The following is a 144,179-nucleotide window of genomic DNA, read 5'->3' as shown; positions in this document are numbered from 1 at the left end:
TAAAACAAATATGAAATTATCTTAATTGTATGTGAGCTTCCCGGGTGGTACAGTGGATAAAGAATCCAGCTGCCAAGCAGGAGACACAACAGATGCAGGTTTGATCCCTGGGTCAAGAACATCCCCTGGAGTAGTAAATGGCACCCTACTCCAGTATTATTGCTTGGGAAATCCCATGGAAAGAGGAGCCTGGTGGGCTACAGCCCATGGGGTACAAAGAGTTAGACATAGCTGAGCAAGCATGCATACGCCAATGTGAAATCTGAGAAAGCAGAACTCATAGAAACAGTTGGGAGCTGCGTTAAGCATTACTGACAAAATGGAGGCATGGCCCCAACCCCCTCTCTTCATCCCATAGGCATGGTCTCGGGATGAAAGGGTTAGGTTTTGTGATTTTGACTTCTTTTTTTCTTTTTTTTTTTTCCTGTTGAGTTGGCTGGAAAGAATGTTAAGGTGCTTATTGTTCTTGAGAGAAGCATGAGAAAGCACAAAGCCTTCTGCAGTTGTGCCCAGAAAATAATCTATAAAGTAACCATTGACATTTGTTCAAGGACTTTTACAAAGAATGTCCCAGGATGAGCACATAGGTTGCAGGTTAAGGCCATGGGAAGGATTATTATCTGAGACCTGTTTGTGAGGGAAATGTTTATGGCAAATGATGTTTGCTGAGTTTAGGCTTTAGGAATAATTAAGAATAGTTAGAAGCCTTTTTAGGACATAGTGAGCTTAGGATACTAGGGGGAAGCAGGATTTAGAAAGATAAGAAATAAACTGAGGAATGTGGTATGCGGCCCAGACATAAGCATGAGTTACATTGTAATCACAAGTAAACACGATTCTGAGAGAATCCCTGAAGCAGGAACTCTGTTTGAAGGGCAACAATGAGACAATAAATCTGGGTGAGGGGGAACTGAAAATGTCAAACCTCTGACCTAATGCTTTTGTCAAATTGTAAAAGAAGACCTGATGCTTGAAATAAACACATAGTATGGCACCTTGAGTCAGAGGCTACATCATTATCCACCGACACCGCTCATCCCTTCAGGCTGATTCCCTGGCTGCTGGAGCTGGACTCTAGCAGGTTACCAGGGGCTGGGGGCAGAGAAAATGGGGAAATGCTGGTCAAAGATTATGAACTTCCAATTATGAGATGAATGAGTTCTTGGGATCTGAGATATAGCATGGTGACTATAGTTAATAATACTGTATTATATACTTGAAGGTTGCTAAGAGGGTAGATTTTAAAAGTTCTCACCACAAACAAATAGTAACTATGTGAGTTATGAAGGTGATAACTAACCCTCCCATAGAAATCATTTCTCAATATGTCAGTGTATCAAATCATCCCACTGTATACCTTAAACTTATAAAATGTGATTATATCAAGAATATCTCAATAAAGCTGGGAAATAAGTAAATAACTAGGACCCTAATGCTAGTGGGGGGTGGTGGGGAAGATGGCTCAAGTTGAAGATTTTGTAATTGACACAAGAACAATATCAGTTTTCTACCATCTTAAAAATTTCCACCCCAAGATCTTTTTTTTTTTTTTTTTGCCACTTCATTTATTTTTTAATTGAAGGATAATTGCTTTACAGAATTTTGTTGTTTTCTGTTAAACATCAACAAGAATCAGCCATGGGTACACCCATGTTCCCTCCCTCCTGAACCTTCCTCTAATCTCCCTCCTCATCCCCCTCCCCATTCCACCCTTCTAGTTTGTCACAGAGTCCCTGTTTGAGTTCCCTGAGTCACACAACAAATTCCCATTGGCTGTCTATTTTACACATACTAATGTAAGTTTCCATTTGACTCTCTCCATACATCTCACCCTCTCCCTTTTTCCCTCCTCCCATGTCCATAGGTCTGTTCTCTATGTCTGTTTTTCCATTGCTTCCCTGCAAATAAATTCATCAGTACCATCTTTCTAGATTCCATATATTTGCATCAGCAGAAGCAAGGTCCAATGCTGTAAAGAGCAATATTGCATAGGAACCTGGAATGTCAGGTCCCTGAATCAAGGCAAATTGGAAGTGGTCAAATAAGAGATGGCAAGAGTAAACGTCGACATTCTATGAATCAGCGAACTAAAATGGACTGGAATGGGTGAATTTAACTCAGATGACCATTATATCTACTACTGCAGGCAGGAATCCCTCACAAGAAATGAAAAGAAAGAAAAGAAGAGAAGCAAAAAGCAAAGGAGAAAAGGAAAGATATAAGCATCTGAATGCAGAGTTCCAAAGGATAGCAAGAAGAGATAAGAAAGCCTACTTCAGCGATCAATGCAAAGAAATAGAGGAAAACAACAGAATGGGAAAGACTAGAGATCTCTTCAAGAAAATTAGACATACCAAGGGAACATTTCATGCAAAGATGGGCTCGATAAAGGACAGAAATGGTCTGGACCTAACAGAAGCAGAAGATAGTAAGAAGAGGTGGCAAGAATACACAGAAGAACTGTACAAAAAAGATCTTCATGACCCAGATAATCACGATGGTGTGATCACTCATCTAGAGCCAGACATCTTGGAATGTGAAGTCAAGTGGGCCTTAGAAAGCATCACTATGAACAAAGCTAGTGGAGGTGATGGAATTCCAGTTGAGCTGTTTCAAATCCTGAAAGATGATGCTGTGAAAGTGCTGCACTCAATATGCCAGCAAATTTGGAAAACTCAGCAGTGGCCACAGGACTGGAAAAGGTCAGTTTTCATTCCAATCCCAAAGAAAGGCAATGCCAAAGAATGCTCAAACTACCACACAATTGCACTCATTTCACATGCTAATAAAGTAATGCTCAAAATTCTCCAAGCCAGGCTCTAGCAATACATGAAGCATGAACTTCCTGATGTTCAAGCTGGATTTAGAAAAGGCAGAGGAACCAGAGATCACATTGCCAACATCCGCTGGATCATGGAAAAAGCAAGAGAGTTCCAGAAAAACATCTATTTCTGCTTTATTGACTATGCCAAAGCCTTTGACTGTGTGGATCACAATAAACTGTGGAGAATTCTGAGAGAGATGGGAATACCAGACTACCTGACCTGCCTCTTGAGAAATCTGTATGCAGGTCAGGAAGCAACAGTTAGAACTGGACATGGAACAACAGACTGGTTCCAAATAGAAAAAGGAGTACATCAAGGCTGTATATTGTCACCCTGCTTATTTAACTTCTATGCAGAGTACATCATGAGAAACACTGGACTGGAAGAACCACAAGCTGTAATCAAGATTGCTGGGAGAAATATCAATAACCTCAGATATGCAGATGACATCACCCTGATGGCAGAAAGTGAAGAGGAACTAAAAAGCCTCTTGATGAAAGGGAAAGAGGAGAGTGAAAAAGTTGGCTTAAAGCTCAACATTCAGAAAATGAAGATCATGGCATCTGGTCCCATTACTTCATGGGAAATAGACAGGGAAACAGTGGAAACAGTATCAGACCTTTTTTTTTGGGGGGGGGCTCCAAAATCACTGCAGATGGTGACTGCAGCCATGAAATTAAAAGATGCTTACTCCTTGGAAGAAAGTTATGACCAACCTAGATAGCATATTCAAAAGCAGAGACATTACTTTGCCGACTAAGGTCCGTCTAGTCAAGGCTATGGTTTTTCTTGTGATCATGTATGGATGTGAGAGTTGGACTGTGAAGAAGGCTGAGCGCCGAAGAATTGATGCTTTTGAACTGTGGTGTTGGAGAAGACTCTTGAGAGTCCCTTGGACTGCAAGGAGATCCAACCAGTCCATTCTGAAGGAGATCAACCCTGGGATTTCTTTGGAAGGAATGATGCTAAAGCTGAAAGTCCAGTACTTTGGCCACCTGATGCGAAGAGTTGACTCATTGGAAAAGACTCTGATGCTGGGAGGGATTGGGGGCAGAAGGAGAAGGGGACAACAGAGGATGAGATGGCAGGATGGCATCATTGTCTCGATGGACATGAATCTGAGTGAACTCCGGTAGTTGGTGATGGACAGGGAGGCCTGGCATGCTGTGATTCTTGGGGTCACAAAGAGTCGGACACGACTGAGTGACTGAACTGAACTGAACAGTATTTATATTTCTCTTTCTGACTTACTTCATTCTGTATAATAGGCTCTAGGTTCATCCCCCTCATTAGAACTCCTAGCCCAAAATCTTTGTCATTCATCTCTGTTTATATTCATAACCACATCAAATGGAAGCTCCTTCCAGGGTCCAGGTGATGGGCAGATCTGATTGTCATGCTACCAGAAAGAACACCATACTGGGAGTTGTTTGGCATGCACAACTTGCTTGGGCATTAACTCTCAAACAATCTGAATATTTACCAAACACGGGATGTATCCTTGGACTCAAAGTGCATGAAAAAGCCCTGGAGCCAAATAATCTCTGACCTTTGAACATGTGAATTCAGCCAAAATATATTTTTAAAGTCTAATCTCGTAAAAAGTAGCTTCAGTAACAGCATGGAGGTTACAATCCCTCTCTAGCTAGGTGTGAAAACTTCACACCCTCTCTACCAAAAGGAAATAGCTCCTCCTGACACTGCAGTGCCTCAGCCCCTAGAACATGCTCAGTGTTTTTAATCTTGAAGTCCTTCTACAAGAAGGAAAAAGAGAAGGGGAAACCTATCCAATTATGGTTAATCTTTATGTAGAAATGATAATTCTAGAATTCTAAAATAAATATCCTTCTAAGTCATATTGTGTGAGTTCCAGGAAAAAGAAGGAAACAGAAATCTGAGTCAGTCAATGAGTCTGAAATATATTTCACATCATGATGCCCAACACCTTCAGAAATAAATCATGAACAACCTGTGCCATGGAAGATTTATATGTTAAAGTTCACTCTGCAACTAGAGCTTCCTTACAGTATCAATTTCAAATGACACCCTGAGGTTTTTTGCAACAGCATTTGTCAGGTCATTTCATTTCTTATTATTAATTCCATTTTTACTATAGTGTATTCAATGGACACTTTATTGATCCTTGCTCCATCTAATTTGGCTTTCACAACACAGACAAAAATTTGGTTTGAAAGATAAGTCAATATTATAGCCTAGTATTATAACCTACTCACTGGTGACAGTGATGACATTGATAAACTTGTGGCTGGATAGGCTGCTATATTGAAGCCAGTTGTAAAGAATTCCTTTTTTGGAATTAAAATGTCATCTTTCACGCATCTCCTTACATGTGTGTTAGTAGATACTTGGGAAATTATAAAAGCTGTTCCACAAATCAGTATAAATATGTGGCAACATCTTTATTTTTCTAAGTAACCCAGCTTGAGCTCCACATGCCATAGCAGCAGGAAGTCCAGTACTCCTTTACTCCACTAATACTTGCAGAGTGACCACTGTGTGCCAAGCCTTGTTCTCTGCTTAGGACACATGAGTAAACACAGCATGCAGGATCTCCAGCCCTCGGTCAGCTGACAGTCTCCTAGACCCTCCCTAAATTACCCAAAACTTAACAGCCTTTTCAGTCCAAAGGTTAGAATGTCCGCCTGATTTCCACAGCTAAGCAAAAACAATCTGTATTCTCTGGGTAACCCCATTACCCCACTGCTTCTTGCCGGCACATGGTGGCCAACATCCCTGGTCCTGTCCCACTAATGGTGCTGATACTGAGTCTGACTTTCATGCTGGTCAGCAGACCCTGGTGGTTCTTAAAGAGGATAACCCAGCCTCCTCCAAATTAGAACGAGCCAGGGCAGGCTAGAATTTCCATTGCCTGGACTCCGTTTTTTGCCAATCCTCAGTTTATCCCAAGGGGACACACCCAGGAGCGCTGTGCTGAGGCCTCAGCCTCCTGTAGACCTTGAGCCACCATCCCTCTGCCCTTCTAAGAAAGCCACATCCCTAGACACCAGACAGCTACCTCCTTTCCACTTGGGGACCCAGAATCTGAGCACACCTCTCTGCTTAGAAATCAGAAGGACTCTCTTCAGTCTCCAGAAGGCATCACTTACACCATTCACTCATTCTTTCATTCACTTTCCAGATACTTGCTGATGACCTACTCTGTGTCAGGCTCTGCCCTCAGCAGCAACTGCCCTCAGGAAGGCCCTCTGTGGAGGAAGCTGCCTTCACACCTGCCAAGAGTGACAGCATGACCTCTGATAGCTCTCCCCCTAAAATAAATGGGGGGAAACCACCATAAATGGGACACTCAGTTGGGCATCCCATTACCGATTATATATAGATATAGATATATCATAGATATATATCTGTGTATATGTATCATATGTATGTATACACATGTATTATAAATTTTTAAAATCCAGATGATAATGAACACAGTGATGAGGGAAATGATCAATTACTTTACAAGAAAATTTCCACTAAAATTATTTTAGAAAGAAAATACACCTGAATTCTGAAATAAGCCAGCTTTGCAGCTTTCTTTTTTTCCCAAAAGCTTGTGTAAATAATTTCCTATTGGAATGATCTAATCAGGGATCCATTTATTGAGAAAACTTTCTGCCTAGGACAAATCATTGCCTCAGAAGGTTAGAAGAGCCCACCCTACTGTTGGCCCTGAACACCTGTGACCCCATCTCTCCCAAGTGGCCATCAGCCTATGAAGATGCCTCCAAGTTGAGGGCGCTTCCCCTTGAGTCCCTCTCAGCTGGGTCTCGGCAGCTCTGGCAGTAATGAGCATCCTGCATCAAGCTATCTGTGTCTCCCTCTAGCTTCAAGTTCTTGGTATTATATTTTTGAGTCATGTAATTCCTCTTCTCTTTGTGACCGACCTGAAATATGTGAAGCTTTGAATCCCCATTTTTTCTCTCACAATGATTTTCAATTATTCTCTTGCAACTATTCCCAATGACATCGTTTCTAGTCCCTCTAGTCCCTCCATGAAATAAAGGCACTCTCTTCTGAACATACTTCATTCATCCATGTACCTCTTAAAGAATGATAATACCCCTTTTATCTGGAATTTACACTTCTAAGAGTTTTCTTTAGGAAATTATCAGGTATATGAAAAAACATTTGTCTACAATAATGTCATCACAGAGTTACTTAAATAGTTTTCAAAAATAATAAAATGTATGGCACACCTAGCATGTATAGCATACTTACATGATAAAATTTTAAAGTACATTGAAGAAGCAACAGAATGGCATTCAGATGTTTACTATGTTGTAAAGAGGAAATAAAGGATCTTGCCAAAGTGTATAATGAGACCATTCATGTGTATGTATCTGTGTATGTTCAGGAAGATCATGTGACAAGACTTTACCAGTGGTTCTCTCCAAACGGATAGAATCACAGATAACTTTTTACTTGATGGATTTTTCTGTACTTTGCAGATTTTTTACAGTTAAAATACACTATTTTGCAATAAAAGCAAATAATAAATGCTATTTTAAAAAGAAAGTTGCATTGCCAAAAGCTGAAACAAAAACACTGAAAGGAGTGAATCGATTGACTCACAGGGTGTGGGTCCTGACTTCCTGACTCTGATGCACTTCGGCTGACACCGCGTGACACAACCATGGGTTTGCAGCCACATTACGCAGTGCATTTGTTTTGAGAAGATTCTTCCTAATAGCCTCTAAAACATTTCACAAACATTACTGTTAAGTCTCCCTCATTTTTTAATTGAACATTAGTTTGTTTTTTGTTTTCTTTTGCTGTTATTCATAAAATTTCTATTCTTAAAGTAAGTGGCTTTCATTCTCGTGCCCCCCTAGCCCAATAGCCTCCACCAAGCCTACTGCTAAGTGGCTTCAGTCGTATCCGACTCTGTGCAACCCCATAGCCGGCAGCCCACGAGGGTCCCCCGTCCCTGGGATTCTCCAGGCAAGAACACTGGAGTGGGCTGCCACTTCCTTCTCCAATGCATTAAAGTGAGAAGTGAAAGTGAAGTCGCTCAGTTGTGTCCAACTCTTAGCGACCCCATGGACTGCAGCCCACCAGGCTCCTCTATCCATGGGATTTTCCAGGCAAGAGTACGGGAGTGGGGTGCCATTGCCTGGGACCACCAAGCCTAGGACCGCTCAGTTCAGCAGCAGCTCAGCCAGGATGTGTCCTGAAAAGCGGTAAAGAGACAGGTCTGGATCTGAGCAAGGTGATCACCACGGAGTTCAGCAACCAGGATGCTGGAGTAGAGACTGTGGAGGTTTGAGAGATGAAGTTGGGCGTGTCATGTGGAGTGACAGTGAGGAAATAAGGATGCCCCAGCGAAACCTCTCATCAAAATCAGTACTTGCAAAACTGCATAATCATCCAAAGGAGTGTTTCTGTCCCCCAAATAGAAAAAAAAAAACAAAGAAACATTTGCAAATATTTTCTCTCATACAGTAGAGGTTAATATCAAAAAGTTATAAATAGCCCATATAGATCAATATCAAAAGAACAAAACACTCGATTTAAAAATGTGCAGAAGATATGAATCGACATTTTTCCAAAGAAGATATACAGATGCCAACAGGCACATGAAAAGACGCTCAGCATCACATTAATCATTAGGGAAATGCAGGTCAAACCACAATGAGATATCACCTCACACCTGCCAGGATGGCCATCATCAAAAGGAACATAAATAGCAAACGCTCAAGAGGATGTGGAAAAAAGGAACCCTCATGTACTGCTGGTGGGAACATAAATTGACACAGCCACTAATGGAAAACAGCAGGGAGGATCTGCAAAAAAAACTAAAAGTAAAACTCCCACGTCCAAGAGGAGATGAAATTAAAGAAAACTCTAAGATACAGGTGACCTCTGGTTAACAGCAGCACTATTAACAATAGCCTAGATATGGAAGCAACCCAAGTGCCCATCAACAGATGAACAGATAAAGAAGATGTAGTATATATACGCAATGGAGTACTACTTAGACATAAAAACTAGGAAATGTGCCATTTGCAACAACATGGATGAACCCAGGGATTATTATGCTTAGTAAAATAAATGAGACAGAGAAAGTACGATATCACTTATATACGCTTACTGTATGAAATCACTTACATGTGGAATTGTAAAGAAAAACAACACAACAAACTGGTGAATATAAGAAAACAGACTCACAGATATAATGAACAATCTAATATAGATACCAGATATAATGAACTAACTAAGGGCTACCAGCGGGGAGAGGAAAACGGGGGAAAGGACAAGATGGGGTAGGGGATTAAGAAGCACAAAAGACTATGAATAGAATAAATAAGCAACTAGAATACATCACACAGCACAGGGAAATATAGCCATTATTCTGTAATAACTTTCAAAGGAGTATAATCTATAAAAATGTTGAATCACTATGTTGTACCTCTGAAATTACTATGGTAAATCAACTATACTTCAATTAAAAAAACAAAGAAACAAACACCAAAACGTGACCCATACTCCGATTTCTATAAAACTTGTGACCACTATGACTTCAGTAACTAGGGCAGATATACACTTCTCAGATACAGATATTTTTAAACATATTCCTGAGGATAGTTTACATGCAGAGCCTACAGTCTGCAGTGGATTCAAGAAAAGATGGCAAAGCGAGGGATCTGTATCATTGCTTCCTCTCATGAAAGTGATGCCAAAAGTGCCACCTAATTGCAGACACATTCAGTGCTGAAGTTACTTTGATTCACCAAGGCAGAAAGTCAATGGCAAGGACAGGGCAGTTTTGTTTGGTGATGTTTAGAAGTATGTGACCTCGTGAATGACAAGACTGACACTTGCAGCTGTCATGCCACTGCAGACAAGCTACTCTGAGCTTTACCCAGGGAAATATAAGGTTTCTTACTCAGGCAGACTTTCCTGGCCAGCTATTTTCAGAACAAATAAGGCTGACTTTGAGACTGTCATCACCAAAACACAAGTCTCAAAGAGGACAAAATGAAACAGTCCTCCAAGATTCAGGCCGTTGCTCTTTGAATGATCGGTGACCTAGACCACAAACAGGCGAACCAGTGTCTCACCTATTTAGCCATGTCCCTCTGCAAAATATTGTTTTGAAGTATTACATTAATTATACAATTGCATGTGTTTTAAGTAGTATAATTATATATTCACGTTTTGAACTATCACATCCTGGTGTGTCTTTGCTTATCTTGTTCTATTATGCTTCTAAAGAGGCAACAATGCTAAAGCAACAACAGCAAATCACATAGTGCTTGGTATTTATTCCCATCAAGCTTCTTTAAAAGTCTGGTTCATCTCTCCAGCATGTTGAGACCACTTTCATCATCTGATTCTGTCATTTTGTTTCTTTATTAATCCTGATCACTCTGCATCACTCACAGATGTGACAAGAGTGTCCCCAGGATCTTTATGCAAGTCCCTGATGAAAGTACCCAACAGAACAGGATCCAGGATGAAGCCAAAATACTCATCCTCATCATCGGATTAACACCTTGTACATGCAGGTGTTCAGCTAGAAACCCATCAAGCCAGCAGCCCATGACTTTCCCTCTGTGTAACGTCACCTATCAACAAAAGACTGTACAGAGGATATTTGACTTTTCCAAGAAATTTAGAAAATGACCTTTTTGTTTCACACGTATCCCATGAGATCAGACAGGTCAAAAATGTATTAAAACAGAGTTGAGCCATATCTGAGGAGGGAAGAGACCTTCACAATTCCTATGACTGTCTCAAGCAGACAAATCCTTTACCAAGTGCATTCGCGCCCTGAACTGACACTGCACCGTGAACCTACCCTATTTCTTCTGCCCTGTGAATAGGAATCAGGGGAGCCAAGGCTTCTTCCTTTCCTTTTGTTCCACAGTGCTGAGCACACTGCTCATACATCACACCATGCAGTCTACTCCTGCCAAATAGAAGCTCCTGTCTGCCCATCCCATAAGCGGAGAGGACACACGAGCTCACAGAGAGAAGCATATGTGCAGGTTAGCCAAAACATGTGTCATGCTCAAGGCATGGGGCATAACACTGACTCCCAACTTAACAGGCGATAGGGTAAAATAGGCTAAAAATACCTCCCTGTATAGGCAGGGTGATGCTGATGGTGACAGATATGGTCACCATCTCCATTGTGGTCATCAGTTGCAGAGGGCTTGAAACAAAGCACAATAATGTCTCCACTTAGTAACGATAATGACCTCTTGCCTGACAGCTGCCCACCCAGGCCATCCCAGAACCACAGGGCTCACACACATGAATGGGATGCCCATTCCCAGTGATAGATCACCAACCAACAGACCCATTAGGGGAAGGACCCAGCACTGCCAAGCCAAGCCCACCCTTTGCTGACTTCTGTCCCCCTTTCACAGCTGAGTCCTGCTCTACCCACACTCTCATTGTCCTATACGCAAGTCCTCATTTCGCTGCTTTTTCTTCCCTCTCAATAGATGTCAGTGTGTCCTCTCTCCCCAAAGCACCCACAACAGAATGCAGTTACTATGTGCTCAGTCATGTCCGCGTCTTTGCAGTACCATGGACTATAGCCTGCCAGGCTCCTGGGCCCATGGAATCTTCCAGACAAGAACACAGGAGTGGGTTGCCATTTCCTACTCCAGGGGATCTTCCTGACCTAGGGATTGAACCCGTGTCTCTTGCATCTCCTGCAGTTATCCTTTCCAAAGGCAGAAAATGGATATATTTTTTTAATTGTCTGGCATACACACTCCAGCGGCTGAAGAGATCTTTTTCCATGTCTTGGGAAATTTTCATTTTCTCCAGAGTCTTCTAAATGCACCAGGGACAAAACCTTGTGTTTTTACACCAAAGCATAAGGTGAGCCTAAGCCACACACAGAACACAAACTCTATAAACATCAGTAAATGCATCAGTGAGTCCCTGTGCTTCCTGTGAAATGCTTTGGATGGAGTGAGTTAAGAGGACTATGTGTGGATATCGAGGTGTGTGACACTGCAAGACACTTCTTTGGGAAAAAAAAGAAAGAGCTGAATTGTGGGGCTCTGGGAAGCAGTGACATGGAGAGAGCAGGGGCTGAGACAGCAGGTAGGTTTGGGCTGAGGCAGCAGGGAGGTTTGAACAGAGGCAAGGGTCAGCGGGAGGCTGGCACGGACATCAGAGAAGATGTGCAATGCAGGCCAGTGCAGGCCAGAGATGCCGAAGAGTCACATACCCAGTGCAGGTCAAGCCCACAGCAGCCTGGTGAGTCCAGGCTGAAAGCCAGCACGAGAGAGACACCTAGTGTCCAGTGCTTAGAACTCAGACTTGCTGCTCCATCACTGCACAGGAGTCTGGGGAAGTTTCCATCGCAGTTTCACCCACAGCTCTGTGAACCATGGCCAGTGAACCCACCCTCCGCAGCAACACTGACCTGGTGCGGGAGAAGGTGAGATGCCCCAGAGGAGAGCTCTAGAGTTGCAGACTACACTGGACAGGAAACAGACCTGCCTGTTACTGAGTCCTTGGGATGAGGCACACTCTCCACCAAGACCCTTAGCGCAGCCCTGAAGTTCAGAGCGTTGTATACATACAAACTCTGTGTGAGGGAATCCCGAGTGTGTGAGTCATTCACACAGACACACAGCAAGATGGTTCGAACCCAGGTCTGCCTCCGGAAACTCCAGGGCCCCACTGTGGGTCCCACAGCCTGCCACTCTGACCTATTTCAGTACAAGAGGGAAACTGGTGTAAAAGAAACATTTCACCGTGAACACTGCATTATCTCTGTTAGAGAGGCAGGTTTCTGTCTGATTCATTTCACTTATTTTTTTTTAAATTCTCAGTATATTCTTCAGTATATATAAAATGTCATTTTAACAATTATTAAAATTTTATGAGCAGGTATTTTTATACTCACTTTCAAATACAATATTATTTCTTCTCAATGAAAGCTCTCTAATTTTCCAAAGAGGCATGAATTCATTTCTATCACCTGAAGTCATAAAGCCTATTAGTAACACAGGACAAAAGTCCCCATTCATGCTACGCTCCACTGCCCACGGCTTCCCATGGACTGAGACTCTTGGCTGACTCTTCTGTCTGATGTTCTCTGTGAAGAGGGCTGCCCTACTCATGTGACTCAGGTGCTATTTCACAGTGCGAAACAGCGATCCATCTGTTCCAGAAATGGTTAAGCATTACTCAGAGGCTCCAGGCACTAGGGAAGCAGTCAGTTCTGGAAACGAGAGGAAAGGCATGAGAAAGTGTGGCTGCCCTCAAGGACTTCTCAGCTGGCGGAGCGAGGCAGACTTATGTGCACTATGACACACCCTGTGATAAAACCGCGAAGGTGGTAACTTGAAGCCAGGAAGGACCCGAGGATAAGCGTCAGCGAGGTGGGAGACTGTAAGACGAGTCAGCACGCGTGTGTCCTTTGCTTCAGTAGGCCATCTCTCTGGGTCACCTCCCCAGAGGTACTGCTCATCAACCTCCTTACACACTCGCTTCCCCACCTCCTGCTCACACACATCCTACCCAACCTTGTGTCAGAAGTGCCTTGTAACGCTACATAGTCTAAGACCTCTCCAGCACCTCTGACCTCCACCCTCAACCCGACACCATGTGAGGAGAACAGCTTCTGTGAGTAACAGCTGTAATATGGAAGAGTTTCTAAAAGCCAGACTAGAGAATCCAATACAGCCCAAATTAGGAATCTCATCCATCTCAGAACAAGCTCCAGGCAGAGTTCCCCTGCAGAGTGGGGGCCACTGCACATCTCAGGCAAAATCAGGCCTCCCTTAACAAGGCTGCATGTGCTCCACGTGAATAAAAGCACACACACACACACACACTAGAGGCTCTCTCTTCACAGGAGAAGGCTGCCATGGTGACTAGCCCCGAGCCACTAGAAAGGAAAGACGCCCAAATAAATGTCCCACCAGTCTTGTTTCTTGAGTCAAACCTGGGAGCCACGTAGCGTGTTGATGACACAGTCCCTGCCAGCACACACACACACACCCCCCAAAAAACAGCCAAACAAGACCCAGAACCTGTCAAGCAAGGATGTTTTCCTATTGTCCAATGAATTCCACTGTTGTCTAGAGGCAAGCTGTTCCCAGGGATGAACACCATGCTCGCACAGCCATAGAGTCGGTGATGCCATCCAGCCATCTCATCCTCCATCGTCCCCTTCTCCTCCTGCCCCCAATCCCTCCCAGCATCAGAGTCTTTTCCAATGAGTCAACTCTTCGCATCAGGTGGCCAAAGTACTGGAGTTTCAACTTTAGCATCATTCCTTCCAAAGAAATTCCAGGGCTGATCTCCTTCAGAATGGACTGGTTGGATCTCCTTGCAGTCCAAGGGACTCTCAAGAGTCTTCTCCAACACCGCAATTCAAAACCATCAATACTTCAGTGCTCAGCCTTCTTCACAGTCCAACTCTCACATCCATACATGACTACTGGAAAAACCATAGCCTTGACTAGACGGACCTTAGTCAGCAAAGTAATGTCTCTGCTTTTGAATATGCTATATAGGTTGGTCATAACTTTTCTTCCAAGGAGTAAGCGTCTTTTAATTTCATGGCTGCAGTCACCGTCTGCAGTGATTTTGGAGCCCAACAAATAAAGTCTGACACTGTTTCCACTGTTTCCCCATCTATTTCCCATGAAGTGATGGGACCGGATGCCATGATCTTCGTTTTCTGAAGGTTGAGCTTTAAGCCAACTTTTTCACTCTCCACTTTCACTTTCCTCAAGAGGCTTTTTAGTTCCTCTTCACAAGTACACAATACAGTGCTGAAAACTGTAGTCACTATGCTGTACATTACATCCTGGTCCTTAATCATTTAATAGCTAGAAGTTGGTGCCTTTTGACCGTCTGCACCTGTTCCCACCAGTTCCACACATCACCACCAATATGTTTCTGTATTTTTAGACTGTGCATATAAGTCACACAGTGTGTGTCTTTCTCAGACTGATTTAATTCGCCCAGCACAATGCCCTGAGTGTTCATCCATGCTGTCACACACAGCAGGGTCTTCTCCTTTCATGGCTATGTGTTAATAATATCCCATTGTGTATGTGCCACGTTTTCCCATTCATTCATCCGTGGATAGTCACATTGTTTCCATATCGTAACTATTATAAACAACACTGCAATGAACATAAAGATACAGATATAATAGTGTGTCCTTCAGATAAATACTCAAAAGTGGGGTTGCTGGATTACACCGTAGTTCTACTTTTAATTTTGGGGGGGATGTCAACACTGTTTTCAATAATAGTTGCATCAGTGGACATTCCCACCAACAGTGGAGAAAGGGTTTCCCCACATCTTCACTAACACTTTTTCTCTTCTCTTTGACAATGGCCATTCTGACAGATGTGAGGTGATGTCTCATCGTGGTTTCAGTTTGCATTTCCCTGATGATTACCAGAAACAATGACAAACTTTATTTTCTTGGGCTTTAAAATCACTGCAGACAGTGACTGCAGCCATGAAATTAAAAGACACTTGCTCCTTGGAAGAAAAGTTATGACAAACCTAGACAGCATATTAAAAAGCAGAGACGTTACTTTGCCAACCAAGGTCCATCTAGTCAAAGCTATGGTTTTTCCACTAGTTATGTATGGATGTGAGAGGTGGACTATAAAGAAAGCTGAGCACCGAACAACTGATGCTTTTGAACTGTGGTGCTGGAGAAGATTCTTGAGAGTCCCTTGGACTGCAAGGAAATCAAACCAGTCAATCCTAAAGGAAATCAGTCCTGAATATTCTTTAGAAGGACTGATGCTGAAGCTGGAACTCCAATATTTTGGCCTCCTGATGCAAAGAACTGACTCATTTGAAAAGACCCTGATGCTGGGAAAGACTGAAGGCAGGAGACGTCAGAGTCTCCTCTGAAGGGGACTACAGAGGATGAGATGGTTGGATGGTATCACTGACTCAATGGACATGAGTTAGAGCAAGCTCCAGGAGTTGATGTTGGACATGGAAGCCTGGCGTGCTGCAGTCCATAGGATCGCAAAGAGTTGGACACGACTGAGTGACTGAACTGACTGATGATTACTGATGCTGAACACATTTTCATGTACCTATTGGCCACCTGCATGTTTCTTTTGGGAAATTATTCAAGTCCTTGTCTCATTTTTAATTGGTTTGTTCCTTTGTCCCTGAGTTATATGAGCTCCTCATATATTTTGTATATTGATTCCTTATTAGTTTTATGATTTGCAAATTTTTTCCCATTCTTAGGTTTCCTTTTTATTTTGTTGATGAAAATGCACAGAGCTTTTTTGTTAATGTAGTTCCACTTGTTGAGATTTTTGTTTTGTTGCTTGTGCTTCTTTTTGCCATATCCAAAAAAGTCATTGCCAAGACCAAATCAAGAAGCATTTTCTCTCGTTTCCTTCTGGGAGTTTTACAGTTTCAGGACTACCTTTTAACTAACTCTCTGATTTAGGGGGCTTTGTGGGTGGTTTATAAGATAGGGTTCCAACTTCATTCTTCTGCATGTAATTATCCAGTTTTCCCATCACCGTTTATTTGAGACTGTTCTTTCCCTCCATTGATTATTCTTGACTCCTTCATCAAATATTCAGTTCAGTTCAGTCGCTCAGTCGTGTCCGACTCTTTGCGACCCCATGAATTGCAGCATGTCAGGCCTCCCTGTCCATCACCAACACCCAGAGTTCACTCAGACTCACATCCATTGAGTCAGTGATGCCATCCAGCCATCTCATCCTCTGTCATCCCTTCTCCTCCTGCCCCGAATCCCTCCCAGCATCAGTCTTTTCCAATGAGTCAACCCTTCACATGAGGTGGCCAAAGTACTGGACTTTCAGCTTTAGCATCATTCCTTCCAAAGATCAAATATTAGTTGACTGTAAATTCAGGGGTTTATTTCTGGCTCTCTGTTCTGATGCACTGGTCTATGTTTTTTTATGTCAACACCATTAGAACTTTGAAGTATAGCTTGAAAGTGAAGTACAGATAAAAGTAAAAAAGGAGAGTGAAAAAGTAGGCTTAGAGCCCAACATTCAGAAAACTAAGATCATGGCATCTGGTCCCATCACTTCATGGCAAATAGATGGGGAAATAGTGGAAACAGTGGCTGACTTTATTTTGGGGGGCTCCAAAATCACTGCAGATGGTGATTGCAGCCATGAAATTAAAAGAGGCTTTTCCTTCCTTCCTTGGAAGGAAAGTTATGACCAACCTAGAAAGCATATTAAAAAGCAGAGATATTACGTTGCCAACAAAGGTCCATCTAGTCAAGGCTATGGTTTTTCCAGAAAGCTGAGCACAGAAGAATTGATGCTTTTGAACTGTGGTGTTGGAGAAGACTCTTGAGAGTCCCTTGGACTGCAAGAAGATCCAACCAGTCCATCCTAAGGAGATCAATCCTGGGTGTTCATTGGAAGGACTGATTCTGAAGCTGAAACTCCAATACTTTGGCCACCTCATACGAAGAGCAGACTCATTTGAAAAGACCCTGATGCTGGGAAAGATTGAGGGCAGGAGAAGAAGGGGACGACAGAGGATGAGATGGTTGGATGGCATCACCAACTCAACAGACATGAGTTTGAGTGAACTCTGGGAGTTAGTGATGGACAGGGAGACCTGGCATGCTCAGTTCATGGGGTCGCAAAGAGTTGGACACAACTGAGCGACTGGACTGAACTGAACTGAACTGGAGCATAGCTTGAATCTAGGAAATGTGATGACTCCAGTTTTGCTCTTCTTTCTCATTATTGCTTTGGCTATTCCGGGTCTTTTATAAATCCATACAAATTTTAGGATTTTTTTTCTATTTCTGTGAAAAATGACATTGAAATTTTGATAGGAATTGCATTGACTCTATAGACAGCTTTGAGAACTTTGGGCATTTAAACAATATTAATTCTTCTGATCTATGAACACAGGAGGTCTTTCTTTCTGTCTTTCTGTGTCTTCAACTTCTTTCATCAGAGACTTACAGTTTTCAGCGTAGAGATATTTCACCGCCTTGGTTAAATTTATTCTTAAGTATGTGTTTATTGATGATATTCTGAATGGGATTGTTTCATTTCTTTGTTAGATGTTTCATTGCTAACATACAGGAAAGCAAATGATTTCTGTATGTTTACTTTGTATCCCACAGATTTACTAAAGGCATGTTTAGGTCTAAGAGTTTTTGGCGACATCTTTAGGGTTTCCTGGGCTTCCCTGGTGGCTCAGATGGTAAAGCGTCTGCCTACAATGCAGGAGACCCGAGTTCAACCCCTAGGTCAGGAAGATCCTCTGGAAAAGGAGATGGCAACCCACTCCAGTACTCTTGCCTGGAAAATTCCATGAATGGAGGAGCCTGGTAGGCTACAGTCCATGGGGTCGCAAAGAGTCGGACACGACAATGCAACTTCACTTCACTTTCACTTTAGGGTTTCCTACATACAGTAAGTCCCCTACAAATGAACTTTCAGGTTGCAGACTTTCAAAGATGTGAACACACATTCTGTCAACATCAGGCATGAGTGAAACTACAGTTTGCCCCTGTCTCCCATTGCTGACAGTCTTTGAGCTCCACCGTCTCCGCCCTCCTCTCCCTCCTCCAGGCAGTAACCCTTCTTGCCTGTTCACTCCATGCCAGCCCCTGTGTGTCAGCTGTCTTACTGTACATTGTACTTTTCAAGGTACTGTATTGTAAGATCAAAAATGTTTTTGCTTGTTGTTTACATATTATTTGTGTGGAAAGTATTATAAAACTGTTACAGTACAGTACTATGTAGCTAATTGTATCAGTTGGGTACCTAAGCTAACTTTGTTGGACTTACAACAATTTGGACTTAACAATGTGCTCTGAGAACAGAACTCGTTTGTATGTAGGGGACTTACTGCATACGATTTTGTCATTTGCACATAGAGACAATTTTACTTCTTCCTCCTCCTCCTCTACCCCCCTCCACTTCCTCCTCCTCCTCCTCTTCCTCTGCCTCCTCTTTCCCTTCTTCTTCCTCTTCCCCCTCTTCCTCCTCCTCCTCCTCCTCTTCCTCCTCTTCCTCTTCCTCTTTTTCTTCTTCCCCTTCCCCTTCTTCTTCTTAGATTTGGATGTTTTCTATTTCTTCTTCTTGCCTGATTGCTCTGTCTAGAAATTCCAGTACTATGTTATGGTTTTCCTGACTTACATAAAATACCTTAAAATTATAAGGTGTTTTTTTTTAAGCTGATAACAACTTAACTTTAACAGCACACAGAAACCTTATACTTTTACTTCTCCTCCTTCCTGACATTTTATGTTGTCAGTGTTACACTTTACATCTTTTTTAGATTATGTATCCAATAACAAATTATTATCATTACATTTTTAATACATTTGTTTTTAATTTTTAAACTGGAGTTGTAAGTGAATTATGAACCACAGTTACAATAGTAGAGGATATCTGATTTTGATTATATTTTATCATTACCAGTGAGTTTTATACATTTGTACATTTTTTCATGTTAATTAATTTTTATTTCCTCTTGAAGAACAGCCTTAGAATTTCCTGTCAGGCAGGTCAAGTGGCAAGGAACTCCCTCAGCCTTTGTTTGCACAGGTAAGTCTCTCTCTCTTTCATTTCTGAAGGGCAGCTTTGCCAGGTATAGTATTCTCCTGTGATGGTGGCTACTCTGTGGCCCCTTCTGTCTTTACCAGAGATAAGAGGCTATTTTATGCCTCTCCTATAAGACTCCAAACTACACCCAAATTAAGTCCTGAGCTCTCTAGTATATATGCTCCTGGCATCTACTGGCCATAGGCAAGGCTGTCCACAATAACTCAAGACTTGTTCCTGAAGCAGATGTCATTGATAAATAGGAATTTTTCAAGATATTAAGTACGTGGTGTCATGATTATTCCCAGTGAGACATGGGCTAGCATTAGAACTCAAATTGCCATTGTCTGAATGGCAATTGTGATTGACTTTTACTGGTTAGTGGGAAAAGACTAACGTGTCCATTATAAACTTTGGTTGCTACTGCTGCTGCTAAGTCGCTGCAGTCGTGTCCGACTCTGTGTGACCCCATAGACGGCAGCCCACCAGGCTCCCCAGCCCCTGAGATTCTCCAGGCAAGAACACTGGAGTGGGTTGCCATTTCCTTCTCCAATGCATGAAAGTGAAAAGTGAAACTGAAGTCGCTCAGTCGCGTCTGACTCTTAGCGACCCCATGAACTGCAGCTCACCAGGCTCCTGCGTCCGTCCATGGGATTTTCCAGGCAGGAGCACTGGAGTGGGGTGCCATTTCCGTCCATGGGATTTTCCAGGCAGGAGCACTGGAGTGGGGTGCCATTGCCATCTCTGTAAACTTTGGTAGGAATGCCTTAATATGTTCCCATTCATCATCCCACCCCAGAAACCTAGTGATGATGGTGGTCTTTGACTTTATCTGGGTTCCTGGCCACACAATCTCTCTCTTTGGCTACTCATCAAAGTTGAAAATCTACCCTTATTAGAGGTTTCATCTCTACCAACATGACAAAGAGAAGAGGGTGAGGTCAGCGTGCTTGTCCTGGGCCCGCTTCCTGCAATGTGGCCTTGGCTGACTGCCTCCAGCCCAGGTCACAGCCCCTGCAGGGCAGCTTCTCTCCTCAGGTCCTGTACCTAGGAGTGGTACAGCCCTAGGGCACTGAGCTGCCTCAAATAATGTTGCTATTTTAGTGTTTCATCTACCTCCTGATAAAATCCTATCTAATTCAGCAAAGACGGGCTCCAACTCAACAGACTGACATGCCCTTCCACTTGTTAGAACATCCTTTTGTTGCCATTATTACACATGTCAACATCATGTGACTTCACCTAAGAAATAACAAATAGAAGCTGGTGATCTGATGCAAAGGTGACCCAGGCAACTACTACACTTCTCTTTTCTGAGTCAGTTCTCCAGTCTCTGCAAATTGAAGCCAATAAGGGGCACTAGCCCCTTTGCAACTGTTCACCTCAAGTTGTGGTAGTATTCTCTTCTTGTTGTTGGTAGTGAAGGTGACTCTAAGCTAGACTTTAGGAAGAAAGGAAGGTCTAGCTTTGGCTACTGCTTTTGCAACATTGAGTCAAATGACAAACAGACACGACAGATACAAGTTAAAATATGAACACAAAGCAATTTGTGGAAAAGTCCATTCTAGTTTTTTTTTTTTTTTTAATGTGATGGTGACCTATTTCCTTAACATGGGTTAAGCACATGAACCATTCCCCAGTTATAAACGCAAAGATACCAACCAGGGTTCTTGGCCTTCCCCAATCAATAGAATTGATCAGAAACCAGACTAGAGATTTAGGCAAGGTTTACTGGGGTCCCTACTGCAGCAGGGGTGAGTGAAAACAAATACAGTTTCCCTTGCTCACACCTCAAGGCCGTGGGTGGGGAGCTGGCTCTTTACATGGGGTGAGGGTAGCGATGTGTCCCGGGCTCCAGTTAGAGATGTGGCTGAGGTGTTTTGCCTACCACCCTCCCCCGGTGGTGTTGACTGCAGGGAGCATGTGTAGCCCCCTGCTTTTGTTCCCAACACCCTGCTTTTGCTCCCAGGTCTTCAGAAGTGGCAGTCGGGCTTTCTGGCCTTTTTGTATCTTTTTGTCTATAATTTGCCCAAACTTATTTGCCCAAAGTTATTTTTAGTCCCTTATAGTTTCTTTGTATTTTGTTGCTTGAGATGTTGGTTTAGGCCTAAGCATTTCAGCAAAGGGACTGAACCCCCATCCTGTCTCAGACATGCCGACTTAGCCATGCAGAGCAGCTGCCAAGTTCCTGGGACATGTGTAGATGTGTGTAGGTATATGTCAAGCACTGGAAAGAGGATGCGCTGGCCAGTGGCGTTTATTTGTACATGTGTGGTTTTATTCCCACATGTGTTACTCTCATCCAGAAGTAATTAGAAATCAAAGTAAGTGGACTTGCAGCCCAAATAGGAAACATTCAACTTATTTAGAGATGAAAGAAGATCAATGGTGGGCCATGGCCAGACTTCCTGTATTGCAGAGGCTGACTGCTGTGGCCCACTGAGAAACTGCCCAGGATGGCAACAGGGTGAACCCTTTCTTGAGGGATGGTGTGGTCCCACAATACAACTGTACCTCTGAGCTCCTCAGCATGGTCTGCTCTGACCACTGACTTGTGAGGGCATTACTTTACATTACTTTACATTACCTGATATACACCCTTCATAATGTTCACTATTTTTATTATAAATAAAGAGCAACCTTGCATTAAGTTATTTAAACCCAGCCCAGATTCTGGCCTAATGTAAATTTGTAACTGAAGCAGACCACATATGAAGTTCTCAGGTTCTCATGTGATTTACTAGCTTTGTGTATTTGCCTGTCACCTGTCCACAAGAGTATCTACGTGATAAAATTAACTGTATCTAATGCTCCATGCACAATGCCTGGCACAGTACGAGCACTGGAAAAATAGCAGCAATTACTGTTACTACATTACAAGGCCGAGTAAGGGCTGCAGACTCAAACCTCAGGCCAAAAGGAGTGGTTTTTCACGTTATAAATGCAAAGACGTGTCTGGAAGGGATTCTTTTCTCCCTTAAACCTGCCCCTGAATAAGTGAGGATCATGACATCACTTTTATATAGATCCTACCACAAATTCCCTGTCAAAGCAGCAAAGTTCATCTTATTACGAGAATTGAATATTTGTGCTGATTACATTTTAAAAAATCAGATAATGGATTTCATAAATCCATTATGAGAAACAGGAAAAGTCAGACCTTAAAGAAATAGTCCTCAGCAGAGAATCTTGTTTTAACCCTTATGCGGAAAAAAAAAGAGTTACACCTATCTGAAAAAGCACGGAAAATTTAGGCTTAAAACTGTTTGCTAGACTTTCCTTAGCCTCAGATGTAATTAATGGTGACAGAGTTTGATAGCACAGTGGAAAAAAAAAAAGTAACATAGGACAGAGGAGATTGTATTTTCCAAAGACCGCCTCCATCATTTTCCCCATCCTACCCACTCTTCTGTGTGTGACTCTCCTCCATCAAGAAGGGCTCGTTTCTCCACAGTTTGGTCCAAGTGTGTCCTATGACTGCCTTGACTAAAATCAAGAGGACTAACTCTGTGCCTGTTTCAGATGTAACTAATCAAAGCCTAAGCCCCGTGGGGAGGCCAAGTAGGGAGGCCAAGGGGAGAGGCTCTTCAATCCACAGCCTAGAGTCAGCATCAACCACCACCACCAAGAGCTGTTGAAGATGCCTCGCCCAGTCAAATCTTCCAACGACTCATCCCCAGCCTCCTTGAGACCACATCCCAGGAGACTCCAAGGAAGAGCTTCTTCTATGACTGACTGTTAAGCAGCTAGGTTTTGAGTGTATTTGTTAAATAGCAATAGATAACCAGATGGTAGAGAATCTGCCTGCAGTGCAGGAGACCCAGGTTCAATTCCTGAGTGAGGAACATCCCCTGAGAAGGGATGGGAACCCACTCCAGTGTTCTTGCCTGGAGAATTTCATGGACAGAGGAGCCTAGCAGAATACAGTTCAGGGAGTCAGAAAGAGTTGGACATGACTGAGCAACTTACATACTGAACCATGAACCAGAACAAGTCCCCATGTCCATGTAAGCACCATTTTTTTATTCTTCTACCTGACTCCATCTTTCATTCTGATAGGCATAAATACTTTTGTGACTTTCCTACACACTTGATTCAAAATACAGCTACTTGTTTGAAAGTCCTAAGTACCTGAATCTCTTTTACTCACTAATGTTGTCTGTATTAACATCAGCAACAATAGTAACAAAAACAATTTGATTTGATTAAAATTTCCAACATTAATTGGCTGATGAATGATGACAAGAGCTGGCTAGAGAAAAAAAAAGAGCTGACTAGACAAGTAATTGTTATTTCTCCACCTAGCAATCCTCAAAAACATTAGAATATTTCTTCTCATGATAAGGTCAAGTCATAAAAACATAAGCAAATATGACAGTTTCTTAATGTATAATCCCTTATGAATTATGAAAGAAATCCAAATCAAAACTAAAATGAGGTAGCACCTCACACCAGATAGAATGGCCATCACTAAAAACCCTATTAACAATAGATGCTGGTGAGAGTGTGGAGAAAAGGGAACCCTTTCGCACTATTGGTGGGAATGTAAATTTATGTAATATAATAATAGCCATAATGGAGAACACTAAGGAGGTTCCTTAAAGAACTAAAAGTAGAACTACCATATGAGCCAGAAATCCCACTACTGGGCATATACCCAGCTGTTGCTGTTCCGTCGCTAAGTCGTGTCTGACTCTTTGCAACTCCATGAACTGCAGCACCCCAGTCTTCCCTGTCCACTATCTCTCTGAGTTTTCTCAGACTCACGTCCATTGAGTCAGTGATGCCATCCAATCATCTTACCCTCTGTCACCCTCTTCTCCTCTTGCCCTCAATCTTTCCCAGCATCAGGGTCTTTTCCAATGAGTCAGTTCTTCACATCAGGCATATACCCAGAAGCAAAACTGAAAGTGGCTCAGAAATGTCCAACTCTTTGCAACTCCATGCACTATACAGTCCGTGGAATTATCCAGGCCAGAATACTGGAGTGGGTAGCCTTTCCCTTCTCCAGGGGATCTTCCCAACCCAGGGATTGAACCTAGGTCTCCCACTTTGCAGGCAGATTCTTTGCCAGCTGAGCCACCAGGGAAGCCCAAAAATACTGGAGTGGGTAGCCTATCCCTTCTCCAGTGGATCTTCCTGACCCAGGAATCAAACCAGGGTCTCCTGCATGCAGGTGGATTCTTTACCAACTGATCTATCAGGAAAGCCCATATATCCAGAGAAAAACCATAATTCAGAATGATATATGTGCCCCCCAGTGTTCAGTGCAGCACTGTTCACAATAGCCGGGACATGGAAGCAACCCAAATGTCCATCAACAGAGGATTAAGATACAGAAGATATGCTACATGTACATAATGGAATATTACTCAACCAAGAAAAGGAATGAAATCGGGTCTTCATAGAGACATGGAAGGACCTAAAGACTTTCATACAGAGTAAAGTGAGAAATAGAAAAACAAATACTGTGTATTAGCACACACATGTGGAATCTAGAAAAATAGTACAGATGGTCTTATTTCCAAAACAGAGACACAGACATAGAGAACAAATGTATGGATACCAAGAGGGGAGGGGTGGGTGGGATGAAGTGGGAAATTGGGGTTGACATATGTATGCTATTGATACTATGTATGAAATAGGTGACCAATGAGAACCTACTGTATAGCTCAGGGAACTCTACTCAGTGCTCTGCGGTGACCTCAGCGGGAAGGAAATTCAAAAAAGAGAGGATATATGTATATGTACAGCTGACTCACTTTGCTGTACAGTAGACACTAACACAACATCGTAAATAAATTATATGCCAATGAAAATTAATTTTATTTTTTACTTTTTTTATTTTTAATTGAAAGATAATTGCTTTACGATACTGTGTTAATTTCTGCCATACATCAACATGAATCAGCCATATATATACTAATGTCCCCTCCCTATTGGACCTCCCTTCCACCCTCGATCCCATCCCACCTCTCTATGTTGTCACAGAGCGCTGGTTTGAAATCCCTGAGTCATACAGCAAATTCCCACTGGCTATCTATTTTACATATGGTAGTGTATATGTTTCTATGCTACTCCCTCCAAAAAACTGTACATGATGACTATCTTTAAAAATAGATCTGCTTCATGAGAAAGAGGAGTTTCTGTTATGAGCTTATATAGTTGTTTGAGGGTTTAATATAAGGACAACTTTTCTTTGTGGGGTTTGGGGTAACCATGGGAAATCGGGGCTTACATCTTTGGTTTTATTAGCAGAGAAGGTATTTGAAGGTTTGTATGTTAAAGAGATTGTCCAGCAAGAAGATGGAGAATGAAAAGAGTGAAAGAAGCCTGGACTCTGCAAACATGTGAGAGTGAGTGAAGGGTGAGAGATAGTGAGAGGAGGACAGGTCTGCTCCCGTGCCCCAGACACTCAGCCCCGGGTTTACACCCACTTCCTTGTCTCCACCATGTGCTCTGACCACGGAATGTACTTCCCTGCTCTGCAAGGCTCTACGGTTCCCTCACTGACCCCTGGCTCAGGCTACCAGTAGAACACCCTACTCTGTATCCCAGAGGCCTAGAAGGCTCTCTCAGGACTTTGGAGAGGTCGTCTTCTAGACGCCAGGGCCTCGGCAGGCTCCACAATCAAGTCTCTGCTCAAGAGGTGCATCTGCAGGCCACAAGGCTGTCCTCAGCTTCCCCTTCTTCCCTTTGCCAGACCAGCTTTGATAACTAGCATAACACTAAATCTTGGGTCAAGGGGAGATGGAGAATTTCCTGGCCCATACTTGGTGTGAACTGCACTGATGCATGCTTTCTTAATCTAGAGTTTCCTGGTGCAAAGACCTCTACACCAACACCTCCCGCCTCCTTGTTGCATTGCCCCAGTACTTGCTCACCCTGATGTAGGCATCTGGTCACTGTTACTCAAGGACTGTTCACACGGAGAACAGGAGTGATCCACAAAAGCTGGATGTCCTGATACCACAACAACCCACTCTGACATCTGCCATTCTATAAACATCTTTCCACTGCTAACTGGGCATCCCTGGTAAATCTGCCTGTAATGTGGGAGACCTGGGTTTGATCCCTGGGTTGGAAAGACCCCTGGAGATGGGCATGGCAACCAACTCCAATATTCCTGCCTGAAGAATCCCCATGGACAGAGGAGCCCGGTGGGCTCACAAAGAGTCGGACACAAATGAGCAACCAATCACAGCATTGCTAACTAGTGTCCAAAGGCAGCCTTTGTTAGAGAAGAATTTCAGAAAAGAGCCTTTACTTTCCATAGTCAGGTCTTTCTGGGAACTGTTATCATGGCAGTCAGATTCTTCCTACAGCAAAAATGTCACCACCACCAATCCTAACTCACTCCATGAATACGGTCCACAAAAAACCCTCTGCCCCAAACGTTGAATAACTCTTCTTTTGAAGTGTCCTGAAACTGCTCATTTGTCTCCTGGAAGCCAACCAAGAACAACCAAATGTACCAAAGATTTACAGTTACAATTAGGAAGATTTTGATCACACAAGCTTCACCTCAGAAGGCTTACCAACTAACACTCTCCCAGATTTCCCCTTTAAATCACATGAAACTATTCTCCTTTCTAATATGTTTGAACCCTTGTTGAAACAAAAGTGGCAGAAGATGGTTCTTCACCACAAGTTTGGTTTGCTTTTGACATTTCATTTATAAGGGGCACAATTTTCTCAAGAGTATGTCACAGGCTTGTCGGTCCCCCAGGTTGATACCATAACCACTCAAATGTCTCCTGGAGATCGGCTGAGGAGAAGTATAAATCACTTTTAGATCTGATGCTCAACTTTCTAATAATACTCTGGTGGTTAATGGAGAAGGAGCTTCAGGAAGGCGTCTGAGAGCTGCTGTTCTCTGGACTTCAGTTCCAACATCTCACTCTCAGACTCTGCTGCTGCTGCTGCTGCTGCTGCTGCTGCTGCTGCTGCTGCTGCTGCTGCTGCTGCTGCTAAGTCGCTTCAGTCATGCCCGACTCTGTGCAACCCCATAGACAGCAGCCCACCAGGCTCCCCCGTCCCTGGAATTCGCCAGGCAAGAACTCTGGAGTGGGTTACCATTTCCTTCTCCAATGCATGAAAGTGAAAAGTAAAAGTGAAGTCGCTCAGTCGTGTCCTACTTTTAGTGACCCCATGGACTACAGGCCACCAGGCTCCTCCATCCATGGGATTTTCCAAGCAAGAGTACTGGAGTGGGGTGCCACTGCCTTCTCTGCAGACTTGACCCTTAATCTGCTGCCAAACAAGATGGTATCAGTTCTACCCAGACCCCAAAGGGCTTGGCCTTCATGTCCCTCTTCTTCCATCTTCCAGGGACAGAATGTTATAAGGCAGTGGGAATAAATCTCATAGGTCCTTAGATATGTGAGAGAAGAACAACAGAATTAGGCATTTATAGCGCTTGGACATGTCCTCATAATAAGTAGCTGCAAAACATTACAGAGAACCACCTCCTGAGGATTCATCTGACAGCATCGTGCTGTTGAGGGCCCCTTCTGGAGCAAGCCAGAGGATATTTCTCACAATGTGAGAGTAAATAAATTCAATGAATAAACTTGCCCATTTAAATGGGATACAGCTTTCTTCCTGAAAGAGAAAAATAATTCTTCTTAAGACTGCTGCACAGGAAAAGTTAGATAATCATACCCCTTTCTAAGCTCTCTTATATAATTCAGGGCAAAGGCTAATATGTAGCAATAATATCTTTAAGAATTTTTTTTTTTAAGACAAAGGCATTCATCTTTCTCCCATGTAACAGTCCAGCCAGTCTGAACTGGTAGCTCTGCTCCATGGGTCCTTATGGGATCTGTGTTCTTCCATATTTTCACTCCAACACACTCTAAGAGTTGTGCTCATCTGCAGGGTTGAAGCTGGGTCACAGCTACTTCCATTCCCAAGTCAGAGTAGAGGGGGAAAAAGAATACCAGAGTCAGCCATTTTCTCTTAAGAAAATGCAGTATGGACTTCCATGGGGGCCAGTGGTGAGAAATCCACCTGCCAATGCAGGGAACACAGGTTCGATCCCGATTCCAAGAATATTTCACATGCATGAGGCAGCTAGACCCACGTGTCACAGCTCCTGAAGCCCGTGTGCCCTAGAGACTGTGCTCTGTAATGAGAGCAGCCTCCATAATGAGAAGACCGTGTACCGCAACTAGACAGTAGCCCCCACTCACTGCAACTAGAGGAAGCCCACACCAACAAAGACCCAGCACAGCCAAAAATGAGTACATAAATGGCTTTTAAAAAGAAAGCACAGTAAGGTTTACACAGCTTTATTCAGATTTCATCGGTGAAAATTCAGTCACCAAGTGACACCTACAGGCAAATAAGGCCAGGTGATAAAATTTCTAGCTGGGAAGCCATGGTGAAGGAAAAAACAGAATTGGAATGAAAGTCATGTCTGTTTCTCTGGCCATCTAAATTCTGTCAGTACCCTTGTTCTACAAACAACAACTCCCCTCGGACACAACGCAGGATCCCACTGGATATCCAGCTTAAAGTCCAGACCCTTCAAGTGATGTACTATCCAGGGATAAACAGACTAAAAGAAAGTGACCCGCTCTCCATATACTCACAACAGATATATGAACCAGAAAAACCATGATAGAACTGCCATTCAGGAAGTGAAAGTTTGGAAAGTACACAGAAGTACACTTTGGTTCCATAGTGTAAACATGGAAATTAACAAAAGATTACTGGGCATCCTTTCAATCTGAGCAGTCCAGCAGGCCCTCCTGCAGTCACCAGATTCTATAAGTCTGTGTTCTTAGACTGTCTGACTAAGCCTTTTACAACCCTGTAAGGATAAGGTCCGTCTAGTCAAGGCTACGGTTTTTCCTGTGGTCATGTATGGATGTGAGAGTTGGACTGTGCAGGAGTCTGAGTGAACTCCGGGAGTTGGTGACGGACAGGGAGGCCTGGCGTGCCTGCGATTCATGGGGTCGCAAAGAGTCGGACACGACTGAGCGACTGAACTGAACTGATGACAAACCCCAGCTAATATTACACCCAATGGTGAAAAGCTGAGCACTTTTCCTCCAAAGACAAGGATGCGCATTCTTAAATACAATACTATTTAATAAAGTATTGTAAGCTGCCGGGGGCCAGCGTGAGGAACTCCGCCCATGGCAAAGGTCATGAAGAAGGAGGCTTGGCATATGCAAAGGCGTGATCAAGCCTCAGGAAACCTCTGTTCCCGAGCATCTAACCCCAAAACCAGAGTCTGTCTTATGCTCTCACCTATACCTCTGACTTTACGGGGGGCTCTCCCCCATAACCATTTCTATCGGAGAAGGAGTAAACGTGCAGCTCCAAGGCAATAAAAATTCCTGGGCGTGACAAGAGTGTTTCAGCTTACGGACTGCTCTGAAGGTTATCTAGCCCACCTGTATAGGTTTGTCCAGCCACATGTGATTGTTTACAGCCTCCCAATCTGAGAGGCACGAGATGTTTTAGACTTACTAAAGGCAAATTCTTTTGGGGAGTTGGAAATTATTAGTATAGTGGGTTGGTTAGGAATTATATTGGTGAAGGGTTTTTCATTTGTTGTGTCAATAATTGCTGGGCTAATTCCCTGCTCTGGGTGGAACAAGGATGTCTCAGGTCAAACCTCTCTGCTGACAGACTAGCTTGTGTGACAGGATTATCCATACGCTTGCCACATGATTGTTTACTACCTCTTAACCATAAACAGCACAGAGAGTTTTGGAGTATTTTGAGAGTCTTAATTAGCATAGGGCTTTTTCTTCTTGTTGAGTCAATGATTGCTGCCAGGCCTCCATATCCTTAGGCACCTGGGAATATATTAATCAATGTATTTGGACTATAGAAAAGGAAATATAGTAGTTTTTAAGGTTAGCAATACTAGACTTTTTGAGTGAATGGATTTTCTCTTTTGTAATAGATCACTGTACTTTGTTATAAATCACTGTGTCCTTGCTACGTAAAAATGTAACTTTATCACTATCTTAAGACTAAATAGATCTTAAGGGGAGCATTGGTGAAAGGATTTTCATTTGTTGGGTTGATGTTTGCTGCTAAATCTCCATATTCCCTGCCCTTATAATGAATATAACTAACATATAGGAGAAATAAGTATTAACCTTTAAGATTAATCATGTTAACCTTGGTTTAAATGAATTCCTTTCTTGATTTTAACTCACTACACCCTCACCCTATAGGAATGTAACTTTATTTGGAGGGTGGTGCCTGGTTTAAGAAAAAACACCCTTAGAAGAAATAAGTTTTTTGGTTATCAGAAAGAAAGGATCATAAAATCCCTAAGACCTTTTTATGTGAAGCACCTGATTTTGATAAAGTTCAGGACTGCTGACCGCCCCCCGCCCCCCGCCCCCCCGTGACTCTGTATTCATCCCTATGTGTAACAAAAGGTATATAAGCAAACCTAAAAATAAAGAAAATGGATCAGTTTCCGGAAAGACTGATTCCCCCATGTCGCTTCTTTCTTATCCCTGTTTTTCTGGCTGAATTCCCATCTGGAGCATGGATGCTATTCCACGTAATCCAAGTTATTCAGCCTCTTTTTCTCCACTAATCTTCCTACTACACTATCTATTTCTAATCTCTCTTTATATCTGTAATTAAATATGTATTTTTCCAAAGACGCCGACGCCATCCCCCCACCTTCAAATCACCCTGGATCCACCGGGGCTAGACCCCGGCAGTAAGCCCTAGCCACAGCAGTCAAACAGGAAAAAGAAATATTAAGAAAAGGCATCCAAATCAGAAGGGGAAAAGTAAAAGTGTCACTATTTGCAAGTGACATGATACTATATATAGAAAATCCTAAAGTCTCCACCAAAAGACTATTAGATCTAATAAATGAATTCAGTAAAGTTGCAGGATACAAGATTAATATACAAAAATTTATTGCATCTCTGTACACTAATAATGAACTATTAGAAAGAGAAAATAAGAAAACAATTCCATTTACAACCACATCAAAAAGGACAAAACCTAGGAATAAATTTAACCAAGGAGATGAATGACCTATACTCCGAAAACTAGTAGACACAGTGAAAAGAAACTGAAGATGATAAAGATAAATGGAGAGAAATTCAGTGTTAATAAATTGTAATAATTAATCTTGTTAAAATATCCATACTGCCCAAACTAATCTACATATTTAATGTAATCCCTATCAAAATACTCATGATAATTTTCACAGAACTAGGACAAATAATCCTAAAATTTATATGGAATCACAAATACCCCAAATTGCCAAAACAATCTTGGGAAAAAAGAACAAAGTTGAAGGTATCATGGTCCCTGACTTCAGACCCTGCATTCGAGGTCAGTGGTGGCGGCTGGGAGGAGCTACCCCACATCCGAGGTCAGGGGTGGCCAGGAGGAGACACCCCACGTCCGAGATCAGGGGCAGCCAGGAGAAGCCACCTCGCACCCGAGGCCAGGGGTGGTGACCTTGAGGAGCCACCCCGAGCCCGAGGCCAGGGGGGGCAGCTGGGAGGAGCTACCCACGCCAGAGTCTAGGGCCTGCGGCAGGGAGGAACAACCCGAGGAGTGGTGGCTGTGCAGGCACAGGAGGGCCTAGAGGAGCTATCCCACGTTGAAGATCAGGAATGGTGATGGTAAGGAGATACCCCTCGTCCAAGGTAAGGAGCAGCAGCTGTGCATTGCTGGAGCAGCCGTGAAGAGATACACACGCCAAGGTGAGAGAAACCCAAGTAAGATGGTAAGTGTTGCAAGAGGGCATCAGAGGGTAGACACACTGAAACCATACTCACAGAAAACTAGTCAGTCTTATCACACAAGGACCAAAGCCTTGTCTAACTTAATGAAACCAAGCCACGCCTACAGGGCAACCCAAGACGGGTGGGTCATGGTGGAGAGGCCTGACAGAATGTGGTCCACTGGAGAAGGGAATGGCAAGCCACTTCAATATTCTGCCTTGAGAACCCCATGAACAGTATGAAAAGGCAAAATGATAGGATACCAAAAGAGGAACTCCAAGGTCATTAGGTGCCCAATATGCTACTGGAGATCAGTGGAGAAATAATTCCAGAAAGAATGAAGGGATGGAGTCAAAGCAAAAACAATACCCAGTTGTGGATGTGACAGGTGATAGAAGCAAGATCCGATGCTGTAAAGAGCAATATTGCAGAGGAACCTGGAATGTCAGGTCCATGAATCAAGGCAAATTGGAGGTGGTCAAACAAGAGATGGCAAGGGTGAACGTCGACATTCTAGGCATCAGAAAACTAAAATGGACTGGAATGGGTGAATTTAACTCACTGACCATTACATCTACTACTGCAGGCAGGAATCCCTCAGAAGAAATGGAGTAGCCATCATGGTCAACAAAAGAGTTCGAAATGCAGTACTTGGATGCAATCTCAAAAATGACAGAATGATCTCTGTTCCTCTCCAAGGCAAACCATTCAATATCACAGTTATCCAACGCTATGCCCCAACCAGTAATGCTGAAGAAACTGAAGTTGAACAGTTTTATGAACACCTACAAGATCTTTTATAACTAACACCCAAAAAAGATGTCCTTTTCATTATAGGGGACTCGAATACAAAAGTAGGAAGTCAAGAAACACCTGGAGTAACAGCCAAATTTGGCCTTGGAATGCAGAATGAAGCAGGGCAAAGACTAATAGAGTTTTGCCAAGAAAATTCACTGGTCATAGCAAACACCCTCTTCCAACAACACAAGAGAAGGCTCTACTCATGGACATCATCAGATGGTCAACATCGAAATCAGATTGATTATATTCTTTGCAGCCAAAGATGGAGAAGCTCTATACAGTCAACAAAAACAAGACCAGGAGCTGACTGTGGCTCAGATTATGAACTCCTTATTGCCAAATTCAGACTGAAATTGAAGAAAGTAGGGAAAACCGCTAGACCATTCAGGTATGACTTAAATCAAATCCCTTATGATTATACAGTGGAAGTGAGAAATAGATTTAAGACACTAGATCTGATAGATAGAGTGCCTGATGAACTATGGAATGAGGTTCATGACATTGTACAGGAGACAGGGATCAAGACCATCCCCATGGAAAAGAAATGCAAAAAAGCAAAATGGCTGTCTAGGGAGGCCTTACAAATCGCTGTGAAGAGAAGAGACATGAAAAGCAAAGGAGAAAAGGAAAGATATAAGCATCTGAATGCAGAGTTCCAAAGAATAGCAAGAAGAGATAAGAAAGCCTTCTTCAGCGATCAATGCAAAGAAATAGAGGAAAACAACAGCATGGGAAAGACTAGAGATCTCTTCAAGAAAATTAGAGATACCATGGGAACATTTCATGCAAAGATGGGCTCGATAAAGGACAAAAATGGTCTGGACCTAACAGAAGCAGAAGATATTAAGAAGAGGTGGCAAGAATACACAGAAGAACTGTCCAAAAAAGATCTTCACGACCCAGATAATCACGATGGTGTGATCACTAATCTAGAGCCACACATCTTGGATTGTGAAGTCAAGTGGGCTTTAGAAAGCATCACTATGAACAAAGCTAGTGGAGGTGATCAAATTCAAGTTGAGCTGTTTCAAATCCTGAAAGATGATGCTGTGAAAGTGCTGCACTCAATATGCCAGCAAATTTGGAAAACTCAGCAGTGGCCACAGGACTGAAAATGGTCAGTTTTCATTCCAATCCCAAAGAAAGGCAATGCAAAAGAATGCTCAAACTACCACACAATTGCACTCATCTCACATGCTAGTAAAGTAATGCTCAAAATTCTCCAAGCCAGACTTCAGCAATACGTGAACCGTGAACTCCCTGATGTTCAAGCTGGTTTTAGAAAAGGCAGAGGAACAAGAGGTCAAATTGCCAACATCCGGTGGATCATGGAAAAAGCAAGAGATTTCCAGAAAAACATCTATTTCTGCTTTATTGACTATGCCAAAGCCTTTGACTGTGTGGATCAAAATCAACTGTGGGAAATTCTGAAAGAGATGGGAATACCAGACCATCTGACCTGCCTCTTGAGAAATCTGTATGCAGGTCAGGAAGCAACAGTTAGAACTGAACATGGAACAGACCGGTTCCAAATAGGAAAAGGAGTACGTCAAGGCTGTATATTGTCACCCTGCTTATTTAGCTTCCATGCAGAGTACATCATGAGAAATGCTGGACTGGAAGAAACACAAGCTGGAATCAAGATTGCTGGGAGAAATATCAATAACCTCAGATATGCAGATGACACCACCCTTATGGCAGAAAGTGAAGAGGAACTCAAAAGCCTCTTGATGAAAGTGAAACAGTGTGAAAAAGTTGGCTTAAAGCTCAACATTCAGAAAATGAACATCATGGCATCTAGTCCCATCACTTCATGGGAAATAGATGGGGAAACAGTGGAAACAGTGTCAGACTTTATTTTGGGGGGCTGCAAAATCACTGCAGACGATGACTGCAGCCATGAAATTAAGAGACGCTTAATCATTGGAAGGAAAGCTATGACCAACCTAGATAGTATATTCAAAAGCAGAGACATTACTTTGCCGACTAAGGTCCGTCTAGTCAAGGCTATGGTTTTTCTTGTGGTCATGTATGGATGTGAGAGTTGGACTGTGAAGAAGGCTGAGCACCGAAGATTTGCTGCGTTTGAACTGTGGTGTTGGAGAAGACTCTTGACAGTCCCTTGGACTGCAAGGAGATCCAACCAGTCCATTCTGAAGGAGATCAACCCTAGGATTTCTTTTGAAGGAATGATACTAATGCTGAAGCTCCAGTACTTTGGCCACCTCATGAGAAGAGTTGACTCATTGGAAAAGACTCTGATGCTGGGAGGGATTAGTGGCAGGAGGAGAAGGGGACCACCGAGGATGAGATGGCTGGATGGCATCACTGACTCGACGGACATGAGTCTGAGTGAACTCCGGGAGTTGGTGATGGACAGGGAGGCCGGGCGTGCTGCAATTCATGGGGTCGCAAAGAGTCGGAAACGACTGAGCGACTGAACTGAACTGACCTGACTTCAGACTATACTACAAAGCTACAGTAATCAAAACATCATAGTACTGGCATAGAAACAGATACATGGATCAATGCAAAAAATAGAGAGCCAAGAAATAAACCCACATATCTACAGTTGATCTATCTACAATAAATGAGGCAAGAATATACAATGGAGAAAAGATAGTCTCTTCTTTTAACAAGTGGTGCTGGGAAACCTGGACAGCTACATGTAAAAGAATGAAATTAGAACATTCCATCATACCATATACAAAAATAAATTCTTTATGTTTAAAGACATAAGTGTAGGGCCAAAAGCCATAAAACTTCTAGAACAGAACATAGGTATAGCACTCTTTGATATGTCATAGCAATGCTTTTTAGACCTATCTCCTCAAGAAATGGAAGCAAAAGCAAAAATTAATAAGTTTAACCAATTTAAACAAAGATTTTGCACAGCAAAAGAAAGCATTGGTAAAATGAAAAGACAAGCTACAGGATGGAAGGAAATATTTGCAAATTATATAACCATAAGGAGATGAGATCCAAAATATAAAAACATCTCACGCAAATTAATATTATAAAAACAACTCAATTTTAAAATTGGCAGAAGACCTGAATAGACATTTTTCTAAAGAACACATACAGATGGCCAACAGGCACATGAAAAAAATGGTCAACATCACTAACTTTCAGGTAAATACAAATCAAAATCACAATGAAATATCAACTCATTGTCAAAATGGCTATTGTCAATAAGACAACAAATAAATGTTGATGAGGACACAGAGTAAATGGAACCTTGATACATTGTTGGCGGGAGTGTGAATTAGCACAGCCACTATAGAAAACAGTATGGAGGTTCCTCAAAAGACTAAAAATAGAACTACCATCGGTTCAGTTCAGTTCAGTCGCTCAGTCGTGTCTGACTCTTTGCGACCCCAAGAATCGCCGCACGCCAGGCCTCCCTGTCCATCACAAACTCCTGGAGTTCACTCAGACTCATGTCCGTCGAGTCAGTGATGCCATCCAGCCATCTCATCCTCTGTCATCCCCTTCTCCTCCTGCCCCCAATCCCTCCCAGCATCAAAGTCTTTTCCAAGAGTCAACTCTTTGCATGAGGTGGCCAAAGTACTGGAGTTTCAGCTTTAGCATCATTCCTTCCAAAGAAATCCCAGGGCTGATCTCCTTCAGAATGGACTGGTTGGATTTCCTTGCAGTCCAAGGGACTCTCAAGAGTCTTCTCCAACACCGCAGCTCAAAAGCATCAATTCTTCGGTGCTCAGCTTTCTTCACAGTCCAACTCTCACATCCATACATAACCACAGGAAAAACCATAGCCTTGACTAGATGGACCTTAGTCGGCAAAGTAATGTCTCTGCTTTTGAATATACTATCTAGGTTGGTCATAGCTTTCCTTCCAAGGAGTAAGCGTCTTTTAATTTCATGGTTGCAGTCACCATCTGCACTGATTTTGGAGCCCCCAAAAATAAAGTCTGACACTGTTTCCACTGTTTCCCCATCTATTTCCCATGAAGTGATGGGACCAGATGCCATGATCTCGTTTTCTGAATGTTGAGCTTTAAGCCAACTTTTTCACTCTCCTCTTTTACTTTCATCAAGAGGCTTTTTAGTTCCTCTTCTCTTACTGCCATAAGGGTGGTGTCATCTGCATATCTGAGGTGATTGATATTTCTCCTGGCAATCTTGACTCCAGCTTGTGTTTCTTCCAGTCCAGCGTTTCTCATGATGTCCTCTGCATATAAGTTAAATAAGCAGGGTGACAATATACAGCCTTGATGTACTCCTTTTCCTATTTGGAACCAGTCTGTTGTTCCATGTCCAGTTCTAACTGTTGCTTCCTGACCTGCATACAGATTTCTCAAGAGGCAGGTCAGATGGTCTGGTATTCCCATCTCTTTCAGAATTTATGATCAGGCAATTCCACTCCTTGGTATATATGTGAAAAAAATGAAGACACTAATTCAAAAAAGCTATAAGTACCCGAGTGTTCATAGCAGCATTATTAACACAGCCAAGATATACAAGCAGCATAGGTATCCATCAACAGATGAATGGATAAAGAAAATGTAATATAACTACACAATTAAATACTACTCAGCCACAAAAAACATAAAATTTTGCCATTTTCAAAACATGGATGGACTTGGTGGGTATCATGCTTAGTGAAATGAGATAGAGCAAAGCAAGCACTGTATATTTTCACTTACACGTGGAATCTAAGCTATAAAACTAATGAATCAATACCAAAAAAGGCAGAAACAGATTCACAGATACAGAGAACAAACTAATGATTATCAGTGGGGAGAGAGGTCATGGGATAAGTTAAAGAAGGGAATTAAGACATATGAACTACTGTGTATAAAATAAACAAGCTACAAGGATACATTACACAGCACAGGAAAATGTAACCATTATTCTGCAACAACTTTAAGTATAATCCATAAAAATATTGAATCACTATATCATACACATGAAATTAATGTTAATACTATAAATCAAATATACTTCTAATTTAAAAAGTAATGTTTGGGTCATCCCCATGCACCAGCCCCAAGCATGTTGTATCCTGCGTCAGACATAGACTGGCGATTCAATTCTTACATGTTAGAATGCCATTCTCCCAAATCATCCCAGAGAGATGTTATGGGGAGGGAGGTGGGAGGGGGGTTCATGTTTGGGAACGCATGTAAGAATTAAAGATTTTAAAATTAAAAAAATAAAAAAAGTAATGTTTGCTATCGAAATCAATAGAAATTATTCTTGTTCGTAAAAAAACAAATGAATTTTGTCCCTTTATAGGATAAAAATCTCTGCAAAAAAAATTGTCAGTTCAGCTCAGTTCAGTTCAGTCACTCAGTCACATCCAACACTTTGCAACCCCATGGACTGCAGCACACCGGGCTTCCCTGTCCATCACCAACTCCCAGAGTTTACTCAAACTCATGTCCATTGAACTGTTGATGCCATCCAACCATCTCATCCTCTGTCAGCCCCTTCTCCTCCTACCTTCACTCCTTCCCAGCATCAGGGTCTTTTCAAATGACTCAGTTCTTCTCATTAGGTGGCCAAAGTATTGGAGTTTCAGTTTCAGCATCAGTCCTTCCAGTGAATCTTCAGGACTGATTTCCTTTAGAATGGACTGGTTGGATCTCCTTGCTGTCTAAGGGACTCTCAAGAGTCTTCTCCAACACCACAGTTCAAAAGCATCAATTCTTCCATGCTCAGCTTTCTTTAGAGTACAACTGTCACATCCATAAATGATTACTGAAAAAACCATAGCTTTGCCTAGATGGAACTTGTTGGCAAAGTGATATCTCTGCTTTTTAATATACTCTCTAGGATGGTCATAACTTTTCTTCCAAGGAGCAAGTGTCTTTTAATTTCATGGCTGCAGTCAACATCTGCAGTGATTTTGGAACCCCCAAAAGAAAAGTCTCACTGTTTCCATTGTTTCCCCATTATTTGCCATGAAGTGATAGGACCGGCTGCCATGATCTTAGTTTTCTGAATGTTGAGTTTTAAGCCAACTTTTTCACTCTCCTCTTTCAGATTCATCAAGAGGCTCTTTAGTTCTTCTTCACTTTCTGCCATAAGGGTGGTATCATCTGCATATCTGAGATTCTTGATATTTCTCCTGGCAATCTTGATTCCAGCTTGTGATTCATCCAGTAAAGCATTTCTCATGATGTACTCTGCATATAAGTTAAATAAGCAGGGTGACAATATACAGCCTTGACATACTCCTTTCCCAATTTGAAACCAGTCTGTTGTTCCATGGCCAGTTCTAACTATTGCTTCTTGACCTGCATACAGATTTTTCATGAGGCAGGTCAGGTGGTCTGGTATTCCCATCTCTTTCAGGATATTCCACAGCTTGTTGTGATCCATACAGTCGAAGGCTTTGGCATGGTCAATAAAGACAGAAGTAGATTTTTTCTGGAACTCTCTCGCTTTTTGATGGTCCAATGGATGTTGGTAATTTGATCTCTGTTTCCTCTGCCTTTTCTATATCCAGCTTGAACATCTGGAAGTTCACAGTTCACATAGTGTTGAAGCTTGGCTTGGAAAATTTTGAGCATTACGTTCCTAGCATGTGAGATGAGTGCAACTGTGCAGTAGTTTGAACATTTTTTGGCATTGCCTTTCTTTGGGATTGGAATGAAAACTGTCTTTTTCCAGTCCTGTGAGCACTGCTGAGTTTCCCCAATTTGCTGACATATTGAGTGCAACACTTTCACAGCATCATCTTTTAGGATTTGAAATAGTTCAACTGGAATTCCATCACCTCTACTAGCTTTGCTTGTAGTGATGCTTCCTAAGGCCCACTTGACTTCACCTTCCAGGATGTCTGGCTCTAGGTGCGTGATCACACCATCGTGATTATCTGGGTCATGAAGATCTTTTTTGTATAGTTCTTCTGTGTATTGTTGCCACCTCTTCTAAATATCTATTGCTTCTGTTAGGCCCATACCATTTCTGTGTTTTATTGTGCCCATCTTTGCACGAAATGTTCCTTTCGTATCTCTAGTTTTCTTGAAGAGATCTCCAGTCTTTCCCATTCTATCCTCTATTTCTTTGTATTAATCACTGAGGAAGGCTTTCTTACCTCTCCTTGCTATTCTTTGGAACTCTGCATTCAAATGGGTATATCTTTCCTTTTCTGCTCTATCTATTGCTTCTCTTCTTTTCACAGCTATTTGTAAGGCCTCCTCAGACAATCATTTTGCCTTTTTGCATTTGTTGTTCTTGGGGATGGTCTTGATCCCTGTTTCCTGTACAGTGTCACAAACATCCATCCACAGTTATTCAGGCACTCTGTTTATCAGATCTAATCAGACAGTGAATCTATTTGTCACTTCAACTGTATAATCATAAGGGATTTGATTTAGGTCATACCTGAATGGTGTAATGGTTTTCCCCACTTCAATTTCAGTCTGAGTTTGGCAATAAGGAGTTCATGATCTGAGCCACAGTCAGCTTCCAGTCTTGTTTTTGCTGACTGTGTAGAGCTTCTCCATCTTTGGCTGCAGAGAATATAATCGATCTGATTTTGGTGTTGACCATCTGGTGATGTCCTTGTGTAGAGTCTTCTCGTGTTGTTGGAAGCGGGTGTTTGCTATGACCAGTGTGTCCTCTTGGCAAAATTCTATTAGCCTTTGCCCTGCTTCATTGTGTATTCCAAGGCCAAATTGCCTGTTACTCCAGGTATTTCTTGACTTCCTATTTTTGCATTCCAGTCCCCTATAATGAAAAGGACATCTTTTGGGGGTGTTAGCTCTAGAAGGTCTTGTAGGTCTTCCTAGAACCATTCAACTTCATCTTCTTCATCATTACTGGTCAGGGCATAGACTTGGATTACCATGATATTGAATGGTTTACCTTGGAAATGAACAGAGAACATTCTATCGTTTTTGAGATTGCATCCAAGTACTGCATTTTGGACTCTTTTGTTGACTGTGAGGGCTACTCCTTTTCTTCTAAAGGATTCTTGCCCACAGTAGTAGCTATAGTGGTCATGTGAGTTCAGTTCACCCAATCCAGTCCATTTTCATTCACTGATTCCTAAAATGTCGATGTTCACTGTTATCAGTTCAACTCATTTTAATGTTTTATGGGTTACCTCACAATGAGTTAAATGAAATCTTTGACATGTGCTCATTTTATATGAGTATGAGTGTTGTGATTTTTATTGAAGTTTACCTCTTAAAAATAGTGGAATCTGGGCTCTGCCTGAAGTATGTTCTTTATTCTGCCCTGCAGTACCTGCCAGGAGGAACATCTCTGCCCACTGTGCAGGTGGTCAGTGAAGATGCCTTCTGTTTCCTGTCCCTACTCAGTGTCCACATCTGAGGTGGACGTTAGAGTATCTGCTCTCTTCGGTGCTGTAGGTTTTCCATCTCCCCACCATCAGTTCAGACTAGGGGAGCCTCAGGGCATTTTGGAGGGCTTCCCAGGTGGCTCAGCAATAAAGAATCCACCTGCCAATGCAGGAGACATGGATTCCATCTCTGGGTAGGATCCCCTGGAGGAGGAAATGGCAACCCACTCCAGTATACTTGCCTAGGAGATCCTATGGACAGAGGAGCCTAGCAGGCTACAGTCCATGGGCTTGTAAACAATATAACATGACTTAGTGACTAAACAATAACAACAACAACAATAGGGCTTATTGAGTCTAGTATCTGAGTTTCTTTGGCAATAAAAGTCCCCCAGGAACTTGGGAAGTTTTGTGTATTGACTTTGAACAAGCATTATGTACTTGGAGCCTTAACTGAAGTTGTATTCCAGAGCAAATATTTACACCTGTCTTGTGTTTACTAGTTCATTGCTTGTGTCAAGGATTTCTCCCCCATTTTTTGAGGACTACCTTGATGCCCACAATATTATCTGAAATAATAGGCTTGAGCTGGATAACAATCTTTTAGCCTGATTTTGCTATAAAGCAAGAGCATTTTATTTAGCTGATAAAGACGCTGAGTAAGTTTTGTCTCCAAAGTTTGAATTTGGAAGCATTTGGATTTCAAACCTAAAGCCCATTTGCTTCCAAATATGCTTCAAAATGAACCAGTTCTTGCCAGCTCATCCCATTTTTATTACACCTTGTTAAATGCAACTAGGACAGGCTCCTGGCAACCCCTTCCGCTAAGCAACAGGCACCAAAATCTCATGATCTGACTTCCAAATTGTCATGGGTGGGAGCCACATGCACCAACTGACTTGAGTCATCTGATTCCAGTTTTCCAGAAATAATGTTCCTCACCATCCACTGCCCAACCATTAAGCCAATGCCATATGGCTTTAGCTTTTTATTACAGCAACACTCTGCCTGCAGAATTAATTTCTGTATTAGGGTTAAAGGCTGTCATAATTGTTTTTACTGGAGTCACTTAAGTAAGATAATGCTCTAGCCCCTCATGTGGTGTAGTAGCTTCGCTTTCATGGACATTTAAGGTCACAAATTCATTTTATGTATTGTTTAGCAATGTTCTAAGTAGATGTGGGCAAGTTTTTTCCTGGAAAGGGCTAGAGAGTAAGTATTTCACACTTTGCAGGCCATAGCATCTTTGTTACATCTATTCAACCCTGTTGCAAAGGCAACCACGTAAGTGAAAAAAAATAATGAGTATGGCTAATGGGTATGGCTAAAATAATGAGTTCCAATAAAATTTTATTTATAGACACTGAAATCTAAATTTCATATAATTTTCATGTGTTGAAATATTATTATTCTTCTGAGTTTTTCCAACCATTTAAAAATATGAAAATAATTCCATAAAGGGCCAAGGGCTGTAGTTTGCTGACCCCTATATGACCAGGTTGTCCTCCTCTGCATGGTTGAACCTGGGTCATGGGCATGGCAAGGATCAAGCTCATGTGATAGGAAAAGAGGGACTTCAAAGCAAGCAATATTTTTATTGTTGTTGATAATAAATGGAAATATATATCTCACAGAGGCCGAAAGTCTCAGATCAGGGTGCCAGCATGGTTGGGTGACACCCTCAGCCAGGGGGCAGATTTTTCATTGTGTCCTCCATGGTGGAAGGGCTAGGAAACACTCTGGAGTCTCTTTTATCCGGACACTAATCTCATTCATGAGGCCTCTACCCCCTTGACCTAAGCACCTTCCAAAGGCTGCATCTCCTACCATCACTTTGGAGATTAGCATTTCAGCACATGAATGGGAGGAGGAGGGGAGGGGAAGCAGACACAGACATTCAGTCTTTAGCACACAATGAACTATCACTAGACACTTGCCAGAATAGTTATAATTTTAGAAGGAGACAATCCCCAAAGTTGATAAGGTGGAGCATCTGGAATTCTCATGCACTGCTAATGAAAAGGTAAAGTAGCAAATAACCACTTAGGAAAATTATTTGATTGTTTCTATCAACACAAAATATGTATATATCCCGCCTGCATGCTAAGTCACTTCAGTCGTGTCTGACTCTTTGTGACCCTAGGGACTGTTCCCCGCCAGGCTCCTCTGTCCACAGGATTCTCCTGACAAGAATACTGGAGTGGGTTGCCATGCGCTCCTCCACGGGATCTTCCCAACCCAGGGATCTAGCCCACATTTCTTATGTCTCCTGAATTGGCAGGCAGTTCTTTACCATGAGCACCACCTGGGAAGTCTTAGCAATTTCATCTCTAGGTATATATCCAAAATATATAAGTATTTTCACCAAAAGATGTGTACAATAATGTTCTTGAATGCAACACTCTTGGTTGCCAAATAGTAGAAACTTTCCACATGTTCATGAACAAGTACAAGGGATACACGGTCACATACAAGATGCTACAGTCACATGCTGGAATGCAGCAACAGGGCTGAGTAAAGTGCCGCTACTAACAATGTAAGTAAATCTCGCAAACATGCTGTTGTCGAAGAGAAAACAAAGTGAGGCAACTGCCTGGTTCCATTTTACATAAAGTTCAAAAACAGGCATAAGCGACCTGCGGTATTCGAAGTCAGGACAGAAATCAATTTTAGAGAAGAGGGAGGAAGTAGTCACTGAGGAAGGAGTGGGGAGTGCTTCTGGGGTCCTGGGAAGAGCCCACTTCTTGACCTAAGTGGTGATGACACAGATCTGTTCCCCGTGACTGCATCCTCACCTCTCAGCTGAGCCATCATCCAGAGTAGGCCTTACCTGCACCCGTTTCCTTACAGACTCTTCTTACGTAAGGAGCACAGGTCTGCCTCCTGGGTTACACTTCCTCCTCCCTCGTGTGGGAAGATTTTCCAGTCCAGCTGGTACACCCGCTTCGCTTCATCAAACACAGTCAGTAACTTGAGGGCACATCTGAGCCACATTTCTAACTGGTCCATCCCTTCCAGCCCTGAATGAAAGCCCCTGCCCGAGAACAGGCTCCACACTCCCTGGACAGCACCTCTCTAGTTGAATATGTGCACCCTCCTTCATCCCATCAGGTCAGAAAAGCTGTGTGGCTTTGGAGGCAATCAACCCAAATTTGTTTTGAACGAACACATGCAGCTGGGACAATGGTTGCCCTTGGCATGGGACCACTGCCCCAGCTCACTCCACTGAAGCCACAAGGGACAACAAGCTGAGCTAATAGATTTCACAGGTTCAAGACAAGAACATGGGTGCAAAGCCAGTGCTCTGGTTCTAAGGCCACAGACAGAAGAGCAAAAGTGCTATGGATGAGCATGAGCGCAAGCTGTTATGTCTAATGCAGGCATCAGATCCAGTTATGCCAGCAGAGAACATCACTTTCCATTGGCTAGAACTGGGTCACATGGACCCTGGTCACAAAGGACACTGGAAAACAAAGATAAAGCTAGGTGTCCATGTGCTCGGAAGACCAGAAGAATATCTGATAATCAGCTGTCCCCACTCACCCCCAAGATGACTTCCTAAGAGCATTGTTAGGGTCACCAGCCTGATGTACTTCCTATAAAGTTGCTTGAGACCCATGGCCTGAATTCTATAGCTCCCTAGCTCTAGTTTTGCCTTAACAATATCTCTTCCATTCTCCCAGCTAAAAGACCACAACTATGTGAGGTGAAATTCTCTCCACCTCTGTGTGTCCATCTTCTAACAACCACATCCACCCAGAGAGAAGCTAAAGATTCTTGGCTCTAGTCTAAGAATATACTATACACAGAAGGCAATGTTAAAGCTATGAAGGTTGACAGATTTTCGTGTCCTAGATGAGCCCTCACATATAACAGTTAAAACTGCATAATAGCTACTACATACGAGCTAGTGACCCATGGGATCGTGTGTTCCCATGCAGTAATCTCTGCTTTGGCACCCCAAATACAGATGGATTTTTTTCCTACCCGCCACGCACTAGGAGTCCTACTCCCACAGCCTTTGAAGTATGAAAGTATTAATTGCTCGACCGTGTCTGACTCTGCAACCCCATGGACTTTAGCCTGCCAGGCTCGTCTCTCCATGGAATTCTCCAGGCAAGAATACTGGAGTAGGTAGCCATTAACTTCTCAAGGGGATCTCCCTGACTCAGGGATCTAACTCAGGTCTCCTGCATTGCAGGTGGATTCTTTACTGTCTGAGCCACCAGGGAAGGCTGCAACTTTTGGACTTACAAATATCCTGGAACAAGTTTCCACACACAATAGGGAAAGGTGCCACACTGGCCTGTCAATAGCTGAGATAATGGTGCAGGTGAAGCAGAAGCCCTCCAGATCTTCAACTGGAATATCCCCCAATTGTTGGCTTTGGTAGTGAGGATTCAGGTAATGGGAGGCTGCCAGAACCCACAAAGTCAGCCTCTACCAGACAAGAGCCAGTCTAAGCAGCTGCACCGACATTAGTCTAACTTTGAGAAATTGGATAGAATGTAGATGGTTGGGATCTGATTTTCTGGGAAGGTCACAAATGAGATGAAATCTTTCAAGTGGTAAGAGAACTACTGGTCAAAACTGAATTGTGGCAGGGAGGGAACCCTGAAAGTGTAACTAGTTCATGGAAAGGGCCAGATCTGATGGAATTATATTTAGGAAGCAGATCCTGTTTCCCCCATTTTTTGGCCGTGCCACCCGGCATGCAGGATCCCAGTTTCCAAACCAGGGACTGAACCCATGCTCCTCACAGTGGAAGTGCAGTTCCAACCACAGGACTGCCAAGGAAACCCTGGAAGCAGGTAAATTTTCTCTTTACTGCCAACACATAGACTCTGTGGGCTCCCCTTTCCCTGCCCCTTGACAAGACCTGGGTCAGACCTCAAAGTTTTGGGGTCATTTAAGGACAGCCTCATTCTCATATATAGGAAGTTCAGCCTTGCATGACTTAAAACCCTAGTCTTGTCCAATCAATCCACTACGGCAGGCCAATCCACAGCTGCTGAACACCAGGATGAACGATTCCCTGTTGGGCCCACCACCTCTGACCATCCTGCTCTGGGCTCCCATCCAGCACTGCAGGCATGCTCTGGTGAAGTACGTGTCCACTCTCCTCCTGAGCCTTGGCTTTCTTACTTCATTTGTAAAGGGTTCACCAGCTTTTTCCTGTCATACCACCCATGCCTCCAACCCTCTTACCCCACTCCTCCTGGCAGATTCTAATTTACTTGGTAAGAGGCAGAGCCCAGGAATCTGAATTTTTAATAAGCCCTTAAAGTGATTCTGATGCAAATAATCCATGGAACAGGATCTGAGAAACAGTGCTCCAGGGACCAGCTGGCATAACAACGAGGACACACATCCCTGTTTTCCTCGGTTCCTGTTCTAACATTAAGCCTTTTGGTTATTTACACACTCTTATCACACAAACGGAGAAGGCAATGGCACCCCACTCCAGTACTCTTGCCTGGAGAATCCCAGGGACGGGGCAGCCTGGTGGGCTGCTGTCTATGGGGTCGCACAGAGTCGGACACGACTGAAGTGACTTAGCAGCGGCAGCATCACACAGATAACCTGTGTGACTACTTCCTTGAGCAACTCACTTCTTTTCCACCTCTCAAGCCTCTGGAATGGCTGGATCATCATAATTCCTTCTGTCCTTTAAACTCTGTTCCACGCTCCCTGGTCTTACCAGGCTCTGGCTTTGCTGCAGCCTGCGTACCACTGCGGACGGCTACTCCTGTAGCTTCCTTAGGCAACAATTGCCCATCCTCCTACATCCCATTTACCTTGCACTTGAGAAATGAGGTTGGCATCTTCGTTTCTCCCAAAACCACGTCCACACCATGGCTCATACACTTTCTTCAGCGGGCCCTACTCCCTGGAGACTCAGGCAATCTGGCCCCCCTCATATCCTGTCTCTGGGCACACTCTGCATCTGCCTTTGCTGCCACTATTATGGGCCAGCTTCCTTCACCGCCAGGGCACCCAGCTCAGAATATTTTTCCCATACCAAGTTCCAGGGAACCTCCCATCTACAGAAGCCTCTGTGTTGTGCTGTGCTTAGTTGCTCAGTCATGTCCAGCTCTTTGTGACCCCGTGGACTGTAGGCTGCCAGGCTCCTATGTCCATGGGATTTCCCAGGAAAGAATACTGGAATGGGTTTCCATGCCCTTCTCCAGGGGATCTTCCCAACCCAGGGATTGAACCCAGGTCTCCCACATTGCAGTGGATTCTTTACCATCTGAGCCAGCAGTGAAGCCCAAGAATACTGGAGTGGGTAGCCTATCCCTTCTACAGGGGGATTTTCCTGACCCAGGTATTGAACCAGGATCTCCTCTATTGCAGGTGGATTCTTTACCAGCTGAGCTACCAGGGAAGCCCACAGAAGCCCCTACCTTCACATTATCCATCAGCTGTTTTATTGTGTCCCGTCACCTGCACGCTTTTAGATACAATCTCAACTCCTCTCTTCCTAATGTTTGCCACAGACCGCTCATTGCCTCCACATACAAAACCCTGATCCTGGATAGATACAGCTACCCCTTCTCATCTGAGTTTGCACCCCAAATGCTAAATATTAATAAAGAAGAAACTAATTCATAGTGTAGACTGGTGCCAACCTGTAGTTACCAACCTCAAAGGGGCCTGTGTCACTGTTCAGGGATGCTGTACCACTGCTCTTTTTTCCATATTAAACATTCAAATCCTGTTCGTTCACATCAAATGCCCAATCCTCCACATCCCCCTTTTCCTTCATCATTTGACCTCCTAATTCTCTAGAAAAATAAATAGATAAGCCCTCCTATACCTGCAACAAGATTTTCCTATTTCCACACATATGTCTGTACACTGGGTGGCAGGTGGTACAGCAAAAGTTAAAAGACCAGAAACTTAAAACAATCTTGGGGTGGGATGGTGTGGGTGGGAGAGAGGTTAAAAAGTGTAGGGATATATTTATACTTATAGTTGATTCACACTATTATGGAACCAACATAACATTGTAAATAAAGCACTTATCCTCCAATTAAAAATAAGTTTAAATAAAATAAAGGAAAACAAAAAATCAATATATAAAAAATAAAACAATCTTGCTTATATATAGACTGCTATATCAAAACCTCATGGTAACCACAAAGCTAACATCTATGCTAGATGTCTGCGTGCATGCCAAGTCGCTTCAGTCATGTCTGACTATTTGTGACTCTGTGGACTGTGGCCTGCCAGGCTGCTCTGTCCATGAGACTCTCCAGGCAAGAATACTGGAATGGGTGGCCAGGCCCTCCTCCAGGGGGCCTTCCTGACCCAGGGTTGAACCCACGTCTGTTATGTCTTCTGCATTGGCAGGCAGGTTCTTTAGCACTAGTGCCACCTGGGAAGCCCCCTACAATAGATACACACACACACATGAGAAAGGAATCCACACACAACACTAAAGTCAAATCACAGGAGAAAAGAACAAAAGAGGAAGAGAAGAAAAAAGACCTACAAAAACAAACCCAAAACAATTAACAAAATGCAATATATCTATAATTACTCTAAATGTATTAAATGCTCCAGCCAAAAGACATAGACTGGATAAATGGTACAAAAACAAGACCCATAGGAACTTCACTGGTGATCCAGTGATTAAGACTCCATGCTTCCAAAGCAAGGAGTGCCTGTTTGATTCCTGGTCAGGGAACAAAGATCCCACATGCTGTGTGGGGAAAAAATAATTCATAACAACCTAAAAACAAGAACCATACATGTGTTACCTATAAGAGACCCACTTCCAATCAAGAGGCACATACAGTCTGAAAGTGAGAGGAAGGAAAATGGTATTCCATGCAAACAGAAATCAAAAGAAAGTTGGAGTAGCAGTATTCACATAGACAAAATAGACTTTAAAAATAAAGACTGTTACAAGAGAAAAAGAAGGACAGTACATTATGATCAATGGATCGATCCAAGAAAAGATATAACAATTGTAAATATATATGCACCCCACTTAGGAGCACCTCAATATATAAAGCGAATGCTAAAGCTATAAAAGGAGAAATCAACAATGACACAATAATAGCAGAGAACTTTAACGCCTCAAGTACATCAATGCACGGATCATCCAGAAAGAAATCAGTAATAACTAACATCATACTGAACACTGAAAATTTTAAATCATTTCCTCTAAGATCAGGAAAAAAACAAAGATGCCCACTCTTGCCACAATTATTCAACACACTTTTGGAAGTCCTAGCAATGATAATTCGAGGAAAAAAAAAGAAATAAAAGGAATCCAAAGTGGAAAAGAAAAAGTAAAACTGCCGCTGTTTGCAGATGCCTGGATTTGAATGTTTACTATCAAGAACCAAGCAGTAGTGCAGTGTCCCCAAGGAGTAACACAGAACCATTTGAGGCTGGTAAGCACAGGTTGGGACCAATCTACACTATGAATTAGATTCTTCTTTATCAACATTTAGCACTTGTATGATACTATATGGGGCTTCCCAGATAGCGCTACTGTTAAAGAACATGCCTGCCAATGCAGAAGACTTAAGAGACACATCTTCAATACATGGGTCAGGAAGATCCCCTGGAGGAGGGCACAGCAACCCACTCCAGTATTCTTGCCTAGAGAATTCCATGGACAGAAAAGCCTGGTGGGCTGCACTCCACAGGGTCACAGAGAGTCAGACACAACTGAAGTGATTTAGCATGCATGTACACACACATGATACTATACATAGAAAATCCTAAAGATGTTACCAGAAAACTCCTAGAGCTCATCCATGAATTTGGCAGGGTTGATGTATACAAATTAATATGCAAAAATCTGTTGCATTACTATACACTGATAGCAAAACACTGGAAAGAGCAATTAAGGAAACAATCTCATTTACCACTATCATCAAAAAGAATAAGATACCGAGGAATAAACCTGCTAATAAAGCAAAAGAGCTCTATTCCAAAAAACTGTAGACACTGACGAAAGAAACTGAAGACATGACAAACAGAAAGATATACCAGATTCTTGAACTGGAAGTATTAATGTTGTTAAAATGATCATACCACCCAGGATAATCTACAGATTCAAGGCAATCGCTATCAAAATACCAATGGCATAGTCACAGAACTAGAATTTAAAAATTTAAATTTATGTGCAAACACAAAAGACTCTGAATATACAAAAGAATCACAGGAAAGAACTGAGCTGGAGGACTCAGCCTCCCTGACATTATATTGCGAAGCTATAGTCATCAAAAAAAGGTATGGAACCGGCAGAAAAAAGACAGAGATCCACAGAACAGGATAGAAAGCTCAGAAACAGGTGCACAAACTTGCGGTCACCTGACCTATGGCAAAGGAGGCAAGAGTACCCAACAGAGAAGAGACAGTCTCTTCCATAAGTGATGCAGCGAAAACTGGACAGCTACACGTAAAAGAATGACAATAGAGTGTTCTCTAACACCATACACAAAAGTAAATTCAAAGGCATATGAAAATATGCTCAACAACACTAACTATTAGATAAAGGCAAATCAAAACTACAATGAGTTATCACCTCACAGCAGTCAGAATGGCCACCATAAAAAAAAAATGCTACAAATAATAAATGCTTGAGAGTATGTAGAGAAAAGGGAGCCCTTCTACACTGATGTTAGGAATGTAAATTGGTGATGAACAGTATGGGGATTTCTTAAGAAACTAAAATTAGACCCACCAGATGATCTACAAAATCCACTCCTGGATATATATCCAGTGAACACCTAATCTTAAAAGATACATGTACCCTAATACTCACAGCAGCAAAATTTATAATGGCCAAAACACTGAAGCAACATAAATGTACATTGGCAGATGAATGGATGAAGAACGTGTGTGTGTGTGTGTGTGTGTGTGTTTATGTGTGTGTGTGTGTACACACACATTCAATGGAATACTACTCAGCAATAAAGAAGAATGAAAAAATTCCACTTGCAGTAACATGGGTGAACAGAGGATTATCATACTAAGTGAAATAAGTGAGCCAGCAAAAGACAAATATCATATAATACCACTTATATGTGGAGTCTTAAAAAATTATACAGATACATTTATTTATAAAACAGAAGTAGATTCACAGACATAGTAAAGAAACTTATGGTTACTAAAGCAGATAGCATGGGGATAAATTAGGAGTTTGGATTAAAATATACACACTATTATATATAAAATAGATAAATTTCCAACTGTATAGCACAGGGATCTAAACTCAAAATTTTTTAATAACTTATAATGAAAGCTGTGATACATATACCCAATGGAATATTACTCAGCCATTAAAAAAATACATTTGAATCAGTACTAATGAGGTGGATGAAACTGGAGCCTATTATACAGAGTGAAGTAAGTCAGAACAAAAAACACCAATACAGTATATTAACACATATATAGAATTTAGAAAGATGGTAATGATAACCCTATATGCAAGACAGCAAAAGAGACACAAATGTATAGAACAGTCTTTTGGACTCTGTGGGAGAAGGCGAGGGTGGGATGATTTGAGAGAATAGCATTGAAACATGTATATTATCATATGTGAAACAGATCGCCAGTGCAGGTTCAATGCATGAGACAGGGTGCTCAGAGCTGGTGCACTGGGATGACCCTGAGGGATGGGATGGGGAGGAAGGTGGGAGGAGGGTTCGGGATGGGGGACACATGTACACCCGTGGCTGATTCATGTGACTGTATGGCAAAAACCACTACAATATTGTAAAGCAATTAGCCTCCAATTAAAATAAATAAATTTAAAATGAATAAAATAATATTTAAAAAATAACATATAATGAAAAACAATCTGAAAAAGAATATATATGTTTAACTGAATCATTTGCTATACACCTGAAACTACACAATACTGTAAATTAACTATTTTCAATTTTAAAAAGAAAAGATATTTTGGAGTCTTATCCCCTAGTACTTAGGAGTGTGACCTTCTTTGAACAGAGTCTCCATGGAGGTAACCAAGTTAACATGAGGTGATGAAGGTGAGCCTTGGTCTAATGAGACTGGTGTCCTTATAAGGAGTTTGACAGCAGGGGCGTGCACACGACAGGGAGACGCCATGTGAAGACGAAGGCCGACATCATGGTGATTAAGCCACAGGACAAGGAAAGTTCAACCATACCACACACCACCAGCATCTAGGAGAGAGACCTGGAACAGATTCAGAGTCACAGGTCTCAGAGAGAACCACCCCCACTGACGCCTTCATCCTGTACTTCCAGCCTCCAGACCTGTCATTTTTCTCCATCATGACTTTAAACGTGATACAGCTCCCAGAACAGAGGAAGCGAAGTGAAGTCGCTCAGTCGTGTCCGACTCTTTGCGACCCCATAGACTGTAGCGTACCAGGCTCCTCTGTCCACGGGATTTTCCAGGCAACAGTGCTGGAGTGGATTGCCATTTCCCTCTCCAGGGGATCTTCCCAACCCAGGGCTTGAACCCAGGTCTCCTGCATTGTAGACAGACGCTTTACCGTCTGAGCCACCAGGGCACTCAACAAATATTTAGAGAATGACGGGGTCCAGAACTCTTGGCCTTTTAATTCATTCTGTCCCCGGGAGTCCTAAGCCAAGTCTTTACAAGGCAGCCTGAGCTGCGAAACTTGATCACTTGTTCCACACCCTCAGGAGAATTCCTCCTGCGGTTGCTCCTGACAATTTCAAAGTCTGGTCTCTTTGATTTTCTAGCAACCAATCATCTCTTCAGTTTTCACCTTCTGATCCTCAGGTGAGCTGTCCCTAGCTTAGCGCTTGCCTACCCTTTCCCACCACACTGGCCACTCTCTGCCTTGAATTTCCAAGCACAGCCTCAGGTCCCCTGCATTCCAGTAGCTGCTCTGATGGGCAGAAGGGGACATGAAGCCTGACCATGTGAGTGGGACCGACCAGCAGCAGAAGAGATCTTTCCTGGGTGAGAATTAGGTGGCAGGACTGATGTGGATCCTTGTTTTGTTTTCCTAGTCTTCAACCACCAAAGGAGGGGCGTGGTACTTGGATCCAGAATGAATTACACACGGTTCATCACAGTCAAGAGTGCGACCAGAAAACCTTATTCCATCAGAGTCATGTGTGAGTCCAAGCTGCGCCCCTCTCCCCCAGAGTGGAAGTGGAGGGGGGGCACCCACACCGCAGCTCCAGGCTGGGTGAACCTGGCTCTGTGCAGACTTGACACAGAAGTCAGGCTGAAATAGGCAGGAGGGCATTAAATCAGCAGCAGAGAGAGACCAGGCTGCGGTGGGCACGTCCTGGTTAGGGTCCAGGAGGCTCTTCTGGGCACAGGAGGTGGGGTTCAGCACAGCCTGCAGACATGTGCAGAGCAGGGAAGGTGGGTACCCAGGACAGGAAAGAAGCACAGGGAGCCTGGCGAGCCAGGAGGGGCCGAGTGGAGGAGGGTTTTCTGTTACTGTGGCCCCTGGCTTGCCGCCTGATCAGTCGGCCTTCTTAGCTGCACCTGTTGACTCCTTACTTCCTCCACCAGCGAGGTCAGCCCAGAAAAATTCATCTTCTATGTTTCTTTCAGACTAGCAATGGCAACCCACTCCAGTACTCTTGCCTGGAGAATCCCATGGATGAAGGAGCCTTGTAGGCTGCAGTCCATGGGGTCGCTAAGAGTTGGGCATGACTGAGCAACTTCACTTTCACTTTTCACTTTAATGCATTGGAGAAGGAAATGGCAACCCACTCCAGTGTTCTTGCCTGGAGAATCCCAGGTCGGCGGAGCCTGGTGGGCCGCCGTCTATGGGGTCGCACAGGGTCAGACACGACTGAAGCGACTTAGCAGCAGCAGCAGCAGCAGCAGCAGCATTCTATCACTAGACATTATTACACTGTAAAGTTGCTTTGCCTTTCACACAACATACTGACCATCTCTGTTTATGAAAGTCTTCACTGAAAGTGTTTCTTCTTCTCTTCCATGTTGTTTAAGATGAGAAATTGGACAAGGCCCTGAAATCTGTCATCTCCTTGGCGACTGGATTAACAAACCCTAACATGTTCCCTTTCAAGACTGAGGTTATCACCATAGAAAACGGGAAAGCTATCCAGTTTGACGAACAGTTGATGAAGAAAGCACTGCAGCATTCTCAGAGTGCTGGGTCCTCATCAGTAGATAATTCAGCTTACTCGATTCATTTTCATAAGCAATGTTCTACAGCCAGCTGACAGTGTTACTTGTGTCTTTTTAATTGGATAGTCAGCAGGTAAGAAGGTCTGAGCAAGCAGCAAGGAAACTGACAGCTTAACAGCCCTACGGATTGCTTCTAAACCATACATAACTAGGAGAAGGAGAGGAGGCTTTTGAAGGAGATTATCATTTGAGCTGAGACTGGGGGCGGGGGTGAGGGGGGCACGTGGGAAATGAAACGGGGTAAAAAAGGAAGATAAGCCAACTGAAGAAGCAGGCTAGGAGAAAGGAGGAAAAGGATGATCCAGGAAGCAGCCATTTTATTTCCCGGGGGAATTTTTCACTAATTATATTCCCATTCTAAACAGGCAGCTGTGCAAATATGTTGCCTGAAGTTCAGATGTGTTTAGTTTCATAAAGGCAAATGGAACAAACATTCAAAGGATTTACTTAGCGGGTCTTCTTCCAGCAATGAAGGGTAACCTACAGACTATCAGTTATATCTTATTAAAGCCTGTTTCCTCTGTGATTAAAGAACAATGCATGTTGGGTGAATAAGAATTGTATTGTATACAATGTACACCTAGGTTTTTCTTTTCATGATGCGAAGAACTTAACCTGGGCTTCTAAGTATCCTAAGAAAATCTCCCTAAGGAAAACAAAACAAAAAGAAAAGAAAAATAAATTATACAGGGAGTGCTTAATATAAAAGAAAAAGTACAGGCTTTGGAATAAGAAACCTGTGGATTCAAATCTCAGCTGTTTTATACCAATCAATTAACTTTATGTGGATTTCTTAATCTCTAAGTCTGTTACCTTGTCTTTAAAGACATTAATATTTCCAAAAAGCATTTGAAGATTTTTAACTCAAATGTATAAAGTGCCTGGTATGAAGTCACCATTTAGTTGCTGTCTACAACTATTCTGATTTTCACTACTGTCGATTTTTAAATGCATTTATGCTTTAGAATCCCAGAGCTGTTATCCTGGCTAAAACAGTTACAAGTAAAATTGCATAATCCGCCCACCATCCTTTATGCACCCAGCCAAGGACAGATGGACATGTGTGTCCATCTGTGGCAGCCAGGAAGGTCTCTGTAAGGTGAGACTGGAGGGGAAGGGCACCCACGGCAAGAATCTAACATGTGCACCCATACAGCCATCTCTCCCTTAACCACAGAGCAGCATGTCTTGTGGGATACCAAGTCTTCACTGGAACCATAAGTAGAACTTGAAGACATTCACCAACCTGACTTCTCTTAAACAGAGAGCCCAGAGCTCTGAGTCCCTGGGACAAGATCCCCTGCAGCTTAGCGAGCACGGGTCAGTCTCCTGTGGCTCAGAGGTTCAGGCCTCGTTGAGTTAGGCCGTGGTTACGTCCTATGACTTTTTAACTCCTCGAGGGTGTGTCCTGACCCTCCTGAGCTGAGGCCTCATCCCTTGGTGCGTCTGCTGCTGTCATCGTCTGTACCAGCTGCCTCTTGTCTCCCTCGTGGCTGTGCTTCTCCAGATCTAAGGGTACGTCTGGTCTGTGGCTGACCTCTCCTCTGGGTTAGCGTCTTCTCTCTCTGTCTCTCTCTCTCTGTCTGTCTCTCTCTCTGTCTGTCTCTCTCCCTGCCCCTCCCCTGGATTCCAGGAAGTCCCCTGAGGTAACCACCACTGGGGGTTCCCCTGATAAAGAGACTGCGTATACAGTTCTCAGTTTCATTTATCATTTATTTTTCTTTCTCTTGAATAATTAGTCTGGGATAAGGAGGTTCTATATTCAGTCTTCACATCGATATTAAAGTATGACTCTTGTTTCTATCAAATCAGAGTAGTTTTCTTGCTCTTCTTTTTCATGTAAATGTGAAACCTACAATCTAGTTACTTTTAATAAATTTCATTAAAATTATTATTACATAATAACATATTAAAGTAATAACACTTCATCATTTTCCTCCCTCTTTTTGTACTAAACTAGGAAAAAGACAAGGATTAGGTGCTGTTTGAGTTTTTCCCTTTTTTTTTTTTTTGAGGAGAAATATTTGTGATGCCCGAGACCAGTAGGTAAAAAGTTCTTTTCAGTGAAATACTTATGCTAGGAAATTACACCATGAGCCTTTTTTTCCCCCAGAAACATGCTCTGGAAAGTTCCTTCTTTGTCTATCTCAACATTACTCCTCTCAAAAAGGAAGAGAGCATAAAAGGCCAAAAACATTAGTAACTCACTGGCTTATAGCCATGCTATTGCCAAGACCTCCTGGAAATCTGGTTTAATATTTCTTGCTCTTTTCTCTCCAGGATAAATATAATTTTAGGTGCATAAATCTCAAATAATAAACAACACTCACTCCTCGTTTAAGATATTGGTCTTTGTCATGTCCCCTTGCCAACAAAGGAAATGTTGGTCATGAGGTTTTCATCTGATCCATGGACTATACATGGATTTGCTTGGTCCTAGGAGGGCCTGTAAAATGTAAATCAACTAACTTGTCAGAGGAGGACTGTGTTTGTCATAAAATGCCTAAAGCTCATAAGGAATAGTAAATGGAATATCCTAGGCCAAATTGGGAGAGAAAAGTCAGATCTTCTGTCTCAATGGATACTGGCCATGATGTTTCTCAAGAGCTCTAGGCTGTTAAAATGACACAGAGGAGAGGCTTGACCTGGGGATGATGAAACATCACAGGGAAGGAAAGGATGGTTCTGTGCCTTGCGTAAGATTAGTTGGAATGTTCCCCTCTGATTCAGGCAGGGAAAATCTCTGTCTGGCTCTGCTGATGTCCTGAGGCATCACAGGGCCCTCAAGCTCTGCTCTGATTTGCAGGCCTGGTCTCCCTTGACCTCCATGTCTCCTGAGCCCTTGCTGAAACCGTCCTTTCTGGAAACTCCCCCATCCTTGCCCTGCCCACCCTGCAGTGTCCATGGTCCTCTTCCCCTTCCTGCACACACCTCCCCTGGGCATCACGCCAGGTGCCCCTGCCCACGCCTCCATCGCCAGGCGCCCTCCACATCCACATGTCCACCGCCCCCACTGGCCTCACCCCAGACTGTTTCAGTGGCACCTCACACCAAAACACACTCAGCTGCTTCTCCCTCAGAAACAGACAACATTGGGGTGTTTTCCGGTGAGTGACACGCCTCCCATCACCTCCTTACTGTGCAGCCAGAAGTCCAGAGGCCCCTCCTTACCGCTCCTTCTCCACTTCCCCTCAGCCCACACTCACCTCCCTGCTTCTGGTTTCCTCAATGCCCCTCAGCTCTCTTCAGCTCCACCACCACCACCCCATCCAGACCACCCTTGCCTTTCCCTGGGACTGCAGCAAAAACCTCCCAAATGAGCCTAAAATCTTCCCAGACTCCACCTGTATTCTCACTCCTCTCTGAGACTTTGATTTTGCGGCCAGAACGACCTTCTCAAATGCCTGTCTGATCTCATGACTCCTGCGTCCCGCCCTCTACTTCAAACTCTCCCTGGCTCACTTGTCCAAAGGCCTCCAAGGGATGCTCTCTGCCCACTTCCTTCTGACCTCCCTCCACTCTCCTCTTCACACTCCACCTCAAGCCACAGGATTCCTTCAGTTTCTCAAATGTGTACCTATCGTCACCTCTTCCCCAACGCTTCACTTCCTCAAAGAAGCCTTCCCTGATACCCCAAGTCTGCTGAGTGCCCAGGTGCTCCTACAATGAGCGCCAGAACACTGGCATCCACACAGCAGTGCTTATCACGGATCTCACATGTATGTTTATCTGAGCAGTGTCTAGCTCAGTGCTCTGGCATGTTCATGAGGGTAAAACCATCCCATACAATCTTCACTTTCTCTCCATACATTACACAGGCCTGGCTTATAACAGAGACAAAATTTTTCAAAGAAGGCATAAAAGTGTTTAGGATCCAGATCAGTTCTGTTATTTTTCAGTGTAGAAGAGAGGTTGGCAAACTATGGCTTGAGAGCCAAAGAGAATCATCCCTTGTCTGATCCTGTAAGTAGAGCTTTACTGGAACTCACCTTACATGCTGTCTATGGCTGCGCTCTCACCACAGAGGCAGAGAGGAGTGGTGGCAACACAGACACCAGGGCCCATAGAACACGCCCCATCTGGCATTTATGGAAAACTTTCCAACTCCTAATCTGGAACCCTGAAAGTGAAAGTGAAAGTCGCTCAGTCATGTCCAGGCAAGAATACTAGAGTGGGTAGTCTTTCCCTTCTCAGGGGATCTTCCCAACCCAGGGATCAAACCCAGGTCTCCTGCACTGCAGGCAGATTCTTTACCAGCTGAGTAACAGGGAAGCCCAAGAATCCTGGAGCGGGTAGCCTATCCCTTCTCCAGGTGATCTTCCTGACTCAGGAATCAAATCAGGGTCTCCTGCATTGCAGCAGATTCTTTATCAACTGAGCTATCAGGGACACCCACTCTAGAACCCTGCTGCTGCTGCTGCTGCTGCTGCTGCTAAGTCGCTTCTATTGTGTCTGACTCTGTGCGACCCCACAGACGGCAGCCCACCAGGCTCCCCCGTCCCTGGGATTCTCCAGGCAAGAACACTGGAGTGGGTTGCCATTTCCTTCTCTAATGCATCAAAGTGAAAAGTGAAAGTGAAGTCGCTCAGCCGTGTCCAACTACTAGCAACCCCAAGGACTGCAGCCTACCAGGCTCCTCCGTCCATGGGATTTTCCAGGTAAGAGTACTGGAGTGGGGTGCCATTGCCTTCTCTTAGTGAGCTCAAAAAAAAAAGAGTTGGAGAGGGTGTTCTAAGACTTGAAACTATATTTTCCAAGCTAACCTGTGTTTCTTTTGTTAGGTGTTTGAAATGATCGGTAATTTGGAGATAATATCCTTGTAAACAAACCTGTTTATTCAGGAACAATTCATGCTGTGAGTACATATTCTTACAAAATGCAAGTCTCTTTCTTATAATAAAGAAAGAGAAACTACTGCACCTTTAAAATTATCTGCCCAGTGAAAAATAAAATATCATCTTTCTTTTGTAAAGAAGAGAAGTTTTAGTATAAGGAAAATATGCTAAACATACCCTCTGATTATACATTTCTTTTGACAAAATCTAAATGTAGATGTGCTAAAATTCAGTCAGGAAAATCATGTCCCATTTTCTTAGTATTTCACTTGAAATGCCTCTTAATTTACAAAGACATTTTTCATTACTGTCTATATTACCACATGTCTCAGACAAATCATGTGTCAATGTAATATAACTAAACCTATAAGTATGACCAGGACTTTCATATCTAGTGTTAATTATGGGACTCTAGACCCAGAATAAGGAGGTAGATCACCTGCTCTGCTAGGCCCTGGTCAGAATTCAGCACTGTCTGGGGCACAGTACTTTGGGTTGATATGAACACAGTCAGAGAAGCAACCCACAGTCACAAAGAAGTAGAAATGAGACCATACGTTGAATGCTTTTAGGAACTATGCTCTTTCCCGCAGAAAGAGGAGATCCACGGGGACGTGAGGATTGTCCTCAACCATATAAAACTTACAGAGAAGCTGGATTTGTCTGTGTGGGTCCTTAGGTGGACAGAACCGGAACCAAAGTATGGAAACTGCAGGGAAGCAATTTCAACTCAAGGTAACAACTTTCTAACCACCAGTCGTACCCACTCTCTGCAGAATAAGGCAGGCCCATCACTGCAGGCGCTCAGAAAAAGCAGCCAGACACAAAAGAACAAACATTGTATGATTTCCCCTCATTCAACATATATAAAACAAGCAAATTCATAGAGACCAGAAGTTGATTAGAGGTGACCAAGGACTGGGGAGGGGGAATGGGGATTTCTTGCTTAGTGGGCACAGGGTTTCTGTTTGGAGTAATGAAAAGATTCTGGAATTAATAGCGAGGAGAGTTGCACAAACTGAACACAGTTATTGCCCCTGAATCACACACTTTAGAATGGCATGTTTTTCAGTAATATATATTTTACCATAACCTTACACTTTAAAGTGTAAGTTTTAGTTGCTCAGTCATGTCTGCCTCTTTGTGACCCTATAGACTGTAGCTCCCCAGGCTCCTCTGTTTATGGGACTATCCAGGCAAGAATACTGGAGTTGGTTGCCATTTCCTCCTCCAGGGGACATTCTTGACCCAGGAATTGAACCTGTGTCTCCCACATTGTAGGCAGATTCTTTACTGGCTAAGCCACCAAGTGTGCTGTGCTTAGTCACTCAGTCATGTCCAACTCTTTGTGACCCCATGGACTGTAGCCTACCAGGCTCCTCTGTCAATGGAGATTCTCCAGGCAAGAATACTGGTGCAGGTTGCCATGCACTCTTCCAGGGGATCTTCCTAACCCAGGGACCAAACCGGGGTCTCCTGCATTGCAGGTGCATTCTTTACCATCTGAGTCACCAGGGAAGCCCTCAACGGAAGCCCTTTTAAAACGAAAGCAAAATAATTGCCTTTTCTTTGTGATTGGAAATTAATTATTAACTACTTTCCTAAACTCATATGGCATTAGATTAGACAATGCCTATATTAAAAGACACCTACTCCTTGGAAGAAAAGTTATGACCAACCTAGAGAGCATATTCAAGAGCAGAGACATTACTTTGCTGACTTAAGTCCATCTAGTCAAGGCTATGGTTTTTCCTGTGGTCATGTATGGATGTGAGAGTTGGACTGTGAAGAAGGCAGAGTGCAGAAGAATTGATGCGTTTGAACTGTGGTGTTGGAGAAGACTCTTGAGAGTCCCTTGGACTGCAAGGAGATCCAACCAGTCCATTCTGAAGGAGATCAACCCTGGGATTTCTTTGGAAGGAATGATGCTAAAGCTGAAACTCCAGTACTTTGGCCACCTCATGCGAAGAGTTGACTCATTGGAAAAGACTCTGATGCTGGGAGGGATTGGGGGCAAGACGAGACGGGGACAGCAGAGGATGAGATGGCTGGATGGCATCATGGATTCGGTGGACATGAGTCTGAGTGAACTCCAGGAGATGGTGATGAACAGGGAGGCCTGGCGTGCTGCGATTCATGGGGTCGCAAAGAGTTGGACACGACTGAGCGACTGAACTGAACTGATACACGTAAAACTTGCATTTATGTAAATAACTGGATGCATATACATTGTCACATGCCAAAACACAAATCCGTACCAGCTTCTAAGGGAATAGGCTGAAGTTCCATGTGCATTTATCTCATCACCGATTATCAAATTCTTATATTCATGTAGATGTGTTTGGAAAGTCTAAGATCTTTTAAATTTGTGCAAATATGGTCTAGACTATTCTCAGTGCATAAATATACATTTGACCTCTACTAACTATATTTGCACCCCACTCCAATACTCTTGCCTGGAAAATCCCATGGACGGAAGAGCTTGGTAGGCTGCAGTCCTTGGGGTCGCTGAGTCAGACATGACTGAGCTACTTCACTTTCATTTTTCACTTTCATGCATTGGAGAAGGAAATGGCAACCCACTCCAGTGTTCTTGCCTGGATAATCCCAGGGACAGCGGAGCCTGGTGGGCTGCTGTCTGTGGGGTCGCACAGAGTCAGACACGACTGAGGCGACTTAGCAGCAGCAGCAGCAACTATGTTTGCTTATCCCTTGAAAACTATTTTTCTGAGAAGCTAATCTCAATTATTATTTTTAATTTTATTGAAATATAGTTTATTAACAATGTCATTTTAGTCTTAAGTATGCAGGAAACTGACTAAGATATATATATATGTGCATATATATACACATATTTATATATACTACAATACATATCTGTTCTTTTCAGATTCTTTCCCATTATAGGTTATTATAAGACATTGAATATAGTTACCTATGCTATAAAGCAGGAAATTGCTGTTGATTTTATATATTGTAGTATGTATAAGTCAAACCCAAATTCCTACTATATCCCTCCCTACATTTCCCCTTTAATAATCATAAGTTGCTAAAATATGTCTATAAGTCTATTTGCTGTGTAAAATAGTTCAAAATAGTTAATTTGTATCATTTTTTAGATTTTTTTATATAAGTGATATCATATAATACTTGTCTTTCTTTGATTTACTTCAGTTAGTATGATAATCTCTAGTCCCGTCCATGTGACTACAAATGGCATCATTTCATTCTTTTTTATGGCCAAGTGACATAGACGTGATCAAACAGGAGACGGCAAGAGTGAACGTCAACATTCTAGGAATCAGCGAACTAAAATGGACTGAAATGGGTGAATTAAACTCAGATGACCATTATATCTACTACTGCGGGCAGGAATCCCTCAGAAGAAATGGAGTAGTCATCATGGTCAACAAAAGAGTCCGAAATGCAGTACTTGGATGCAATCTCAAAAATGACAGAATGATGTCTATTCTTTTCCAAGGCAAACCATTCAATATCACAGTAATCCAAGCCTATGCCCCAACCAGTCATGCTGAAGAAGCTGAAGTTGAATGGTTCTATGAAGACCTACAGGACCTTTTAGAACACACACCCAAAAAAGATTTCCTTTTCATTATAGGGGACTGGAATGCAAAAGTAGGAAGTCAAGAAACACCTGGAGTCACAGGCAAATTTGGCCTTGGAGTACAGAATGAAGCAGGGCAAAGGCTAATAGAGTTTTGCCAAGAGAACACACTGGTCATAACAAACACTCTCTTCCAACAACACAAGAAAGACTCTATACATGGATATCACCAGATGGTCGACATCGAAATCAGATTGATTCTATTCTTTGCAGCCAAAGATGGAGAAGCTCTATACCGTCAGCAAAGCAAGACCAGGATCTGACTGTAGCTCAGATCATGAACTCCTTATTGCCAAATTCAGATTTAAGTTGAAGAAAGTAGGGAAAACCACTACACCATTCAGGTATGACCTAAATCAAATCCCTTATGATTATACAGTGGAAGTGAGAAATAGATTCAAGGGCCTAGATCTGATAGAGTGCCTGATGAACTATGGAATGAGGTTCATGACATTGTACAGGAAACACGGATCAAGACCATGCCCATGGAAAAGAAATGCAAAAGAGCAAAATGGCTGTTTGGGGAGGGCTTACAAATAGCTGTGAAAAGAAGAGAGGCAAAAAGCAAAGGAGAAAAGGAAAGATAAAAGCATCTGAATGCAGAATTCCAGAGAATAGCAAGGAGAGATAAGAAAGCCTTCTTCAGCGATCAATGCAAAGAAATAGAGGAAAACAACAGAATAGTAAAGACTAGAGATCTCTTCAAGAAAATTAGAGACACCAAGGGAACATTTCATGCAAAGATGGGCTCAATAAAGGACAGAAATGGTCTGGACCTAACAGAAGCAGAAGATATTAAGAAGAGGTGGTAAGAATACACAGAAGAACTGTACAAAAAAAGAGCTTCATGACCCAGATAATCACAATGGTGTGATCACTCACCTAGAGCCAGGCATCCTGGAATGTGGAGTCAAGTGGGCCTTAGAAAGAATCACTACGAACAAAGCTAGTGGAGGTAATGGAATTTCAGTTGAGCTATTTCAAATCCTGAAAGATGATGCTGTGAAAGTGCTGCACTCAATATGCCAGCAAATTTGAAAAACTCAGCAGTGGCCACAGGACTGGGAAAAGGTCAGTTTTCATTCCAATCCCAAAGAAAGGCAATGCCAAAGAATGCTCAAACTACCACACAATTGCACTCATCTCACATGCTAGTAAAGTAATGCTCAAAATTCTCCAAGCCAGGCTTCAGCAATACATGAACCGTGAATTTTCAGATGTTCAAGCTGGTTTTAGAAAAGGCAGAGAGGTGGGAGGGGGGTTCAGGATGGGGATCACGTGTACACCTGTGCTGGATTCATGTTGATGTATAGCAAAACCAATACAATATTGTAAAGTAATTAGCCTCCAATTAAAATAAATAAATTTATATTTAAAAAAAAAGAAAAGAAAAGTCAGAGGCACCAGAGATCAAATTGCCCACATCCGCTGGATCATCAAAAAAGCAAGAGAGCTCCAGACAAACATCTATTTCTGCTTTATTGACTATGCCAAAGCCTTTGGCTGTGTGGATCACGATAAACTGTAGAAAATTCTGAAAGAGATGGGAATACCAGACCACCTGACCTACCTCTTGAGAAACCTATATGCAGGTCAGGAAGCAACAGTTAGAACTGGACATGGAACAACAGACTGGTTCCAAATAGGAAAAGGAGTCCGTCAAGGCTGTATATTGTCACCCTACTTATTTAACTTATATGCAGAGTACATCATGAGAAATGCTGGGCTGGAAGAAGCACAAGCTGGAATCAAGATTGCCAGGAGAAATATCAATAACCTCAGATATGCAGATAACACCACCCTTATGGCAGAAAGTGAAGAGGAGCTAAAAAGCCTCTTGATGAAAGTGAAAGAGGAGAGTGAAAAAGTTGGCTTAAAGCTCAACATTCAGAAAACAAAGATCATGGCATCTGGTCCCATCACTTCATGGCAAATAGATGGGGAAACAGTGGCAGACTTTATTTGGGGGGGCTCCAAAATCACTGCAGATGGTGATTGCAGCCATTAAATTAAAAGACGCTTACTCCTTGGAAGAAATGTTATGACCAACCTAGATAGCATATTCAAAAGCAGAGACATTACTTTGCCTACTAGGTCCATCTAGTCAAGGCTATGGTTTTTCCTGTGGTCATGTATGGATGTGAGAGTTGGACTGTGAAGAAAGCTGAAGGCTGAAGAATTGATGCTTTTGAACTGTGGTGTTGGAGAAGATTCTTGAGAGTCCCTTGGAATGCAAGGAGATCCAACTAGTCCATCCTAAAGGAGATCAGTCCTGGGTGTTCATTGGAAGGACTGATGCTGAAGCTGAAACTCCAATACCTTGGCCACCTCATGTGAAAGACTCATTGGAAAAGACCCTAATGCTTGGAGGGATTGGGTTCAGGAGGAGAATGGGATGACAGAGGATGAGATGGCTGGATGGCATCACCAACTCGATGGACATGAGTTTGAGTGAACTCCGGGAGTTGGTGATGGACAGGGAGGCCTGGCGTGCTGTGATTCATGGGGTTGCAAAGAGTCGGACACGACTGAGCAACTGAACTGACCTGAATATAGAAGTAGGCCTTCTTCAATGAACAATGCAAAGAAAAAGAGGAAAACAACAGAAGGGGAAAGATTAGAGACATCTTCAAGAAAATTGGAGATATCAATGGAATATCTAACCCAAAGAAGGGCACAATAAAGGACAGAACTAAAGACATTGTAGAAGCAGAAGAGATGGAAAGAATAAACAGAACTGTGCATAAAAGATCTTAATGACCCAGATAACTATGATGGTATGGTCACTCACCCAGAGCCAGACATTCTGGAATTTGAAATCAAGTGGGCCTTAGGAAAGCACTGCTATCAATAAAGCTAGTGGAAGTGATGAAATTTCAGCAAATTTACTAAAAATCCTAAAAGATGATGCTATTAAAGTTATGCACTCAATATGTCCGCAAATTTGGAAGACCTAGCCATGGCCACAGGACTGGAAAAGCTCAGTCTCCATCCCTGTTCCCAAGAAGGGCAGTATTAGACAAGGTTCAAGCCATCAGACAGCTGCACTCATCTCCCATGCTAGCAAGGTTAGGCTCAAAATCCAGAAAGCTAGGCTTCATCGTTATGTGAACCAAGAACTTTAAGATTTCAAACTGAGTTTAGAAAAGGCAGAGGAACCAGAGATCAAAATGCCAATACTGCCTGGATCATAGAGAAAGCAAAGGAGCTCCAGAAAAACATCTTTCCCTGTTTCATTGGCTATGCTAAAGCCTTTGACTGTGGATCATAACCAACTGTGGAAAACTCTTAAAGAGATGGGAATACCAGACCATCTTACCTGTCTCCTGAGAAATTTGTATGCTGGTCAAGAAGCAACAGAACCTTGTACGTAACAACTGACTGGTTCAGGATTGAGAAAGGATCGACCAGGCTGTTTATTGTCATCTTGTTTATTTAACTTATACGCAGAGCCCATCATGAGAAAGAGCACCCTGGATGAGTTACAGACTGGAATTGAGATTGCCAGGAGAAGTGTCAACAATCTCAGATATGTGGATGACACCACGCCAGTGGCAGAAAGTGAAGAGAAACTAAAAAACCTCTTGATGAGGGTGAAGGACAAGAGTGAAAAAGCTGGCTTAAAACTAAATATTAAATAAACCAAGATCATGGCATCCAGCCCTATCACTTCATGGCAAATAGAAGGGGAAAAAGTGGAAGCAGTGAGAGATTTCCTCTTCTTGGGCTCCAAAATCACTACGGATGGTGACTGAGGCCATGAAATTAAAGACGATTGCTTCTTGGCAGGAAAGCAATGAAAAACCTAGACAGTGTGTTTAGAAGCAAAGACATCACTTTGCCAACAGAAGTCCGTACAGTCAAGGCTATGGTCCTTCCAGTAGTCATGTACGGTTGAGAACGCTGAGTGCTGAAGAAGTGATACTTTCAAACTGTGGTGCTGGAGAGTCCCTTGGACTGCAAGATTGAACTAGTCAATCTTAAAGTAAATCAACCATGAATACTCATTGGAAGGACTGATACAGAAGCTGAAGCTGCAGTACTTTGGCCACCTGATGTGAACAGCCAACTCACTGGAAAAGACCCTGATGCTGGGAAAGATTGAAGGCAGAAGCAAAAAAAGGTAACAGAGGATAAGTTGGTTGGATGTTATCACTGATGCTATGAACGTGAACTTAGGCAAACTCCAAAAGATGGTGAGGGACAGAGAAGCCTGATGTGCTGCAGGCCATGGGGTCGCAAAGAGTCAGACACAACCTGGTGATTAAACACACAATATTCCACATGTATATGTACCACATTTTCTTTAGGCATTCATCTCTCAGTGGACATTAGGTTGCTTCCATGTCCTGACTATTGTAAATAGTGCTGAACATTGGTGTGGATATATATTTTTGAATTGTCCAGGAGTGGGATCACTGGGCCATATATGTAACTCTGTTTTTAGGCTGTTAGTGAACCTCCATGCAGTTCTCCATAGGATCTATATGATTCACATTTCCATCAACAGCGTAGGAAGGTTCCATTCTCTCCAAACCCTCTCCAGCATTTATTGTTTACAGACTTTTTGATCATACCCATTCTGACTGGTGTGAGATACGCCTCATTGTAGTTTTCATTTGCTTTCTCTATAATTAGCCATGTTGAGCGTCTTGTCAAGTGCACGTTGGCCAACTGTATGTCTTCTTTGGAGAAATATCTATTTAGGGCTTCTGTCCACTTTTTGACTGGTTTGTTTTTGTTTTTTTGATATAGAATTGTGTGAGTTGTTTGTATAATTTGGAAATTCATCCCTTGTCAGATGCATTGTTCTAAATATTTTCTCCCAATCCATAGGCTGTCTTTTCATTTTGTGGATGGTTTCCTTTCCTTCTTATTTACTAAGTCTCATGTTTTTTCTTTTGTTCATCCATAAACATAAAATATGAAAACACAAGTCTTTCACAAAACTCTGTCTATAAGTAAGGCCACTACTTTTGACTTCAGCCTCTGTAGTCGGTACAGTATTGAAATACTTGCACACCCCTTGCAGAGCCACAGCCCGGATGCTCCTTGGTGCCCCAGCACCACCCTGGCCCCCCCGACCCCTCTCCTGAGACCACCCTGAACCCCATACAGCGCAGAGCTAATGCTGGCATGGCAGGGGTCTCCAGGACCCCATTCCACCCTGCTCTGTGTCTGTTGCTCCCATGCTACACCGCTTGTCCAATATTTTGAGTATCACCTCTGCTTATAACTTCTTATGCATTAGCATCACAGGTGCTTTCTAAGTTGATTTCCTCTCAAAATCATTCCCTAATAAACACCTATTTTATGAACCAGTTCTAATCATAATCGTGAAGATAACGCAGCGTGGGCCTAGAGCTGAGGGCAGGCTTGTGTTTAAGGGTGTAAATGGTAGCATTCTCCTTAGTGTAAGAACCCTTGGCACTGATATTTTATAGTCATGTCTCCATCTCAGACTTGGTTTTCTCTCTGTACTTGACAGCTGCAACCCCTGGGCTGCAACACGATTAATGTTTCCAGTGATGAGCACGGGATTATCCCAGACTCCCTCAGAGAAACACTTTCCAGATGGAAACCAGAAGATTCAAAGGACCCCGAGAAAAACAGCCCCAAATTTCTTTACACTGTCCCAAATGGCAACAACCCTGCTGGGAACTCATTAACAGCTGAGCGCAAAAGGGAAATCTATGAGGTATTTTCAAAGAAGGTGTTACGTACTTGTGTTCTTGATTCCTTCTGACTCTAGAAGAGTGCTCTCAAGTTCCTTCTCTTATTAGCCTCTTGCTCTCAATGAAGATGGTTTTTAATAAAACGAAGTCATCTATATCAGTGTTGCCACAAATTTAAACGCAAGAATTTACTACAGTCTTGTTGACTTTGATATGTTTCTTTCCCTTTAATTGATATTTCCACTGCAAGAGATGCTTTTCTTGGTGGGCTGTTACAGTCACCTCTTACACCCGTCTCTTCCATCTTCTCTTCATCCCCCGCCTGCAGCCCATACAGTGGCTCCCACCACCCACGTTACTCAAACCCACCATCTCCTCGCCCACGCTCCCTCCCTGACCTGTGAGCCCCTTGGAGTCGCCCACCCCGACCCCCACACCAGCCCGTGACATCCTTCCTGCTCTAGCGTGGACCTGCAGTGCCTTCTCCAGCCACTTCACCCCACACTGCAAACAGTATCAAAAGTCCTTCACCTGCCACACACGATGATGGAACCTGGGCCTCTGTATAAGGCTAGGGTCTCTGATATCCTTCCTTCTGTCCCTTAAACATCTTGCCTTCTAGAAACTTCTGTCCCTAAAACATGCCAAGCATTTTCTGACTCCAGGGCCATGGCTCCCTGCTCTCAGTCTAAACATCTTCTCCCCCAGCATCTGCGCAACTGATGCTTCCGGTCAGCCTGAGCTCTCCTGCAGCTTCCCTGTCTCTCTCTCTCAAACATCAGCCTCCTCAACCATCTGCTGGGCCCTCAGAACCTCCACCTAATCCTCCTCTGGTCACTATCTAGGAGCTCAGGTTCTGTCTTTACCACCAGAATGAAAGTTCTGTGAGGACAGACAGAGCCTTTAGGGCTGGTTCCCCCTCCTAGGACAGTGGGGACTCAGTAGTTGCTGGGATGGTTGAATGAGTGAGTACAAAGAACTCTGATTCCAAGTGATTTTCATCTTAGATAACTCTTAAGAAATAAACATGCTCCTTTAACCTTTTTGTAGCTCGCAAGAAAATATGACTTCCTCATCACAGATGATCCTTACTATTTTATGCAGTTCAACAAGGTAAGCGATGGTGTCAACTCCACACACAATCAGTAGATAAGTGGTTGTAAGTTATTGCACTGTTTTGATTTTAACCTGGGTCCTGAGTGTTTTCATCTCTGGAGCCTTACTCTTTTTCTAGAAATTCCCTACTTTTAGAATAGTGGCTGGCTCTCTGTGTCAGGCACATGAAGGAACACGTGAGTCAAGGTGAGTGTCGTCTTGACTCCACATCCTGACCGTAGTTCCACAGACATGGTACCAGGGATGTGGAGTGGCTGCCTCCTGGGGTGTCAGCCTCAGTCTCTCAGGGGAGGCTGATGGGCTGCAGGACTTGGGAGCCGTGGTCAGAGAGAAGGCGGAGGGCTGTGCTCAGTCAGTGATGTCCTGTGAGCAGAGGAGGGTGTTCCTAGCATCATGCTCCCTGCCTGCCATCCCTGTCGCGTAGGGACGGGAAGGCACCTGCACAATAAAGGACTTCCAGATCCTTCCCCAGGGTCCACGTGCACCCCTGTCCCCGAGCATTGTTCCCTAGGAGACAACACTAATGGCACAGACGCCAACGCCCGGTTCCTCAAAATCTAACACTAGAAATGCTCTCAGGGCTGCAGAGAACAGACACACGGATTCAGTCCCCACTACAAACCTACTGCAAAGAAACACAACTCCTGGCTTTTTATCTATTTGCCTGACTGTCATGTCTGCCCGCCACCCACCCTAAACACAACCATGGCCCCCTTCCCTGTGGGCACTTACTTTGAAATAAACGTGGAAGGTTCAGCATTGCACGCTGACTACATGGCTCATCTTCATTTATACTTTTTCAGGGCTTCTAGTTTTTCTAAGGGTCAGCATCCCCTTTCTAAACAGCCCTGCATGCTGATGACCCTCTTCGTTGTGGTCTTTTCCAAACTAGTTTTCCTGGAATCCTTCCTAGAAAACTGTTCATCCTGGACCTCAAGCCTTGGGACAAGGAGGTCCTATGTGAAGTTTCCCCACTCTGCACAAAGTAGGGATACAGACTCTAACAGATATAAATATTATATTTACCTTCCATTTCAAGCCCTGGACACCAACATTTCTCTCCATGGACGTGGATGGGCGTGTCATCCAAGCTGACTCTTTTTCCAAAGTCCTGTCCTCGGGGTAAGGCCCTGGCTCTGCCTTCAGGCTGCAGATAAAGGTGACAGGGGCTGCCGCTCAGCATCTTTAGTGCAGACAGTGCTTCTCACTCAAGATGCTTGCATACACTCACCTTCACACATCTGTTTGATTATTATTATTATTACTATCAGACTTTCTCCCAATCCATCCCCACTGGTCAAATTAAGTTATAGGTGTAGGGGGACTGGTCAGGTTTTTGGTTGCATGTATGAAAAAACACATTTAGAAATATATGGTCAGATATGCATTCTATTTTAAGTGTACAATTAAATTTAAATGTGTATTTTAAGTAAGAAGTAGTGTCACTAGAAGGTGTTAACTGTCTAGATTCCCTTGTCCCCAGGTTACAGCCTCCTTCCACATGAAATCAGCAATATGATGTTAACTGATGTAGCAGGATTGGGAATATGCCTCTTCTATCTTTGTGCAGGTTGAGAGTAGGGTTTATAACTGGTCCAAAGCCCTTGATCGAGAGAATTGTTTTACACACACAAGTTTCAGCAATGCACACCAGCACTTTTACTCAGGTAAGGACAATTTAGGAAACAGGAATGTTTAAAGTCAGATCATAAAATGGATGCGGGCAAATAAGACAAGGTGCAGGTGTCAGGGAGCGAAGTCACTGATGCTTCTCTATTTCCCTATGGGCTGAATTAGGAGATCAGATACCACAGATGTTTGCTCCAAAAGGCAAAAGAGATTTAAATATCCCTGAGCTGTTTCAAGCTGTAGACCAAGCTCCTAGAGTCAGAGATCGTATTCATGTTGTATCCTGGCATCTAGCCCAGGAACCCCATAAAAACTCATCAGGTCGGAAGAGGTTTGATGAAGTAACACACCATTATTTCGAGAGGCCATGCAGAGCGGCAATTTTTGAATGGATCTGGGCCTGGACATTCTGACTTGAGTCCAGGCTTTGTGACCAGCAGTGATCACAGGAAATTTAACTTCACCTAATGCCTCAGTCTCAATATGAGTAGAGAGAAATAACAGCCTGTCTAATAAGGGTATTGCAAAGACCAACTTTGCTGAAATATATGGTACAGCACTTCCTTGCATATACCAAGGATCATATAAATATTTGTTATTTTCAGTATTATTGTTGTCATTGTTATTAAGCAACATTGTTATAAGTCATTGGCCCTATAAAGCTTGGTGCAGCTTATTGCATCCTCTTAGTGTGGTTTGTACATAATCAAGAGTGATTTGCTGTTATATTTGACAAAAAGTACATTTTAGAGGATGAACCTTGTTACTGTCTCATGCCTTTTAGCTCCTGGTATCACAACTTCTACATCAGTGGGGAGAAGAGGGCTTTCTAGCTCACAGCGACAGGTACTGTATTTTAGGTTCCATAGTTTATATAGAAATGGACTTCACTTGATTAATTTTCTATTTTGAATTATTCCAAAATAATGGAAAAATCACAATGATACAAAGTTTACTACCTGACAGGTCAAACAAATGTGCTCTGTTCCTTCACTGAGTTTCAACATTTTCATCAAAATACAAAACAGGTTCTTATCGACTGGACTCCAGAGACTTTTGGTTTCTGCAATCAGTGTAGCAAACATATTTTTCATTGTTTTCTTCCTCTAGGGTTATTGATTTCTGCCGGGAGCAGAGGGATGCATTACTGGCAGCGGCAGACAAGTGGTTAAGTGGTGAGTGGAACGCACATCCTGTCCTGGGACGAGCAGCAGTCCTTCTATGAGTGAGTGATACCACAGAGTATTGTTAATAACCCTGGGGAAGGAAATAGGGTCCAGGCCTATTCTGGTCAAGAAAATGTTACTCTAGGGTTTCCCTGGAGTGCAGTGGTTAAGAATATGCCTTGCAATGCAGGGGACACCTGTTCAATCCCTGTTCTAGGAAGATCCCATATGCCCCAGGCAGCTAAGCCCAGGCACCACAACTGTCAAACTGGCACTCCAGAGCCCCTGCTCTGCAGCATGAGCGGCCACCACAGTGAGAAGCCTGTGCACTGCACCTAGAATAGCCCCTGCTTACCACGACCAGAGAAAGCCCACTCGCAGCAGCAAAGAGGCAACACGTCAGAAATAAGTACTTTTTAAAAATGAAAGTGGTACCCTATAAACAATGTCAGAAGCAACAGCAATAACCCTGCCACAATTACAGCATTTCTACTACACCTAACTGCTGCACGGAGTATGTGGTTTAAAGAAGAAAAGACCAATCAATCTAACAATCAACCAGCAATAACCTACTGAGAGCCAAATAAAACCTTTTGGTTCTCTGAACCAAAAAGGTTTTCAAATGTTGCTCCAAAGAGAAGAGGAATTGTGAAATCAACAACATAATTCTTTCCTGACTCTATAAAAACAAAATACTACAATCTTTGGCAGGTTTTTCATTACAGATGATTTGCCTTTTAATCATTAACTTCATTTATCTACTATCTAATCTTTTCTATTGCTAATTTGATTTCAGGATGGTTTAGATTTAATTTTCTATTAAGGAAAAAAGTAAAATCAATTTCATGGCTTTAATTACACCACTAAAAATGCCTTTGGCAAAAATAACAGTAAATACACAGTGAAGTGAAAGTGGCTAAATCCGACTCTATGACACCCTGTGGACTATAGCCCACCAGGCTCCTCTGTCCATGGGATTCTCCAGGCAAGAATACTGGAGCGGGTTGCCATTCACTTCTCCAGGGATCTTCCTGACCCAGGGAACAAACCCAGGTCTCCTGCATTGCTGGTGGACTCTATAGGAATCAGCCACCTGGGAAGCCCTAATATAAGGTATCAATTCCTTATTTCCATCATACCTTCTTCCCTATGAAGTCCTGGTAAAAATACAATTAGTATTTTTTATAAAGTACTATTTTACCACACTGTAAAGTTGAAAAAAGGTTTTAATCAACAGCAAGTTCTTTTTTAAAAAATGGTAATAATTAAAACCAAATTAATTTTGTTCCTTGGTTTCTCTATCCTTATATTCAATGAAACATAAAGCCTACAAATGCACCCAGAATTCCTTAATTTTAAGTATTACTTTTATAACTAATTATATTCTGATAAAAATGTCAATTCATTACACTTGTGAACAATTTACTGAAACACTAGTAAGATTCTAGAAGGAGTTGAGGAATCCTCTCCTACAGTTTGAAGGAGACATGTGCGTCTTAGGGACAGCTCTAAGGAAGAGAGATGGGCATGACACAGGAGTTCCTGCATGGCCCTCAGTGCAGTTCAGCTCAGTCGCTCAGGCGTGTCCGACTCTTTGCGACCCCATGAATCGTAGCACGCCAGGCCTCCCTGTCCATCACCAACTACCGGAGTTCACTCAGACTCAAGTCCATCGAGTCCGTGATGCCATCCAGCCATCTCATCCTCTGTCGTCCCTTTTTCCTCCTGCTCCCAATCCCTCCCAGCATCAAAGTCTTTTCCAATGAGTCAACTCTTTGCATGAGGTGGCCAAAGTACTGGAGTTTCAGCTTCAGCATCATTCCTTCCAAAGAAATCCCAGGGTTGATCTCCTTCAGAATGGACTAGTTGGATCTCCTTGCAGTCCAAGGGACTCTCAAGAGTCTTCTCCAACACCACAGTTCAAAAGCATCAATTCTTCGGTGCTTGGCCTTCTTCACAGTCCAACTCTCACATCCATACATGACCACTGGAAAAACCATAGCCTTGACTAGACGGACCTTAGTCAGCAAAGTAATGTCTCTGCTTTTGAATGTGCTATCTAGGTTGGTCATAACTTTTCTTCCAAAGAGTAAGCGTCTTTTAATTTCATGGCTGCAATCACCATCTGCAGTGATTTTGGAGCCCAAAAATATAAAGTCTGACACTGTTTCCACTGTTTCCCCATCTATTTCCCATGAAGTGATGGGACTGGATGCCATGATCTTCATTTTCTGAATGTTGAGCTTTAAGCCAACTTTTTCACTCTCCTCTTTCACTTTCATCAAGAGGCTTTTTAGTTCCTCTTCACTTTCTGCCATAAGGGTGGTGTCATCTGCATATCTGAGGTTATTGAGATTTCTCCTGGCAATCTTGATTCCAGCTTGTGTTTCTTCCAGCCCAGCGTTTCTCACAATGTACTCTGCATGGCCCTAAAACCCACTAAAATCCGATACATACACATGAGTCCTCTTTCTCCCTTTCTCCTTTCAAAACTTCCCGTCACTTTTTGAAATAAAACTCAGAACATCCAATTTCAGGACTCATAAAAATATATTTTTTTAAATTCTGTCACTGAAGGAACTTTTTTGGAATGCTAGTTTATAGTTACTGTCACTTGTCATTTAAGTGATATAACTGACATCATGAAAACTGGACTCAGAAAATATTTCTTCTCTTCTTTTCTTTGTAGGTTTGGCAGAAAGGCAAGTTCCTAATGCTGGAATGTTTCTGTGGGTGAAAATTAAGGGCATTCATGATGTAAGAAAACTGATTGAAGAAAAAGCCGTTAAGAATGAGGTAAGACAGGAGGAAAAGTTAAACTTTTTCTGTAATTTCTTAATAAAAATTATAAGATGTTTATCATTGCCAACTAGCACAAGGCATTACATTTGCTTATCAGATACATTATCTCATTAAGATCACAATAGATTTTGGATTACAGAATTAGTCTCCTGAGTAGGGGAAATACAGTCATTCAGCTCAGCTACTGGTTAGCTTAGTGGCCAAGAGCACAGTTTCGGGAGCCACAGTCCTTGGGTGTGCACCCCAGCTCCAGCCCTTCATGATATGTGGTGTTGAGTGAGGTGTCCTCCCTGAGTCTCATCTGTAAAAAAGGGGATAATAGGAATCTCTCCTTCTTACGATTGTTATGATGAAAGGAGTCAACGTGGAGAAAACTCCTAGACTAGTGCCTGGCACATAGTAAATACTTGATAAGTGTTAGCCATTACTATTTAAAATAGAAGGGTTTTTCCCTTATGAAAGTAAAGCATACTCAGGGTGGCACTGTCCTTCATTAAAGAATAATGTCACTTTTTAATTTTTATTTTATATTGAGGTATAGTTGATTTACAGTGCTGTGTTAGTTTCAGGTACACAGAAAATTGATTCAGTTATACATATGCATATATTTATGCTTTTCAGATTCTTTTCCCATATAGGTTATTCTAAGATACTGAGTCAATTGCTTGTGCTATACAAGTAGGTTCTTATTGATTATTTTACATATGGATTGGAGAAGGAAATGGCAACCCACTCCAGTGTTCTTGCCTGGAGAATCCCAGGGATGGGAGAGCCTGGTGGGCTGCCGTCTACAGGGTCGCACAGAGTCGGACACGACTGAAGTGACTTAGCAGCAGCAGCAGTGTGTATATGTTAATTCCAACCTCCTGATTTATCCTTTCCACACACACCCCCAACATTTCCCCTTTGGTAAACTTTTCTAAATCTTCGAGTCTGTTTCTGTTTTATAAATAAGTTCATATGTATCATTTCTTTTAGATTCCACATACAGTTTAATCACGTATTTGTTTTTCTCGGTGTGACTTCACTTAGTGTGACGATCTCCAGGTGTATCCGTGCTGCAGATGGCGTTATTATATACATTTTTAGGGCTGAGTAATAGTACCACATCTTCTTTATCCAGTCCTCTGTTGATGGATATTTAGGTTGCTTCCACATTTTGACTACTGTCTATAGTGCTTCAGTGAACAGGGAGGAACATATAACTTTTTGAATTTTGGTTTTCTCCAGACATTTTCCCTGAAGTGGGACTGCTGAATCATACAGTAGCTCTATTTTCAGTTTTTGAAGGAATCTCAATACTATTCTCCATAGTGACTATACCAATTTACTTTCCCACCAACAGTGTAGGAGTGTTCCTTTTTCTCCACACCCTCTCTACCACTTATTGTTAGTAAACTTTTTGATGATGGCCATTCTGACCTGCGTGAGGTCATTCCTTATTGTAGTTTTGATTTTTCATTTCTCTAGTAATTAGTGATGTTAAGCATCTCTACATGTATTTTTTGGCCATTTGTATGTATTCTTTGGAGAAATGTCTATTTAGATCTTTGGTCCATTTTTTTATTGGGTTGTTTGATCTTTCTGATACTGAGCTCATGTGTTGTTTCTATACTTTGGAGATTAATCCCCTGTCAGTCACATTGTTTGAAAATATTTTCTTTCATTCCATTGACTGACCTTTTATTTTGTTAATGGTTTCCTTTGCTGAATAAGCTTTCCAGTTTAATTAGGTCCTATTTGTTTATTTTGCTTTTATTTCCCTTACTGTAAGAGGTGAATCCAAAAAGATATTATTGAAATTTATGTCAGAGAGTGTTCTGCCTATGTTTTCCTCTCAGAGTTTCATAATTTCTGGTCTTACATTGAGGTCTTTAATAAATTTTGAGTTTATGATTGTGGATAGTGTTACAGAATGTCCTAATTTTGTTTCTTTATATGTATCTGTCCGGTTTTCCCAGTATCATTTATTGAGGAGACTGTCTTCTCTCCATTTTATAGTCTTGCCCCTTTTGTCATAGATTAATGGATCATAGGTGCATGAGTTTATTTCAGGGCTTTCCATACTGTTCCACTCATCTATATTTCTGTTTTTTTCACCAGTACCACACTGTCTTAATTACTGTAGCTTTGCATTATAGTCTGAAGTTAAGGACCCCAAGTCCTTGACCTCCCTTTTTCTTTCTCAGGATTGCTTTGGCTATTTGGGGTCTTTTGTGTTCCCATATATATCTTAAGATTTATTTACTCTATGTCTGCAAAAAAAAAAAATGCCACTGGCAATTTGATAGGTATTGCATTAAACTTGTAGATTGTCTTCGGTAGTATAGTCATTTCAACAATATTGATTCTTCTAGTCCAAGAACATGGTGGTGTATCTTTTTACCTGTTTGTGTCATCTTTGATTTCTTTCATTAGCATCTCATACTTTTGGAATTCAGGTCTTTTGAGGCCTTGGTTAGGTATGTGCTATGCTATGCTTAGTTGCCTAGTCATATCCGACTCTTTGCAACCTCATGGACTGCCCACCAGGCTCCGCTGTCCATGGGGATTCTCTAGGCAAGAATACTGGAGTGATTTGCCATATCCTCTTCCAGTGGTTAGGTATATTCCTATGTATTTTATTCTTTTCAATGAGATGGTAAATGTGATTAATCCTTAATTTCTCTTTCTGATCTTTCATTGTTAGAGTATAGAAGTTAACAGATTTCTATGCATTAATTTGTACCCTACAACTTTACCAAATTCATTGATGAGCTCTAGTAGTTTTTCTAGTAGCATCTTTAGGATTTTCTATATATAGTACCATGTTATCTGCAAACAATTTCAGTGTTACTTTTTCCTTTCCAATTAGGATTCATTTCTTTGTCTTCAATTTGATTACTATGTATCTCAGTGTGTTCCCCCTTGGGTTCATCCTGTATGGGACTCTGCACTTTCTGGACTTGGGTGAATGTTTTCTTTCCTACATCAGGGAAATTTTCTGCTATTTTCTCTTCAAATACTTTCTCAGGCCCTTGCTCTCCCGCTTCTCCTTCTGGGACCCCTATAACGCTAATGCTGGTGCATTTAAAGTTGTCCCAGAGGTGTCAAACTGTCCTCATGTCTTTGCGTTTTTTTTCTTTAATCTGTTCTGTGACAGTGATTTTCACTGTCCTCTCTTCCAGCTCACTTATTCCTTCTTCTGCCTCATTTATTCTGCTATTGATTCCTTCTAGTGTACTTTTCTTTTCAGTTATTGTATTGTTCAACTCACTTCTTTACGTCTTCTAGATCTTTGTTAAACATTTTTGTATCTTCTTGTTCTGTGCCTCTATTCTTTTTCTGAGATCTAGAATCATCTTTAGTGCCATTCCTCTGAATTTTAGCAGGGTAGATTGCCTATCCCCACTTCACTTGGTTGTTCTGAGGTTTCATCTTGTTCCTTCATCTGGAGCACTTTCCTCCACCATCTCACTTTGTCTAACTTTCTGTGTTTGCAGTTCTCATTCAGCAGGTTGCAGGGTTGTAGTGCTTCTTTGCTTTTGGTGTTAGCCCTCTGGCAGATGAGGCAGGTATAAGATACTTATCCAGGCTTCCTGCTGGGAGGGGATGTTTCCTGCCCACTAGCAGACAGGGCCATGTAAAAGGGGTGTGTTCAGAGGTAGTTGTGAGCTGAGAAAGATTTTAGGCAGTCTGTCTGCTGATGGGTGGGGCTGTGTTTCCATCCTATTGGTTCTGTGACCTGAGGTGTCCCAGCACTGCAGCCACTGTTGGGTGGGGCCAGGTCTTGGTGTCAAGGTGACAACCTCCGGGACAGACCATGCCAATGAGTACTCCCCAGTACCACTGCCACCAGTGTCTTTGCCCCCACATTAAGCTACGTCTGCCTCCCACTCACCACCCCCCTGCAGACCTACCAAGACATACAGATAGGTGTAGCCCAGGCTCCTGTGAAGTCACTGCTTTTACCTCTGGGTGCTAGTGCGCCTGAAACCTTCTTTGTGCCATTCAAGGGTGGAGTTTCTGTCCCCTTCAAAGCTGTGGAACTCCTGCAATCATGCCCTGCTGGCCTTCAAAGACAAATGCTCTAGTGGAGCTCCTCCCCCTGATGCTACGGAGAATCTGGTGGGGGTCTCAGAACTCTCACTCCTGTGGGAGAACCTTTGAGCTGTAATTATTTTCCAGCTTGTGGGTCACCCACCTGGCAGGTTTGAGATTTGATTATCTCACAAATGCGCCCCTCCCAGCATCTTGTTGTGGTTTCTTCTTTGACTTTGAATATGGAACTATCTTTTTATTGTGGGCTCCAGTCCATTTTGTTGATGGTTGTTCAGCAGTTAGTTGTGATTTTTGTGTTTTCATGAGAGGAAGTAAACTCAAGTCCTTTTACTCCACCATGTTCTGTGTTACTTCTCAATTTTTTTAAATAGCCCATAATTTTACCACCCAGGTTTTTTGACCATTTATGGTACATTTTCTTGAAGAGCTTGTATGTATCTAATTTTTTTTAATGAAATGAAATTACCTTTTTACTAAAGTATAGTTCATTGACAATATTACATTAGTTTCAGGTGCACAACATGGTGATGCAATACTTCTAAAATTATACTCTTTGTAATGTTAATATAAAACATTAGCTATATTCCCTATACTGTATAATATATCCTTATGTTATTTATTTTATACATAATAGTTTATACCTCTTAATCCTCTACTCCTATCCTGCCCCTCCTCCCATCCCTCTAACCACCAGTAACCACAAGTTTGTTTTCTATATCTATGAGCTTATTTCCTTTTGTTATATTTATTCATTTCTGTTTTTGGTTCTGCATAGAAGCGATAACATATGGCATTCTTCTATCTCTGACTCATTTCACTAAACATAATACTCTCCAAATCTGTCCATATTGTCACAAATGGCAGGGTTTAATTCCCTTGTATGGCTGAGTAGTATTCCATCATAGGCATATACCACAAATTCTTTATCCATTCATCTGCAAATGGATATTTAGGTTGCTTCCATATCTTGGCAATTGTAAATAATGCTACTATAAATATAGGAGTCCATGTATCTTTTAAAAATAATATTTAAATTATTTTATATATACCCAGGAATAGAATTTCAGGATCATAGTATAGGTCTATTTTAGTTTTTTGAGAAATCTCATACAGGTTTCCAAAATAGCTACTCCAGTTGAAATTTCTACCAATAGTATATGACAGTTCCCTTTTCTCCACATCCTCAACAACATTTTTTGTTTGTGGTCTTTTTGATGAGAGCCATTCTGAGAGGTATGACATGATATTTCATTGTGCTTTGATTTGCATTTCCCAGATAACTAATGATATGCAGCATCTTTTCATGTGCCTATTGGCAATTGGCATATCTTCTTTGGAAAATGGCTATTTGGGTCTACTGCTGTTTTTTAACAGGACTTTTAATTTGTTTGATATAGCTATACATTTATTTTACATGATTAAAATTACATGGAAAGATTTTCATCCACCTTTTTTCACTTAATTAGTCTGCAAGGATGTCTGTACATTTTGTACTTAAACCATAAGTCTATTGAGATTTCATTTAGGGGCATAAATAAAGCTGAAAAATCTAAAAATTTTTTGTGCAGCTTCCCAATTTATCAAATAAATCATCCTTTCAACATTAATTTTTGTAACATATTCATCAGTCTTATGTAAACACCAAGATATGTTTCTAGTATCATCTTTGTCTTGAGGTACTAAGTACAAGAGAAAAACCATGTTGATGCTAGCAAAGTCCTAAGCTAGAACATAAGAGACAAGGCAGGCTAGCAGTCAGAGCAAGAAAATGGCTGTCTGGAAGCATGAGCAAATCCACTTTCTTGGGAAACTCACTCACCCCCTCTAACCATCATCCTTGAGTGCAAGACCCATGCTTTATCAATTCTTATAATGCCAATGACAGCACATGGTAATTGCTTAATAAATACTTACATGGCTTGAAGAATTGCATTTTAGTTTAATAAGTCATTTTGGACCTCTCGCAGGAGAAGGTGAGTGCATGTCCTTCTACTCTGCATTCTCATTGTATCAAACTGAAGAAAGTAGGAAAATCACTAAACCATTCAGGTATAACCGAAATCAAATCCCTTACAATTATACAGTAGAAATGACAATTATATTCAAGGGATTAGATCTGATAGACAGAGTGCTTGAAGAACTATGGGCAGAGGTTCATGACATTGCACAGGAGGCAGTGATCAAGAGCATCCCAAGAAAAACAAATGCAAAAAGGCAAAATGATTGTCTGAGGAGGCCTTACAAATAGCTGTGAAGAGATGAGAAGCTAAAGGCAAAGGAGAAAAGGACAGATATACCCATCTGAATGCAGAGTTCCAAAGAATAGCAAGGAAAGATAAGAAAGCCTTCCTTGGTGATCGATACAAACAAATAGAGGAAAACAATACAATGGGAAAGACTAGAGATCTCTTCAAGAAAATTAGAGATACCAAAGGAATATTTAATGCAAAGATGGGCACAACAAAGGAAAAAAATTGGTTTGGACCTAACAGAAGCAGAAGATATTAAGAACAGGTGGCAAGAATACACAGAAAAACTATACAAAAATGATCTTCATGACCCAGATAACCATGATGGTGTGATCACTCACCTAGAGCCAGACATCCTGGAATGCGAAGTCAAGTGGGCCTTAGGAAGCATCACTACAAACAAAGCTAGTGGAGGTGATGGAATTCCAGTTGAGCTGTTTCAAATCCTAAAAGATGATGCTGTGAAAGTGCTACACTCAATATGCCAGCAAATTTGGAAAACTCAGCAGTGGCCACAGGACTGGAAAAGGTCAGTTTTCATTCCAATCCCAAAGAAAGGCAATGCCAAAGAATGTTCAAATTACTGCACAATTGCACTCATCTCACACACTAGCAAAAAAAGGCTCAAAATTCCCCAAGCCAGGCTTCAACAGTATGTGAAGCCTGAACTTTCAGATGTCCAAGCTGGATTTAGAAAAGGCAGAGGAACCAGAAATAAAATTGCCAACATCCATGGGATCTTTGAAAAGGCAAGAGAGTTCCAGAAAAACATCTATTTCTGCTTTCTTGACTATGCCAAAGCCTTTGACTGTGTGGATCACAATAAACTGTGGAAAATTCTGAAAGAGATGGGAATGCCACACCACCATGCCTGTCTCCTGAGAAAATCGTATGCAGGTGAAGAAGCAACAGTTGGAACTGGACGTGGAACAACTGACTAGTTTCAAATTGGGAAAGGAGTACGTCAAGGCTGTATATTGTCACCCTGCTTATTTAACTTATATGCAGAGTACATAATGCAAAATGCCGGTCTGGATGAAGCATAAGCTGGAATCAAGATTGCTGGGAGAAATATCAATAACCTCAGATATGCAGATGATACCACCTTTATGGCAGAAAGTGAAGAACTAAAGAGCCTCTTGATGAAAGTGAAAGAGGACAGTGAAACAGTTGGCTTAAAACTCAACATTCAGAAAACTAAGATCATGGCATCTGGTCCCATCACTTCATGGGAAATCAATGGAGAAACAGTGGAAACAGTGCCAGATTTTATTTTGGGGGGCTCCAAAATTACTGCAGATGGTGATTGCAGCCATGAAATTAAAAGACGCTTACTCCTTGAAAGGAAAGTTATAACCAATCTAGACAGCATATTAAAAAGCAGAGGCATTACTTTGCCAACAAAGGTCCGTCTAGTCAAGGCTATGGTTTTTCCAGTGGTCATGTATAGATGTGAGAGTTGGACTGTGAAAAAAGCTGAGTGTCGAAGAATTGATGCTTTTGAACTGTGGTGTTGAAGATTCTTGAGAGTCCCTTGGACTGCAAGGAAATCCAACCAGTCAATCCTCAAGGAAATAAGTCTTGAATATTGTTTGGAAGGACTGATGCTGAAGCTGAAGCTCCAGTACTTTGGCCACCTAATGTGAAGAACTGACTGAATGGAAAAGACCCTGATGCTGGGAAGGATTGAAGGCGGGAGGAGAAAAAGGGATGACAGAGGATGAGACGATTGGATAGCATCACCGACACAATAGGCATGAGTTTGAGCAAGCTGTGGGAGCTGGTGATGGACAGGGAAGCCCTGTGTGCTGCAGTCCATGGGGTCGCAAAGAGTCAGACACGACCGAGCAACTGAACTTACAATAAGTCAGTTTTATTACATTTTGTTTGCTTTCTTATCGATGCCATTATCATCCAGAATATTTGATAAGTGGCTATTTCTGCATATACCTGAACTAAGAGCTAAGGATAGAGACTTCCTATTTTATAGTAGTTTTTTTCAGTCCCCTTTACTTATTCCATTAACCCTGTGGCATGTGCTTTAACTTTTCTAAATAATCTAAAACTTTATCACTTCTGCCTTAGACCAGATTTGTGCCATCATTCAAAGAGATTACCACCACTTCCTCCTGCTCTACAGAAACTTGCTCCTGGCACATCCAATAACTATTCCATGATATTGGGAGAAATTACATTTTCATTGTTAATGAGGACAAAAAACTCTTCTTCCACCTTGAAATCTTCTTCCCTGAGTTCCCCAAATCATTTATTTCATTCCCAGTTCATCAAACTTCAGTGACCAGAGCCCAGATTTATAACAAGTAATAACAGTTACTTGAAGTTCGAATATCGTGATTTTCAGTTTAGTTCAGTTCAGTTCAGTCGCTCAGTCATGTCCGACTCTTTGCGACCCCATGAATCGCAGCACGCCAGGCCTCCCTGTCCATCACCAACTTCCAGAGTTCACTCAGACTCACATCCAGTGAGTCAGTGATGCCATCCAGCCATCTCATCCTCGGTCATCCCCTTCTCCTCCTGCCCCCAATCCCTTCCAGAATCAGTGTCTTTTCCAACGAGTCAACTCTTTACATGAGGTGGCCAAAGTACTGGAGCTTCAGCTTTAGCATCATTCCACCCAAAGAAATCCCAGGGTTGATCTCCTTCAGAATGGACTGGTTGGATCTCCTTGCAGTCCAAGGGACTCTCAAGAGTCTTCTCCAACACTACAGTTCAAAAGCATCAATTCTTCGGTGCTCAGCCTTCTTCACAGTCCAAATCTCACATCCATACATGACTACTGGAAAACCAGAGCCTTGACTAGATGGACCTTAGTCAGCAAAATAATGTCTCTGCTTTTGAGTATGCTATCTAGGTTGCTCATAACTTTTCTTCCAAGGAGTAAGTGTCTTTTAATTTCATGGCTGCAATCACCATCTGCAGTGATTTTGGAACCCCCAAAATAAAATCTGACACTGTTTCCACTGTTTCCCCATCTATTTCCCATGAAGTGATGGGACTGGATGCCATGATCTTCATTTTCTGAATGTTGAGCTTTAAGCCAATTGTTTCACTGTCCTCTTTCACTTTCATCAAGAGGCTTTTGAGTTCCTCTTCACTTTCTGCCATAAGGGTGGTGTCATCTGCATTCTGAGGTTATTGAGATTTCTCCCGGCAATCTTAATTCCAGTTTGTGTTTCTTCCAGTCCAGCGTTTCTCATGATGTACTCTGCATAGAAGTTAAATAAGCAGGGAGACAATACACAGCCTTGACGTATTCCTTTTCCTATTTGGAACCCATCTGTTGTTCCATGTCCAGTTCTAACTGTTGCTTCTTGACCTGCATACAGATTTCTCAAGAGGAAGGTTAGGTGATCTGGTATTCCCATCTCTTTCAGAATTTTCCACAGTTTATTGTGATCCACACAGTCAAAGGCTTTGGCATAGTCAAGAAAGCAGAAATAGATGTTTTTCTGGAATTCTCTTCGTTTTTCCATGATCCAGTGGATGTTGGCAATTTGATCTCTGGTTCCTCTGCCTTTTCTGAAACCAGCTTGAACATCAGGAAGTTCATGGTTCATGTATTGCTGAAGCCTGGCTTGGAGAATTTTGAGCATTACTTTACTAGCATGTAAGATGAGTGCAATTGTGCGGTAGTTTGAGCATTCTTTGGCATTGCCTTTTTGGGATTGCAATGAAAACTGACATTTTCCAGTCCTGTGGACACTGCAGAGTTTTCCAAATTTGCTGGCATATTGAGTACAGCACTTTCACAGCATCATCTTTCAGGATTTGAAATATTTCAACTGGAATTCCATCACCTCCACTAGCTTTGTTCATAGTGATGCTTTCTAAGGCCCACTTGACTTCACATTCCAGGATGTCTGGCTCTAGATGAGTGATGACACCATCGTGATTATCTGGGTCGTGAAGATCTTTTTTGTACAGTTCTTCCATGTATTCTTGCCACCTCTTCTTACTATCTTCTGCTTCTGTTAGGTCCAGACCATTTCTGTCCTTTATCAAGCCCATCTTTGCATGAAATGTTCCCTTGGTATCTCTATTTTTCTTGACGAGATCTCTAGCCTTTCCCTTCTGTTCTTTTCCTCTATTTCTTTGCATTGATTGCTGAAGAAGGCTTTCTTATCTCTTCTTGCTATTCTTTGGAACTTTGCATTCAGATGCTTATATCTTTCCTTTTCTCCTTTGCTTTTCACTTGTCTTCTTCTCACAGCTATTTATAAGGCCTCCCCAGATAGCCATTTTGCTTTTTTGCATTTCTTTTCCATGGGGATGGTCTTGATCCCTGTCTCCTGTACAATGTCACGAACCTCATTCCGTAGTTCATTAGGCACTCTGTCTATCAGATCTAGGCCCTTAAATCTGTTTCTCACTTCCACATTTAACTCAGATGACCATTATATCTACTACTGTGGGCAGGAATCCCGCAGAAGAAATGGAGTAGCCATCATGGTCAACAAAAGAGTCTGAAATGCAGTACTTGAATGCAATCTCAAAAATGACAGAATGATCTCTGTTAGTCTCCAAGGCAAACCATTCAGTATCACGGTAATCCAAGTCTATGCCCCAACCAGTAACACTGAAAAAGCTGAAGTTGAATGGTTCTATGAAGACCTACAAGACCTTTTAGAACTAACATCTAAAAAAGATATCCTTTTCATTATAGGGGACTGGAATGTGAATGTAGGAAGTCAAGAAACACCTGGAGTAACAGGCAAATTTGGCCTTGGAATGCAGAATGAAGCAGGGGAAAGACTAATAGAATTTTGCCAAGAAAATGCACTGGTCATTGCAAACACTCTCTTCAAACAACACAAGAGAAGACTCTACACATGGACATCACCAGATGGTCAACACTGAAATCCGATTGATTATATTCTTTGCAGCCAAAGATGGAGAAGCTCTATACAGTCAACAAAAACAAGACCAGGAGCTGACTGTGGCTCAGATCATGAACTCCTTATTGCCAAATACAGACTGAAATTGAAGAAAGTAGGGAAAACCGCTAGACCATTCAGGTATGACCTCAATCAAATCCCTTATGAAATCCCTTATGATCATGATTTTACTAGACAAGAATTCCAAAGACTTAACACAAGCCAAGTTTCTTTCTTTCTCTGGCACAATTTTCAGAGGCGCGGTCTACAGGCCCTTCTGCTCCATCCTTTAGTCAGAGAATTGGGCTCAGTTCATGGATCACAATGAAAACAGCATGCAGAGGGTATGGCGGGTCACATCAGGAGATGTTCACAGGCCAGGCCAAAAACTAGCACCGAGACTTTCCCTCCCTGGTTGGGATTCAATCACTTGGCCATGAGCATCTAGAAAGAGGCTGGGAACAGTGTGTTTGCATGCCTAGGAAGCAGAGGACACTTGCTTGGGGGCAGCAAGCTGGCAGCCAGAGAAGTCACAGAAAGGAGACGGTGTCCCAGAGTTTTGACAGAATTACTTGCCACTTTATTCCTCCAGTCTAAGTATTGTTTCCACCTCTGAATGACCCATTTTCTTCACATCTTCAGGCCTCTACACTCTGTATCTTCTCCCTAAAGGACTCTTTCCTTACATTTTGTTTGGTCAATACCTACTTATCTTTGAAGTCCCAACTTAAAGGTCACTTCCAAACTTGATATCTCATAAAGAATATTTCATTGTTAGAATTCATTTTACTTTCTAGTTACATTAGATGGTTACTATGTTTATTACAATTTCTGTTGCCTGTAGGATCTGTCCTTCATCCATTAAAGCTAAAATTTAGTGTTTTCCTTCTGCTTCTGTGCATTATTTTAGGGTACAGAGAAGAGACAGGACTGTCATATTTATCCTAAATGCTTTTCCTGTTTCTGTGCTTTTAGTTTTGTTTATTGTATGACATGCAGAATTTTTCTGTAAGTTGTTTTTTCTCCTGAAATTTTTTCATTGCTTTTAAACTCCGAAAGTCCTCTGACACTCTGAGGTTAGATTTACCTCTATTTTTATTTTTCCTTCAATTACCCATTTTCCGTAAACTCTCTCAGATATTCATGCTTCCGGGATGTGGTTTCTGCCTTGATAGTTCAGCTCCTTGCCCCTACTTCAGAGTATCCTTCCCTTCAGCTTCTCCAGAACAGATGGACTTGGTGAGTCATCAATGTATTTTTTGTGTTCATTTTGTGAGTTACAACATTTTTTGATGTCTCTTTGGTTTCTGAAAAATGGGAATAATTGGAAAGTCATGAAGTACAACTCAAAGAAGTTGCCAGGCTTCTATGGAAAGGTGATGAGACCAACTTGGAGTTGAATTTTATTGATTCTGTGAGTAGATTTCAGACCTAACTCAACAGTGTTGACAGTTCATCAACATGTTATAAAGACAACCTCTTTCCCTCCTGCATAAAATTAACATGAGTCAGAGTACAAATTCATGAAGCCATCGGACTCTTTCCCTGAAGAAAAAAAAATCAACAAGGGTCAAATAGACTAATATTGATGATTAGAATTAACTAATTGATTAATCAAAAAGTCCAGCTTTAATCAAGATAATATGAAGAAAAGAAGCAAGTTCTTAACTACTACCATGTCAGGAACTCACAGAAGAGCCATACACTGAAATCCAGTAACTGCAAGAAGAGTGTATACTTATCCTTGGAGATGGGATGTTTCTGGGTGTGGGTCTTGATTTACTTGCTTTCTCACATCATTAAATATGTTTTTCCTAAGTTATATATACGTAGAGTTGGACAACTAAAACTATATATAAGGCATATGCAGATGAGAGAATATTTGAAAAAATAAAATAATTGGTGTTCTGGGAGAAAATGATGATCTTGTGGGGGAAAAAAATTTCTTTTTAATGTCTGGGATTCTGACATGTTTCCATATATTAGTGGACATGATGGCATACAACCCAGATAAACCTGAGGTTAACCCTGAGCTTTCATTATCTGATCTCAACATAAGATGGGACTCCTTTTTAAAATTTTTAATGTTATGGCAGAATTCTCCTGAAGTCTCTTGAAAATGAAAGTTGCTCAGTCAGGGCCAACTCTTTGTGACCCCCATGGACTATATAGTCCATGTAATTCTCCAGGCCAGAATACTGGAGGGGGTAGCCTTTTCCTTCTCCAGGGGATCTTCCCAACCCAGGGGCAGAACCCAGGTCTCCTGCATTGCAGGTGGATTCTTTACCAGCTGAGCCACAAGGAAGCCCAAAAAGCATGTTAATTTCAGTAATTCTCCTCTGTGTCTTATTTTAGGCCTTTCAGACATTAGCTCAACTTATAGAAGAACCTCTATGAAGAAATCAAACTCTTTGTAGCACTCATGATTTCAGATAAATTATTTCTATGTTTTAGCAAGAAGAAATGATCATTGGTATAAGACTTACAGATTGGGTTTCAACAAATACGTCACATTTGTAATAATTTAACTACACAACTTTTAAAGTGCCCTTGAAACCTTCAGAATGCCAAAATATATTTATAATCATTTTGATAAAATTTCAACCCCCAAAATGTTATCCTTATCATGGGTTTTATTGTAAAGAACTCTATAGTCACTTTGCGCCTTTTCATACTTATTGTAGTAAAATGCCAGGCTGGATGAAGCACAGGCTGGAATCAAGATTGCTGGGAGACATATCAATAACCTCAGATACACAGATGGCACCACCCTTATGGCAGAAAGAGAAGAGGAATTAAAGAGCCTCTTGATGAAAGTGAAAGAGGAGAGTGAAAAAACTGGCTTAAAACTCAACATTCAAAAAACTAAGATCATGGCATCTGGTCCCATCACTTCATGGCAAACAGATGGGGAAACAGTGGAAACGGTGACAGTCTTTATTTTCTCAGGCTCCAAAATCACTGCAGATGGTGACTGCAGCCATGAAATTAAAAGATGTTTGCTCCTTGGAAGAAAAGTTATGACAAACCTAGACAGCATACAATAAAGCAAAGACACTACTTTGCCAACAAAGGTTTGCCAGGTCAAAACTATGGTTTTTCCAGTAGTCGTGTATGGATGTGAGAGTTGGACTGTGAAGAAAGCTGACCACCAAAGAATTGATGCTTCTGAACTGTGTTGTTGGAGAAGACTTCTTGAGAGTCCCTTGAACTGCAAGGAGATCCAACCAGTCCATCCAAAGAAAATCAATCCTGAATATTCATTGGAAGGACGGATGCTGAAGCTGAAACTCCAATACTTTGGCTACCTCATGCAAAGAGCTGACTCATTTGAAAAGACCCTGATGCTGGGAAAGATTGAAGGCAGGAGAAGAACGGGAGAACAGAGGATGAGATGGTTGGATGGCATCACTGACTCAATGGACACAGGTTTGAGCAAGCTCTGGGAGTTAGTGATGGACAGGGAAGCCCTGCATGCTGCAGTCCATGGGGTCGCAAAAAGTTGGACAAAACTAAGCAACTGAACTGAACTGATAGTTGCTTTATAATTTCCAGTAAATTTTCTTTGAAACTAATATTTTACAGTAAGTTATTTGTAAGAATATAATTGAATTCAAAATGGTATATCATGTAAACTCTATTTTTAATTAAATTTAATTAAAATGTATTACAAAAGTTGTTAGAATTTGACCATTAGGCATAATTCTCAATAAGAGGATCACAGACATTATGCTATGGCATAGGAATCTCTTTAAAATAAAATTCAAAAACTAAACATACATAAAGGTCTGCTTGCTAATTCTAAATGAGGACAAGAGATCCAGGACATAGAAAAAGGTACTAAATTGTATTTTTATGATACTACATAACATAGAGGAAAACAACACAATGGGAAAGACTGGAGATCTCTTCAAGAAAATTAGAGATACCAAGGGAATATTTCATGCAAAGATGGGCTCAATAAGGGACAGAAATGGTCTGGACCTAACAGAAGCAGAAGATATTAAGAAGAGATGGCAAGAATACACAGAAGAACTGTACAAAAAAGATCTTCACGACCCAGAAAATCATGATGATGTGATCACTAATCTAGAGGCAGACATCTTGGAATGTGAAGTCAAGTGGGCCTTAGAAAGCATCACTACAAACAAAGCTAGTGGAGGTGATGGAATTCCAGTTGAGCTGTTTCAAATCCGGAAAGATGATGCTGTGAAAGTGTTGCACTCAATATGCCAGCAAATTTGGAAAACTCCACAGTGGCCACAGGACTGGAAAAGGTCAATTTTCATTCCAATTCCAAAGAAAGACAATGCAAAAGAATGCTCAAACTACCGCACAGTTGCACTCATCTCACATGCTAGTAAAGTAATGCTCAAAATTCTCCAAGCTAGGCTTCAGCAATACGTGAACCGTGAACTCCCTGATGTTCAAGCTGGTTTCAGAAAAGGCAGAGGAACCAGAGATCAAATTGCCAACATCTACTGGATCATCGAAAAAGCAAGAGAGTTCCAGAAAAACATCTATTTCTGCTTTCTTGACTATGCCAAAGCCTTTGACTGTGTGGATCACAAGAAACTGTGGAAAATTCTGAAAGAGATGGGAATACCAGACCACCTGACCTGCTTCTTGAGGAATCTGTATGCAGGTCAGGAAGCAACAGTTAGAACTGGACATGGAAAAATAGACGGGTTCCAAATAGAAAAAGGAGTACGTCAAGGCTGTATATTGTCACCCTGCTTATTTAACTTCTATGCAGAGTACATCATGAGAAACACTGGACTGGAAGAAACACAAGCTGGAATCAAGATTGCCGGGAGAAATATCAATAACCTCGGATATGCAGATGACACCACCCTTATGGCAGAAAGTGAAGAGGAGCTAAAAAGTCTCTTGATGAAAGTGAAAGAGGAGAGTGAAAAAGTTGGCTTAAAGCTCAACATTCAGAAAACGAAGATCATGGCATCTGGTCCCATCACTTCATGGGAAATAGATGGGGAAACAGTAGAAACAGTGTCAGACTATTTTTTTGGGCTCCAAAATCACTGTAGATGGTGACTGCAGCCATGAAATTAACAGACGCTTACTCCTTGGAAGAAAACTTATGACCAACCTAGATAGTATATTCAAAAGCAGAGACATTACTTTGCCGACTAAGGTCCGTCTAGTCAAGGCTATGGTTTTTCCTGTGGTCATGTATGGATGTGAGAGTTGGACTGTGAAGAAGGATGAGCACTGAAGAATTGATGCATTTCAACTGTGGTGTTGGAGAAGACTCTTGAGGGTCCTTTGGACTGCAAGGAGATCCAACCAGTCCATTCTGAAGGAGATCAGCCCTGGGAGTTCTTTGGGAGGAATGATGCTAAAGCGGAAGCTCCAGTACTTTGGACACCTCATGCGAAGAGTTGACTCATTGGAAAAGACTCTGATGCTGGGAGGGATTGGGGGCAGGAGGAGAAGGGGACGACCGAGGATGAGATGGCTGAATGGCATCACGGACTCGATGGACGTGAGTCTGAGTGAACTCCAGAGATGGTGATGGACAGGGAGGCCTGGCGGGCTGCTATTCATGTGGTGGCAAAGAGTCAGACATGACTGAGCGACTGAACTGAACTGAACTGAACACAACTTCAACAATGTATTCATATCAGTTACATGATTTCTGGCTACTACACTCCTTTCAGGTACTTAGAATTTACTTTTTAATGATTTTCTTTCTCACCTTTATGATCTTAATTTTCCTTGTCTGATTATTAAATATATGCTGATCTAAATGTTTTCAAACAATCCAGGGAGAATAAGCAATAAAGTTAACGTTGCTGGCTGCCTCAGCCTCAGCATTCCTCATCCAGCCATTTAGATGTTTCTGTGCATGTATGCATAATGTGTATAAGAATAGGATGCCATTAGGACAGTATCAGAAATACCCCGTATCTGTTTTCTGTTGCTGTAGAAAACTTTACCTACGTTCCATGATCTAGTCCTTATAAAGTTATCAGGTTCTTTGAGGAATTAGGACACTTATGTCACTGTTATTCCCACCCTCCTTATATATATAAATATCTCCATCATGGCTATTATTTCCCCAGCATCTGAATGAGCTGGAGCATTGAGTCCTGGTGAGAATCACTACGGTTATTTCAAGCTAACCTAAAATTAAGAGTTGTCAGGAGGTTCGGAGAGCCCCAGGCAGGATAAACACAGGGAGGAACACACTAAGAGACATAGTACTCAAATTGACAAAAAATTAAAGAAAAAATATTAAAAGTAATAAGGGAAAGGCAAGAAATAACGTGCAAAGGAATCCCCATAAAGTTATCAGCTGGTTTCTCAGCAGAAATTGTTCAGGTCAGAAGGGAGTGACATGATATATTTAAAGTGATGAAAGGGAAGGACTTATAACTGAGAATACTATACCCAGCAAGGCTCTCATGCAGATTCTACAGAGAAATGAAAAGCTTTACAGACAAGAAAACGCTAAGAGAATTCAGCACCACCAGACCAACTTTACCATCTGAGCCACCAGGGAATTCTTGGTGGCTCAGATGGTAAAGAATCTGCCTGCAATACAGGAGACCCAGGGTGAGGAAGATCTCTTGGAAAAAGGAATGGTTACCTACTTCAGTGTTCTTGCCTGGAGAATTCCATGAACAGAGGAGACTGGTGGGCTACAGTCCATTTGGTCACAGAGTCAGACACGACTGAGCAGCTAACACCTTTTTTTCACTTTCAGACCAACTTTGCAACAAATGCTAAAGGAACTGCTCTAGGTGGAAAAGAAAAGGCCACAACTAAAAACAAAGAAATTATGAATGGGAAAGCTCATCGGTAAAGGCAAGCATACAGTAAATGCTTCTCACCAGCAATCGTGAGAAGAGTACAGCATAGACGTAGGATACTGGAAATACCTTTAAAATTAAAAGACCAGTAACTTAAAACAATCTGTATATAGATGATATGTCAAAACCTCATGATAACCACAAACCAAAAATCTAAAATAGATACATACAAAAAAGAAAAAGGAATCTAAACACAACACCAACGTCATCAAATCACAAGAGAACAAAAGAAGAGGGGAAGAAAAAAGGTCTACAAAAACAAACCCCAAACAATTAATTAAATGTCAATAAGTTAGCATATTCAAAAGCAGAGACATTACTTTGCCGACTAAGGTCCGTCTAGTCAAGGCTATGATTTTTCCAGTAGTCATGTATGGATGTGAGAGTTGGACTGTGAAGAAGGCTGAGTGCTGAAGAATTGATGCTTTTGAACTGTGGTGTTGGAGAAGACTCTTGAGAGTCCCTTGGACTGCAAGGAGATCCAACCAGTCCATTCTGAAGGAGATCAACCCTGGGATTTCTTTGGAAGGAATGATGCTAAAGCTGAAACTCCAGTACTCTGGCCACCTCATGGGAAGAGTTGACTCATTGGAAAAGACTCAGATGATGAGAGGAATTGGGGGCAGGAGGAGAAGGGGACGACAGAGGATGAGATGGCTGGATGTCATCACTGACTCGATGGACGTGAGTCTGAGTGAACTCCGAGAGTTGGTGACGGACAGGGAGGCCTGGTGTGCTGCAATTCATGGGGTCACAAAGAGTCGGACGCAACTGAGCAAGTGAACTGAACTGAACTGAAGAACATATATACTGAAAATTACCTTAAGCCTAAATGGATTAAATCCTTCAACAAAAAGACAGACTAGCTGAATGGATACAAAAACAATACCTTATACATAAGAGACCCACTTCAGATCTAGGGACACACACAGACTGAAAGTGAGGAGACAGGAAAATGCATCCTATGCAAATGGAAACCAAAAGAAAACTGGAGTAGCAATATTCATATCAGACAAAACAGACTTTAAAATAGAGACCGTTACAAGAGACAAGGAAGGACAGTACATTACAATCAAGAGATCAATCCAAGAAGAAGAAATAACAATTGTAAACATATACGCACCCAACCTAGGAGTACCTCAATATATAAGGCAAATAGAACAGCTGTCACTCTGCAGGGTTTCCTTCGGATTTAAATTTAAATATTGACTTGTCAATTATGAGTCCCTCCTCTGGCCCCATGTAAAAAAGTCTTTAATGCTTCCCTGTAGATCACTGAAACTGAAAGCTGCTGCTGCTGCTGCTGCTGCTAAGTCGCTTCAGTCGTGTTCGACTCTGTGTGACCCCATAGATGGCAGCCCACCAGGCTCCCCCGTCCCTGGGATTCTCCAGGCAAGAATACTGGAGTGGGCTGCCATTTCCTTCTCCAATGCATGAAAGTGAAAAGTGAAAGTGAAGTCACTCAGTCATGTCTGACTGTTAGTGACCCCATGGACTGCAGCCTACCAGGCTCCTCTGTCCATGGCATTTTCTAGGCAAGAGTACTGGAGTGGGGTGCCATTGCCTTCTCCAGAAACTGAAAGCTAGTTCTTTGAAAAGATAAACAAAATTGATAAACCACTAGACACACTCATCAAGGAAAAAAAAGGAGAGGACTCAAATCAATAAAATTGGAACTGAAAAAGGAGAAGTTGCAACGGACACCACAGAAATACTAAGGGTCATGAGAGACTACTACAAGCAACTAGAATATACACCAATAAAATGAACAGCCTAGAAGAAATGGACAAATTCTTAGGAAGGTACCAAGACTGAACCAGGAGGAAAGAAAAAATATGAATAACCAGTTACATGTATTGAAATTAAATCAGAAATTTAAAAGCTCACAACAAGCAAAAGTCCAGGACCAGATAGCCTCACAGGTGAATTCTATTAAATATTTACAGAAGCGTTAACACCCATACTTCTGAAACTATTCAAAAAATTGCAGAGGAAGGACACTTCTGAATTCATTCTATGAGGCGACCATCACTCTGATACCAAATCAGACAAGATACCACAAAAATAGAAAATCACAGGCTAGTGTCACTGATGAACACAAATGCAAGAAATCCTCAACAAAATACTATCAAATCAACTCCAACAAAACATTAAAAAGATCACACACCATCATCAAGGGGATTTATCCCAGGGAAGATAGGATTTTTCAATATTAAGAAAATAATCAATGTGATATACCACATTAACAAATTAAAGGTGTTTTTTATTTTTAATTTGGATCATCTCAATAGATGCAGAAAAATCTTTTGATAAAATTCAACATCCATTTTGTGATTTAAAAAAATCTCTTCAGGAAGTGGGCATAAAGGGACCATATGGGCTTCCCTGGTGGTTCAGATGGTAAAGAATCTGCCTGCAATGCAGAAAACCTGGGTGCAATCCCTGAGTCGGGAAGATCCCCTGGAGAAGGAAATGCCTACCCACTGCAGTATTCTTGCCTGAAGAATTCCATAGACAAAGAAGCCTGGTGGCCTACAGTCCATAGGGTCACAAAGAGTCAGACATGACTGAGCAACTATCACTCACTTACTTTGATGTCAACATAATAACATGATACATAACAACCCACAGCTCATACTGTACTCAACTGTGAAAAGCTGAAATTATTTCCTCTAAGTAAAACTCTCACCGTTTGCAGATGACATGACATAGTACATAAAAAATCTTAAAAATGCTACCAGGAAACTTCTGGGGTTCATTGGTGGATTCCATAAGCTTGCAGGATACAAAATTAATATATAGAAATCTGTGGCATTTCTATACACAAACAAAAGAAAATATCAGAACAGAAATTAAGGAAACAATCCCATTCACTATAGCAAAAATAATAATAATAATAAAATACCTGTGACTAAACTTACCTTAGAAGGCAAAGACCTATATTCTGAAAACTATAAGATTTGATAAAAGATATTGAAAACATAGATGACACAAACAGATGGAAAGATACAGTGTGTTGTTGGACTGGAAGTATCAGTATTATTCAATTGACCATATTATCCAAGGCAATCTACAGATTCAATGCAATACCCATTGAAGGCATTTCTCATAAAACTAGAACACATAATTTTAAAGTTTTTTATGGAAATACCAAAGATCTCAAATAGCCAAAACAATCTTGAGAAAGAGGGATAGAGTTGGAGGAAGCATGCTTCTTGTCTTCAGCCTACGCTACAAAGCTACAGTCATCAAAACAGTATAGTACTGGCAGAAAATGGGACATTAGACCAGTGGGACAGGATAGAAAGTGCAGAAATAAACTCAAAGCCTGTGGTCACCTTGGCTATGACAAGGGGGGCGAGAATATACAATGGCAAAAGACGGTCTCAACAGGTGGTGTTGGGAAAACTGGACAGCTACACATAAGAGAATAAAATTAGAACATTCTCTAATACCATACCATACACAAAAATAAACTGAAAATGGCTTATAGACCTAAATGTAAGAAAGGCTACTATAAAACTCCAAGAGGAAAACACAAGTAGAACATTCTTGACATAAGTGGCAGCAATGTCTTTTTGGATCCATCTTCTAGAGTAAATGTAAATAAAAACAAAACTAAACAAATAGGACCTAATTAAACTTACAAGGCTTTTGCACAGCAAAGGAAACCATAAATAAAATGAGAAGATAACTTAGGGAATTGGAGAAAATATTTTAAAAGATGTTCCTGACAAAAGATGAATTTCCAAAATATTCAAAGAGCTCATATAGCTTAATATCAAACAAAAAAAATCCAATCAAAAAATGGAGAGAAGACTAAATAGACATTTCTCCAAAGAAGAGATACAGGCTACCAACAGACACATTAAACGATGCTCAACATTACTAATTATTGAAAGTGAAAGTGAAGTCGCTCAGTCGTGTCCGACTCTTTGCAACTCCATGGACTGCAGCCTACCAGGCTCCTCTGTCCATGGGATTTTCTAGGCAATAGTACTGGAGTGGATTGCCATTTCCTTCTCCAGGGGATCTTCCCAACCCAGGGATTGAACCCAGGCCTCCCACATTGTAGACAGATGCTTTACCGTCGGAGCCACCAGGGAAGTGAAATGCTAATCAAAATTACAATTAGGTATCACCTCACAAGGGCTGCCCAGGTGACTCAGTGGTAAAGAATCCACCTGCAAAGCAGGAGACATAGGTTCCATCCCTGGGTCAGGAAGATCCCCTGGCAGAGGAATTGGCTACCTACTCCAGCATTCTTACCTGGGAAATTCCATGGGCAGAGGAGCCTGGCAGGCTACAGTCCATGAGGTCACAAAAGAGTCAGATATGACTTAGCAACGAAACAACAACATCACATCACAGTGGTCATTATTAAAAAGTCTACAAAGCATAAATGCTGGAGATGGTATGGAGAAAAAGGACCCCTCCTGCGCTGCTGGTGGGAATGTAAACTGGCACGACCACTATAGAGGATAGTCTGGAGGTTTCTTAAGAAACTAAAAATAGATCTACCATGTGATCCTGCTGTCCCTCTTCTTGGCATATACCTGGAGGAAACTCTAATTCAAAAAGATACATGCTCCTCACTGTTCATTCCAGCACTACTGTCAATAGACAAGGCATTGAAGCCTAAATGTCTGTTGACAGATGAATTGATAAAAAAAAGATATGGTACATAGTATTCAGCCATAAAAAAAGAATGAAATACTGCCATTTGCAACATGGGTAGATTCAGAGATTATGATATTAAGTGAAGTCAGACAAAGACAAACATTATATGATACTACTTATATGAGGAATCTTATTTTTTTAAAAAATACAAATGCACTTATATACAAAATAGAAATAGACTCATAGACATAGAACATAAACTTGTGCTTACCAAAGTCACGGGGAGGAGAAGGGAGAGAGAAGTCAAATTAGGAGCTTGGATTAAAATAAACAAAGAATGTTATATATAAAATAGATAAGTTCCAACTGTATAGCACAGGGATCTAAACTCAATATCCTTTAATAATGGAAAAAATCTGAAAAAGAATATAGATCTTTAATTGAATCACTTTGCTGTATACTTGAAACTACACATTACAAATTAACTATACTTTAATTTTTAAAAAGAGACATTTTGGAGTCTTAACCCCTAGTACCTAGGAGTGTGACTTTATTTGAACACAAAGTCCTTACGGAGGTAACCAAGTTAACATGAGGCGATGAAGGTGAGCCCTGATCTAATGAGACTGGTGTCCTTATAAGAAGTTTGACAACAGGGGAGTGCACACAACAGGGAGATGCCATGTGAAGACAAAGGCCGACATCACGGTGATGCAGCCACAAGGCAAGGAACGTTGAAAATTACCACACACTACCAGCATCTAAGAGAGAGGCCCAGAACAGACTCTGGGTCACAGGTCTCAGAGAGAACCATGCCTGCCGATGTCTTCATCCTGTACTTCCAGCATCCAGACCTGTCCTTTGTCTCTATCATCACTTTAAACAACATACAGCTTCCAGCATAGAGGAAGCACTCAACAAATGTTTAGAGAATGACTGGGTCCAGAACACCTGGCCTTATAATTCATTCTGTACCCGAGTCCTAAGCCAAGCCTTTACAAGGCAGCGTGAGCTGCGAACCTTGATCACTCACTCCACACCCTCAGGAGAATTCCTCCTGCAGCTACTCCTGACAGTTTCAAAGTCTGGCCTCTTTGATTTTCTAGCAACCAATCATCTCTTCAGTTTTCAGCTTCTGATCTTCAGGTGAGCTGTCCCTAGCTTAGCGCTTGCCTACCCTTTCCCACCACACTGGCCATTCTCTGCCTTGAATTTCCAAGCACAGCCTCAGGTCCCCTGCATTCCAGTATCTGCTCTGATGGGTCACTTCTCTGCCTGTCTCCCTGAACTCAATCGTCACCACCTCACAGTGAAACAGCACCCTCAACTCTCACCTGTCCCACTGCTGCAGCCGAGTGGAAAATTCAGCAGAAACCGATGAAAGTTCAGAGCCTGCATCTTATGAAGAGAAAGCTCTTTAGTTTTGGCTCCCTTAGTTTTGTTACCATTGATTGGGAATGTGGGTGGGGATTATTTCCATACTTTAAAAAATAAAATTCTGTATGTAATCAATACTATAAGAAGCACAGACCTGTACAAGAATATGGCTGCAAAGGCTAATGTTCTCCTTGGCCCAGAACACCAAACACCTTTCACCAAACAGGTTCCTACTGACAAAGGGAAGATGTTTAAGTTTGTATTAAGTATCTAAGGGAATCACACTAATAAGAATTAAAGATTTTAAAATTTAAAAAATAAAAAAATAAATAAAATTTTAAAAAAAATACATCAAATAACAAAAATAAATAAATAAATAAATAAATAAATAAATGTGAGGGGGCAGTCCTGAATCTCTAGTCACATAACATCTCCATTTTATCGCCCTCAGGAGTGACTCCAGGTCCCGGTTCAAGCTGCTAAAGCGGGGCGCCAGCTCCCCATGCTGCCTGCCCCAGGACACAGGACCACGCTAGAGGGTATGGCCGGGCCTCGGGTTGGAGGGGCGGGCCGCCAGGGCGGGGCCGGAACGGAGGCGTGTCCTCGGGCGGGGGCGGGGCTGGAGGCGAGGACCTGTCTGGAGGCGTGGCCAGGGGTGGGGTTGACCTGCACCCGCAGGGACGCCGGGGCTCCTCACAGGTTGGAGGCGGAGACCAGACCCGAGGCGCGGCACGCAGCCACTACGGGGGTGGAGGCGTGGTCTCGGGGCGAGAAACCGGCTGGGAGTGGTGGCCATTGGCTCCAGACCGGGTCACGCGGGGAGGGAGGGGGCACGCGTCGTGACCCTGTGAGTAGACTTGGCCAGGCCCGCCACCGCCAGCCGAGTCCTGACCAGGCCCGAGCGCAGCCTGCAGCCGGGACTCTGGCCCTGCACGCCAGAAACCAGTACCCAGAGGAAGTGCCTTTCTCGGGCGAGGGTTAGGCGGCCGGACTGAGGAAAACCTCCAGTCCGAGAAGGAGAATGAATTACGCCCGGTTCATCACCGCCACGAGCGCGGCCAGAAAGCCTTCTAGTATCCGAGTCATGAGTGAGTCCGAGCTGTGCCCTTGTCCCATGGGCTGGAAGTGGGGGTGGGGTGCCCGCAAAGCGCCTCCAGCATGGGTGAACCTGGCTCTGCGCAGACTTGGCGCAGAAATCGGGCCGGAATAGGCCCAAGGGCAGTAAATCAGCAACAGAGAGAGGCCAGGCCGCGGTGGGCATGTCTCAGTTAGAGGCCAGGGGGCTCTTCTGGCACAGGAGCCAGGCTTCAGCACAGCCTGCGGGCGCGTGCAGAGCGGGGAGGGCGGGTACACAGGACAGAAGGGCGTGCAGGGAGCCTGGCAGGCAGGGAGGGGCCGAGCGGAGGAGGGTTTTCTGTCACTGTGGCCTCTGCTTCGTCTGGGTGATCAGTCCGCCTTCTCAGTGGCACGTGTGGATTCCTCAGTTCCTCCACTAGTGAGGTCGGTACAAACTCATCTTCTATGTTTCTTTCAGACTAGCATTCTATCGCTAGACATTATTACACTGTAAAGTTTTATTGACTTTAATGCAACATACTGACCATCTCTGTTTATGAAAGTCTTCACTGAAAGTGTTCCTTCTTCTCTTCCATGTTTCTTGTAGCTGAAATATTGAGCAATGCACCGAAATCTGTCATCTCCTTGGCAACCGGGGCACCAAACCCCAGCACGTTCCCTTTCAAGACTGCGGTCGTCACCGTAGAAAATGGAAAACCCATCCAATTTAATGAACAGATGATGAAGAGAGCGCTGCAGTATTCTCAGAGTGCTGGGTACTGATCAGTAGTTCAGGCGCTAACTTGTGTCGACTCTATGACCCCATGGACCGTAGCTCGCCTGGCTTCCCTGTCCTTCACTATCTCCCAGAGTTACTGAGTGGGCGATACTATCGAACCACCTTCTGCTCTGCCGCCCGGCTCTCCTCCTGCCCTCAATCTGATCAGTAGATACTTTAACGTAGTTGGTTCATTTTCATAAGCAATATTCTACAGCCAGCTGATAAAGCATCTTGTGTCTTTTTAAACTGAATATCAGAATTTAGGAAGGTTTGGGGAAGAGTTTTCAAAGAGTAATTAAGAGCAGCAGTGTTTCCCACTGCTTAAGATCCCTAGTGACTGATTCTCAACCTTATATGACTAGGAGAGGGAGAAGATTTTGGAAGTAGGTATGATTTGTGCTCAGACTGGAAAAAATACAGAGTGAAAATAGATAGGGAAAGAAACCAGGATAGGGGAAAGGAGGAGAGGATGACACAGGAAGCAGACATTTAGGTCCTGAGAAAAAGTTTTAATGATTATGTTTCCATGCTAACCAGGCAGCTATGGAAATGTGTTGCCTACAGTTCAGATGTATTTAATTTCATAAAGGCAAATGGAACAAATAGTCTAAGGCTTTCCTTAGCTGGTCTTTTTCCACTGATGAAGGATAACTTACAGAGTGTCTATTAGTTATATTTTATTAGTCCATTCCTTTGTGGTGGAAGAATAATTCATGTTAGGTACATAACAATTGTATATAACATATGCCTGGAACACGCCTGCCAATGCAGGAGACATAAGAGATGCGGGTTCGATCCTGGGGTTGGGAAGATCCCCTGCAGAAAAAAATGATAACCCACTCCAGTATTCTTGCAAGCATAATCCCACGGACAGAAAAGCCTGGCAAGCTACAGTTCATGGTATTGGAAAGAGTAGGACACGACTGAGCAACTAATACATAGAGGCTTTTCTTTCCATGATGGAAAGACCTTAGTGAACCTGAACTTCAGGTATCCTACAAAATCTCCCAAAGGAAAACAAAAAGTCAATAACATAGTGAATGCTCTAACGGAAAAGAAAAACTATAGGTTTTGGAATAAGGTAGCTTTAGATTCAAGTCTCAACTAATTTAACAAACAGCTGATTAATTTCTTACTCTGTAAGATTGTTGCCTTGTATTTTAAGTAAAGATAGTAATATCAGTGAAAGGCATTCAAAGATTTTTAAATTAAATATATAAAGTGCCTGGTATGAAGTCACCATTTAGTTGCTGTCTACTACTATTCTGATTTTCACTACTGTCAATTTTTAAATGCATTTATGCTTTAGAATCCCAGAGCTGTTATCCTGGCTAAAACAGTTACAAGTAAAATTGCATAATCCGCCCACCATCCATTATGCACCCAGCCAAGGACAGATGGACATGTGTGTCACATGTGGCAGCCAGGAAGGTCTCTGTAAGGTAAGACTGGAGGGGAAGGGCACCCATGGCAAGAATCTAACATGTGCACCCATACAGCCATCTCTCCCTTAACCACAGAGCAGCATGTTTTGTGGGATACCAAGTCTTCACTGGAACCATAAGTAGAACTTGAAGACATTCACCAACCTGACTTCTCTTAAACAGAGAGCCCAGAGCTCCGAGTCCCTGGGACAAGATCCCCTGCAGCTTAGCGAGCACGGGTCAGTCTCCTGTGGCTCAGAGGTTCAGGCCTCGTTGAGTTAGGCCGTGGTTACGTCCTATGACTTTTTAACTCCTCGAGGGTGTGTCCTGACCCTCCTGAGCTGAGGCCTCATCCCTTGGTGCGTCTGCTGCTGTCATCGTCTGTACCAGCTGCCTCTTGTCTCCCTCGTGGCTGTGCTTCTCCAGATCTAAGGGTACGTCTGGTCTGTGGCTGACCTCTCCTCTGGGTTAGCGTCTTCTCTCTCTGTCTCTCTCTCTCTCTGTCTGTCTCTCTCCCTGCCCCTCCCCTGGATTCCAGGAAGTCCACTGAGGTAACCACCACTGGGGGTTCCTCTGATAAAGAGACTGCATATACAGTTCTCAGTTTCATATATCTTTTTCTTGAATAATTAGTCCTGGATAAGGAGATCCTGTATTAGTCTGCACATCTAGCTTAAAGTATGACTCTTGTTTATATTAAACCAGAGTAGTTTTCTTGTTCCTCTTATGTAAATGTGAAACCTATAATCTGGTCACTTTTAATGAATTTTAATTCAATTATTATTACAGAATAAGGTATTGAAGCAATAACACTTTAAAACGTCCTCCCTATTTTCTGACTTAATTAGGACAAAGACAAGGATAAGCTGCTGTTTGAGGTGGTTTTTTTTTTTTTTTTTTTTGGAAGAGAAATATTTGTGATGCCCCAGACCAGTAGGAAAAAAGTTCCTTTCAGTGAAATACCTTTTCTAGAAAGGTACACCATAAGCCTTTTTTTCCCCTACAAAAGATGCTGGAAAGTTCCTTCTTTGTCTGTCTCAACATTGGTCCTATCAAAGAGGAAGACGGCACATGTGGCCAAAGGCGTCAGCAGCTCACCGGCTTGCAGCCATGCGGCTGCAGAGGCCTCCTGGGAATCTGGTTCAGCATTTCTTCCACTTTGCCCTCCAGAGTATATATTATTTTAGGTGCACAAATCCCAAAGACTGAACAGCACTCACTCCTCATTTAAGATATTGGTCTTTGTCATGTCCCCTTGCCAACACAGGAAATGTTGGTCATGAGGTTTTCATCTGATCCATGGACTATACATGGATTTGCTTGGTCCTAGGAGGGCCTGTAAAATGTAAATCAACTAACTTGTCAGAGGAGGACTGTGTTTGTCCTAAAATGCCTAAAGCTCATAAGGAATAGTAAATGGAATATCCTAGGCCAAATCGGGAGAGAAAAGTCAGATCTTCTGTCTCAATGGATACTGGCCATGATGTTTCTCAAGAGCTCTAGGCTGTTAAAATGACACAGAGGAGAGGCTTGACCTGGGGATGATGAAACACCACAGGGAAGGAAAGGATGGTTCTGTGCCTTGCGTAAGATTAGTTGGAATGTTCCCCTCTGATTCAGGCAGGGAAAATCTCTGTCTGGCTCTGCTGATGTCCTGAGGCATCACAGGGCCCTCAAGCTCTGCTCTGATTTGCAGGCCTGGTCTCCCTTGACCTCCACGTCTCCTGAGCCCTTACTGAAACCGTCCTTTCTGGAAACTCCCCCATCCTTGCCCTGCCCACCCTGCAGTGTCCATGGTTCACAGGAGCCCCGCAAGTTCCCACACACACCTCCCCTGGGCATCACGCCAGGTGCCCCTGCCCATGCCTCCATCGCCAGGCGCCCTCCACATCCGCATGTCCACCGCCCCCGCTGGCCTCACCCCAGACTGTTTCAGTGGCACCTCACACCAAAACACACTCAGCTGCTTCTCCCTCAGACACAGACAACATTGGGGTGTTTTCCGGTGAATGACACGCCTCCCATCACCTCCTTACTGTGCAGCCAGAAGTCCAGAGGCCCCTCCTTACCGCTCCTTCTCCACTTCCCCTCAGCCCACACTTACGTCCCTGCTTCTGGTTTCCTCAATGCCCCTCAGCTCTCTTCAGCTCCACCACCACCACCCCATCCAGACCACCCTTGCCTTTCCCTGGGACTGCAGCAAAAACCTCCCAAATGAGCCTAAAATCTTCCCAGACTCCACCTGTATTCTCACTCCTCTCTGAGACTTTGATTTTGCGGCCAGAACGACCTTCTCAAATGCCTGTCTGATCTCATGACTCCTGCGTCCCGCCCTCTACTTCAAACTCTCCCTGGCTCACTTGTCCAAAGGCCTCCAAGGGATGCTCTCTGCCCACTTCCTTCTGACCTCCCTCCACTCTCCTCTTCACACTCCACCTCAAGCCACAGGATTCCTTCAGTTTCTCAAATGTGTACCTATCGTCACCTCTTCCCCAACGCTTCACTTCCTCAAAGAAGCCTTCCCTGATACCCCAAGTCTGCTGAGTGCCCAGGTGCTCCTACAATGAGCGCCAGAACACTGGCATCCACACAGCAGTGCTTATCACGGATCTCACATGTATGTTTATCTGAGCAGTGTCTAGCTCAGTGCTCTGGCATGTTCTTGAGGGTAAAGCCATCCCATACAATCTTCACTTTCTCTCCATACATTACACAGGCCTGGCTTATAACAGAGACAAAATTTTTCAAAGGCATGAAAGTGTTTAGGATTCAAATCAGTTCTGTTATTTTTCAGTGTAGAAGAGAGGTTGGCAAACTATGGCTTGAGAGCCAAAGAGAGTCATCCCTTGTCTGATCCTGTAAGTAGAGCTTTACTGGAACTCAGCTTACATGCTGTCTATGGCTGCGTTCTCACCACAGAGGCAGAGATGAGTGGTGGCAACACAGACACCGGGGCCCACAGAACACGCCCCATCTGGCATTTACGGAAAACTTGGCCAGCTCCTACTCTGGAACCCTAGTGAGCTCAAAAAAAAGTTGGGGTGGGTTCTACGACTGGAAATCACACTCTCCAAGCTAACCTGTGCCTCTCTTGTTAGGTGTTTGAAATGATCGTTAATCCTGGAGATAATATCCTTGTAAATGAACCTGTTTATTCAGGAACAATTCATGCTGTGAGTACGCATTCTTAAAAAAGGCAACTCTTGTTTTATAGTAAATAAGGAGAAAGCACTGCACCTTTAGAATTATCTGCCCACTGAAAAATACAATAGCATCTTTGTGAAGAGGAGAAGTTTTAATAGAAGCAAAATATGCTAACCATAACTTCTGATATATACATTACTTTTTACAAAATCTAAGTGTGGAGGTGCTAAAATTCAGTTGTGCAAAATCCTGTCCAGTGTTCTTAATATTTCACTTGAAATGCCTCTTAATTTACAAAGACATTTTTCATTACTGTCTATGTTACCACATGTCTAAGACAAATCACGTGTCAATGAAATATAACTAAACCTATCAGTATGACCAGGACTTTCATGAACGTGAACGTGACGTTGCTCAGTCGTATGCAACTCTTTGCGACCCCATGGACTGTAGCCTACCAGGCTCCTCTGTCCATGGGATTTTCCAGGCAATAGTACTGGAGTGGATTGCCATTTCCTTCTCAAAGCGATCTTCCCAACCCAGGGATCGAACCCAGGTCTCCCGCATCGTAGACAGATGCTTTACCATCTGAGCCACCAGGGAAGTCCAGGACTTTCATATCTAGTGTTAATTATGGGACTCTAGACCCAGAATAAGGAGGTGGATCACCTGCTCTGCTGGGCCCTGGTCAGAACTCAGCACTGTCTGGGGCACAATACTTTGGGTTGATGTGAACACAGTCAGAGAAGCAACCAGAGTCACAAAGAATTAGAAATCAGACCATACATTGAATGCTTTTAGGAACCATGCTCTTTCCTGCAGAAAGAGGAGATCCACTGGGACATGAGGATTGTCCTCAACTACTTAAAAGTTAGCCGTGTCACAGAGGAGTTAGATTTGTCTGTGTGTGTCCTTAGGTTTACAGAACAGGAACCAAAGTGTGGAAACTACAGGGAAGCAATTTCAACTCAGTGTTACAACTTTCTAACCACCAGTCTTACCCACTCTCTGAGGAATAAGGCAGGCCCATCACTGCAGGTGCTCAGAGAAAGCAGCCAGACACAAAAGAACAAACATTGTATGATTTCCCCTTATACAAAATATATAAAACAAGCAAATTCATAGAGACCAGAAGTTGATTAGAGGTGACCAAGGACTGGGGAGGGGGAATGGGGAGTTGTTGCTTACTGGGTATAGGGTTTCTGTTCAGAGTGATGAAATGATTCTGGAATTGATAGTGTCACGAGACGCACACGTTGCAAACACAGTCATTGCCACTGAATCACACACTTTAGAATGGCACAGGTTTCAGTAATACATATTTCACCACAACTTTAAAAACGAAAATAAAATAATTCCCTTTGCTTCATGATTGGAGGTTAATTATTAATTGCTTTCCTAAACTATACAGACAAAACTTGCATCTACGTAAATAGCCGGATGCACCCACACTGTCACATGCCCAAACAGATCTGTGCCAGGCTCTGAGGGAGCAGGCTGAAGATCCGTGTGCAAGAATCTATAAACTGTGTTCATGAACAAGGCCACTACTATCAACGTCAGCCTCTGCAATCAGTACAATATAGAAATACTTGCACACTCCTTGAGGAGCCACAGCCCAGATGCTCCTTGGTGCCCCAGCACCACCCTGGCCCCCCCGACCCCTCTCCTGAGACCACCCTGAACCCCATACAGCGCAGAGCTAATGCTGGCATGGCAGGGGTCTCCAGGACCCCATTCCACCCTGCTCTGTGTCTGTTGCTCCCATGCTACACCGCTTGTCCAATATTTTGAGTATCACCTCTGCTTATAACTTCTTATGCATTAGCATCACAGGTGCTTTCTAAGTTGATTTCCTCTCAAAATCATTCCCTAATAAACACCTATTTTATGAACCAGTTCTAATCATAATCGTGAAGATAACGCAGCGTGGGCCTAGAGCTGAGGGCAGGCTTGTGTTTAAGGGTGTAAATGGTAGCATTCTCCTTAGTGTAAGAACCCTTGGCACTGATATTTTATAGTCATGTCTCCATCTCAGACTTGGTTTTCTCTCTGTACTTGACAGCTGCAACCCCTGGGCTGCAACATGATTAATGTTTCCAGTGATGAGCACGGGATTATCCCAGACTCCCTCAGAGAAACACTTTCCAGATGGAAACCAGAAGATTCAAAGGACCCCGAGAAAAACAGCCCCAAATTTCTTTACACTGTCCCAAATGGCAACAACCCTGCTGGGAACTCATTAACAGCTGAGCGCAAAAGGGAAATCTATGAGGTATTTTCAAAGAAGGTGTTACGTACTTGTGTTCTTGATTCCTTCTGACTCTAGAAAAGTGTTCCCAAATTCCTTCTCTGGTTAGCCTCTTCCTCTCAAGGAAGATGATTTTTAATAAAAAGAAGCCATCTATGCCAGGGTCACCACAAATTGAAACACAAGAAATTACTACAGTCTGGTTGACTATGATATGTTTCTTTCCCTTTAATTGATATTTTCACTGAAAGAGATGCTTTTCTGGGCGTGATGTTACATTCACCTCTTACTCCCTTTTTTCTGTCTGCCCCTCATCTGCCACCTCCAGTCCATCCCGTGGCCCTCACCACCACCATTACCCAAACCCACCATCTCCTCAGCCAGCCTCCCACCCTGACCCTGGGACTCCTTCGTGAAGCTCCTCCCCACACACAGCCCGGCCCCCAGCGCCGGCCCCACCACCAGTCACTGAAACCCTTCCTACTCAAGTGTGGATCGACAGCCCCTCCTCCAGCCCCTTCCCAACCACACACGGCAAATAAAGATAAAAGTCCTTCACTTCCACGCACTGACAGGACCTGGGCCTCTGCTCCCAAACTGGGGGCTCTCATCCTTCCCTCTGTCCTTAAACAGCCATGCCTTCTAGAAACCTCTGTCCCTAAAACATGCCAAGTATTTTCTGACTCCAGGGCCATGGCTCTCTGCTCTGTCTAAACATGCTTCCGGTCAGCCTGAGCTCTCCTGCAGCTTCCCTGTCTCTCTCTCTCAAACATCAGCCTCCTCAACCATCTGCCGGGCCCTCAGAACCTCCCACCTAATCCTCCTCTGGTCACTATCTAGGAGCTCAGGTTCTGTCTTTACCACCAGAATGAAAGTTCTGCGGGGACAGAACGTCTGGGGCTGGTTCCCCCTCCTAGGACAGCGGGCACTCAGCAGCTGCTGGGATGGATGAGTGAGTGAATGAGTACAAAGAGCTGTGAGTGATTTCAAGTACTTTTCCTCTTAGACAGCTCTTACCTTTAACTTCAGTCTTACTTTATTTGACTTGTTGTAGCTCGCAAGAAAATATGATTTCCTCATCATAGAAGATGATCCTTACTATTTTATGCAGTTCAACAAGGTAAGCGATGGTGTCAGCTCAGCCCACAATTAGAAGATGAGGTGTTGTCAATGCACTTGATTGAATATTAGCCTGGCTGCTAAATATTTTCTTCTGTGGTGTTAACTGCTTCTTCCAGAAATTCCCTACTTTTAGAATAGTGGCTGGCTCTCTGTGTCAGGCACATGAAGGAACACGTGAGTCAAGGTGAGTGTCATCTTGACTCCACATCCTGACCGTAGTTCCACAGACATGGTACCAGGGATGTGGAGTGGCTGCCTCCTGGGGCGTCAGCCTCAGTCTCTCAGGGGAGGCTGATGGGCTGCAGGACTTGGGAGCCGTGGTCAGAGAGAAGGCGGAGGGCTGTGCTCAGTCAGTGATGTCCTGTGAGCAGAGGAGGGCGTTCCTAGCATCATGCTCCCTGCCTGCCATCCCTGTCGCGTAGGGACGGGAAGGCACCTGCACAATAAAGGACTTCCAGATCCTTCCCCAGGGTCCACGTGCACCCCTGTCCCCGAGCATTGTTCCCTAGGAGCCAACAGTAATGGCACAGACGCCAACGCCCGGTTCCTCAAAATCTAACACTAGAAATGCTCTCAGGGCTGCAGAGAACAGACACACGGATTCAGTCCCCACTACAAACCTACTGCAAAGAAACACAACTCCTGGCTTTTTATCTATTTGCCTGACTGTCATGTCTGCCCGCCACCCACCCTAAACACAACCATGGCCCCCTTCCCTGTGGGCACTTACTTTGAAATAAACGTGGAAGGTTCAGCATTGCACGCTGACTACATGGCTCATCTTCATTTATACTTTTTCAGGGCTTCTAGTTTTTCTAAGGGTCAGCATTCCCTTTCTAAACAGCCCTGCATGCTGATGACCCTCTTCGTTGTGGTCTTTTCCAAACTAGTTTTCCTGGAATCCTTCCTAGAAAACTGTTCATCCTGGACCTCAAGCCTTGGGACAAGGAGGTCCTATGTGAAGTTTCCCCACTCTGCACAAAGTAGGGATACAGACTCTAACAGATATAAATATTATATTTACCTTCCATTTCAAGCCCTGGACACCGACATTTCTCTCCATGGACGTGGATGGGCGTGTCATCCGAGCTGACTCTTTTTCCAAAGTCCTGTCCTCGGGGTAAGGCCCTGGCTCTGCCTTCAGGCTGCAGATAAAGGTGACAGGGGCTGCCGCTCAGCATCTTTAGTGCAGACAGTGCTTCTCACTCAAGATGCTTGCATACACTCACCTTCACACATCTGCTTGATTATTACTGTTACTACCAGACTTTCTCCCAATCCATCCCCACTGGTCAAAGATTCTTGACCTTTAAGCTATACTTGTAAGGGAACTGGTCAGGTTTGGGTCGTGTACAGAAGAATTTAAAAATACCTTGTCAAATATTCATTCTATTTTAAGTGTACAATTAAGTTTAAATAAGAAGAAGTTTTACTAGAAGGTGTTAACTGTCATGAAATAAGTAACATGGTATTAATTAATAATGCATGATTGGTAATGTGCCTTTTCATTTTGAGCAGGTTGAGAATAGGGTTTATAACTGGTCCAAAGCCCTTGATTGAGAGAATTGTTTTACACATACAAGTTTCAACAATGCAAACCAGCACTTTTGCTCAGGTAATGACAGTTTATGAAATATGAATTTTTTGAATCAGATCATAAAAGAAATAGATGTTGGCAAATAGAGTAACGTGTCACTAAGAGAGATATCACTGACTGCATCTCTAGCTCCACATGGACTAGCTAAACAGCACATATTTGCTCTAAATGGCAGAAGAGATTTGAATGGACCTGATGCTGTTTCAAGTATAGACGAAGCCCCTTGAGAGTCAGAGATCTTATTCATCTTGTGTCCTGGCATCTAGCCCAGGAATCCCATAAAAACAGTGTTAGACTCAACAGGATGGAAAGGGTTTGGTGAAGTAACACACAGTTAGCTCCATTGTCCTGGAGTCTAAGAGCAAGGGTTCCAAACCTGCTAGTGGCCAAGTGTCTGCCTTCACTGCCCATGTGCTAACCTCCCTATAGACACCAGCTGGAATGTATTTTAATTAAAAGATAGTAAAATTATTTTTGGAGACTGTATAAATTGCATCATAAGCTTTGAGAAATGATTGGACCCCTCCCTAAGGCAACCTTGAAAATCAAACCTGTATAGAACTGCTACCTATGAAAGCCAAAAGGGTAGTTTATGTAAAATGAACATTTGTTTGATATTATATATTCCACAAAGTGCAGATGCCCGCATGTTTTATCACCTTGGGGACTTTTTCCATATTTTCTGTATCTGTTATCAATCAGATTTCACTGTCCATTTATAACATTTAGAACATCTATTCTGGATTTTAAAAAATCTCTGGAAATATTATATAACTTTATGCATCAACTGTATGTGTTTATACTTAGGCCATCTAGGGCAGCATTTATTGGGTAGATCTGGGACTGGACAGTCTGACTTGAGTCCAGGCTCTGTGATGAGCTGTGACCTCAGGAAAGCTCACCGCATGCTTCAGTCTCTTCCTCAGTAGAGTGGAGACAATGACCTGCCTAATAAGGTTATTACAAAGGCCAACTAATCTGAAATATTAATATATTCACATGGTACAGCAGTTTCTGACACATAGTGAGAACCTGATAAACATTTGTTTTTTTAATATTGTTGTGCAATAATGTTATTATTGTCACTGTTGTTAACCAACATTGTTATAATAAAGCTTGACTCTAAAAAGCTTGGTGCAGCTTGGTGTATCTTATTTAGGATGGTTTGCAAATAGTCAAGAGTGATTTGCTTTCATTTCTGGCAAGAACACATTTAGAGAGTGAGCCTTGTTACTGTCTCATGCTTTTCAGCTCCTGGTGTCTCACCTTCTACACCAGTGGGGAGAAGAGGGCTTCCTGGCTCATGTAGACAGGTAATGTGCTTGAGGTTTCATACTTACAGAGAAATGGACTTCACTCTATTAGTTTTCATTTTTTAATTATTCCAAAATAATGGGAAACCCACAAATTAGAAAGTTTACCACTGGACAGCTCAAAGAAATATGGTCTATTCCCTCATCAAGAATTCAGCATCTTCATCAAGATATAAAATAGATTCTTATAGACTGGACTCCAGAGCCTTTTGGTTTCTGCAATCAGTGTAGCAAACACATATTTTTCATTGTTTTCTTCCTCTAGGGTTATTGATTTCTACCGGGAGCAGAGGGATGCATTACTGGCAGCGGCAGACAAGTGGTTAAGTGGTAAGTGGAACGCACATCCTGTCCTGGGACGAGCAGCAGTCCTTCTATGAGTGAGTGATACCACAGGGTATTGTTAATAATACTGGGGAAGGAAACAGGGTCCAGGAGTATTCTTGACAAGAAAATATTACCCTATGAATACTCTTAGTAGTAATAGCACAAAGAAATAAAGGAAAACAATAGAATGGCAAAGACTAGAGATCTCGTCAAGAAAATTAGAGATACCAAAGGAACATTTCACGCAAAGATGGGCACAATAAAGGAAAGAAATGGTAAGAACCTAACAGAAGGAGAAGAATTGAGAAGAGGTGGAATGAATAAACAGAAGAACTTTACAAAAAAGGTCGTAGTGACCTGGATAACCACTATGGTGTGGTCACTGACCTAGAGCCAGACATCCTGCAGTGTGAAGTCAGGTGGACCTTAGGAAGCATCACTAGGAACATAGCTAGTGGTAGTGATGGAATTCCACCTAAGCAATTTCAAATCCTAAAAGATGATGCTGTGAAAGTGCTGCACTCAATATGCCAGCAAATTTGGAAGACTCAGCAGTGACCACAGGACTAGAAAAGGTCAGTTTTAATTCCAGTTCCAAAGAAAGGCAATGCCACAGGATGTTGAAACTACCACACAATTTTGCTCATTTCGCATGATAACAAGATAATGCTCAAAATCCTTCAAGCTAGGCTTCAACAGTACGTGAATCAAGAAATTCCAGATGTTCAAGCTGAATTTAGAAAAGGCAGAGGAACCAGAGATCAGATTACCAACATCTCCTGGATCATTGAAGAAGCAAGAGACTTCCAGAAAAACATCTATTTCTGCTTTATTGACTATGCCAAAGCCTTTGACTGTGGATCACAATAAACTACGGAAAATTCTGAAAGAGATGGGAATACCAGACCACCTGACCTGCCTCCTGAGAAATCTGTATGCAGGTCAGGAAGCAACAGTTAGAACTGGACATGGAACAACAAACTGGTTCCATATAGGAAAAGGAGTACCTCAAGGCTGTATATTGTCACCCTGCTTATTTAACTTATATGCAGAGTACATCATGAGAAACATTGGACTGGAAGAAGCACAAGCTGGAATCAAGATTGCCAGGAGAAATCTCAATAACCTCAGATATGCAGATAACACCACTCTTATGGCAGAAAGGGAAGAGGAACTCAAAAGCCTCTTGATGAAAGTGAAAGAGGAGAGTGAAAAAGTTGGCTTAAAGCTCAACATTTAGAAAATGAAGATCATGGCATCTGGTCCCATCACTTCATGGGAAATAGATGGGGAAACAGTGGAAACAGTGTCAGACTTTATTTTGGGGGGCTCCAAAATCACTGCAGATGGTGATTGCAGCCATGAAATTAAAAGACACTTACTCCTTGGAAGGAAAGTTATGACCCAGCTAGACAGCATATTGAAAAGCAGAGACATTACTTTGCCAACAAAGGTCCGTCTAGTCAAGGCTATGGTTTTTCCAGTGGACATGTATGGATGTGAGAGTTGGACTGTGAAGAGGGTTGAGCGCCAAAGAATTGATGCTTTTGAACTGTGGTGTTGGAGAAGACTCTTGAGAGTCCCCTGGACTGCAGGAGATCCAACCAGTCCATCCTAAAGGAGATCAATCAGTCCTGAATATTCATTGGAAGGACTGATGCTGAGGCTGAAACTCCAATACTTCGGCTACCTCATGCGAAGAGTTGACTCATTGGAAAAGACCCTGATGCTGGGAGGGATTGGGAGCAGGAGGAGAAGGGGACGACAGAGGATGAGATGGCTGGATGGCATCACCAACTCAATGAACATGAGTTTGGGTAAACTCCGGGAGCTGGTGATGGACAGGGAGGCCTGGTGTGCTACGATTCATGGGGTCACAAAGAGTTGAACACAACTGATCGACTGAATTGAATGGTTTCTCCAGTAGTCATGTATGGCACCATAAAGAAATCTGAGTGCTGAAGAACTGATGCTTTTGAACTGTGGTGTTGGAGAAGACTCTTGAGAGTCCCTTGGACTGCAAGGAGATCCAACCAGTCCATCCTAAAGGAAATCAGTCCTGAATATTCAGTGGAAGGACTGATTCTGAAGCTGAAACTCCAATACTTTGGCCACCTGATTCGAAGAACTGACTCAATGGAAAAGGCCCTGATGCTGGGAAAGATTGAAGGCAGGAGGAAAAGGGCATGACAGAGGATGAGATGGTTGGATGGCATCATCTACTCAATGGACACGAGTCTGAGCAAATTCCGAAAGATAATGAAGGACAGAAAACCCTGCTTGCTGCAGTCCATGGAGTCACAAAGAGTCAGACACAACTGAGTGACTGAACAATAGCACAAACCCTGACACAACTCTACGTATGTCTATATATGAAGTCTATACCTGACTTCAGCAAAGGATCTATGATTTTAAGAAAAAAAGATCAATTAGGCTAACAATCAACCAGCAATAACCTACTTAAAGCCAACATCTGTATTGAAAGGTTTTCAAAATTTTGCTCCAAATAGAAGAGGAATTGTGACATAAGCAATATATCCCTTTTCTAACCTGACTCCGTAAAGACGAAATAGTACTATGCTGCTGCTGCTGCTGCTGCTGCTGCTGTTGCTGCTAAGTCGCTTCAGTCGTGTCCGACTCTGTGCGACCCCATGGACGGCAGCCCACCAGGCTCCCCCATCCCTGGGATTCTCCAGGCAAGAACACTGGAGTGGGTTGCCAGTTCCTTCTCCAATGCATGAAAGTGAAAAGTGAAAGTGAAGTCGCTCAGTCATGTCCGACTCTCTGCGACCGCATGGACTGCAGCCCACCAGGCTCCTCCATCCAAGTACAAACTAAATGCAATCTAAGGTGGATTTCTCATTACAGATGATTTGCCTTGTAATTATTAACTTCATTTATCTAATATTTTCTATCACTAATCTGATTTCAGAATAGTTTAGATTTAATTGTCTGTTAACGAAGAAAGTAAAATGAATTGCAGGACTTTAATTATACCACTGAAAATGCCTTTGGCAAGAGTAATAGTAAGTACTAAGTATCAATTCCTTGTTCCCATCATATCTGCTTCCCTATGAAGTCTTATCTTTTTGATAAGAGTACTATTGTATCACTTCTAGTGTGTGGAAAAAAAGGTTTTAATCCTCATCCATATTTTGTTGTTTTTTTTCCCTAAAGAGTAATGGCTAAAATCAAAGTAACTCTTGTTCCTTCTTGGTTTCTCTATGCTTATATTCAATGAAACAAAGCCTACAAATATACCTGGAATTCCTGAATTTTAAGTACTTCTTAATTGTGTATACATGCTGAGTTGCTAAGTCATGTTCAACTCTTTGGTACCCCATGGACAAGGGATTTCCCAGGCAAGAATACTGGCATGGCTTGCTATTTCCTTCTCTAGGGGATCTTCCCAAACCAAAAAATAGAATTTGCATCTCCTGCATTGGCAGATGGATTCTTTATCACTGAGCTACCTGGGAAGCCCATACTTCTTAATTATTAGTACATTCTGATTTTAAAAAAAAGAAACTTCACTGGACTTCTGAACAGCTATATAAATGATAGGATTTGTTGAAACACTAGAAGACTCTAGAAAGAGTTGAAGAATCCTCTCCTAAAATTGAAAGCGTGTCTTAGGGGCAGCTCTAAGGAAGGGAGGTGAGCATGACACTGGAGTTCCTGAATGGCCCTGAGACCCACTAAAATCTTAAATATACATGAGTCTCCTCTCTCCCTTTCAAACGTTCCCCTTGCTTTTTCAAATAAAACTGCAACACTCATTTTCAGGACTCATAAAACTATGTTTTTTAAAAAAAATGCTATCTCCGAGGGAACTTTTTTAGAAATACTAGCTAACAGTTGCTGCAGTACATCATTTAAGCAATATAGTTGACATCATCAACAATGGCCTTAGGAAATATTTCATCTCTTCTTCTCTTTGTAGGTTTGGCAGAATGGCAGGTTCCTACTGCAGGAATGTTTCTGTGGGTTAAAATTAAGGGCATTCATGATGTAAGAAAATTGATTGAAGAAAAAGCCTTTAAGAAAGAGGTAAAACAGGGAGCGGGGGGAAGCTATACTTTTCCGGTAAGGTAATATCTTAACAAAAACAGTGAGAGATGTTTATTGCTGCCTACCAACTCAAGGATGATTTTGTGTATCAGTTACAATATCTTATTATTAAGATCATAATAAATGGGGGGAGGCTTTTTTTTTTTAATATTTACTCATTTACTTGGCTGCACCTGTCTTAGTTTCAGCATAAAAATGTCATTGTGGTATGTGCAATCTCGTTCCCCAACCAGAGATCGAACCCAGAGCCTCTCCATTAGGAGTGCAGAGTCTGAGCTCAGGACCCCCAGGGAAGTCCTGAGATCATGATAGATTTGGGGTTACAGAATTAGTCTCCTGGTCTGAACTAGGAGAAATACAGTCATTCAGCTCAGCTACTGGTTAGCCTGGTGGCTAAGAGCACAGCCTCTGGAGCCGCAGTCCTTAGGAGTGAACCCCAGCTCCAGCCCTGCCCTGATATGCGGTGCTGGGTGAGGTGGCCTCACCAAGTCTCATCTGGAAAATGCAGATAACAGGACTCTCTCCCTCTTAGAGTTGCTATGATGATGACAGGCATCAACACGGAGAAAACACTTAAACTAATGCTTGGAACATTGTAAATGCTAAGTATTGGCCATTATAATATTTAAAGTACATTTTTTTTCCTGACTATGAAAGTAAAGCATATTCACTGTAGCATCATAATTCATTAAAGCATAATGAAAAATTTTAAATATCCCATAGTTTTACCACCCAGATTTTATTACCATTTGTGATATATTTTCCTGAAGAGTTTGTATATACCTAGTGTTTTGGCTATGAAACTATTTTTTTAAGTATAGTTGATTTACAATATTACAGTTTCAGGTGTACACCATACTGATAAAATTTTGAAGGTTAGACTTCATTTAAAGTCATTATAAAAGACTTGCTATATTCCCTAGCCTGTATAATATATCCCTGTATCTTATTTATTTTATACACAGTAGTTTGCACATCTTGTTCCTCTACTTCTATATTGCCCCTCCCTGCTTCTCTCTTCCCAACAGTAACCACGAGTTTGTTCTCTGTAGGTATGGGTCTGTTTCTTTCTGTTGTATTTATTCTGCATATAAGTGCTAACATGGCATTCCTCTTCTTCTGAATCATTTCACGAGGCATGATACCCTCCAAGTCCATTCTTGTTGTCACAGATGGCAGGACCTCGTTTTCTGGCTGAGTTCCGTGCATATGTGTCCCACATCTTCTTTATTCCTTCATGTTTGATGAACCCTTAGGTTTTCCTTTATCTTGAATATTATAAATAATATTGGGGTGCATGTATCTTTTTGAATTTGAATTTTCTATTTTTCCAGGTATATGATTGGATTGGAATTGCTGAATCATATGGTAGCTCTATTTTTAATTTTTTGAGGAACCTCAATGTTGTTTTCCATAGTGGCTGCACCAGTTTACTTTTCCACCAACAGTACATGAGGGTTCCCTTTTCTCCACATCCTTGCCAACACTTGTTAGTTGTGTTCTTTTTGTTTGTAGCCATTCTGATAGGTATGAGGTGATATCTCATTGTGGTTTTACTTTGCATTTCTCTGATGATTAGTGATGTTGAGCATCGTCTCATGCATTTGTGGGTGATCTGCATTTTTTAATCAGTTTTTTAATATAGCTATGCAATTGTTTTAAATGATTAAAATTACACGAAAAAGTTTACATCCTGCTTTTTTAACTTAAACTTGTCCTGCAAGGGTTTCTTCTGGGTTTTTCTCTCCTTTTATACTTAAATCATCGGAGAAGGCAATGGCAGCCCACTCCAGTACTCTTGCCTGGAAAATCCCATGGATGGAGGAGCCTGGTAGGCTGCAGTCCATGAGGTCGCTAAGAGTCGGACACGACTGAGAGACTTCACTTTCACTTTTCACTTTCATGCGTTGGAGAAGGAAATGGCAACCCACTCCAGTGTTCTTGCCTGGAGAATCCCAGGGACGGGGGAGCCTGGTGGGCTGCTATCTATGGGGTCGCACAGAGTCAGACACGACTGAAGCGACTTAGCAGCAGCAGCAGCAGCAGCAGCATACTTAAATCATAAGTATACTTAGATATACATCCTCGCTCATTCAGAGACATTGATTACACTGAGAAATCTAAACTTTTTTCATCTGGCTTTCCAATTTACCAAATAAATTATCCTTTCTCTATTAATTCCTTTATGGTTTTTGTTACTCTTTTTTAAACATCCGGATCTGTTTCTAGTATACCTTTTTTTTTGAAGCAGTAAGTACAGAAGAACAGACTGTTGATATTGGCCAACTCCCATGCTAGAGCATAAGAGATGAGGCAGTCTAGAGGTCAGAGCTGGGAACTGGCTGACTGGACCTGAGACCAAATCCACTCCCCTGGGAAAGTCACTCACCTTCTGTAACTGCTGTACTTGAGCACAGGACTCATGCTTTATGAATTTTTTAATGCTAATGACAGCACACAGTAAATGCTTAATAAATACATGACTCAAAGAAGTGCATTTTAGTATAATAAGTCAATTTTGTAACATTTTGTTTGCTTTCTTTTCAATGCCATAATCATCTGGAACATTTGATGAATGGCTATGTGTGTGTATCCCTGAGCTAGGAGCTAAGGATACAGACTTCATATTTTATTATAGTTTTTTCAGGCCCCTTCATTTATTCCATATTCCCTGTTGCATGTACCTTTAACTTTTCGAAATAATCACCACCTTTTCACCACTCTCTTAGTCTAGATTTTGACCATGTTGGAAGGAAATTACTACCACTTCCTCCTTCTCTACAGAAATTTGCTTCTGGCACATGTCAAGAGTCCCACAATATTGAGAGAAATTATGGTTTTCATTCTAGATGCTTCCCAGGAGGCACTAGTCGTAAAGAACCTGCAGGAGACACGGGTGTGATCCCTGGGTCGGGAAGATCCCCTGGAGGAGGGCATGACAATCCACTCCAGTATTCTTGCCTGGAGAATCCCATGGACAGAGGAGCCTGGTGGGCTACTGTCCATAGTGTCACACAGTCAGACACAACTGAAGCAAGTTAGCACGTTAATCCTGACACAAAACTCATCTTCTGCCTTGAAATCTTCTGCCCAGAATGCCCAGATCATTTCATTCCCACCTCATCTAATTTCAGCACAGAGGTCCCACATTTACACCATGTAACAACAAGCAGTTACTTAAAACTTTGAATGTCATGATTGTACTAGACAACCATCTCAAAGATTGTATTTCTTACTCGGGAACAATTTTCAAAGACATGGTCTGCAGGCTCCTCTGCTCCTGCCATGAGTCAGAGACCTGGGTTCATGCTGCCACCTTGCTCTGCATTTTTCAACACACAGATCCGTGATGACTGCACACTGCAGAGGCCATGGTGGGTCACCCAGGGAGACGTTCAGGGGCCAGGCTGAGAAGGAGCACCCAGACATCCCCTCTCCTGGCTGAGATTCCAGCACTCAGCCACAGGCACCTAGAAGGAGGCTGGGAACCGTGTTTTCATGGCCAGGAAGCAGCGGACATGTGCTTTAGGGCAGTGAGCTGTCAGCCAGAGGTCACCAAGTAGAGCAGGTGTCCCACCATTCGGACACAATTACTTGGCGTTTTTATTCCATCACTCTATGTATTGTGTTACCACCTCCTTGAGGGATCAGTTTTCTTTCCACTCAGGCCCTCCACACTCTATATCTTCTCCTTGAAGGAGTCTCCCCTTACTTTTGCTTGACCAACACCTACTTATCTCTCAAGTCCCAGCTTAAAGGTCACCTCCAAATTTGATACCTTAAAAAGAGGTTTGGACTTATTTCACTTTTCTAGTTACATTAAATATTTATGCACTTTTCCAGTTTCTTTGCTTTTAGTTTTGTTTATTGTAAGGCATGCAGAATTTTTCTATAAATTGATTTTTCTCTTGTGCTTTCTTCAATTGCTTTTAAACTTAAAAAGTCTTCCCCTACTCAGGTTAAGTTTTCCTCTATTTTTATTGTCCCTTTAATGGAATATTACCCATTTTCCATAAACTCTCTCAGATATTCATGCTTCCGGGATGTGGTTTCTACCTTGATAGTTCAGCTCCTTGCCCCTACTTCAGAGCATCCTTCTCTTCAGCCTCTCCAGAACAGATGGACTTGGTGAGTACCATATTCTCCTTAGAGAAACACTAGATATCAGTTTATTTTTTGTGTTCATTTTGTGAGTTACAACATTATTTGCTGTCTTCCTTGTTTTCTGAAAAGCGAGAATAATTGGAAAGTCATAAGTTACCATTCAAAGAAACTGCCAAACTTCTCTGGAAAAACGATGAGAGCAAGTTGCAGTTGAATTTTTATTGTCTTCATGAAGTTTTCAGACTTACTCAAACATTGTTTGCAGATTATCAACATGTTACAAAGAGAAACTCTTTCATTCCTTCATGGAATTAACATGAGCCAAAAGTATCAATTCATTAAGTCATCACTCTCTATCTCTGAAGGAAAAATTCAGCAAAGGTCAAATAAAATAATATTAATGATTAGAGTTAATTAACTGATTAATCACAAAGTCCATCTTCAACCAAGATAACAGAAAGCAAGCTCCTAGGCACTGACTGATGCGTCGGGAACTCACAGAAGAGCCATATGCTGAGATCTAGTAACTGTGAGAAGAGTGTATACTTATCCTTGGAGATGGGGTGCCTCTGGGTGTGTTCTTGATTTACTTGCTTTCTCACATTATTAAATATGCCAAGTGAGGGAGTATACACAAAAACCAATTTGTGTTGTGACAGAAAAAGATGACCTTGAGGGAATAAGAATTTTAAAAAATTCCTGGGACTCTGATATGCTTCCATCTTCATATATGAGTGGAGATGATGGCGTCTGACTCAGATAGAGCTGAGGTTAAGCCTGACCTTACATTCTCTGATCTCAACCTAAGGATGGACTCTCTTTGTTTGAATTTTTTAAGTTATGACAGACTTTTCCTAAATGGCATCCTAACTTTCTTAATTCTTCTCTCTGTTCTATTTTAGGCCTTTCAGAAACTGGCCCAACTTATAAAAGAATCTTTATGAAGAAATCAAACTCTTCATAGCACTCATGGATTTCAGATAAATTATTTCTGTATTTCAGCAAGAAGAAACAATCATTGGTGCTAGATTTACAGATAAGGTTTCACTAAATAGGTCATGCCTGCAGTAATTTAACTACACAGCTTTCAAAGTGCCCTTGAACCCATCAGACCTCCAAAATATAATTCATCCATAGCTTTTGATAAATATTCAACCCACACAGTTAATTTTATCCTGGATTTTATTGTAAAGAAGTCTGTATTCACTTTATAATTTCCCATAAATCTTCTTTGAAACTGACATTTAATAGTAAATTATCTATAAGCCAATAAGTTAAAAATGGCATGTAATGTGAACTTTATCTCTTTTTAAGGAAACGTTATGAAAGCTTCCACCTGGAGCAGTAGTAAAAGAGCCTGCCCACCAATCCAGGAGACTCAGGTTCAATCCCTGGGATGGGAAGATCCCCTGGAGTAGGAAATGGCACCCCACTCCAGTATTCTTACTGGGAAATCCCATGGACAGGGAAGCCTTGCGGGTTACAGTCCATGGGGTCACAAAGAGTCTGACATGACTGAGCACTCACTCACTCAGTGAAAGCTTACTGCAGAAGTTGTTAGCATTTGACCATTATGCATAATTTTCAGTAAGAGTATCACAGACATTATATAATATAAAAATCTCTATAACATGAAATTCCAAAACTAAACATACCTAAAGATGTTCCTATTAATTCTGAGGAGAGACTGAGGACTTTGAAAAAAATGTTCTACATTGTATTTTATAATTCTACACACCTTCTAAAACACATTCTTACCAGTTATGTGATTCCAAGCTACTACATATCTTTGAGGTACTCAGGATATACTTTTTAATGATTTTCTTTCTCATCTTTTACTATCTTTGTTTTCCCATCTGATTATTAAAAATATGCTCATGTAATCTTTCACATAATCCTGGAAATGTAAAGGATAAAGTAAAAGCCACTGCCTGTCTCACTGCACCGTTTATCATCCCTCCTTTTAGATGTTTCTGTGCGTGTGCATGAGCATAGGATGTCATTAGGACAGTATCCTAAACACCCTGTATCCATTTTCTGTCACTATAGAACAATTTACCAGCATTCCAATCTAGTCATTGTGAAGTTATCAGGTCCTGTAAGGAATGAGGAAGTATTGGTCACTGTCATTCCCAAGATTTAACATAAATACCTCCATGACAGTTATTATTTTTCCACCATGTGAATGAGCTGGAGCGTTTGGTCCTGGTGCTCATCACTATAGCTATTTCAAGCTGGCTTAAAATGAACAGTTGTCAGGAAGCACAGAGTCACAGGCAGAATAAATCCGGGGGGAACATGAAGATACACATAGTAATCAAATTGACAAAAATTAAAGACAAAGGAAAAATATTAAAAGTTTAAAAAGGGAAAGCAAAAAATAACGCACAATCTAATTCCCATAGGGTTATCAGCTGATTTCTCAGCAGAAACACTGGCCAGGAGGGAGTGACATGATAGCTTTAAAGTGAAGAAAGGGAAGAAATGGAATACCCAGCAAGGCTTTCATGCAGATTTGACAGAAAAATCAAAAGCTTTACAGATAAGCAAAAGCTAAGTGAATTCAGCACCACCAGACCAGCTTTACAACAAATGCCAAAGGAACTTCTCTAGGTGGAAAAGAAAAGGCCACAACTAGAAAAAAGAAAATTATGAATGGACAAGCTCACTGGTAAAGGCACATAGGAAGTCAACCACTCCTAAACATGACATCAAAAGCATCAATCATGAGGAGAGCACTAGGTGGGGTATTGGAGATGCATTTGAAATTAAAAGACCAGCAACTTAAAATAATCATGTTTATATATAGATGCTATATCAAAACCTGCTGATCACCACAAACTGAAAATCTACAATAGACACAAACATAGAAAGGAAAAAAGGATCCATTTACAACACTCAAGTTAGCTATCAAATTATAAGAGAGGAGAACAAAAGAGGAAGGGGAAAAAAAGACTCATAAAAACAAACAATTAACAAAGTGGTAATAAGGACATACCTATGGATAATTACTTTAAATGTAAATGAATTTAATGCTTTAAATGAAAGACACTGACTGGCTCAATGGATAGAAACATAAGATGCTGTCTACACAAGCACCACTTCAGATCTAGGGACACATACAGACTGAAAATGAGGAGTTCGAAAAAGGTATTCCATGCAAATGGAAACCAAAAGAAAGCTAGAATGGCAATACCCAGATAAAATAGACTTTAAAGACTGTTACCAGAGGCAGAGGAGGACACTATATAATGATCAAGGGATCAATCCAAGATGAAGTTATACATCCATAAGTATATATGCAACCAACACAGGTACACCTGAATAATGCAAATAGAAACAGCCATAAAAAGGGAACAGTTGTCAGTCAGCATGGTTTCCTTCACATTTAAATTTAAATATTGACTTGTCCACTTTAGAAGTCCCTCCCCCCAGTGTAAGAAAGTCTTTAATGCTTCCCTATGGATCAATGAAACTAAAAGCTGGTTCTTTGAAATGATGAGAAAAATGGATAAACCGCTGAAGTCACTCAGTTGTGTCTGACTCTTTGTGACCCCATGGACTGTAGCCCACCAGGCTCCTCCATCCATGGAATTTTCTAGGTAAGAGTAGTGGAGTGGGTTGCCATTTCCTTCTCCAGGGGATCTTCCCAACCTAGGGATCAAACCCAGGTCTCCCGCACTGTGGGCAGACGCTTTACCACCTGAGCCACCAGGGAAGCCCACTAGCCACACTCATAAAGAAAAAAAAAAGGAAGAGGATTCACATCAATAAAATTAGAAATGAAAAGAGAGACTCTACAACTGACACTACAGAAATAAAAAGGACATAAAAGACTACTGTGAGCAACTATACACCAAAAAACTGGAAAACCAGAGGAGATGGGACAGATTATTAGGAAGGTTCCAAGGCTGCATGAGGACCAAGTAGAAAATATGAGCAAACCAATTATCAATACTGAAATTGAATCAGAAAATTTAAAACTCCAAACAACCAAAAGCCCAGGACCAGAGGGTTTCACAGGTGAATTCTACCAAGCATTTAAAGAAGAGTTAACAATAATCCTTCTAAAACTATTTTGAAAAAATTTCAGAGAAAGAAACAGTTCCAAACTCATTCTATGAGGCCACGTCACCCTAATAACAAAACCAGACAAAGATATCACAAAAAAAGAAAATTACAGGCCAATATCACTGATGAACACAGATACAAAAATACTCAACAGAATACGAGCAAATCAATTCCAACAATACAATATAAAGATCACACACCATGATCAAGGGAATTTATCATAGGGGTGCTAGAATTTTTCATTATTTGGAAATCAATCAGTGTGCTGTATTATATTAACAAACTGAAAAATAAAAACCATATTATCATCTCAATAGATGCAGAAAAAGCTTTTAATAAAATTCAGCATCCATTTATGATTAAAAACTCCTCAGAAAGTGCGCATAATGGGACCATATCTCAACATAATAAGGCCACATGTGACAAACCAGTAGCTAATCTCATCTTCAACAGTTGAAAGCTGAAAGCACTTCCATTAAGTTCAGAAATAAAAAGAGAATGCCCCCTCAACATTTTTATTCTACATAGATTTGGAACTCCTAGCCATGCAATCACACAGGAAAAATAAAAAGAATCCAAGTTGGAAAAGACAGTAAAACTATCATGGTTTGCATATGACATGCCGCTATACATAGAAAATCCTAAAGACCCTACCAGGAAACTATTAGAGTTCATTAATAAATTCTGTAAATTTTCAGGACACAAAATTAACATATAGAAATCCGTTGCATTTCTATACACAAACAAGGAAATATCAAAAGAGAAATTAAGGAAACAATTTCATTTACTACAGTATCAAAAAGAATAGAATACTTAGGATTAAACCTGTCTAAGGAGGCAAAAGCCTTTGATTGTATAGATCACAATATTGTGTGGATCACAATAAACTGTGGAAAATTCTGAAAGAGATGGGAATACCAGACCACCTGACCTGCCTCTTGAGAAATCTGTATACAGGTCAGGAAGCAACAGTTAGAACTGGACCTGGAACAACAGACTGGTTCCAAATAGGAAAAGGAGTACATCAAGGCTGTATATTGTCACCCTGCTTATTTAACTTCTATGCAGAGTACCTCATGAGAAACGCTGGACTGGAAGAAACACAAGCTGGAATCAAGATTGCCAGGAGAAATATCAATAACTTCAGATATGCAGGTGACACCACCCTTATGGCAGAAAGTGAAGAGGAGCTAAAAAAACCTCTTGATGAAAGTGAAAATGGAGAGTGAAAAAGTTGGCTTAAAGCTCAACATTCAGAAAATGAAGATCATCACATCTGGTCCCATCACTTCATCGGAAATAGATGGGGAAACAGTGGAAACAGTATCAGACTTTATATTTTTGGGCTCCAAAATCACTGCAGATGGTGCCTGCAGCCATGAAATTAAAAGATGCTTACTTCTTGGAAGAAAAGTTATGACCAACCTAGATAGCATATTGAAAAGCAGAGACATTACTTTGCCGACTAAGGTCCGTCTAGTCAAGGCTATGATTTTTCCTGTGGTCATGTATGGATGTGAGACTTGGACTGTGAAGAAGGCTGAGCACTGAAGAATTGATGCTTTTGAACTGTGGTGTTGGAGAAGATTCTTGACAGTCCCTTGGACTGCAAGGAGATCCAACCAGTCCATTCTGAAGGAGATCAGCCCTGGGATTTCTTTGGGAGGAATAATGCTAAAGCTGAAACTCCAGTACTTTGGCCACCTCATGCGAAGAGTTGACTCATTGGAAAAGTCTCTGATGCTGGGAGGGGTTGGGGGCAGGAGGAGAAGGGGATGACAGAGGATGAGATGGCTGGATGGCATCACCAACTCAATGGACATGAGTCTGAGTGAACTCTGGGAGTTGGTGATGGACAGGGAGGCCTGGCGTGCTGCGATTCATGGGGTCAGAAAGAGTCGGACACCACTGACCAATTGAACTGAACTGAAGGAGGCAAAGACTTATACTCCGAAAACTGTTAGATAATGATAAAAGATTTAGAAGACGACACAAGCAGGTATAAAGATACACTGTGTTCTTGGATTGGAAGCATCAGTTCAGTCGCTCAAGCCAATCTACAGATTCAATGCAATACCACTCAAATTACCAAAGACATTTTACACAGAACTTGAGAAAATAAGATATGTATGGAGGGCTTCCCTGGTGTTCTGTTAGTGATTAAGAATCTGCCTACTGATGCAGGGGACACAGTTTTGATGCTTGGTGGGAATATCACACTTGCTGAGGGGCAACCAAGCACCCTGGGAACAACTAGTGAGCCCACGTGCCAGGAGCCCGTGCTCCACAGCAAGAGAAGCCACCACAATGAGAAGCCCGCGTGCTGCAGTGATGCGTAGCCGCTGCTTGCTGCAGCGAGAGAAAGCCCTCACACAGCAGCCAAGACCCAGTACAGCCAAAAGTAAATAAATAAATAATGTTTTTAATGTATGGAAACACAGAAGACCCCCAACTACCCAAAGCAATCTTGAGAAAGAAGAATGGGGCCAGAAGCATCATGCTCCCTGACTACTGATATAAGGGAGTCATCAGAACGCTACAGAACTGGCACAAAAACAGAAATACAGATCAGTGGAACAGGACAGAATGCCGAGAAATAGACCCACAAATGTATGGTCAAGCGATCTGTGACAAAAGAGGCAAGAATATGCAATGGGGAAGAGACAGTCTCTTCAACAGCTGGTACTAGGAAAAGTGGACAGCTACATGATAAAGAATGAAATTAGAAAATTTGCTAATACCATAAACAAAAATAAATTGGAAATAGCTTACAGATCTAAATGTAAGAATAGATACTATGAAACTTCTAAAGGAAATCCTAGGGAGAATATTCTTGGACATAAATGGCAGCAGTATCTTTTTGGATCAATCCCAGACTAATGAAAATAAAAACAAGAAATGGGACCTAATTAAACTTAAAAGCTTTTACAGAGCAAAGGACACCATAAAAATGAGAAAAGACCACTTGGGGAATAGGAGACAATATTTGCAAAAGATGCTACTGCTGTTGCTGCTGCTAAGTCCCTTCAGTCGTGTCCAACTCTGTGCAACCCCATAGATGGCAGCCCACCAGGCTCCCCCGTCCCTGGGATTCTCCAGGCAAGAGTACTGGAGTGGGGTGCCATTGTCTTCTGCTACTGACAAAGAATTAATTTCCAAAATATATGAAGAACTATTAGAGTTTAATATAAAAAAAAACCCAATCAAAAAAAAAAAAAAAAAAAGGTCAAGAGACCTAAATAGACACTTCTGCAAAGAAAAATACATGGCCAACAGGCACATGAAAAGCTGTTCAACATCACTATTTATTACAGAAATGAAAATCCAAATTTCAATGAAGTACCATGTCACATTGGTCAGAATGGTCATCATTTAAAACTCTACAAAATAAAATTTTCCAGAGGGTGTGGAGAAAATGGAATCCTTCTACACTACTGGTGGGAATGTAAGCTGGTGTAGCCATGTGGAAAATTCTGTGTAGCTTATTTTCAAAGCTAAAAGTAGAGTTTCTATATGATCCTGCAATCCCAATCCTGGGTGTATATATATACGGAGAAAATTCTAATTCAAATACATACATGAATCCCAATCTTCATAGCAGCCCTATTTACATAGCCAAGACATGGAAACAACTTAAATGGACATCACAGATAAATGGAAAAAGAAAATCTAGTCCATATTCAGTTCAGTTCAGTTCAATTGCTCAGTCATCTCTGACTCTTTGTGACCCCATGAATCCCAGCACGCCAGGCCTCCCTATCCATCACCAACTCCTGGGGTCCACTCAAACTCACGTCCATCGAGTTGGTGATGCCATCCAACCATCTCATCCTCTGTTGTCCCCTTTTCCTCCTGCCCCCAATCCCTCCCAGCATCAGAGTCTTTTCCAGTGAGTCAGCTCTACACATGAGGTGGCCAAAGTACTGGAGTTTCAGCTTTAGCATTATTCCTTCCAAAGAACACCCAGGGCTGATCTCCTTTAGAATGGACTGGTTGGATCTCCTTGCAGCCCTAGGGACTCGCAAGCGTCTTCTCCAACACCACAGTTCAAAAGCATCAATTCTTAAGCATTCAGTTTTCTTCACAGTCCAACTCTCACATCCATACATGACCACTGGAAAAAACCTTGACTAGACAGACCTTTGTTGGCAAAGTAATGTCTCTGCTTTTCAATATGCTATCTAGGTTGGTCATAACTTTTCTTCCAAGGAGTAAGCGTCTTTTAATTTCATGGCTGCAATCCCATCTGCAGTGATTTTGGAGCCCCCCAAAAATAAAGTCTGACATTGTTTCCACTGTTTCCCCATCTATTTCCCATGAAGTGATGGGACCAGATGCCATGATCTTCGTTTTCCAAATATTGAGCTTTAAGCCAACTTTTTCACTCTCCTCTTTCACTTTCATCAAGAGGCTTTTCAGTTCCTCTTCACTTTCTGCCATTCAGCCATTAAAGAAAAAAAATAGAATGAAATAATGCCATTTGCAGCAACATAAGCAGACCTAGGTATTATCATATTAAATGAAGACAGAGAAGCAAATATCACTTATATACAGAATTTTTTTAAATGATACAAATGAACTTATTTACAAAACAGGAAAAGAGTCACAGACATAGAACATAAAATTAGCATTTCTAATGGGGACGGAGAGATGACAGGGAGAAGAAGAAGCTTAAACAGGAGTCTGAGATTAAAAAATAAATGGCCAACCCACTCCAGTATTCTTGCCTAGAAAAAATCCCATGTACAGAGGAGCCTGGAGGGCTACAGTCCATGGGGTCACAAAGAGTCAGACACAACTGAACAACTGAGCATATGTAAGATAGATGAACAAGAACCTACTGTATAGCACAGAGAACTATATTTAATATCTTGTGATAACCTATAATGGAAAAAATCTGAAAAAGAATACACATGTATGTATACATAACTGAAGCACTTTGTTGTACACTTGAAACAGAACATTGTAAATTAACTATACTTCAATGTTTTAATAAAGATACTTTGGAGCCTTAACCCCTAGTACCTAGGAATATGACTTTATTTGAACACAAAGTCCTTATGGAGGTAACCAAGTTAACATGAGGCAATGAAGGTGAGCCCTGGTCTAATGAAACTGGTGTCCTTATAAGGAGTTTGACAGCAGGGGCGTGCACACGACAGGGAGATGCCATGTGAAGACAAAGGCCGACATCACGGTGATACAGCCACAAGGCAAGGAGTGTTGAAAATTACCACACACCACCAGCATCTAGGAGAGAGGCCCGGAACAGACTCTGGGTCACAGGTCTCAGAGAGAACCACCCCTACCGACACCTTCATCCTGTACTTCCAGCCTCCAGACCTGTGGCTCGTCTCCATCATCACTTTAAACGTGATACAGCTCCCAGCACAGAGGAAGCACTCAACAAATATTTAGAGAATGATGGGGTCCAGAACTCTTGGCCCTTTAATTCATTCTGTCCCCAGGGGTCGGTCCTAAGCCAAGCCGTTAAAAGGCAGCCTGAGCTGTGAAGTTTGATCCCTCATTCCACACCCACAGGAGAATTCCTCCTACGGTTGCTCCTGATAATTTCAAAGTCTAGTCCCTTTGATTTTCTAGCAACCAATCATCTCTTCAGCTTCTGATTCTTAGGCAAGCTGTCCCTAGCTTAGCCCTTGCCTACCCTTTCCCACCAGGCTGTGAGACTTCATAGACAGCAGCCCACCAGGCTCCTCTGTCCCTAGGATTCTCCAGGCAAGAATATTGGAGTGGGTTGCCATTTCCTTCTCCAAGAACATTGTTACTAGTCATAATAACAGCTAAGAGTCACTGGCCATTCTCTGCCTTGAATTTCCAAGCACAGCCTCAGGTCCCCTACATTCAGTATCTGCTCTGGTGGGCTGCTTCTCTGCTTCTCTGCATGACCTCAGTGATCATCAGCTCACAGTGAATCAGCACTCCTACAGCCAAGTATAAAATTCAGCAAACTGATGAAGGTTGAGCGCCCGTATGTTATGACAAGCTGGCCTAAAATCTCTGTACTCTGGACTCCTTTAGTTCTGTTATCATTGACTGAAAGTGTCGGTGGGGATTAATTCCATACTTTAAAAAAAAATACTGTGTCTAATAAATGCCGGGAGCCAGCACGGGAGATCCCATCCATGACAAGGTCATGTAGGACTCGAGGGACGCCCTGGGCCATCCCACCCATGACAAGGTCAAGCGAAAGAGTCCTGATAAGCAAGGCCTCAGGACTCGATGGACCCCCTGGACCCACTCAAGCATCTACCCCCAAACCAGAATCTGTCTGTCTTACTATTTTATGTCTTTCACCAGCTCTTCTGACATTAGCAGGGGGCTGTCCCACGACCACCTTTCTCTGGCAAGAGTTAACTTAGGGCTTTAGTCAATAAATCTCCTGGGCATGAAAGGAGTGTTTCAAACCCTCTGTTAGCATTCTAGCTTACTTGACAGGTTTATCCAGACTCTTGCAACATTGTTGAGCCTATGCTTGCTGCCAAGTTCTCACATCCCTTATCCATTGTGTTCCTGGGAGTGCATATAGTTAAGATATAGAAATAACAAGCAGTAGCTTTAGCATTAGCAACATTAGACTTTGAGTTAATAAGTTCTTTCTTTGCTGTAACCTGCCGAATCTCTGCTCCATAAAAATGTAACTCTGTACTTTAAGGGTGACGCAGGCTAAAAATTTAAGAAGAAACACTTAAAGGGAAAATTATTGTCTGGCTGACCAACATTTATCAAAAAGAGGTCATAGACTATCAACAGGCCTCCGGAACAGAAGATGATGTACAAAAAATAAGGCTCTTACAAGAAGGAAGCTGATGTCGATAAAAGTTATTACTGATGGAATATTGAGTTGACTTCATTTTTCACCTTGCTGTATGTGCAACTCAGGGTATAAAAGCCCCGAGGAAAGTAAAGGAAAGGGGGCCTCGCTCACTGAAGCTTGGTCACCCTGTGTTGTTCTTTCCTTATCTATTTCTCTATCTTTCTTCATTCACTGACGTCCATCCTGAGGATATCCCTGGACTCTGCTGAGGCTGGACCTCGGCAAATAAATATTATAAGAAGCACAGACCTGTGCAAGAATATGGCTGCAAAGGCTACATTCTAGTTTTCTTCTTGGCTCAGAACACCAAATACCTTTCACCAAACACCTTCCTACTGTCAAAGGAAAGAAGTTTGAATTTGTATTAAGTATCAAAGGAATCACACTAATGGGGTGGGGGAGGATCCTGAATCTCTAGTAACATCAGTATCTCCAGTTTTGTTTCATAATTAACTATTGCTTATAACTTAGTTAACTTTAAAAGTTAGAGCTTCTTGAGCTAATTTCTAGAAACATTCAGAGGCAACACTTTTCTAAATACGTAACCTCACAAAGATTCTTAATTGCATATTTGAATTAACAAAGGACATAATTTTCCTTAAAAGTTGCCATATAGTTTCTCTGGCCAAAACCATCAGCAGGCTGAGTTCTTAGGTTTGCTTAGAACATTGTTGTTGCTGCTGCTGCTGCTAAGTCACTTCAGTCGTGTCCGACTCTGTGAGACCCCATAGACAGCAGCCCACCAGACTCCTCTGTCCCTGGGATTCTCCAGGCAAGAATACTTCTCCAAGAACATTGTTACTAGTCATAATAACAGCTAAGAGTCACTGAGTACTTTTATAAGATCAGCCCACTGTGCTGATAAGCCTCAGAGATTCTCTGATTTAATCCCACTTACAGCAGGAGCAAACTAATGCACAGCAAGATGAAGTAACTTCACTAAGTGGGATTTAAACCACTTGAGGTCTCTGAATCCAGAACTCCATCATTGCTTTTTAGGTTTCTAGCAGCTTTACTGATATTTTCCCTCATGTTCCTAAACTAGGGGCTTCCCCAGTGGCTTAGCAAGTAAAGAATATGCCTGCAAGGCAGTAGATTCAGGAGATGCAGGTTCGATCCCTTGGTCGGGAAGATCTGCCATTTCCTGGAGAAGGAAATGGCAACCCACTCCAGTATTTTTGCCTGGAAAATCCCATGGACAGAGGAGCCTGGCAGGTTACAGTCAATAGGGTCACTAGAGTCAAACATGACTGAGCACACAAGCTGGGGGCATAAAGGTTTTCCAGGGCTATCTCATCCTGCTGTTGCCAGGACCTAGATAAGGGCAGAAGGGACTCCAAGATCAAACCATTATGTCTAAGAAAGCCCTTTGGCAGAGGGTCAGTTCTCACTCATTCAGGAAGAACTCAACACTGTTTACCAAATGAATGAATCCAGTTAGGAATTTGGTTAAAAAGAAATGACTTTTAATACACATTTAAGAATTTAAAAGAAAGAGACTGTTTACAAATCTCTCATTAAGGGCTCCTATGGAAGCCTGTGCATTCCATTTTGATGATTCAGAAAAGAGAAATCATAGAGAAAACTGGTGGAGGGTGTGGGGAGGAGAATTATTCTATAAGAAAAGGGGGACAAGGTGCTAGCCTCAAAGTCCTGAATCTTTTTGGATCTACACTTCCAACCTAAATCTATAATGGATGGTCAGAGGACCCAAGGGAAGAGGAGACAGTAAAATCTGAGGAGACCCTTAGAGTGGTTCCTGCAAAGCTTGCGTCAACACTGAATCCTCACTCTACAATACTCTGGTTGCGATCTCCCTGGTGGTCCTAGGCCTTCCAGTGAAGGCTGCTTGGGGGAGCTCGGGTTAGATGAGGGAACTAAGATCCCACCTGCCCTGGGAAACTAAGCCCACCAGGCCACAGCTGCCTAGCCCAGGGGCCAGGGTGCCTGTGCTTTGCTACAAGAGAAGCCCCCCCACATCAAGAAGACTAGGGCAACTAGAGACAAGCACCCATGGCCGACAACCAGGGAAAGACATGCACTCGGCAGAAACAGAGGATTTAAAACGAGGTTTGAAAACTGTAAAACTCTCAGGTCTTGGAGACAGAGGCCCTGGAAATCACCAGTTCACTTTGGTGACCTGCGCTGCTGAAAGGAGAACTTTGCACCGGACTGGTCACGGTGCCAAGCCAGGCAGGTAGCCTTCCTCCAGGACCTGAGCAGGGCAGACTAAGAGCCCTCCACCAGCCTCTCACCTGGATCCAGGCGGCTCCCCAGTCAATCCGCCACTTTCTTCTGCAACTCCAGCTGCAGAGTCAGGAATCTGACTGGATTTTTAACCCTGGTTAGGGCTGCAATGCTGGAGGGCCAGGTTCCCGCACTGCCTGTGCCAAGACTGATTACCAGGCTGGAGGCACAGTCAGGACCTAGACCAGGATGGAGGCAAGGCCAGGGGCAGTGGCCAGAGGATGGGAATGATGAGGGGAGGTACCAAAGGCCGCAGGGCAGGAAGGGGTATGTATATTGCCACTGCCAGTGGGCTTTGCCAGTCCTGCCATCTGCCACAGCCGGTTCCTAACCAAGTTCGAGCAACACCTGTAGCCAGGGCTTCCCGGCCTCTCCTGCTCCATGCACCAGACTCAGACTCAGGGGACAGAGGTGGTGACATTTTCAGCGCAAGATTTAGGAGGAACGATTGAGGTGGATCCTTAGCTTTCCTAGTCTTCAACTACCAAAAGCGGGGCTTGGTGCTTGGAATCAATAATCAGGAAGTCTTTTGCCCTTTGAGTCATTGGTGAGTTGGGGTGCAGCTCTGCACTAGGAGGGAGGGGTCCCCGCAGAGCTGCCCCAGGAAGTCTGAACCCGGTTCTGAGAAGACTTGGGACAGGTACTGCCCTCGCTCTCCGAGAACTCAGTTGGAAATGGCACGAGGGCAGTAAATCAGCAACAGAGAGAGGCCAGGCCACGGTCATGGTTAGAGTCCAGGGGGCTCTTCTGGCACAGGAGTCAGGGTTCAGCACAGCCTGCAGGTGCATGCAGAGCGGGGAGGATGGGTATACAGGACAGAAGGGCGTGCAGGGAGCCTGGCAGGCAGGGAGGGGCCGAGCGGAGGAGGGTTTTCTGTCACTGTGGCCTCTGCTTCGTCTGGGTGATCAGTCCACCTTCTCAGTGGCACGTGTGGATTCCTCAGTTCCTCCACTAGTGAGGTCAGTCCAGACAAAGTCATCTATGTTTCTTTCAGACTAGCATTCTATCACTAGTCATCGTTACACTGTCAAGTTTTATTGCCTTTAATGCAACATACTGACCATCTCGGTTTACAAAACACATGTTTCTTACTCTCTTCCCTTTGCTGAAGGTGAGAAACTGGCCAAGGCACCGAAATCTGCCATCTCCTTGGCAACCGGGGCACCAAACCCCAGCACGTTCCCTTTCAAGACTGCGGTCGTCACCATAGAAAATGGAAAACCCATCCAGTTTAATGAACAGATGATGAAGAGAGCACTGCAGTATTCGCAGAGTGCTGGGTACTGATCAGTAGTTCAGCCGCTAAGTCATGCCGACGCTATGGCCCCGTGGACTGCAGCATGCCTGGCTTCCCTCTCCTTCACTACCTCCCAGAGTTCGCTCAGACTCATGTCCACTGAGTCGGCGATGCTATCCAGCCATCTCATCCTCTGTTGCCACCTTCTCTTCCTGCCCTCAATCTGATAAGTAGATAATTTAACTTAGTTGGTTCATTTTCATGAGCAGCATTCTGCAGCCAGCTGATAAATGACCGTGTCTTTTTTAACTGGATATTCAACAGTTAGGAAGGTTTGGGGAAGAGTTGTTCAAGAGAAATTAACAGCAGGAATGATACTGACTGCTTAACACTCCTCAGTGCCTGCTTTTCAACCTTAAAAGTAGTCACCTGGAGAAGGAGAAGTTTTCAAAAGGAGGTACCATTTGAGCTGAGACTGGAAAGAAAGAAAGAAAGAAAGAAAGACAGAAAGAAGATAAACTAGGAGAAGAAGCAGGGGAGAAGAGAGGAGGAAAAAGATGACCCAGAAAACACTTTAGGGCCTCGGAAAATTTTCACTACTTATATTCCTATTCTAACAGGCAACTGTGGAAACACATTGCCCACAATTCAGATGTGTTTCATTTCATAAAGGAAACAGAACAAATATTATAAGGCTTTCTTTAGCTGGCCTTCTTCCGGTGATGAAGGGTAACTTACAGAATGTCTATTAATTATACTTTATCAGAGTCTGTTTCCTCTGTGATTGAAGGATTAATACACATTGGGGGCATAACAATAGTATTGTACATAATGAATACCTAGGCTTTTCTTTCTGTGATACAAACAACTTTCTGAACCCAAACTTCTAGGTATCCTATAAAAATCTCCCTACAAAAAATCATATACACAGTGAATTCTCTAATGTAAAAGAAAAAGTACAGGCTTTGGAATAAGAAAATAGTAGATTCAAGTCTCAGCTCATTAAACCACCAGCTGATGAACTTTATGTGGATTTTCTTAATCTTTAACTTTGTTGCCTTATATTTTAAGTAAGATAGTAATATCAGCAAAAAGCATTTAAGGATTTTTAAACTGAATGTATAAAGTCCCTGGTATGAAGCCACCTGAAGAAGGAAATGGCAACCCACTCCAGTATTCTCACCTGTGAAATCCCATGGACAGAGGAGCTTGACAGGCTACAGTCCATGGAGTCGCACGAGTCAGACACAACTTAGCAAGAAAACCACCACCACCATGAAGCTACCATATGGCTGCTATCTACTACTATTCTGATTTTCAGTATTGTCAATTTTTAAATGCATTTATGCTTTAGAATCCCAGAGCTGTTATCCTGGCTAAAACAGTTACAAGTAAAATTGCATAATCCGCCCACCATCCTTTATGCACCCAGCCAAGGACAGATGGACATGTGTGTCACATGTGGCAGCCAGGAAGGTCTCTGTAAGGTGAGACTGGAGGGGAAGGGCACCCACGGCAAGAATCTAACATGTGCACCCATACAGCCATCTCTCCCTTAACCACAGAGCAGCATGTTTTGTGGGATACCAAGTCTTCACTGGAACCATAAGTAGAACTTGAAGACATTCACCAACCTGACTTCTCTTAAACAGAGAGCCCAGAGCTCCGAGTCCCTGGGACAAGATCCCCTGCAGCTTAGCGAGCACGGGTCAGTCTCCTGTGGCTCAGAGGTTCAGGCCACGTTGAGTTAGGCCGTGGTTACGTCCTATGACTTTTTAGCTCCTCGAGGGTGTGTCCTGACCCTCCTGAGCTGAGGCCTCATCCCTTGGTGCGTCTGCTGCTGTCATCGTCTGTACCAGCTGCCTCTTGTCTCCCTCGTGGCTGTGCTTCTCCAGATCTAAGGGTACGTCTGGTCTGTGGCTGACCTCTCCTCTGGGTTAGCGTCTTCTCTCTCTGTCTCTCTTTCATTCTTTCTGTTTGTCTCTCTCTCTTTCTGCCTCTCTCCTGGATTTCAGGAAGTCCACAGAGGTAACCACCACTGGGGGTTCCCCTGATAAAAAGACTCCGTATGCAGTTCTCAGTTTCATCTATTTTTTTCTTTCCTTTTTCATGAATAATTAGTCCTGGATAAGACTCTAATTCAGTCTTTACCTCTAGATTAAAGTCTCACTCTTGTTTATATCAAACAAGAGTAGATTTCTTACTCCTTTTTTATGTAAATGTGAAAGACATAATCTGGTCAGTTTCAATGAATTTTAGTTAAATTATTATTATTACAGAATAATATATTAAAGTAATAAGACTTTACATTTTTCCCCTTTTTGGACTTAATGAGAACAAAATAAAAGGATTAGCTGCTGTTTGAGTCTTTTTCTTGAAAACAAACATTTGTGATGCCCCAGAATAGTAGGAGAAAAAGTTCTTTTCAGTGAAATTCTTTTCTGAGGAAGATATACTGCGAGCCTTTTTTTTTCCCCCCAGAAAGATGCACAAGAAAGTTTCTTCTTTGTCTGTCTCAACGTTAGTCATATCAAAGAAGAAAGACAGCATAGGCGGTCAAATACACCGGTAACTCACTGGCTTGTCGCCATAGTGTTACCAAGATCTCCTGGGAATCTGGTTTAATCTTTCTTCCACTTTGTTCTCGAGGATAGACATTATTTTAGATGCCCATGTCTCAGATAATAAACAGCCCTCCCTCCTCATTTAGGATATTGGACTTTCTCATGTCCCGCATCAACATGGGAAATGTTTGTGGTGAGGTTTTTCATCTGATACCTGGATAATACACAAGCCACCTTAGTGACTTGTTTGGCCCCTAAAGGTCCTGTGTGCTTCCCAGGTGTCTCAGTGGTAAAGAATCTGCCTTCCAGTTAAAGAGATGCAGGTTTGATCCTTGGGTCGAGAAGATCCCCTGGAGGAGGCAATGGCAACCTTGCCTAGAAAATCCCATGGACAGATGAGCCTGGCAGGCTACAGTCCATGGAGTCACAAAAGAGTCAGATACGACTTACTGACTACACAACAACAGCAAAGGAGGCCCTGTAAATCCTGACTCAGAAACTTCTTGGAGAAGGACACTGTTTTTGTCTTAAAATGCCAAAAGCTCTTGAGGAATAGTAAATGGAACATCTGAGACCATATCAGGAAACTAGTCAGATCTTCTGTCTCAATGGATAACAGCCGTGCTATTTATCAAGAGCTCTGGGCTGTTAAAATGATACAGAGGAGACTCTTGACCTGGGGACTATGAAATATCCCAGGGTAGGAAAGGACAGTTCTGTGAGTGCTAAGGTGCTTCAGTTGTGTCCAGCTCTTTGCCAACCCATAGACATAGCCTGCCAGGCTCCTCTGTCCATGGAATTTTCCAGGCAAGAATACTGGAGTATTCTTGGGCATGGGTTGCCATGCCCTCCACCAGGGGATCTTCCCCACCCAGGTATCAAACCAGCATCTCCTGTGTCTCCTGCATTGGCAGGTGGGTTCTTTACCACCAGTGCCACCTGGGAAGCCCATGTGTCTGGGACTTCTGCAAATTTAGTCATCATGGTGGACTAGCACTTCCATAAGGGTAAAAACTATACCATTGTTCTCATCACTTTATCTCCATCGTTTACACAGATGTGGTTTCTGGCAAATATTTAAAATGTTTACAAATAAGGAAGAAATGAATTTTAGGAGCCAAATCAGTTATGTTTTGTTTCTCAACCTAGAACACAGGTTGCCAAACTATGGCTTGAGGGCAAAACCAGCCCTTGTCTGATCCTGTAAGCAGAACTTTACTGGAACTCAGCCACACCATCGGCTTACACGCTGTCTACAGCTGCGTTCTCACAGAGGCAGAGGTGAGTAGTGGCAACACAGACACCAGGGCCACAGAACATGCCCCATGTGGTATTTACAGAAAACCTGCCAATGCCTACTCTAGAATACTAGTGAGCTCAAAATTAAAAAAAAAAAAAAGAATGTCGTGGGGGTCTCTGTGACTGGAGATCCTACTCTCCAAGAGGAGGCTGTGCTCCTTTTGTCAGGTGTTTGAAATGATTGTTAATCCTGGAGATAATATCCTTATAAATGAACCTACTTATTCAGGAACAATTCATGCTGTGAGTACACATTCCTACAAAAGGATAATCTCTCTCTCATAATAAATAAGGAGAAAACACCACAACTTTAGAATTATCTGTCCACTGAAAAATAGAATATTTCTCCTGTAACAGAATCTTTAACATATGCAACATATGTCAAATGTGTATACCCTCCATTTATATACGACTTCAACAGTCTAAGTGTAGAGGTGCTACACTTGGATTGTACAAAATCAGGTCCAGATTTCTTATTATCTCACTTGAAATGTGACAATTGAAGAAGACGTTTCTTATTACCATCTGTATTCCCACTAGTCAAAGTATAAGCGTATGTCAGTATGACTGGAAACTAATATGTGAAGTCTAGTACTGTCATATCCAGTGTTCACTAACAGACCCTAATATCCAGAATAAGGAGGCGGATCACCTGCTCTGCTGGGCCTTGGCCAGAACACAGCACTGTCTGGGGCACAGTGCTTTTGGGTCGATATAAACACAGACTGGAGCACAGTCAGAGAGAAGCAATCAGAGTGAACAATGAATTGGAAACACGTGATGAATGGCTTTAGGAACGACTCTGTTTCCCAGAAAGAGAAGACTGCATAGAGACATGACAATTGTCCTCAACTACATTAAAGTTAGCCGTGTCACAGAGGAGACAGATTTGTCTGTGCACGTCCTTAGGTTGACAAAACTGGAACCAAAGGGTGAAAACTACAGGGAAGCAGTTTCACGTCAGTGTAACTTTCTAACCACAGCCTTACCTGCTCTCTGAGGAGGAGAGCAGGCCCACCACTGCAGACGCTCAAAGTAACTCACGGCCACCTCACACAAATGCTAGCAAAGTAATTCCAGCTTAGACTAGGTGACATAATGACGTGATTCTTATGCTTTACTGATCTTAATTTCATGGATTATCTTTTTTCTAATTTAGTATTGTCTTTGTAAAACTGAATATGTATAAAGCAACTAGCTTGTCTTGATGAAAGGCATAGTTCCTCAACACTCCTATGTAGAGGTAAAATTATTTCTAAACATTGCTTGTCTAATGAACAAACTGAAAAGGAAATTAAGAAAACAATTCCATTTATAATAGCACCCAGACGCTTACTCCTTGGAAGAAAAGTTATGACCAACCTTAGATAGTATATTCAAAAGCAGAGACATTACTTTGCTGACTAAGGTCCGTCTAGTCAAGGCTACGGTTTCCCCTGTGGTCATGTATGGATGTGAGAGTTGGACTGTGAAGAAGGCTGAGCACTGAAGAATTGATGCTTTTGAACTGTGGTGTTGGAGAAGACTCTTGAGAGTCCCTTGGACTGCAAAGAGATCCAACCAGTCCATTCTGAAGGAGATCAACCCTGGGATTTCTTTGGAGGGAATGATGCTGAGGCTGAAACGCCAGTACTCTGGCCACCTCATATGAAGAGTTGACACATTGGAAAAGACTCTGATGCTGGGAGGGATGGGGGCAGGAGGAGAAGGGGACGACAGAGGATGAGATGGCTGGATGGCATCACGGACTTGACGGACGTGAGTCTGAGTGAACTCCGGGAGCTGGTGATGGACAGGGAGGCCTGGCGTGGTGCGATTCATGGGGTCAAAAAGAGTCGGACATGACTGAGCGACTGAAATGAACTGAACTGAACTGAAAAGAATAAAATATCTGGAAATAAATCTAACAAAGTAGGTGAAAGACTTCCACATTAACAACTATAAAACATTGATGAAATAGATTAGAAAAGATTCCCATAAACAGAAAGCCATCACCGTCTCCTGGATTGGAAGACTTAATATTGTTCAGATGTCAATACTACCAAAGTGGAACACACATTCCACACAGTCCCTATCAAAATTCCAATGGCTTTTTTTTGCAAAATAGAAAAGCCAATCTTCAAATTATTCTGGGCTTGGAAGATGTCTAAATAGCCAAAACATTCCTGAAAAAGAGCAAAGTTAGTGGACTCACGGTTCCCAATTTCAAATCAACTGCAAAGCTACACTAATAAAAATCAGGTGGTACTGGCATAAGCATAGACAGATATTCCAATGAAATAGAACTGAGAAGCCAGAAATAAACCATACAGCTGTGGCCAACTGATTTTGACACGGGTACCACTCAATAAGAAAAAAAATTAATAATCTCTTCAATGAATTGTGCAGGAATAACTGGATTTCCATGTGCAAAAGAAAGAAATCAGACCTTTACCTCACCCTGTATAAAAATGTAACTCAAAATGGATCAAACACGTAAATATAAGAGCTAAAACTACAAATTCTTAGAAGAAAACATAATGGCAAATCTTCTTGACTTTGGATTTGGCACTAAGACAGAACAACAAAAATCCAAGCAACAACAACATAAATATAGATGAATTGGACTTCATCAAAAATTAAAATCTTTTCAGAATCAAAGGACATCATGAAAACAGTGAAAAGACAGCCTAGAGAGTAGGAAAAAACACCTGCAATTCATATATATGATAAGAGTTCCATATCCAGAGTCTATAAAGACCTCTTACAACTGAATAACAAAAGACAAAGAAATTAATTTAAAAATAGACGAAGGACTTGAATAGACATTTCTCCAAGGAAGATATATAAATGGCCAATAAGTACATGAAAATATGCTCAACATCACTAGTCATCAAAGGAATGAAAGTCAAAACCACAGTAAGATACTACTTCACACCAACCAGGATGTCTATTATATTTTATAATGGAACATAGCAAGTAATAGAAATTGCTGGTGAAAATGTACATTGCTGGTTAAAGTGCAAAATGGTGTAGCCCCCTGTAAAAAACACTTTATCAGTGCCTCAGAATTTTACTCCTAGTTCAGTTCAGTCGCTCAGTCGTGTCCGACTCTTTGCGACCCCATGAATCACAGCACGCCAGGCATCCCTGTCCATCACCATCTCCCGGAGTTCACTCAGACTCACGTTCATCAAGTCCGTGATGCCATCCAGATATCTCATCCTCTGTCATCCCCTTCTCCTCTTGCCCCCAATCCTTCCCAGCATCAGAGTCTTTTCCAATGAGTCAACTCTTCGCATGAGGTGGCCAAAGTACTGGAGCTTCAGCCTCAGCATCATTCCTTCCAAAGAAATCCAAGGGCTAATCTTCAGAATGGACTGGTTGGATCTCCTTGCAGTCCAAGGGACTCTCAAGAGTCTTCTCCAACACCACAGTTCAAAAGCATCAATTCTTCAGCGCTCAGCCTTCTTCACAGTCCAAGTCTCACATCCATTCATGACCACAGGAAAAACCATAGCCTTGACTAGACGGACCTTAGTCGGCAAAGTAATGTCTCCACTTTTCAACATGCTATCTAGGTTGGTCATAACTTTTCTTCCAAGGAGCAAGCATCTTTTAATTTCATGGCTGCAATCACCATCTGCAGTGATTTTGGAGCCCCCCAAAATAAAGTCTGACACTGTTTCCACTGTTTCCCCATCTATTTCCCATGGAGTGATGGGACTGGATGCCATGATCTTCGTTTTCTGAATGTTGAGCTTTAAGCCAACTTTTTCACTTTCCTCTTTCACTCTCATCAAGAGGCTTTTGAGTTCCTCTTCACTTTCTGCCATAAGGGTGGTGTCATCGGCATATCTGAGGTTATTGATATTTCTCCAGGCAATCTTGACTCCAGCTTGTGTTTCTTCCAATCCAGCATTTCTCATGATGTACTCTGCATATAAGTTAAATAAGCAGGGTGACAATACACAGCCTTGACGTACTCCTTTTCCTATTTGGAACCAGTCTCTTTTTCCATGTCCAGTTCTAACTTTTGCTTCCTGACCTGTATACAGATTTCTCAAGAAGCAGGTCAGGTGGTCTGGTATTCCCATCTCTTTCAGAATTTTCCAGTTTCTTGTGATCCACACAGTCAAAGGCTTTGGCATAGTCAAGAAAGCAGAAATAGATGCTTTTCTGGAACTCTCTTGCCTTTTCCATGATCCAGCGGATGTTGGCAATTTGATCTCTGGTTCCTCTGCCTTTTCTAAAACCAGCTTGAACGTCAGGGAGTTCACGGTTCACGTATTGCTGAAGCCTGGCTTGGAAAATTTTGAGCATTACTTTACTAGCGTGTGAGATGAGTGCAACTGTGCGGTAGTTTGAGTATTCTTTGGCATTGCCTTTCTTTGGGATTAGAATGAAAACTGACCTTTTCCAGTCCTGTGGCCACTGCTGAGTTTTCCAAATTTGCTGGCATATTGAGTGCAGCACATTCATAGCATCATTTCAGGATTTGAAACAGCTCACCTGGAATTCCATCACCTCCACTAGCTTTGTTTGTAGCTATGCTTTCTAAGGCCCATTTGACTTCACATTCCAAGATGTCTGGCTATAGATTAGTGATCATATCATCATGATTATCTCCTAGTACATACCAAAAAACACTGAAAAACTGGGGGTCAAACAGAAATGTAAATGTTCATAGCAGCAATATGATAGCCAAAATATGGGTGCTTCCAAGTGTACATCAGTGAATGAGTAAATGTGGTCTATCCACACCATGTAATATTATTCAGCCAGAAACAAGAAGGGAGTTCTGATACCTCCTACAACACGGATAAACCTTGAAAACATTATGCCAAATGAAAGAAGCCAGACACTAAAGGACAAACATTGTGTGATTCTATTTATATGCAATATCTGAAATAGGCAAATTCATAAAGACTAACTGACCGGCACAAAAGTGCGGCCGAGAGGAGCTACCCCACGTCGGAGGCAGGGGCAGAAGCCGGGAGGACCCCATGTCCAAAGGGCGGCGGCCAAGAGGAGTTACCCCAGGTGCGAGGACAGAGGCAGCGGCCAAGAGTGCAAGGCTGCAACAGCGCAGGAACGGCCGAGAGGAGCTACCCTGCGTCCAAGGCCAGGGGCGGCAACTGGGAGGAGCCACACTATGTCCAAGGAGCTGTGGCTGCGTGGTCACAGGAGGGCCTAGAGGAGCTATCCCACGTTGAAGGTCAGGAAGGGCAGTGGTGAGTAGATACCTTTCGTCCAAGGTAAGGAGCAGCAGCTGTGCTTTGCGGGAACAGCCGTGAAGAGATACCCCACGCCCAAGGTAAGAGAAACCCAAGTAAGATGGTAAGTGTTGCAAGAGGGCATCAGAGGGCAGATACACTGAAACCATATTCACAGAAAACTAGTCAATCTAATCACACTAGGACCACAGCCTTGTCTAACTCAATGAAACTAAGCCATGCCTGCCGGGCAACCCAAGACAGGCAGGTCATGGTAGAGAGGTCTGACAGAATGTGGTCCACTGGAGAAGGAAATGGCA

General features: G+C 42.4%; 1 protein-coding gene and 1 pseudogene across 3 annotated transcripts; both read left to right on the top strand.

Annotated features, from left to right (window-relative positions):
* LOC102169868 lies at positions 53,232-88,785 on the top strand (annotated as a pseudogene).
* Positions 99,928-122,355, top strand: AADAT (aminoadipate aminotransferase). 3 transcript variants are annotated; one of them, XM_005683509.3, is made up of 13 exons: positions 99,928-100,309; positions 100,885-101,053; positions 102,368-102,500; positions 105,581-105,655; positions 107,692-107,901; positions 108,932-108,997; positions 110,037-110,119; positions 110,518-110,614; positions 111,848-111,909; positions 112,175-112,239; positions 116,180-116,286; positions 120,334-120,435; positions 121,314-122,355. In XM_005683509.3, the coding sequence occupies exons 1-13, from the start codon at positions 100,243-100,245 to the stop codon at positions 121,353-121,355; spliced, it is 1,278 nt and encodes a 425-aa protein (XP_005683566.1). In that variant the 5' UTR covers positions 99,928-100,242; the 3' UTR covers positions 121,356-122,355. The 3 variants fall into 3 exon arrangements, 2 of the variants coding, with proteins under 2 accessions (XP_005683566.1, XP_013821285.1); XR_001295944.2 differs by lacking the exon at positions 116,180-116,286 and having other exon boundaries at positions 121,314-121,427; XM_013965831.2 differs by lacking the exon at positions 108,932-108,997.

The sequence above is a fragment of the Capra hircus genome, chromosome 8, assembly GCF_001704415.2.
Source record: "Capra hircus breed San Clemente chromosome 8, ASM170441v1, whole genome shotgun sequence".
Lineage (NCBI taxonomy): Eukaryota > Metazoa > Chordata > Mammalia > Artiodactyla > Bovidae > Capra > Capra hircus.
Note: the sequence above shows the minus strand (reverse complement) of the source record. Positions and strands in the feature narration are given on the sequence as shown.

What these genes read in the sequence shown, in the direction of transcription:
- AADAT (XM_005683509.3), top strand. Translation starts at nt 100,243, where the DNA reads ATGAATTACGCCCGGTTCATCACCGCCACGAGCGCGGCCAGAAAGCCT. An exon ending in AAACCAGCACTTTTGCTCAG is followed by an intron (nt 110,615 to 111,847) that starts GTAATGACAGTT and finishes CATGCTTTTCAG; the next exon opens with CTCCTGGTGTCTCACCTTCT. An exon ending in AAAAAGCCTTTAAGAAAGAG is followed by an intron (nt 116,287 to 120,333) that starts GTAAAACAGGGA and finishes AAACTCTCTCAG; the next exon opens with ATATTCATGCTTCCGGGATG.